General features: G+C 48.5%; 8 protein-coding genes, 2 long non-coding RNA genes and 1 pseudogene across 30 annotated transcripts in view; 6 read left to right on the forward strand and 5 right to left on the reverse strand.

The window, feature by feature from the left end:
* Window positions 1-7,065: 7,065 nt before the first annotated feature.
* Window positions 7,066-21,550, reverse strand: hsd11b2 (hydroxysteroid (11-beta) dehydrogenase 2). The gene is made up of 5 exons (XM_044102947.1): window positions 21,208-21,550; window positions 13,993-14,205; window positions 10,931-11,116; window positions 9,895-10,032; window positions 7,066-8,370 (listed from the first exon to the last, which is right to left on the reverse strand). The coding sequence occupies exons 1-5, from the start codon at window positions 21,470-21,472 to the stop codon at window positions 7,964-7,966; spliced, it is 1,209 nt and encodes a 402-aa protein (XP_043958882.1). The 5' UTR covers window positions 21,473-21,550; the 3' UTR covers window positions 7,066-7,963.
* Window positions 21,551-60,934: 39,384 nt separating this feature from the next.
* Window positions 60,935-71,032, forward strand: LOC122823398. The gene is made up of 2 exons (XR_006369328.1): window positions 60,935-61,014; window positions 70,693-71,032. It is a non-coding gene; the product is annotated as an uncharacterized LOC122823398 (long non-coding RNA).
* On the reverse strand, window positions 69,360-81,259 carry LOC122823383 (calcium and integrin-binding family member 2-like). 3 transcript variants are annotated; one of them, XR_006369327.1, is made up of 7 exons: window positions 80,811-81,060; window positions 80,663-80,697; window positions 76,614-76,725; window positions 72,199-72,346; window positions 70,726-70,921; window positions 69,808-70,209; window positions 69,360-69,457 (listed from the first exon to the last, which is right to left on the reverse strand). XR_006369327.1 is itself a non-coding variant. In XM_044102969.1 (7 exons), exons 2-7 carry the CDS (start codon window positions 80,859-80,861, stop codon window positions 70,188-70,190), a joined length of 564 nt encoding a protein of 187 aa, XP_043958904.1. In that variant the 5' UTR covers window positions 80,862-81,052; window positions 81,202-81,259; the 3' UTR covers window positions 69,671-70,187. The 3 variants fall into 3 exon arrangements, 2 of the variants coding, with proteins under 2 accessions (XP_043958904.1, XP_043958897.1); XM_044102969.1 differs by lacking the exon at window positions 69,360-69,457 and adding an exon at window positions 81,202-81,259 and having other exon boundaries at window positions 69,671-70,209; window positions 80,811-81,052; XM_044102962.1 differs by lacking the exon at window positions 69,360-69,457 and having other exon boundaries at window positions 69,671-70,209.
* A 904-nt stretch (window positions 81,260-82,163) lies between these two features.
* On the forward strand, window positions 82,164-92,113 carry LOC122823487 (isocitrate dehydrogenase [NAD] subunit alpha, mitochondrial). 4 transcript variants are annotated; one of them, XM_044103169.1, is made up of 12 exons: window positions 82,164-82,407; window positions 82,532-83,276; window positions 85,427-85,486; window positions 85,904-85,987; window positions 86,060-86,174; window positions 88,709-88,896; window positions 89,297-89,430; window positions 89,512-89,614; window positions 89,690-89,754; window positions 89,837-89,921; window positions 91,346-91,498; window positions 91,605-92,113. In XM_044103169.1, exons 2-12 carry the CDS (start codon window positions 83,196-83,198, stop codon window positions 91,686-91,688), a joined length of 1,152 nt encoding a protein of 383 aa, XP_043959104.1. In that variant the 5' UTR covers window positions 82,164-82,407; window positions 82,532-83,195; the 3' UTR covers window positions 91,689-92,113. The 4 variants fall into 4 exon arrangements, with proteins under 4 accessions (XP_043959104.1, XP_043959097.1, XP_043959090.1 ...); XM_044103162.1 differs by lacking the exons at window positions 82,164-82,407; window positions 82,532-83,276 and adding an exon at window positions 83,793-84,114 and having other exon boundaries at window positions 91,605-91,730; window positions 91,866-92,113; XM_044103155.1 differs by lacking the exons at window positions 82,164-82,407; window positions 82,532-83,276 and adding an exon at window positions 83,797-84,114.
* On the forward strand, window positions 83,413-83,593 carry LOC122825353 (annotated as a pseudogene).
* Window positions 92,114-94,723: 2,610 nt separating the features above from the next.
* Window positions 94,724-98,198, forward strand: cog8 (component of oligomeric golgi complex 8). Of its 2 annotated transcripts, none has more exons than XM_044103124.1 (6): window positions 94,724-94,847; window positions 95,115-95,738; window positions 96,086-96,293; window positions 96,380-97,195; window positions 97,594-97,762; window positions 97,857-98,198. In XM_044103124.1, exons 2-6 carry the CDS (start codon window positions 95,419-95,421, stop codon window positions 98,093-98,095), a joined length of 1,752 nt encoding a protein of 583 aa, XP_043959059.1. In that variant the 5' UTR covers window positions 94,724-94,847; window positions 95,115-95,418; the 3' UTR covers window positions 98,096-98,198. The 2 variants fall into 2 exon arrangements, with proteins under 2 accessions (XP_043959059.1, XP_043959067.1); XM_044103132.1 differs by having other exon boundaries at window positions 94,822-94,847; window positions 95,112-95,738.
* Window positions 98,199-98,254: 56 nt separating this feature from the next.
* nob1 (NIN1 (RPN12) binding protein 1 homolog) lies at window positions 98,255-102,150 on the reverse strand. The gene is made up of 10 exons (XM_044103145.1): window positions 102,017-102,150; window positions 101,440-101,572; window positions 100,319-100,452; window positions 100,180-100,251; window positions 99,963-100,097; window positions 99,767-99,892; window positions 99,502-99,690; window positions 99,336-99,433; window positions 99,115-99,259; window positions 98,255-98,746 (listed from the first exon to the last, which is right to left on the reverse strand). Exons 1-10 carry the CDS (start codon window positions 102,083-102,085, stop codon window positions 98,477-98,479), a joined length of 1,371 nt encoding a protein of 456 aa, XP_043959080.1. The 5' UTR covers window positions 102,086-102,150; the 3' UTR covers window positions 98,255-98,476.
* Window positions 102,029-112,399, forward strand: wdr59 (WD repeat domain 59). Of its 4 annotated transcripts, none has more exons than XM_044102995.1 (28): window positions 102,029-102,124; window positions 102,612-102,682; window positions 103,180-103,229; window positions 103,733-103,868; window positions 104,607-104,692; window positions 104,765-104,845; window positions 104,933-104,970; window positions 105,057-105,145; window positions 105,214-105,330; window positions 105,404-105,481; window positions 105,555-105,711; window positions 105,784-105,863; window positions 105,939-106,053; window positions 106,490-106,596; window positions 106,674-106,838; window positions 107,117-107,212; window positions 107,305-107,409; window positions 107,473-107,594; window positions 107,706-107,859; window positions 108,403-108,459; window positions 110,080-110,213; window positions 110,431-110,512; window positions 110,622-110,734; window positions 110,811-110,943; window positions 111,019-111,097; window positions 111,178-111,298; window positions 111,921-112,063; window positions 112,128-112,399. In XM_044102995.1, the coding sequence occupies exons 1-28, from the start codon at window positions 102,106-102,108 to the stop codon at window positions 112,361-112,363; spliced, it is 2,964 nt and encodes a 987-aa protein (XP_043958930.1). In that variant the 5' UTR covers window positions 102,029-102,105; the 3' UTR covers window positions 112,364-112,399. The 4 variants fall into 4 exon arrangements, with proteins under 4 accessions (XP_043958930.1, XP_043958939.1, XP_043958950.1 ...); XM_044103004.1 differs by having other exon boundaries at window positions 108,406-108,459; XM_044103009.1 differs by having other exon boundaries at window positions 102,108-102,124; window positions 102,547-102,682.
* A 119-nt stretch (window positions 112,400-112,518) lies between these two features.
* LOC122823419 (WD repeat-containing protein 88-like) lies at window positions 112,519-121,086 on the reverse strand. Of its 11 annotated transcripts, none has more exons than XR_006369342.1 (10): window positions 117,888-118,846; window positions 117,736-117,824; window positions 117,562-117,625; window positions 117,341-117,479; window positions 117,134-117,263; window positions 116,726-116,910; window positions 113,927-114,009; window positions 113,775-113,843; window positions 112,946-113,463; window positions 112,519-112,831 (listed from the first exon to the last, which is right to left on the reverse strand). XR_006369342.1 is itself a non-coding variant. In XM_044103112.1 (10 exons), exons 3-10 carry the CDS (start codon window positions 117,622-117,624, stop codon window positions 113,077-113,079), a joined length of 951 nt encoding a protein of 316 aa, XP_043959047.1. In that variant the 5' UTR covers window position 117,625; window positions 117,736-117,824; window positions 117,888-118,842; the 3' UTR covers window positions 112,519-113,076. The 11 variants fall into 11 exon arrangements, 10 of the variants coding, with proteins under 10 accessions (XP_043959047.1, XP_043959033.1, XP_043958973.1 ...); XM_044103112.1 differs by having other exon boundaries at window positions 112,519-113,259; window positions 113,365-113,463; window positions 117,888-118,842; XM_044103098.1 differs by having other exon boundaries at window positions 112,519-113,463.
* A 2,136-nt stretch (window positions 121,087-123,222) lies between these two features.
* Window positions 123,223-135,699, reverse strand: gpatch1 (G patch domain containing 1). Of its 2 annotated transcripts, none has more exons than XM_044103199.1 (19): window positions 135,578-135,699; window positions 130,712-130,846; window positions 130,417-130,502; window positions 129,713-129,873; window positions 129,531-129,628; window positions 129,236-129,300; window positions 128,881-129,123; window positions 128,661-128,808; window positions 127,935-128,014; window positions 127,650-127,866; window positions 125,676-125,954; window positions 125,383-125,552; window positions 125,206-125,321; window positions 125,038-125,126; window positions 124,464-124,591; window positions 124,040-124,397; window positions 123,578-123,675; window positions 123,390-123,505; window positions 123,223-123,307 (listed from the first exon to the last, which is right to left on the reverse strand). In XM_044103199.1, the coding sequence occupies exons 1-19, from the start codon at window positions 135,639-135,641 to the stop codon at window positions 123,274-123,276; spliced, it is 2,685 nt and encodes an 894-aa protein (XP_043959134.1). In that variant the 5' UTR covers window positions 135,642-135,699; the 3' UTR covers window positions 123,223-123,273. The 2 variants fall into 2 exon arrangements, with proteins under 2 accessions (XP_043959134.1, XP_043959125.1); XM_044103190.1 differs by having other exon boundaries at window positions 125,206-125,333.
* Window positions 135,627-137,692, forward strand: part of LOC122823517 — a 2,352-nt gene continuing 286 nt past the window's right edge. The window contains exons 1-3 of the long non-coding RNA XR_006369347.1: window positions 135,627-135,705; window positions 136,063-136,456; window positions 136,535-137,692. The exon at window positions 136,535-137,692 is cut by the window's right edge and continues 286 nt beyond it. This is a non-coding gene — a long non-coding RNA (uncharacterized LOC122823517). The remainder of the gene's footprint in view (window positions 135,706-136,062; window positions 136,457-136,534) is intronic.

Raw genomic sequence — 137,692 nt, forward strand, 5'->3', positions numbered from 1 at the left:
GGAGCTGGAAGAAGAGACTGGAGAGGGAAGACTGGACCTCCCTTCTGAACCTGCTGACCCCACGACCCGACTGGGATAAGAGGAAGAAGATGGATGGATGGTGAAATTGTCTGTTTTTGATATTATAATTACATAGAAATTATTACTAAAAAACTCGGGTCCACTAAGGGAGGCCATTGGTGGCTTTGGAGCCCTGAGCAGCTGCTTAGTTTGCTTATGCCTTGGACAGGGCCTGCTTCGCTCGTTGCTGCCTCATGAACTTCACTTCTGAGCATTTGAATGGGAAACTGTGAAAATTCAGCAATTTTGAAGAAAAAAATAATCAGAATTGTTTAAGCCAGCGGTTTTCAAAGTGTGAGGCGCCTCCCCTGGGGGGCGCCAGAGCACTTTAGGGGAGGCGCGGTGCGAGGGAAAAAATAAACCGGAAAAGCTATCTGCTTGCTGTCTACTGATGTGAGAGAAACGTCTTTTACGCACACGATCAACTCTGTGGATTTAGGAAAAAGTTGGTACTGTGGGGTGAGTGTGTGGAGCGGGGATCAGTGGAAATGTTTCCCACCTTAGAGGATGTTTTGGCCAGTGATGTCAGTAACGTTACTGACGTCGGACCACTTTTTTCTGTAACCAGTAATCTAACGCGTTGCTATTTCAAATCCAGCGCCTTTTTGGGCTCGTTTTTGAACGTGAAGTTGCTCATTTGGGTTGGAAATAATCAGAGACTCATAATAAATCCCAGAATTTGTCCGTCATTAAGGTAGTTTTAGTCAGTCTCTCCCTGTTCATCTTTTCCCGGATGATCCGTCCCGCTGTGTCTTTGTTAATGTCAAGTTAATATTTTACCTCTGAATGACATCGAGCTTCGCGTTGCGCTCCAGAAAACTGCAAACATTGAGACCAATATGAACAGCGCAATAAACGTGTCCGTAGTTTCCAATAATTATAATGGCAACTTAACGCCATTATAATTATTAATATTACGATAAGTGTCACAAATCTGTGCAGCCATCTGAGCTGTGGAGCTGCAGGAGGAGCTCTGTGCTGTGACACCAAACGCAGGGCCGTAACGCAGAATCTAGAGGCTGGGGGGTGGGGGGGGGGGGGCTTTAAAATCTTACTTAGAGTTTTCCAGACAACAGTGGACCACACAAATTACTCACGTTTTTTATTTTTTGTACAATCTCCTCTTCAGTTCAACCTTATCAGTGGAGACACATTGTTGATGTTACCATTATAAAATAACTGATAATTAAGTATTGGCAAAGATCGATGTGATTTTCACAGGACGTTCACAGCATTGTTGTTAGCAGCTGCTGAAAGTAACTAAAAAGTTACTTTTAATATAACTAAGTTACTTTTTCAAGGAGTAATCAGTAGTCCGATTAAAGTTACTTTTTCAAAGTAACTATGCCATCACTGGTTTTTGCCAGAGCGGGGCTGAAGGTGGAGTTTTTACAACATGGAGCTCATGTCACAGTTCGGGGGGCGCAGCAGGCATTGTGCTCCTTGGAGGGGGGCTCACCCTTTCATACTTTGAAAACCCCTGGGTTAAGCTAAATGAAAAATAGGTACTTTACAGTACAGGGTGAAAATAACAATATAAATTATTTTATCATTGTATGTTGTTAAACACAAAGGTTTCTGTAGATCAGAACCAATCGTTGACCTGCATTGGACCTGAATCCTTCAACATTAACGTACAACTCAGGTGTGCTGTGGTGGCGTAGGGGATAGCGTGACCCACGTTTGGAGGCCTTCAGTCCTCGTCGCGGGTTCGATTCCTGGACCCGGCCGACATTTGCCGCATGTCTTTTCCCCTCTAGTCCCCCCTTCCTGTCAGCCTACTATCATATAAGGGACACTAGAGCCCACAAAAGACCCCTGGAGGGAAAAAAAACCCCATTAACGTACAACTCCAGCATGAATTTGGTTTACAAAGCTAAATAAATTCTTTACCAGGAGATCGAAGCTCATAGAAATAATATGGGTTAGCTTGTTGTTAGCGGTAGCATTGTTGGCATAGACTAATTCCCTACTCTCCAGCAGAAACAAGTCGACTGCTGTTTAATGCTGATCCTAAATTTGATTCGTTTAATTTTATCCTAAATATGACCCAACCTGAAACTGAATGATTTTATTCTCCAGGCTTTTCACAACTTTTTTCTGGCTCATCGTATAATATGAGGACTGCAGCTCCAGATAGTTAGTTATGTGGATCGCCTCCATATGGGTAAATCCTCAAGACTATAAGAGAAGTCTTTTTTACAGAGACAATACGGATCATCTCTTAAATATATGAGGATTTTTTCAGATACCTCCTCTTTACTAGCCCATTTTGGGCTTTAGCTATCCACTGTGATCCATTTTACTTTGTTTTGAACCGGAGAAATCCACTTCCGGACCTCCATCTGAATTTAGCGCATCTTCCGGGTCTGAAACCCAGCAATTATTAAAATATCAGTAATCATGATATTAAGTAGCAATGGGCTTCATACACTTCTGACTGCTGCATTTTTTGACTGCACACTGTCTAAACCAGGAGTCACCGACCTTCCAGAGACTGGGAGCTGCTTCCCGGGTCCAGAGCAACACGAAGGGCTACTAGTTTGATACAGACATAAATATTCTTGGCTCAGCCTGTCATGTTCCGTGTTTTTCTGTGTATTTATTTCAAGTTTCCTGTGTGTCTGAGTCTCCGTGTTGTCCTGTCTCCCCTTGATTAGTTCCCAGGTGTGTCTCGTTCCCTGATTACCTCCTGTGTATTTAGTGTCACCTGTGTCTCTGTGTCTTTGTCGGGTCCCCGTCTGATGTTACCACAGTCTGCAGTCCCTGTCCATTCGTATCCCTTGTTCTACCTGCGTTGAATCCCTGGATTCAGCTCAGCAGTGCTGCCTTGTGTGTTGGACAGTTTGTGGATGAATTCTTTATTAAATACACTTTTTTTATTTTTTTTTATTTAACTTTTTATTTGGAGGGGCAAGTTACAATTGCATTTTAAATTTTAATTTCCAACACAGTGGAAATACAGAAAGGTGTAACATAAACCCATCCAAGATTATTTTTTTTTTTGAACAGAAACCAAACATCCATAACTAAAGAGTTGGTGGGTGGTAGAGGAGGGTCTGATCTGATTTTTCTTATGTTAGGGGGAAAACACAATCTGAGCATAGTTTAGCTATAATCCTGAACCAGGGAACAGCACACCAGTATTTGCATGTAATAAACATATTTAGTTTTCCATAGTTTGTCCATTTAGACCAGATCCTGAAGAATGATTCCCTTTGACCTTGAACAGAAAAAGAAAACTTCTCCATAATGTAAATGTCCAGGACAATATTGACCCAGTCCTCAACTGTAGCTGCTTCAGGCTTTAACCATTTCCTGGTGGTTGTCTTTTTGCTCGCTGCCAGAAGCATTAACAGCAATTTTTTATCCTCCAGAGTCCAGTTGTCGAATGAAATGTTTCCTAAGTATAAGGATTCACATTTACATGGGATTCCTTCAGTAAATATGTTATTTATATGGGAGCATAAATACACTTATTCTTCAAATCAAGGTTCTCTCAAGCGTTTGCCTCACCACCTCACACCAAATTCTTGTCTCAGCCTTTATAACAATAATACATATATGTATATATGATCATATTAATGATCTACTGACAATAGTTATCAGTAATAATTTATCATGGCAGATATGGTTCATTACTATCATGTGATCAGAAGTTCTTAGTTCAGAGTTGTGAGTTTGATTCCCTGTTGGAGATTTTCTGTCTGATTCTAAATTGTCCAAAATGACTGAGAGTCTGGATTGTTGCAGCTGGACACACTGAGTACCTTGACATTTTTATTTAAATAAAAAAAGAATAGTTATTGTTTTATTATCTAACCCTTTTTACTATTAGCAAAATTGTGGAGAAAAAAAATATTTTGTGTCCAAAGATATTGTACACACAGCTGTGTACGGTCTGTGAGGGGTGAGGTGGGGCAGCCAAAGCCGAAATCTGATTGGTCAATTTGTTTTTGTTTATTTCACTGTAAGCTAAAAATGAATGAGTGAAGTTTGAGCCTCCCGTAGTTCAATTGCAGATGAGTGATTTACACAATAAAATTCTAAATAAGGCTGAAATGGAAAGATTCCAACAGTAATACAATCGATAAGAAATCAAACAGAAACGTTAGTCATATGAAATCATTAAACTTGTAGGGTTTTGTGTTTACAACAGTCACCCACTCACTTTGCTTCGATGCCTTTTTATGTCCAGCTACTGAATATTTCTGAAGCATTTCAGTGGATGATAATGAGGAGAAAATACTCCTCAGCCTGTTTGTCCATTTTCTCACGAGCTGTAATACTCCGCAGAGCCACCAGATGGCAGCATATTTGTATTTGGAGAAACTGATTCATCACGGTGACTTGACTCCACATGGCGAAGCAGCCTTCTGTCCTGATGCTCCTCTGGTCTGGAAAAACGTCAGGAAAACAGAAAACTGCTGAAACACTGAGTTCCTACTGGACCTGCTGATAAAAACCAGGAGCGTCGCTGAATCTGCCACATTTTTCCTGCCTTCGCTTTTGTCCCAGTGATGAATCGGTTCTTGGTTCCTTACTGTGTTTTTATCATTTAAAGCAGTGGACCCCAAGGGGGGCGCGCAAGACGTAACCGAAAGCATCCGGTTTAGAATTTTCAAAATAAAAGCTCCTCCAGACTCAGCAACATATTTAATTATTTCTTGCGCGGCCCGGTGCCAATTGGTCCATGTACCGGTCCGCAGTCCGGTGGTTGGGGACCACTGATTTAAAGCACTTTGAAAGTTGATGAAACCGAACACACCGGACCGACAGAACCCGATCAGACCGACAGAACCCGATCAGACCGACAGAACCCGATCAGACCGACAGACGGTATTAAATTAGCCACTTGCAGAACTCAGACGATTCTTTATAGCTTATTTAATGCCTCTAGAATTTCTTTACTTTATTATTATTCTCCCGATTAAACTGAAGGACTTGACAAGTCCTTCAGTTTGGGCAAATCCCCTGACTGACGGTTTCACCTCAGAATATTAAGAGTCCAGTGGGGATCTTCTGGCTCCAGTATGGATGGATGTGTATAATGAGGTTTTCTACACACACATGGCACCTTGTCAGAGGCTACAACCAAACGACTCCCGTCTCACCACTCCTGGATCACAGAGGGTCTGGAAAAACTCAGATTTTCACTTAAGGGTTCCACCAGTAAATTCATAGACTTGGAGACGTTTCCTATCTGTAGGATAAGCTTGAACTTCTTTCTCTCTGTCTATAACCACCTCATTGTACTAATGATTGATGAATGTCAAGCTGTAAAATTCAATACAGAAAGTCTGAAAAGAAAAGCATACCAAATGCTTTGTCCACTCAGTCAGACAGAGTCGATGCGTCCAGCTGCGCAGAGATCTGAGAAACTCTTAATACAAACTGGAGCAACTAAAACAGTTTCTGTGACTCTTATTAAAACTCAACAGACAGAAATGTTAGAGCTGCTGAAGCCACATTGAATTAAATCTCAGTTTGTTGCTCATCTCTGCTCAGAGCAGCAGATTGAACTCATCCTGCAGGGCCGGTCCAAGGCTGCATGAGGCCTGGGGCAGAATCTGACTCAGGGGCCCCTCTTGCTGCTAAAACATCAGCAGCTCTAACAGCTTCTGGGTTGATTTAATCTGGGAGGATGGAGGAGATTAACTGGCCAACCTGAAAACAATCAGTTAGAATTACAGTTTATTCATTTGTATTTGTGAACAAATAAATTAAACTCAAAGATTAAACTCACAGCTTCAGATTGTTGCTATGGTAACAAAACCATCTAACTATGAAGACTGGTCTTTGAACTTTTACAATGTAAACTTCTCAGCTCCTTAAAATCTTACATATAAATGTTAAACAATTTAAAATCTTTTAATTTATGTTGAAACCATTAAATCAAATTCAGCAGCTTTGATCATCTCAATAAATAAATGTTACATTTATGTATCTGTGTTAAAATATTAGCATTTATGGCCCCTGAAGCCCTGGGGGCCCGATGGAGCCGCTGACTTGATTTGGATTAAACACAAGTGAAAATAATTGATATTTATTTTAATGGTATTTTTGATTTGTTGTTTTTAAGACTAGCTGGCAAAGTTTTCCTGTAACATGTAATTACATGTTATTTACATGTAATTACATGTTATTTACATGTTAGTAACATTTTTACATTTCCTGGTTATTTAACATCCATCCATCCATTTTCTGTTCACCCTAATGGGGTCAGGAGGGTTGCTGGTTCCTCTCCAGCTGCGTTCCGGGCGAGAGGCGGGGTCACGGGGTCACCCTGGACAGGTCACCAGTCTGTCTCAGGGCAACACAGAGACACACAACCATTCACACCTAGGGAGAATTTAGAGAGACCAGTTAACCTGACAGTCATGTTTTTGGACTGTGGGAGGAAGCCGGAGAACCCGGAGAGAACCCACCATGCACAGGGAGAACATGCAAACTCCATGCAGAAAGACCCCGGGCCGGGAATCGAACCCAGGACCTTCTCTCTCTCTCTACCCACTGCGCCACCGTGCAGCCCTCTACTTCTCATCTTTGAAAACAAAAACACGGCGGACGCCTCGGCGCCCCGACCGCCGGGCTGAACAGGTTTTCTGGGGGAAACTCAGCTCTTCTATTTGATTCCATTTTATTGTTTTCTAGTTTATTCTACACTTTGCTCAAGTTATGGAGGCCTGCCACTCGTCTAGCGCCTCCTACTGGTCGACACGGAAACAATGAAAATAAATTCAGGCTTTATTGTTTCAGCAGAAACTCAGTGAAAAACTTTGAGATTAATTTAGGAACATTTATTCAGTGAGGAAAAAAGCTGCACATTAAATTTGAACCAGCCAGCAGGTCTGGGTCTGCTGACCGCTGACTGACCGTTTTCTTTTATGATATGAAATGATTGAAAGACTTTGAGTAGATTGGTAGTTTCTAAGTTTCTTCATTTGATCTTGTTGCTTCCTGAAAGCTGATCTCCAATCAGATCATCAAAAAATCAGCAGTTCTCATGTCTGAAAAAGTCAACTTTATTTCTATGAAAGAATAAACAAAGTGAACATATATTTTTGTTACAGTTTTTCATTTTTTGTATAAAATTCACAGTTTAAGTGGTAGAAGAAAATACGCCATAAATAGTTGGATTATAAAACAATATAATGGGACGTTTCCACAGATGGTTCTTCAGACTCGGCACACACACATTGTCTCTTTCTCACACATGCTGACTCACACAGATGTGTCCTGCAGAACACGATAGCAGACTGGCTGTAAATCTGCTGCAAACTGGGACAGATTAGAACATTTCTCAGGGACCAGAGAAACCACGCGGCTGGTGGGTTACGGTGTTCTCCCTCTGGAGATCTGATTTCACATTCAGTTCTAAAATCTGGAGCATGTGTCTGAGTAAATAGATGTTTTCCATTAAGTATGTGCCTTAGGCTGTGGCAATGTCCTACAGGTACAGCAGCTTTAACGCAGAAGGACTGAGGCTTGGTGTCACCAATGTCTTCTATCGTATGGGGACTTTTATTTTGAAGTGATTGGCCACTTCCTTTCAGAGGAGTGTGATGAGGTAAAACAGAGAGGCTGACTGTCAGGCAGTAGCTTGTTTGAGAGCGCTCACTTTAGGAGTTCAGGCATGCCAACCGGGTGGAGTCTAAGGAACCGGTGACTGAATGATTGACGTGAGCGCCCCCTTTTGGTCCATGTGTGACATGAGGCGTCTGCTCTCTTAGTGATGAAGGCACACAGAGCAAACGTGATGCTGTTCTCTGATCAACTTGTGCTGCTACGTCTAACAGGCTCCGCCCCCTGACTTCCAGGTGAGGAGTCTCCTAGGTGGGCGGAGTCAAACAGTTACAAGACAAACAGGAGGGGTCTGGCTCTATGAGTGGTCCTCTACTCTTTACAGCGGCTGCAGCTTCTCCTCGTTGTTATTGTTGTTGCTGAGGCCGAGGTTCGCCTCCAGACCCGACTGCTTCCTCAGCGCGCGCGGCATCAGCGTCTTCTTCACAAACAGTTTCTGCAGGAAGTGGTTGCTGATGCTGAGAGGGCAGTAGCTGTGAATGAAGTACATGAGGCCGACGCCCGGCCCGGCGAAGTAGCGCGCCTGCGGCTGCGGTGACAGCAGCGCATGGACGATGGCGTCCACCACGGGGCTGAAGTCTGGGTTGGCGTGCTCGGCGAAGCTCTGGAACAGGTCCTTTGTCTCGGCGATGTAGTCCTCGCCGTATTCCTCCATTAGCGCCGGAGGCAGACTCTGGAGGAGCTGCTGGTGCTGCTGCTCCCAGTAGGCGTTGTTGCTGGACGGAGCTGGCAGGAGAAGACAGAGTTACCACGGCAACCGACATAGTGACAGAGTATCATGTGTCTAGACAAATTTCAGTACAATAACATGTAATGCTGCCAGCTTTTCCCCCGGAGTGCCACAGGCTTCCTTTACTCCCTGCAGGTTGGTTCTGGTTCAGCTCAGTTTGGATCTGGAGCTTATAATAACTGAGACAGATCAAATGATTTAATTTCTTAACTGGAAAACCAAGCAGCTTTTATTTATTGTTCTGAGACGGGACGCCTGGGATGCGATAGAATAGAATAGAATAAAATAAAATAGAAGTACTTTATTCATCCCAGCAGGGAAATTACTTCGCAGTTGCAGCACAAAGACAAGACACAGTAACAACTAGTTGTAGATAAAATAAAATAAATATAAAATATAAAATGCTATAAATTGTAAAATTGTAAAGTGCTGTAAAATATAAAATGCAACTTAAGAGCAGTCCTTACAGAGATTAAAAAATGCAGATATGTAAATGTAAATATATGTACAGTAAGTGAGCCACAGTGCAGTTGTGCAAACTTGTGCTGATTAGTGCAGAACAATGATTTATCTTTTATTGTACAGTGAGATTTCATGTGGCAGGAAGGATTTCCTGTATCTGTCCCTACAACAGCAGAGCTGCAGCAGTTTATGTGAGAAGGTTCTCCTCTGTCTGTCCACTCTGTGGTGGAGAGGGTTCTGTTTATTGTCCATGATAGACAGAACCTTCTTCAGTGTCCTCCTCTCCACCACAGTTTCCAGGGACTCCAGCCTTAGTCCCAGTACAGAACCAGCTTTCCTGATCATTCTGTCCAGTCTAATAGAGTCGCTGGCTCTGATGCTGCTTCCCCAACACACAGCAGCAAAGAAGACATGAGTCCGGCCTCTCAGAACCACCCAGACAGGAGTCCAGTGTATCAACAGGTTCTGTCTGACTTCAAACTGGATGTTTCTTCTTCTTCTAGGTCAGATTGGATGAGACAGCAAGCAGGAAAGAGTGATATAAGTCAGACTGTGGGGAAGGTTTCTGGTCATCCTTATTTTTTATTAGTTTGGTTCATGACTTTTGTCTGTGAATAGAAAATATTAGGTTAATAATGTTTTCCTTGACTTGGATGGTCACTCATTATGACTTTGTTTTGGTGTTTGAAGGACTCGTTGTAGTGCTGATGTGTTGATGGATGCTGGGATAAACGGGTCGGTACTGGAGCGGAACGGGTCCACAGCCACTAAAAACTGATCTGTTCTGGTGTTGAGCTGGGAAGCCGACTGACCAGCTGACTGAGGTAAACCCTATCTCATAAATGTGGAGAGTTTTGATCCAAACGATTTAAATTTGTTTAGTTTACGACATCTAATTATCGCTGGGCGCTCTGTCCCATCAGAAGCTCAGATACAGTGTAGATCTGGACAATGGCCAGCAGGGGGAGCTGCTCTGCTCTTTCTGCACCAACTCCACAACAGATCAGCAGCTGCCCCTTGCAGGTGAGGCCAGGTCGGCGTCTGGGGGCGGGGCTTACCTGTCTTATATGAGGACGGCAGGATGGTGCTCACTTTGACCCCCCAGGGAACCAGCTCATGCCTCAGGGTTTCAGTGAACAGGTTCAGCGCCGCCTTAGACGCGCCGTACGCCGCCAAGCAGGGGAACGGCTGGTCACCTGGAAGACGAGGTCGGAGCGTCACTCTGATGTCACACACAGACTGACCAAGGAGGTGCCTGCTCTGCCCACCGTCGGCCCCCAGTGAGTCAGCGCAGAGCTGGACTTTAATGGCTTAATGTCACAAAAACACAGTTTGCTCAACTTGTTGTCCAGGATGGAAAATATCTGGCCTGAAGATCTGTGATTGATTAGTTTTGGCTCCCAGACAGTTTGAGTTGGAGTGGCTCAGTCTGTTTGCTTTGGCAGGTGGCTGATTCTGGAGCGGTTCAGAGTCCTGCCAAAGTATTTACACCCCATGAACTCTTTCACTCTCTGTCACTTTGCAGCCAAATGCTGAACCAACAGAAAGTTGGTTCTGACTGAACAGGAGAGAAAAGCACTGACAGTTTTTATCATTTTCACTAAGAAATATCTGTTAAGTGACAAACCCCTTAATCCTGATCCACCTGAATTAAATCCAATCCAACTTTCAGATGTCGGAGCTAGGAACCAGAGTGCAGATGTTCTGGTTCTGGCCTCAGATGTTCTCCAGAACCTCCAGCATTATGGAGACCCAGCGAGTCTGGGAGGATGGTCTTCATGAGTTTACAGCAGTGTTAGGTTCTACTGCACAACATTGGAGGGAAATCTCAGCCCTCCAGGGCCGGTGTTCTGCAACTCTTACATATGTCTTCTTCAAACAGCTGAATCTCCTCCTCAGTGCAGTCGGGTTCTCCAGAGTCCTGCTAACAACCCCGTTATGTGACTCAGGTGTGTTGAAGTAGAGACACATCTAAAGGTTGCAGGACTCCGGACCTCCCCGTTCTATAAAAACATACCGACTGCTGGGCTCTGAATACAAATGCATGCCACACAGTTAACACCTTGAGTTATGTGCTGTGTGTGTGTTACACACCGGCTGGGCTGGAGATGTTGACGATGCGACCTCTGGCCTGTCGTAGCAGCGGCAGGAAGCTCTTGGTGACGCTCACCGTGCCAAAGAAGTTGACCTCCATGCAGCCTCTGAAGTTGGACATCAAGGACAGCTCTGCGTCTCCCAAGTTCACACACACTCCTGCGTTGTTGACCAAACCCCACAGACCTGCACACACACACACACACACACACACACACAAATGTTTGCACGGCCATCTTTTTGGGGACTTTCCATTCATTACTACAGCCTAAACCTTCCCCTAACCCTAACTAAAACTCAATTCACACTAAGCCCTAAATCTTAGGCCTGACCATGAACAGAGTTTTTCCCTTATGGGGCCCAGGCTTCAGGCCCCATAAGGGGCAGTGGGTCCTCACAATGTAGTATATGTCATGAAAATGGTCCCCACAAGGTATTAGAAACAAACACACACAGAGACACACAGTCATCAAGTAGGAGCTGAGTCCAAACGGTTCTGGTTTGACTTTAACTTCCTGAATGTTAATGTTTGATGTTGGAGGAAAGCGGAAAAACACAGACCGCTCTGACCTAAGGAACCAACTGATGTCCTGACCGGACCGGGTTCTGTGGCTTTGGGGTCTCAGTGACGGACCTCTGCTCCATGTTTATGGGTCAGCGCTGGAAACCTACCAACAGTCTGCGAGGGTTTATGGAACATCTGCAGGGTGGCTACGTGCAGATAAGACCACGGTCGGGTCACCAACAGTCAGCCTGTCTCTCTCCACATCTGTAAACAAGCCTCGCTCGCCCCGTCTGGGGTCATTGACCCAGAATCCCAGGCTTTGTTTTCGGTCGCCGTGGGATCCGTATTTAGGTCTGAGAATGGCCTGTAGTGGCCTCAGAGGGAACGACCAGGTGACTTCCTGTTTCATAAGGTTCCCATCATGTGGAACTGGTACCAGTCAGCTCAACAGAACCTCAGATTATTCTTGGAACTCGACTTATTTATCAAGACAAAGAGATGATTTCAAAGTTTCCACTTGAGACAGAAACTTTGACTTTCAGAGAAGTTCAAGTTCAACTCCATCCATCCATCCATTTTCTGTACTCCCTTGTCCCCAGTGGGGTTGGGACGGGTGCTGGTGCCTCTCCAGCTGATGATCTTGGCGAGAGGCGGGGTCACCCTGGACAGGTCGCCAGTCTGTCGCAGCATGTTCTACTCAATACCTGCAAAGCAAGCCCGCATCATACGCCCTGCACCACCGTGCCTTGAGCTGCATCATTCCCACCAGTCTGCTTTAGTCCCACTCCAGTCGGTTTGCTATAAAGTCCGGTCCAGTTGGTGTAAATGCTAATCGACCTCTGACCTCTGGTCCTCCAAACCTCGGTCTGGATTCAGTTGTAAGTGAACTCTGATCCGCTTAGCGTTCACATACAAACCAAACCAGAGACCTCTCCTACAGCAGGAAGTGCACTACAGCACAGGGGATTCTGGGTAAATCCAATCAAAGCTAACATGTTAGCCTAGCGCTAGCAGCAGAAATGTCTCCTGGTCTTCAGCCAAAGACTAAAGAGAAATCCTCCAACACTAAAATCTGACGCCTCCATCTTGTTTCCATCTGGTGAAGAAGGAAGTTGCTCTCAGTGTCTTCAGAGGTTTTTGTGTGGTTTCCTTCAGTGGTTGTTGGTGCAGCGCCCCCACAGGCCAGGAGGGGAACAGGCTGGTTTGGAGCAGATGATGGACTTCTGGTTCCATTTGAACCGGGTCTACCGGACCATCAGGAGGAAACCAGCCTGAGAGATGGTGTGAGGTGTTTGAAGAAAATCAGGTTAAACCAGAAAAAAGACAATAAAAAGAAATTGTTGTTTTTATTGTCCTTCTAAAAACTCAGAACAATTGTGGCTTAAAATGTGTCTGGAGATCAAAGCTGGGATCTAAAGAGGAAACAAAGCAATCTGCCCAAGGTCGGCTTCATTTGTCCAGATGTGTTGTGTCCACCCTGAACGAGGACGTCTCATCTTTCATTCCTCAATCCCTCGACCGACTTCTCTTTCTGGGACACATGTCCCGGGGACTTTTGAGGACAAAACACCGTCTGCAGCCTCAACAAACCCTCTGAATACTTCTGCAACCAAAGGATTAAACAAATCTGCTCATTGTTCCATAAACATTTTCTCACTCAGCGCAGGAGGTACAAATACATCCCTGACTTCTCCTGGAAACTTGGCCCAGACCTCAAACTGCTGCGTTAAACTTTAATGACTCGTGTGATGAAGACTTCTGATCTTTGTCCTCAGAAGTGTGGAGAGTCATTGCAGAGAGTTTTATGTCCCCACAACATAAGAACAAGCAGAAGCCCTGAGAGAGTGTGTTTGTGACCTTTACCTTCATTCCTTACAACACACACACACACACAGCAGCCAGCGTATCCCTAAATGACTGTGAGCAGCAGCCAACTCTCTGAGCTCTAATTATGAAGCCTGTGGGAGCTGCAGCTCTGAGCCAATCACAAAGAGTCTGACTCCCGGCTGAAACACGAGACCGCCCCCTCCTCTTTTCGTTCCAGTGGATGCCGCCGACTCTCTGACTGGTCCCAGAACAGCTGCTTGTTCCAGGGTTTCCTAGAATGCTGCAGCACAAACAGTCCACTGGACTGCAGGGACCAGCAGAACCAGCAGAGGAAGTAAAACCTGGACTGGAATGAATGCAGCAGTAGAGCTTCATTCAGATTAACTCAGAACCGGTCCAAAACGGTCAGCGGCTACACGTCCTACACGTCCATCTGGACCAGTTTTCATGGTCCAAACCATCCAGACCTGTTGAGTGGATGTTTGTCCCTCTGGTCCCAGTCCTCCCGTCCATCAGTCCTGGCAGCTGCTGCCAAACATCTGGAGCTCATGACTTCCTCCACGTCCCCCAGAACTCCGGCCCCCAAAACTTCGTCCATCGGTTCCCATCAAACTTTACTGCTTTCAATCCATTTAAGGTTTGTTTTCCTGACGCCTTCATATGTGCATCCCACTGTGTGTTAGCTCAGGATGCTGTGTGTGCGTACGTACGTGCCTCCACCCTAACCCACCTCGGAGGCCCAGCTTGGCCTTGGTGTCCAGCAGCGCCTGCTGCACCTGCTGCGGCTGCGTGATGTCCACCTGCAGCAGGGTGAGGCGGGATGAGCAGCTTCTCCGCAGAGCTCTGGCTCCGTCTCCCATCAGGTCCAGAACGGTGGCGAAAACATCCAGACCCAGAGAGTCCAGATGTTTGGCTGCAGCGTTCCCAAAGCCAGTGTCGCAGCCTGCAGGGACACAGAGGGAAAACCGGGATCCAATGATGCTTCCTGTTCCCATGCCATACCATCATTACATTTCTTACTTTATTGCAAAAATACTTAATGTAATTTAAAAGATGTAACTATATTCCATTTAAGCTCTTGAGGTGTAAAAACATTGTTTCTGCACCATGTTTATGTTTCACTTTCCTAAACTTTAAAAGGATCCAGAACTAGTTGAACATGTTTGGCCTAAATATGATGTTAATTTTCCTATTAACTAAAAAACATGATGTTTGTGATACAACAAAAATCATTATTACTTAAAAATGCACATCTTTTGTAGTACTTGGCACCCATGGAGTTCGCCATTTTTCCCAGATGGGTTGATGACGTCACCAGTGGCGGAGCCAGAGGGGTGGCAGGGGTGGCATTTGCCACCCCCAACAGAGCCCTTGCCACCCCTACTGCCACCCCCCGGAAATTTTTATTTTAAAATATAATGCTTATGAGATCGGCAAAGATTTGCTAGTAAAACTGTAATTTCCGACTGTCCCTGAAGGCAGCCCGACGCAGTAGCAGCTCACTGACGCTGTTCATTGGTTAAACTGACATACCAGCAGAACCAACAAAGGCTCTCACGGGTGATCGTTACCTTAACGAGCTAAAAAACTACCGCTGGGAATGCTAACAGACCTATTACTGCTGGGAATGCTAACGGAGCTATTACCACTGGGAATGCTAACAGAGCTATTACCACTGGGAATGCTAACAGAGCCAATACCGCTGGGAATGCTAACGGAGCTATTACCACTGGGAATGCTAACATAGCCAATACCGCTGGGAATGCTAACGGAGCTATTACCGCTGGGAATGCTAACGGAGCTATATCACCGGTACTGAATGTGAAACCACCACCAAACAGCTGTTGCCGAACCGGACAGAGCTATAGTACTTACTGGACCACACAGTGACCAGAGGTGAGTCTCATTCATTGTTTCATTATGAACCTGAAGGCAGCAGCAGCTCCTACGGCCAACTCTTCCTCTTCCTCTGCTTGCTCCTCAAATTCACCTCTTGTTATTTCTAGTTCTGATCGGTTTCAATGCGCTTTGGTTCGAATTAAAAAGGTTTAATAACGTTACTCATCACTGTTGTAGCTGGAGGAGCCAGGCAGTTGGACCATTACACGTCATTTACCCAGAATGCATTGCAGCGTGAACAACATGGCGACATTCCTGTGACAATATTTAAGTAAAATGTATAAAAACTAAATAACCTACAGTGTAATTACTGTATTGCTTTTACATCTAAGATTTCCCAAATAAGGTCTATTTTTGTGGATCCCTTTAAACTGCGATTCATTTTGTTAAAAGGTTTATAAAATACAAACAAACAGCTGATTACAGACGTCTTTATTTCTTGAACACAAATCTGTGCCTGATGTTTTCTTTTCTGCATAGACCTGCACAGAGGGCCAAGTTCAGAGTTCACAGGTCAGAAGTGTTTGCTGGAGGTTTATCTTCTGATCCTGAAGCAGCTCCACTGAGCCGCTCAGTAACTTTGTTTTGAGACGTTTGTGTCAAACTGCTGAGGACTGAGGATCATTTTGCTTCACTGCCAGATTTCTACTATTCTTTTTTCATAAATTTATGTGACAGGAACAAACTGCAACAGCCTTTCTCTCCAGCACTCATACATATTGGTCTATATACACAGTCACATCCATCCATACATTACATGCAATATATATATAAAATTTTCTCATAAATGATCAAAGTGTCCAGATCTGAAGTTAAAATTGTTCCAAATGAATTTCCTCCATTTGGGGATTTTTGAATCTGGTGCAGAAGTAAATCTGTCAGCTTCAGGTTTGAATCTTCTGACTAGAAGAGGCAAAGAAAGTGACATTTGTTCAATTCAGTTTTATGTTTGGATGATTTAAATGTCTTTGAAGTGCCTGGTTTTCTCCAAATAAACTGAATTCAGAGCAAACCCATCAGAAGCATTTGATTGGTTTCAATCTGCAGCCGCTGCTTTAAGACTTGGAGGTGGAGAAACTCAACATGCTGGAGAAAAAGAAAAATTATCCATGTTGACATCATTTTCATTGTTTTAATTGATGATTCTGGCAGAACCAGCTGGTTCTGTTGGGCCCACGCCCGATAAATGGACTTTCAGGTTTCTGATGTCCATCCTCTCTGGTCTTCAGACCCATTTCATTGTCCACACAGCCTGATCTGCAGCAGAACTTTCTGTTCTCTTTGGGCCTCTTTGTGCGGCGGCTCTGCTGGCGAGAGCGGCGAGGCGTTGGCACGCTGCTGCTGCCGAGTCCTTGGAGGACGTCCAGCGTCGTGTCCTGAGAAAGGAGCCGCTGAGTGGGAGTGAAATCCATCTTCTGCTTGGCTCCCCGCTGCAGGCCGAGCCAGCCGGCTTCACCTGCCGGGTTATTCTGAGCCGCAGTCGGACAGCTGGGGGGGATGAAAGCAGGTGTGGGGAGTCAGACCAGAGCCGGGGGGGGGGGCGAGCTGCTGCACAGTGGAGCAGATTTAAATCTACAGAAACTGAATCAAAGTTCACATTAACTGCAGCTCAGTCAGACATGAACTGGAGCATCAGCAGCTTCCCAGAGACACAGCATGTTCTGACAATATGCTCACCACAGGGGGCGCTCATGCACACTGGCTGGACGGACTAAGAAGCAGCAGGAAAGCCAGTCAAGGTGAAACCAACAGTATGCATCATTGTGCCTCCCCTTAGGGTTTGCTGCCCTGAGGAGAAAGCCGTTTTATAGCCAGAGTCACAGCATGAATGCAACACGGCATCATGCTGAGCCTGGTGCTCAACAATCCCTTGGCACACCATCTAACTATTGGCTAATTATTAACCAATTGTTAACTAATTGTTTAATTGAGCTTACATCATTCATGTTTGACTTTTAGAGTAACTGCTGAATGTTTGCATCTGATTGGAGGAAACCTCAGAGCTTCCCTCTGTCTGCAGGGTGAGCTGGGGTCAAAAGTCCAGTTTTAGACAAAGGAGGACAGCTGAACATGTTGGAATGCTATCCAACCCCGAGCGGAGGGCAAGGTGGTTATGCAACGGGGCCAAGGCTCCAAGGGGCCCCACGGTGAAGAAACAAACAAACGCTGTCAGATACAGAGACACAAACAGGGTTAGAAACACACATCTGTGGGCGTGCTGTGGGGATAGTGTGACCCACATTTTGAGGCCCCGAGTCCTCGACACGGCCGTCACGGGTTCGATTCCCGGACCCCTCGACATTTACTGCATGTCTTCCTCCCTCTCCTTCCCCTTTCCTGTCAGCCTGCTTTCAAATAAGGGGCTCTAGAGCCACAAAAGACCCCCTGGTGGGGAGAGAAAAAAAGAAACACACATCTGTGTGTGAGTGGAGGCCAGCAGCAACATCTGCAGCTCCGATTACTGAGGTCCAGGTTCCACAAGAACCAGGTTCTGATTGCAGGTCGGCTGACTTCAGGAGAACATGGAGATGAAAGGTGATGGAGATTCTCTGATCTGGTTTCTGAATCTCGGCTTCATCAGTGTCTCATCGGCCGTTTCTCATATTTCTGAAGGATTTTTATCAAATTGTTTTAATTTTCTTCCTCCTTCTGCCACCCAGTTCTGGTTCTGGACGGTCTGCCTTCATTCAATACACCTGAAGATACGAGGATTTACTGTTACTGTTTCAGGAAGCCCTGATCATCCATGGAGCGTCTCTTATGTCTTCGTCCACGTATTGATAGACATGAATAAACATTGGGCTTTACGGTGTTCTCTTATGCTGCTTTGGGAACTTTCCATTTGAAGGGTTCTTGTATTTGGACCTGGTAAGGAAAGATCTGCATCCGTTTTACCAAGAACATCTGAAACAAAGGTTCCTTCATTTTAAGACGTCGTTTCTTTTCAAAGTGACGTTTTGTGGAAATATGCTTCGTGTTCTACGGCTCCATTAAAGCTTCAAAGATGTGAAAGAAGAGAGCAGAGAGTTTATAAATCTGTCAGGAAGGTCGATGGTGCCGCCGGGAGCCACACCTTCAGGTCATGAGAAGATCTCTGGTTTCAGCAGCAACAAGAAGACTTGATGGCAGAGAGACCTGGAGGGACTTGGGCTGCTCTCCACAACCTGGAGGAAATAAAAGTGTCACTTCCATCTGAAGTTCTTCCTTGATTTTCTGGGCTTCATGTTTTATTCTGTTCTTTCAGAGGGAATTGAAAGTTTTACTGGTGACCCAGAAGGTCTTCTATCTGGATCCCAATAAGACAGACAGACAAACTTTTCTTGCTGCTCCTAACACTAATTTGAAGAAAGACGGTGTTGTCTAGCATCTGAGCAGGAAGAGGCAGAAAAACGTCTTTCTGGTGACATTTGTCCGAAGATTGGAGGAAGAGGAAGGACAGATGTTGGAGGTTTACTTCACTGACTAAATGATGAATTAGTGTGGAGCGCTCTGGTAGGTCCTGTAACTGCTGTGTTTGGACCCGTTAGAGTCGGAGGCTCCTGTGGGGGGTTCTGTTGGGCTCGGTTGGTCCACCGGTTGCCAGGCTGGAGACAGCAGGAATGAGGATCAGAGAGCTGTTGAGCAATTTGTGGATCTCTGGGCATGCTCCAAGATGTTCTCTGTCTCCAGGTTATGCAACAGCCAGAAGATGGGGAAATATTTTATGAGACTCGTGATCACGCCGTGTCCCAATAACAGATCTGAAATACTTTGAGGTGGTCTTTATTACTGGAGTCTCATTAAACCGTCGGAGCCTGAACCGCTGCCCCCTGCTGCTCTCAGGTCTGTAATGAGATCAGAACCTCATCAGGTTCTGTTGTGTCTTTATAAATAACATCAGATGTTCTGCCTCTGCTGGTGTTTACCAAAACATTTCATCATGTCTCCTATGATTTCCAGACGCTGGTTCTGTGGTACCGGACCATTTTGACGTGTTTCTGTGGCGAAACCAGACGAGTCTCTGCACAAATATGAAGCAACTTTCTGCAGCTCTGGGTTGTTTTTCCTCCCCTTTTACAGACAGCAAAGGTCAGCATTGCTTCTTCTGAGAGACAAACTCTCCATAACAGAAATCCACTCGGAGCGCAGCGCATTGCACAACTCTGACGAGCAGCAAGCACAGAACCAGGCGAACTCTTCGCCATGGATCGACTCGGTCTTCACATAAAGCTGAACTCTGATGAACTCGGCAGCAGCAGCAGGGGGAGGAGGGGCGTGTGGGAACAGAATAACACGAAATGTCAGAGGCAAAAATAGCAAGAAGAGAAACAAAAAGTCATGAAACACGGAGAAGACTCGGCAAAAAACGAACCAAAACCAGGGAAATGAGGCAGAACCGAGAAAAACAAGAACAGGAGAAATAAAAAGCAAAATATTGAAAGCAATAAAAACGACTTGGGACAGGGAAAAAAGACTAGAATAAAGCACTTTGATACAAGTCTGTGGTCAATGACTTGTCAAAAGTAGGACCCGGATAAAGACTCGATGAACAGAACCTGGCAGCTGACCTGAGTCCGCACCGCTGCATTCCTTTCCGAGTCTCCAAGTCTCCTAAAAATCCCTTCCAACTTTCCTCCGAGTCCCCTCCGAGTGTCCTGCATGCAGAGTTGGTGCGGTATCCCGGTCCAGGGCGGCAGCGGCTACCGACCCGGAGCTCTCCTCCACCACAGGGAGAGTTCACCTGACGCTGTGGAGTCCTCTGGACCTGAAGACTCAAGATGTGGGTGGTGCACCACAGAGACTCGTGGACCTGTGGGACATCCAAGTCTCCAGATGTTTTATCCCGTGTATCTGTCCATCCATGTCCAGTGTCAACTCTCTTGTCTCTTCTGTCCAAAGGACTCTTCAGTTCAGCGGCCATCTTGTTTCTAGAGAGAGGAGGTGTGGTATGACCTTTGACCTGAAGCCTGTAGAATCTGAGGCGGAGTTCTGAGTATTCTGGTCGTTTCTCTGACCTTTGACCTCTGAACCTGCTTAGAAGGTTGACAGCTGAAGAGATGTTATCCTGTGGATGGAGTCCAGATGGTTTGGACATGACCTTTGACCCTTCCCAGGTAGCTGATCAGTTTTGTAGAATGGATGATCAAATGATTAGATCGGATCCCGGTGGTCTCGCCTATGACCTCTGACCTCTCAAAGGCGGTGTCTGAGAGGACATTTGGAGGTGTGCTGCTTGGTAACGTTAAGGTCACAGACAGAAAAGGAGCGTCTTATCTGGCTCCGGCCAAAGGTTAAAGGTCGCCTCGTTTGCTTGCATTATGTTAGCATTTCTCTGACACACGGACACACACACTGAAAAATGCAGATACACACACTGAAACACACATGTTTGCGTGGCTCTCTTTGTGGGGACTTCCCATTAACTTCCATTCATTTCTAGACTAACAACCAAAACTCGGTTCACACCTCAGTCCTAAAGACGTTTCCCCTTGTGGGGCCCAGGCTTCAGTCCCATCAGGAGCAGAGGGTCCCCACAGCGTAGTGTCAGGAAAATGATCCCCACAAGGTATAACAAACACACACACACTGTCTGCTATCAACTGGATCTCTGATAATGTGGGACAAAAACACAAATCAGACCCAAAAATAAACTGCAGATCTAAATGATTTTTAATATGAAAGTGATTAACTGAAAATAAACACATTGAAAACACACACACACACTCACACACACACACCTCCAGCTAGCTCAGGTTAGCTAGCTGCTAGCTGTTTTCCATGAATTCAAACAAAGATTTTATTTGAAGACAAAAAGTGAAAAACTGTGTTTGTGGTTTTATTTGGAACCTGCAGGAAACTTACCAAACAAGTTTCTAAAGAATGCTTCCATATTTTTCTGACCTTTGACCTTTTTATTGCTCTGGGTGCCTTGCAGGTTTGCGCAGCTAAATGTGAAGCAGCATCTCAGACATGAACTCCCAGCAGGGAGCCGCCTGCATGCGTTCTGCTCTCAGATCGCCTCTCAAAGTCCGGCGCACCTGAGGAAGGAGGCGGAGCCTCCCCTTACCTGTGATGAAGACGGCCTTGCCCTCCGCAGGCGGGCCGGTCCCGGAGCCGGAGCGGACGCAGCAGACGACGGCCAGCAGAACCAGCAGCAGCAAGGCAGGCAGGCAGAACGCCCACAGCCGCTCCACCAGAACCGTGGCCCCCAGCCAGGCCACCAGGGTGGGCCCTGCGCTCAGGTGGGACGCCAGGATCTTCTTCATGGCCCCACCCACAAACACCGTCACCACGGCCAGGTAGATCCAGAAGGGAAGGTTGTAGTCGTCCATCGTGTTCCAGGCGTCGCTTCACTCTCTCTCTGCTGAACACACTCCTCTCTCTCTGACAGTCTGCAGGAGAGTGCAGCCTGCCGGCTCCACTGCTCAATATATAGAGGCTGCAGGGGGAGGGGCTACAGGCTGCATTTAATCTGCACACACACACACACACGCACACACACACACACACTGCTATCTGACCACCCTCGCTGTTGACTGGAGCTTTGATCACGTCTCTGGTGTGCAGAGAGGAAGAAGCGGAGCTGCTGATTGGCTGGAGGAAGTCGCTGCTCTGAGGGGCCCCATCCGAGGGACCCACCTGTCCCCATCTGTCCCCCAGCAGGTCTGAGCAACAGAAAATGATCAAAGTCCAGAAGCTTCTTCCTCACATCCAAACCCTCCTGGCCTCCAGCGCCTGTTAGTTGCCATTTGCTCCACTAGGTGTCACTGTGTCCCTCAGCAGAGATTTTGGCGCCTGGGTTTAAAACGAGGAAATATTCTGGAAAGAAAAGTTTTATAAAGCGTTTTGATTTCTGAACCTGTGAGGAGAAGAGCAGAGAGACGGACTTCTGGACTTCCAGATGATCTGAGCTCCGCCTCCCAGCAGTCACATGACGTGACATCACGTGACATCATGTGACTTTGTGCTAACCTCAGATCATGATGTGGCTGCTGCCGTGGCCGAGACGTTTCTATAGATGAATCTTCCGGTGCCGGGTGGCCAATCAGAGGCCAATCATGACCCAAACACTGGCTAACCCATTTAGCTATTATGGTTACAGATGAATAAAAATCGGACATAATATTAATAAAAAGCGACGCGTTGTCTGGAGGGTGAGACGACGTCTGGCGATGGAAACTCTGCTTCATTCATTCTTTCCTGCCTGAATTGTGTCCAGAGGCTCCAGTTTGTCCCAGAAGACGTCCTGCGTCACGGCCGGCAGTTTGTAGTCCAGACTTGAGGAAAACTCAACGATCTCATAGAGAACGAATGCAAGCTGCTGTTCTGCCCCTCACAGCCTCTCTGACACTTTCTGTCTTTCATTAGAAACATTTTTTATATTTCTCTCCCCAGCAGATGTTTGTTTCTCAGAAGTGAAAGGCAGAAATGTCAGGTTTGGTCATTTCGTCTCTACCTGGCACGTTAACAGGGAGCAGCTGTAACTTCAACACGTCGTTCCTCAACCTTCCAGTAAGTCCTCTCTGTTTCTCTGCAGAGAGGAAAAGCCACATTAGGAGGATGAAAGGTGAAAGCCGGCAGCACCTGCTGAGAGGAGCAGCAGCTGAAAGCGCTCAGAAAATCTCTGAACTCGTCTGACCCAAAACGGGACAAAAGCAGAGACGCACTTACTGCTGGACAGCAGCTGGGAGGAACAGGAAGTTTCTGCAGTGGGACAAAATAAAAGCCTCCTAGAAGAGTCCCAGCTGGTTTCTGTCCTCCTGCAACAGCTGATCAAATATTCACTCCAGTTTCACTGATGATGCAACATTTCACACAAATGTCGTCTTTCAGTTCATTATTCAAATTCATTTTCTTTGTGAGGAAACCCAGCAGCAGAAAAACTCTCCTTGAACAGGAAGGAACCCCCAGCAGAACCAGAACTGGGCTCGGTACCAGTCAATCAGAACACCAGACCAGGTTCAGCTTCCATGAACAGAAAACAGAAACAACAGCAATCAAACCGGAGAGCAGTAGGAGAAGAAAGAGAGGAGCACAGGTCAGCTTGACCTCCAGCAGCCAAAGGTCAAGTAACCTAAAGCCTGACAGGCGTCCAGCCTGGAAGGAGCCAATCGTGGACCAGACCTCAGCGTCGCAGAGGTTCTGGTTAAGGGGAGAACCGGTCCGTCTGGTCCAGAGGAGCTGCCATGTTACTCAGACGGACCGATTGGACTGCATCTCCCAGCATGCATTGCTCTGGAGCTGCATCACCACCCGGCGATCAGGGAGACTTTGGAGCAGAACCTCGATGGAGACGCCAGACCTGCTGGACCTTCAGAACCTTCAGAACCTGAGCTTCTCCCAGACTCACCCGAGTGCCGACACGGCAGCGGTACCGTCCAATAGAAGAGGTCCGGTTCTGTTCTGTTGGACCTGAACTGGAATCCCTTCAGTCAGATGGAGTCGGGGCTGAGATCATTTCTGAAGAGCGGGATCCGATCTCTCTGTTCGAGGTTTCCTGGTTCTGAAGCTTTGGTCCTGGTCTGCCTTCATCACCGTCTGCTCCTCTTCCTCCTTGCTCAGTGATGACATCATCGTATAATTTGTTTTGCTGATTCCTCTTTTTTCTTAATCAGTAAGTCTTGAAGTTGTTTCAGGATGTTAATCTGAATCATGATTGCTCATTGATCAGCATTTAACCAGCTAGCAGCTAGCATGCTAGCAGCTAGCATGCTAGCTGTTGATAGCTGTGAAGTGACCTTCAGTCCCAATCTGCTTTTCATTTTGGTTCCTTCCTCCTGGTTTTGATCCATCTGTTAATGAATTGCAGAACCGTAACGATTCCTTGAATGATTTGAGTTACTTGATTATTCAAATTTAAAAAATAATCAGATTAATTGTAAGAATAATTGACAGAACTCTTGATTACTAAAATATTTGTTTACAATAATAAATTGCTAACAATCATTAATATTTATAAACTTTGATGCATCAGTGAAGCGTGACTGGATGTCTGGGCAGTTGAAGGCTCTCCGGACCGACCTTTGTCCAGCAGGTTCTACCAGCTGGTCCTGGAATCAGAACCGCCTGGTGGGTCAAAGGTCACGGCAGGATGAAGTTTTGCCATGCAGAGAGAGTTCCTGTCTGTCTCCTCCCCAACCTGTTGGGATGGGCTGCAGGCAGCAGAAGGAATGGAAATGATATCAAGGATAAAATACGGCTCCAATCTGGAATAATGTCTTTTCCCTCCAAACGTGTCCTCATTGGACCCGATACAACCCGACTGCAGTGAACCTGCATCCACTTCAGGATTGGGAACGGAATGTCCTCGGCATCAAAACAGGTTTTTCTGTCTGTTTATTTATCTTTGACTTGAGAGAACCTTCACGGCTCAATGATTTGTTCCTGCTTGTTCATCCGACTCAGGTTTCAAACAAACAGACCTGAGTCAGAGAACCCGGATCTGGGAAGGAGTCCTGCACCGTTTCCTTCAGGTCTGCTGCTGCCGTCGGCGTCTGGTCAGCACAACGTGGCCCGTCTTCCCCTGCCTGACTGGATCACCTGCCGCCTCCCAGAGCGGGTCCGACCCCTTCCCCCTAATCACACGCATCCCATCCGGTCCCCACGTGTCCCAGATCAGCTTTAGCTCAGGAGAAAGCTCGGCCTGCGCGAGATGTGCAGCAGATTACACGCAACCTGCCGACTCCCAGAGGAGAAGCCGACCCAGTCCCTGCGGTGGACCCGGCATGCTGTGGGCCTCCAGGTCTGAGGGAAGGAAAGAGTTTAACCCCGACCTTAAACATGTCTTAATCCCCAAAGGAAAACAGGGTTTTCAACACAAAGAGCCGCTAACTTTTAGAATGAGCTTCAAATTCTCCCCAAACTTCTCAGCTGGACCTCAAAAGTCTGAGACCTCAAAATAAACTGGAGGTTTTTAGAAACAAGAGAAACACGGAAACAGAGTCTGAGCTTCATCCTTCACCTGGTCATGAGAGGCTGCAGCTCCATGAGTCCAGAGGACGCCGAGGTCTCCTCCACATGATGAAGGCAGAGCAGCAGCTTCATGACTGGGAAGATGTGATGAGACACGAACAACTCCAGTCTTACAGGACCGGAGAGATTTGGGTCGAACCAAGGAGGGATTCTGAAGACCTGCGGCACCATGGAGGGACATAAAAACATAAAAACTCAAGAAGCAAGCTGCAGCCAGTATAACTCCACTTCCTCCAGACTGCGCCGTTATCTGGGCTGGTTACTTCCTGCTGGTGCTTCAAGTTTTACTGGTTTGAACTGGAGGCCTAAATATCAGCAGCTGTCATGGAAACCGTCCGGTTCAGACCAGAACTCGGATCGCAGTCTGCTTTCAGGTCAGGCTCTGAAGCTGACAAGAAGGACGATGGGACCACAAACAGGAAGTGCCAGGTGACCAGACTGAGGCGGTTTCCATGGAGATCCTCTTGAGAGACACGGACATCAACAAACATCCGTCCTGGTGGAGTTTGTGTGTTCATGGGGATCGTTGAGAATGTAAAGACACACACTGCTGCATGGCTGGGATTTGAACCCACAGCTGCGCCACGCTGCAGCGGTTAGGGTTCTGAATGCAGCTCAGATCGACGGCGGGGCGGGGCGGGGCGGGGCGGGGCGGCGCGGGGCGGGGCGGCGCGGCGGCGCAGGACCAATCGGATCGTCCTTCATCTCCAGAAAGGAAACCAGGGGATGTAGAATAATCTATGCTGGATTATTGTGGGATGTAGTGGTGAGGAAAAGATTTCTTATGCAGCTCATAAGAAAAATCCTTTAGATTTTTCTGAAGTTCAGCCTGATCTTCCTCCTCCTCTTCCTCAGCTGGTGTTTTTTTGTTTCCAGGTCAAATTGATTCATCCGGTTTGGTTCTGCTGCTGCTGGAGAACAGAGACACCCAGAGCGCCGGTCAGAACGGGACGGCCTGTGTCATCATCATCATCATCATCATCATCATCATCATCATCATCACACTGAGCCTTTCAGCACAGCTTGATCTAAGCCTGAAACCTCCTGGTTTTCAAGGAGAATCAAAACTTCAGATAAAGCTAAAAAACATCTTAACCTTCTAAAACATAAAAACTAAAAAACTTTTACACATTACTGCAATTAACTAATTCCACAGATTTAAACTTTAGCAGTTACTTTTATTTGTCGCACACTGAAGTCCCGAGGCGGAACCTTTGTTTCCACGTGTTTCCGGTAGGACTGTAAATCTGATGCACACCTATAAATTGGAAAACACAATTATTATGTTCAAGTTCAGCTAAAAGCACATAGCCTATCAGTGAAGCTACGCTAACCTAAAATAGCGTCTTGATGCTAACATGTAGCAGCTAACGCTAATGATAGCATCCACGTTTCAAAAGACGTTGAATCAGATGAACTTTGTTCCAGTCTGACGGAGAAGCTGAAGATTAAAACTCTAAATATCTGGTGGATATTTAATAAATCATTTAGCAGCTAAAAGGTTTTTTAATTAAAAATGTGTTTGATTTGCCAATATAGTTTTTGATTGATTGCAATTAATTAAAGACCTTGAAATGAATTTGAATAACATTTTTAATCAAGTTCTTACATTTAAAGAACTCAACATATTTTATTCTCCAATTGAAAACAGGAGATGAATAAAAATGCGGGAGGCTGACGGGACTCCAGAGGTCAAGGTTCAGGTTCCAGGTCAGCAGAGCGGCTTCTGGACGTGACTGAGCTCAGCAGACGCATCCTGTTGGGTCGAACCGGTTCCTGTGTTCAGACGGTCGGCGGTTCTGGAGCCGCCCTGAGGGTCAGCAGGAAGCGGAAAGGTTAATCTGGCCAACAGACATGAGCATCAGTCTGTCGCCGTCCAGGCGTCTGTCCAGGTCCTGGAATGACATAAAGGAGGAGGGCCCCGGGGCCCTCCTCCCCTCGGGACCCTCCTCCCCCCCAGGGCCCTCCCCCTGGCCCTCGGGACCCCTCTCCACCCCCAGACCCCTCCCCTCCCCCAGGCCCCAGGGCCCCTCTCAGACGACTCTCTGCGGTGAGAACCGGGTCGTGTCCTCTGTGAAATCTGGAAGCACCAAAACAAACCGGCAGCGGCGCCACATTCTGTTCCTCTGAGAACGGCACACTGGATTCTTGGCCCCGGCGGCGCCGCCTGGAACCGGCCGCCATCGGGTCCTGATCCGCACCAGGACACAGAGGAACATTGTGACCTAACGCAGCTTCTGATCCAGTTACTGTCCAGGAAACATTTCACAGCCTCACAGGTCAAAGGCCGTTGTTCTGCCCCCTGATGGACAACGTCCAACCGTCTGGGTTCCTCCGGACTCGCATGCTGACATCAGAACCCTCGGCACCGGTCCGTCTTCCAGGTCCAGCCAGCTGATCTCCTACCCAGAATGCACTGCTGCTCCTCTGGATCTGCTGACCTCCCTGACCTCCAGGACCAGACATGAGTAGCGGGTCGGTGCCGCCATGTTGAATGTTGCAGTAAGCTAACACAGCTAACTGGGCCGGACTTCACGTTCTTCAGAGTATTTGAAGTTCATTCCTATCATCGACACGCCAACCAGAGAAATGAGTTTCTAACTTTAGATGATTGAAATGTTTCTGAATAAACAGCAGAATGTTTTTGTTTGTTAGAAATGATTTTTATATGAACATCGATGAACATACAGTGTTTTATTAAAAAACATATTTACATGATTCCATAATTTAATGTACATTAAAACATTTAATGTTTCAAAATATGAAGAATTGATTTGACATTTTATTGTAAAGACAAACTTTGATAAATCAGTCATTGTCAAACATTAGCTACATAATTTTTTACTATATTTCTAGAAAAATATTTATTACAGTTTGATATGTAAACTCAGCTACAGACAGCAAAGAGTGAAATTTATTTTAATAAAGTAAATTATTATTATTTCATTACATAAGCTGTGCTAATACTTCAGACTGAGATATTTCTCTTAGAAATACACAAAAAATGAAGAAAGGTGCAATAAATCATAAATGTATTTATTTATATTATCCTGGGAACATCAGTGGTGGAGAAAGTGCTCAAAAAATCTACTTAAGTAAAAGTAGAAAGTTCTCCAGAACCTTCATGACCTCATTATTCTGTCCAGGTGGAGAAGCAGAGATTCTGGATGATGACTGGACGTCAACAGGCTAATGGCTAAAGGCTAACAGCATATCATTCAGAGTTCCTATCATATTTCATTTTAATCCATCAGAAATGTGCCATTTTAATGAACGATGCCTCAGATAAAGTATGTTGTTGTTATTGGGTTTACTGTCTGTAACGTAGTTTAGATTTAGATCTGTGATTCTATGTATCTTAATTTCAGGGATGGAAACATCGTGTCTCCTGTCCCAACATAGCATGAACTTCACTTTTTTGCCACTAATGTCATTTATTTTGAAAGAAATCCAACAGAAAGGGGATGGAAAGAAGGTGGAGGAGGACATGCAGCCAAGGAGCCATGAAGCAGCGTTGCAGTAAAAACCACTGAGACCAAGTCCAAGTTCAAAATGATTTCAGTTTGATCTGAAAGATCCACATTCCCATAAAAACACCTATATATTAAATACATTTAGCCAGCATCATTATCAATACAAACTCTTCTTCATTCTGCTGTGCCACAATCCACAGAAGTCTCCTGCCGTCCCTAAAAAGAAAATGCCCTGGGCGGTTGCCCATATCGCCCATGTCAGAAACCACAACAAAATACTGTTACGTCCACAAAGGGCACAACATATTTGAGGACACGAAGACAAAAATGAGGATTCAAACGTATTTTATTTCACAACTCTCTGGAACTTTTCTTGAGCTTCTTTTGATTCTGTGAAGGAAGAGAGAATTAAATCCTCAGTTTCCCCGTGTCCCTAAAAATAAAAGAAAACAAAAATCCCAAAGTATCAACAGAAAGTTGGACCTAACGAGCCGATCAAAAAGAACAGAACGGTACAGCAGGGGGCCGGACTACAGAAAAAAAAGAAACGACTGAAAAGGAAAAATCGAAAACAGGACAACCGGCCCCACCAGGTCAAAATCACAACGAAAAAAAACATCAACCAAACAAACGGCTAACAAAAAACTACAGTGAGGCAGGATGGAGACGTCAAAACATCCTAGGTTGGTTGGGAGTGGGCGGCGCGACCAAATTACAAGAAATAATTATCCAAACTCCAAAGTATATTAAACAACAAAACATCATACAACTAAAGTCAATACAAAACAATCCAAGAGAAAAAAATAGAAATAAATACAATGTGCCAAAAGCACATAACAACACGATATTCTGATCATGATGCAGTATGTATCATGATATTTGGCAAACGATACGATTCGATGCACTTTTATGATTTTCTGAAACATTTTGGAAGGACAGAGTGATTTTAGTGACATTTTGTGTTCCATAGACTTGATTAACTGAAAACTGATTAAAATCATCAACTACACAATACCTGACTCTGATTAACAGTCTTCAACTGGACAAAATGAATCAAAGATGCTGCATGTTCATCCTTTACATGCAGAACAGAAACCACTGACAAATCACAAACTGGATGCCACGAGTCGCAACAATATCCAAACTTTGCATTAATTTTGCGATCTCATTGTTTTTGCCGCTGCTCTGTTCTGCTTCTCCTTCACGGTTGCTAACACAACTTCTTATCTTAGCAACAGAAAGCAGCCCATTGTTAGTGATTGAATATTTGAGATTTCTAAACACAAAGGACTCTGATGTTGCGTTTCGTATTTTACATTTGGAAGCTCGTTCCCTTTCTCATAACTGGAAAAGCTGCTTTTTGACATTTCTCTGACATTGGGAAAAGTATGGTTTACTTATTTCAGCAGCCCTCCGGTTTTACTTGGTCTATGAACACAATTTAAAAACTGGTGTGGAGTTTCTAATGTGAGCAGAAGGTGAGAGTGAGACTGGGGGAGGCGGAGCCTTGCTGCTGCGCCGCCACAAAGCAGACATGAGTCTATGGACCCCTATGGTTTGACCTATCGACACCTTCTGAGGGTGGAAAAAAATACGGAAAAGGATTAAGGCCACTGAAAAAAATAAATAAATTCTGACTTTATTTTTTTATTTTTTGGTGGCGCTAATTGTCTTCCATAAAAAATGATAAATATTGTAGAATCAATATAATTCTACAGCCCTATACTGTCTGCACTATTAAACATAGCAATTAAGACAATGCATTAATGCAGTATTTCTCAATTCTGGTCCTCACGCCCCCCCGCCCTGCATGTTTTAGGTGTTTCCTTTCTGCCACACACCTGGATTGAATATGTGGGTGATTAACAGGCTTCTGCAGCACTTGATGGTCATGCAATCATTTGAATCAGCTGTTCTGGAATAGAGGCACATCTAAAACATGCAGAGCATTGGGGCCTGAGGACTGGAATTGAGAAGCACTGCATTAATGGTAAACAATGCTCACTGATGAACACAGTCCAAGGAGCAACAAGCAAGAAATAACAATCAGGAGGAGCGTGTCTGTTCTCACCACCATGACAGGAGTCAAAAACAAACAGCAATGAGCAGCTCTGCCTTCTTACGTTCTTGTTTTGTTTCTCCACCAATTAAATAAATCTATATATTTTTTAATTAAATAAAATAATAATAGCAACTGTTGGCGAATGTTACATCGCTATATATCAGACTTTTGGTCACAGAGTTGTTCCATATAGGCGACACCTCAGTCAACATCTCCACGCAATAATTTTATAAAAATATTATAAAAGACAGCGTATCTGAAAAGAAATATAGTAATACGTACCTTTACTTTCTTTCAAATTTCTTTCTCTGAATCTTGCATCTGGTCCCATAGAAATGAATACTATTTTCTTTGACTCCCCCTGGTGGTCTGGCGCACTTCCGTTTTCAACACTTTTTGTTTCCTGCATTTCATTCGGGGGTGTTTTTTTCTTTTTTGTTTCCTGCATTTCATTCGGGGGTGTTTTTTTCTTTTTTGTTTCCTGCATTTCATTCGGGGGTGTTTTTTTTTTTTTTTGTTTCCTGCATTTCATTCGGGGGTGTTTTTTTTTTTTTTGTTTCCTGCATTTCATTCGGGGGTGTTTTTTTTTTTTTTGTTTCCTGCATTTCATTCGGGGGTGTTTTTTTTTCTTTTTTGTTTCCTGCATTTCATTCGGGAGTGTTTTTTTTTTTTTTTTTTTTGTTTCCTGCATTTCATTCGGGAGTGTTTTTTTTTTTGTTTGCTGCATTTTATTTGCTTTTTGTTTGCCGCATTTAATTTGTGCTCGTGTCTTTTTTTTATTTGCATGTTTTCTCTTTTGCTGCGCATTTGCACCTGTCGGCCACCGTAAAAACCTCCAGGACTGGAGTTTGACACCAGTGCTGTACAGCTAGCTGTGCTAACATCACTTTTCTTTAAGCTTCCTCTCCAAGCGGCGATAAAAGTTGGACGAAGCGCTGCTGAATTTACAATTCGTCAAATCAGATGATTTATGTAGCGGATTTCTGTTACTGTCGACCAGACAGACATTTTCTCCCGCTCACAGGAACCCACTGCGCATGTCTGGGAGGAGGCGATGGGTGACGACAGACACACCGGATCAGTACGTCTTCTTCTTCTTCTTCTTCTTCTTCTTCTTCTTCTTCTTCTTCTTCTTCTTCTTCTTCTTCTTCTTCTTCTTCTTCTTTTTGTCGGGGTTTTTAAAATTGTGGGGCTTTAATAATATTTTGTGCATCATTTCCGATCAGGGAGAACTAAAATATAACAAAGTGTTAATGTAATAATTTATTTTGTTTTAGTATCTTTGACCTGATTTATGTAATGTTTATATTGTTGAATTATTGTACAATAAATGTATTGTTAAAAATCAAAAAAATCAAAAATCTTCTTCTTCTCCTTCTTCTTCTTCTTCTTCTTCGTGTGAGAGGAGGGTGTGTGCGGAAGAGCGGAAGAAGAGTGAGAGAGCGAACGATTGTGTATCTTTTCTATCTTTGTTTTTTCTTACCGTTTATTCACTGGGTGTTTGTGTTACTTGTTTAATTGTAATTTTGTGTTAGTTTGGCACGTTTTAAGGGGGTTTTGTGGGTTCGGGTGTGGCCGTCAGGCCGGCGTCTGAGGACGCCATGGTGGTTGGTGGTGGGTCTTTCTCCACGCTGACGCGGAAGAACGGCATCAAGGTGGGTGCTGGTTCTCCGTGCAGCGTGGAGGAAGTTTGTTTGGCTGTGGGTGATGTGATTGGGCACGGGAGCATAAGGTCGGCAGCACGGATGAATGGAGCGGTGGTATTGTTTGTTGAAAAGGTTGAGCAAGCTCAACAGCTGGTGGAAGTGGGCGTTTCTGTCGGCGATTTGTTTTTACAAGTCTCGCCGCTAACTTTACCTGCAACGAAGGTAACGCTGTCAAATGTCCCCCCGTTTATAAGTGACGAGTTTTTGATTAAAGAGTTGTCGAGGCACGGCAAGGTGGTGTCGCCGCTCAAAAAAGTCCCGACAGGGTGCAAATCACCTTTGCTGAAACATGTTGTCTCCCACAGGAGACAACTGTTTATGATTCTTAATCGTAAAGATGAGGAGCTCAACTTACGTTTTCATGTACGGATTGATGACTTTGACTATGTTTTGTTTGCTACGTCTTCAAGCATGAAATGTTTTGGTTGTGGTCAAGAGGGCCACATCATAAAAATGTGCCCAGACAGGGCCGGACCGGCCCCGCCGGGTCCGGCGAAGCAGCAGGCGGCTGCTGAGCAGCCTGGAAACCCGCCTAGTGAGGGTAGGGCAGCGGAGGAGCCCGCTGCCGCTGCGGGGAAACCCGCTGCCGCTGCGGAAGAACCCGCGGCTGCTGCGGGGAAACCCGCTCCCACCGAGGAGGAACCCGCGGCTGCTGCGGAGGAGGCCGTGGAGGCGGCGGAGGAACCCGCGGTGGTGGTAGAGGAGCCCGTTGCAGGAGAGCTGGAGAGAGGTAAAGTCGTGAGTGAGGGAGCTTTGGGAATGAGTGTGTGTGTGGGTATGGATGAGAGCACGGTGGTGTGTGGTGATGGGGTGAATAGTGGTGAGGGTGGAAGTGTTGAGGGGGAGAAAGACGGTGTGCAGGGAGAGCAGGAGGAGGTGAAGGGCAATGAGGAGCACTTAGTGTGTGGAGGTCAGGGAGAGAGAGTAGAGGAGGAGGTGGGTGGACAGAATGAAAGGAGGAACAGTGTAGAGTCGGTTGTTGGAGCAGGAGCGGAGGGAGAGACAGGTGAAACAGAGGAGGGGATGGAGCTGGAGGCTTCTACCCCATAAAAAGGCGCAGCAAAAGGAAAAATGTGGTGCTGTGCAAGCCAGTAAACAGGCCAGTAAGCTGGTTGCAGACAGGAAGGAGGTGTCAGACAGCAGCGACAATGAGGACTGGTTCTCTGACACGAGTGAGGTGTCCATAACCCAAAGTAGCAGTAAAGAACCAAGGTACCCGGTAGAATCTTACAGAACATTTTGCAACAAACCAAAGGATTGAGGGGAGTAAAAATAGAAAGTTACTTTCCAAATTTGAGACTGTTTTACTTTTCTGCAAGATATCATATAAGAAACAAAGAGGTATCAGGTTTTACAGATACAGAAGTTTTTAGATTAAAGAAAATAATGTCCAAAGCTAGGAAACAATTTTGAGTGAAAATGATGTACAGTAGTATTTTATTATTTTTTATAAGGTTTTTATGTTTTGGTTTTAGCTTCTTACCCAACATGGATTCTTTTAAAATTGCATCTTTGAATCTTAACGGGGCGAGGGAAGCAGAGAAACGTGCATTGATATACCAAACATTAAACCAAAAGAAAATTGACATCATTTTTTTACAAGAAACTCACAGTGATTCCTTAATAGAAACAGACTGGGGCAGAGAGTGGAGGGGGGAGGTCATTTTAAGTCACGGCACCTCCCAGAGTGCAGGGGTGGGCTTCCTGTTCTCCAGAGCTTTCACCCCAAACTCCACAGAAGTTGAGCACGTCGTTCAAGGGAGGTGTCTTTTAGTCAAAACAAAATTTGATCATTTTAGCCTGGTTTTTATCAATATTTATGCTCCCATCACCAATGCAGAGAAAAAGCGTTTTTTTGAAAAAATTGGGGAAAGGCTGGGTGATTGTGGGTCGGAAGATTATGTTTTTATAGGTGGGGATTTTAATTGTACGGAAAACGAGTTTTTAGATCGTAATCATGCAGAGCCGCATCCAGCGGCCCAACATGCTCTGCGGCAGCTGGTCTCGTCTCACGGCCTGGTGGACGTATGGAGGAGGATGCATGCAGGCTCCAGGCAGTACACATGGTCCCACATTAAAGAAAACCGAATCTCTTTAGCTCGACTTGATCGTTTTTATTGTTTTAAACACCATTTTAACGTGTTTAAAACAGGCCAGATTTTACCGGTAGCTTTTACCGATCACTCTTTGCTTTTAGGTAGTGTTTTTATAAGAAACATTTTACCTAGAAGCGCTTACTGGCATTTTAACTCGGCTTTAACTTATGATCTGGGTTTTAAAGAGATTTTAGGTTATTTTTGGACGGGTTTTAGACAGAGAAAGTCTGATTTTACCAGCCTGAGACAGTGGTGGGACCATGGTAAAGTGCAAATAAAACTGCTGAGTCAGCAGCATACTCTCAATGTCACTCGTGACATGACCGGATCTATTAGAGATCTGGAGATGAACATCGTGGAGTTAGAACGACTTAGTGAATCCACAGGAAATCGAGAGCACATTGAAGCTCTCAAATCTAAAAGGCTAGTTTTAGCAAACCTGCTGGAGAATAAAGTCCAAGGCACATTGGTCAGGTCCCGGATCCAGAACATCACGGAGATGGATGCTCCCTCTAGCTTCTTTTTCAGCTTGGAGAGGAAGCACGGGCAGAGGAAGCAGATCCACTCTTTGCTGTCGGACACGGGGCAGCAACTGAGTGAACCAGGGCAGATCAGGAGGAGGGCTGTGGAGTTTTACCGTTCTCTGTTCCACAGTGAATATAAAGAGAACGAGGAACTGCTGAAGGAGTTCTGTGACGAACTGCCTCAGGTCTCCGAGGAGACCAACACCGAGCTGGAGCGCCCTCTGGGGCTCCAGGAGCTCCACACAGCCCTCCTCAGCATGCAGGGCCAGAAGTCCCCAGGCGTTGACGGGCTCACGGTGGAGTTCTACAAGGCCTACTGGGATCTTCTGGCCCAAGACTTGCTGGACGTCTACAACGAGAGCCTGCTTACTGGTTCACTCCCCTTGTCCTGCCGCAGGGCAGTGATCACCCTGCTGCCCAAAAAGGGGAACCTGCAGGACATCAAGAACTGGCGCCCCGTGTCCCTCCTCTGCACCGACTACAAAATCCTCTCCAAGGCCCTGGCCACTAGGCTGGGAAGGGCTATGGAGCAGGTCATCCACCGGGATCAGACCTATTGTGTCCCCTAGCAGGTCCATGGTAGATAACATCTACCTAATTGGGACGTTTTGGAGGTCTCCGGTTCATTGGGTTTGCAAACGGGCTTGATTTCACTCGATCAAGAAAAGGCGTCGAACACGGCTTCCTCTGGGAAACCATGAGGAGGTTTGGGTTCGGCGAGGGTCTTATCGCCAAGATCCAGGTTTTGTACAGTGATATTGAGAGTGTGCTGAAGATCAACGGCAGCCTGTGTGCTCCTTTTAGGGTGTGTAGAGGCGTTCGACAGGGCTGCGCGCTCTCGGGGATGCTCTACGCACTCTCCCTGGAACCCCTCCTCCAGAAAATACGCTCGACTGTCCATGGTCTGGTTTTACCCGGTTTTAGGAACAATATGGTTTTATCTGCCTACGCTGACGATGTCGTTGTTTTTATTAAAGATCAGCGGGATGTCACTGTTTTAACCGAGATCACAAAAAAGTTTTCAACTCTGTCCGCTGCGAGGGTGAACTGGGGAAAGAGCGAAGCCCTGGCAGTCGGCGAGTGGTCCGACGGGCTCCCAGTTCTCCCTCAGGGTCTTTTATGGAAAAAGGATGGTTTTAAATATCTCGGTGTGTTTTTAGGCGATAAATATGTTGTAAAAAAGAACTGGGAAAATGTTGAAGAAAAAATTAAAAACAAGTTATCAAAGTGGAAATGGCTACATTCACAAATGTCCTACCGAGGTAGAGTGCTGGTTTTAAACAATCTAGTCGCTTCACAGCTGTGGCACAAACTTGCAGTGTTAGACCCGCCATCTGGGCTACTTGCAAAAATCCAAACAGAGATGGTCAACTTCTTTTGGAACGGTCTACACTGGGTGCCACAGTCTGTTTTGTTTTTACCGAGAGAGGAGGGGGGCCAGGGCCTCGTCCACCTGGCCAGTAGAACGGCTACTTTTAGATTACAGTTCATCCAGAAGTATTTGACAGGTTCCCCTGTATGGAGAGACGTGGCCAGTTGCATTCTCAGACGCGTTAATTTTCTGGGGCTGGATGCTGCTCTGTTTTTAACTGATTTTAGTTTTTTAAAGTTAAAGGGGTTGCCTCAATTTTATCAAAGCGTTTTAAAATCTTGTGCCTTTTTTAAACTGCACAGGACAAAATCGCATAATTCTCTGCATTGGCTTTTAGAAGAACCGTTGATCTGTGGAGCGAGATTAGACGTCTGCGACAGCACCGTGCCGGGCCTTTCTGAAGCGCTGTCCAGGTCCGGGACGGTGACCCTGCGGCGTCTGGTGGAGGTGGCTGGACCGGACTTTGCCAACGTCCAGGAGGTCAGCACACTGTTGAAGATCCGGTCCGCCAGGCTGACACAACGCTTCCTGGAGAGGGTGAAGGAGCGAATGACGGCTGGGGAGAGGCGGCTTCTGCATTTACACGCCACAAAAGAGTGTCTGCCCGATCAGAATGACCCGTTCCCTGACGTGTCCCTGGATCCCAATTTTGGGGAGGAAAGTGGCCCCCTGCTGCACAGCCCAGGATTAGGGCTGGAGCTCTGCAAAACGGGCCAAAAATACTGTATAAATACGTAAAGATCCTGAACAAGAGAACTCTTTGCAAAAGATCCGTCAGCGTATGGACTGACAAACTGGGAGGGCAAAAACCTCAGTGGAGGACTTTATACAAGCCTCCAATAAAGAAAAGGACTGGTGATCTGCAGTGGCGGATCCTGCACGGCGCCATCGCCACGAACTCGTTTTTATCGGTCATCAGTCCTGGGGTTTTAAACGAGTGTCCTTTTTGCAGTTTGTCCGAGAGTGTTTTTCATGTTTTTATGGATTGTGTACGGTTAACTAGTTTTTTAAATTTTTTAGCAAGCATTTTTAGCCTCTTTGGCGTGGTTTTTACTAATTCTGTTTTTATAAATGGTGTACATTATAGTCGATCCACTAGTTTTAAATCCCGGATTTTAAATTATTTATTAGCCGAGGCCAAGATGGCTATTTATATAACTCGAAGGGACAAAATGCAGGGTGGACCTCAATTAGACGCGGTGACTCTGTGGAAGGTGAACATCAGGGCAAGGTTGAGGTTAGAGTTTTGCTTCTACAGAGTCACCGGGAATTTGTCGGGGTTTTTAAAATTGTGGGGATTTAATAATATTTTGTGCATCATTTCCGATCAGGGAGAACTAAAATATAACAAAGTGTTAATGTAATAATTTATTTTGTTTTAGTATCTTTGACCTGATTTATGTAATGTTTTTATTGTTGAATTATTGTACAATAAATGTATTGTTAAAAATCAAAAAATCTTCTTCTTCTTCTTCGTGTGAGAGGAGGGTGTGTGCGGAAGAGCGGAAGAAGAGTGAGAGAGCGAGTGTTTGTATCTTTTCTATCTTTGTTTTTTCTTACTGTTTATTCACTGGGTGTTTGTGTTACTTGTTTAATTGTAATTTTGGTTTAGTTTGGCACGTTTTAAGGGGGTTTTGTGGGTTCGGGTGTGGCCGTCAGGCCGGCGTCTGAGGACGCCATGGTGGTTGGTGGTGGGTCTTTCTCCACGCTGACGCGGAAGAACGGCATCAAGGTGGGTGCTGGTTCTCCGTGCAGCGTGGAGGAAGTTTGTTTGGCTGTGGGTGATGTGATTGGGCACGGGAACATAAGGTCGGCAGCACGGATGAATGGAGCGGTGGTATTGTTTGTTGAAAAGGTTGAGCAAGCTCAACAGCTGGTGGAGGTGGGCGTTTCTGTGGGTGAGTTGTTTTTACAAGTCTCGCCGCTAACTTTACCTGCAACGAAGGTAACACTGTCAAATGTCCCCCCGTTTATAAGTGACGAGTTTTTAATTAAAGAGTTGTCGAGGCACGGCAAGGTGGTGTCGCCGCTAAAAAAGGTTCCAACAGGGTGCAAATCACCTTTGCTGAAACATGTTGTCTCCCACAGGAGACAACTGTTTATGATTCTTAATCGTAAAGATGAGGAGCTCAACTTACGTTTTCATGTACGGATTGATGATTTTGACTATGTTTTGTTTGCTACGTCTTCAAACATGAAATGTTTTGGTTGTGGTCAAGAGGGCCACATCATAAAAATGTGCCCAGACAGGGCCGGACCGGCCCCGCCGGGTCCGGCGAAGCAGCAGGCGGCTGCTGAGCAGCCTGGAAACCCGCCTAGTGAGGGTAGGGCAGCGGAGGAGCCCGCTGCCGCTGCGGGGAAACCCGCTGCCGCTGCGGAAGAACCCGCGGCTGCTGCGGGGAAACCCGCTCCCACCGAGGAGGAACCCGCGGCTGCTGCGGAGGAGGCCGTGGAGGCGGCGGAGGAACCCGCGGTGGTGGTGGAGGAGCCCGTTGCAGGAGAGCTAGAGAGAGGTAAAGTCGTGAGTGAGGGAGCTTTGGGAATGAGTGTGTGTGTGGGTATGGATGAGAGCACGGTGGTGTGTGGTGATGGGGTGAATAGTGGTGAGGGTGGAAGTGTTGAGGGGGAGAAAGATGGTGTGCAGGGAGAGCAGGAGGAGGTGAAGGGCGATGAGGAGCACTTAGTGTGTGGAGGTCAGGGAGAGAGAGTAGAGGTGGAGGTGGGTAGACAGAATGAAAGGAGGAACAGTGTGGAGTCGGTTGTTGGAGCAGGAGCGGAGGGAGAGACAGGTGAAACAGAGGAGGGGATGGAGCTGGAGGCTTCTACCCCCATAAAAAGGCGCAGCAAAAGAAAGAATGTGGTGGCTGCTGTGCAAGCCAGTAAACAGGCCAGTAAGCTGGTTGCAGACAGGAAGGAGGTGTCAGACAGTAGTGACAATGAAGACTGGTTCTCTGACACCAGTGAGGTGTCCGTATCACAAAGTAACTGTAAAGAACCAAGGTACCCGGTAGAATCTTACAGAACCTTTTTGCAACAAACCAAGGGATTGAGGGGAGTAAAAATAGAAAGCTATTTTCCAAATTTGAGACTGTTTTACTTTTCTGCAAGATATCATATAAGAAACAAAGAGGTATCAGGTTTTACAGATACAGAAGTTTTTAGATTAAAGAAAATAATGTCCAAAGCTAGGAAACAATTTTGAGTGAAAATGATGTACAGTAGTATTTTATTATTTTTTATAAGGTTTTTATGTTTTGGTTTTAGCTTCTTACCCAATATGGATTCTTTTAAAATTGCATCTTTGAATCTTAACGGGGCGAGGGAAGCTGAGAAACGTGCATTAATATACCAAACATTAAACCAAAAGAAAATTGACATCATTTTTTTACAAGAAACTCATAGCGATTCCTTAATAGAAACAGACTGGGGCAGAGAGTGGAGGGGGGAGGTCATTTTAAGTCACGGCACCTCCCAGAGTGCAGGGGTGGGCTTTCTGTTCTCCAGAGCTTTCACCCCAAACTCCACAGAAGTTGAACATGTCGTTCAAGGGAGGTGTCTTTTAGTCAAAACAAAATTTGATCATTTTAGCCTGGTTTTTATCAATATTTATGCTCCCATCACCAATGCAGAGAAAAAGCGTTTTTTTGAAAAAATTGGGGAAAGGCTGGGTGATTGTGGGTCTGAGGATTATGTTTTTATAGGTGGGGATTTTAATTGTACAGAAAACGAGTTTTTAGATCGTAATCATGCAGAGCCGCATCCAGCGGCCCAACATGCTCTGCGGCAGCTGGTCTCGTCTCACGGCCTGGTGGACGTATGGAGGAGGATGCATGCAGGCTCCAGGCAGTACACATGGTCCCACATTAAGGAAAACCGAATCTCTTTAGCTCGACTTGATCGTTTTTATTGTTTTAAACACCATTTTAACGTGTTTAAAACATGCCAGATTTTACCGGTGGCTTTTACTGATCACTCTTTGCTTTTAGGTAGTGTTTTTATCAGAAACATTTTACCTAGAAGCGCTTACTGGCATTTTAACTCGGCTTTAACTTATGATCTGGGTTTTAAAGAGATTTTAGGTTATTTTTGGATGGGTTTTAGACAGAGAAAGTCTGATTTTACCAGCCTGAGACAGTGGTGGGACCATGGTAAAGTGCAAATAAAACTGCTGAGTCAGCAGCATACTCTCAATTTCACTCGTGACATGACCGGATCTATTAGAGATCTGGAGATGAACATCGTGGAGTTAGAACGACTTAGTGAATCCACAGGAAATCGAGAGCACATTGAAGCTCTCAAATCTAAAAGGCTAGTTTTAGCAAACCTGCTGGAGAATAAAGTTCAAGGCACATTGGTCAGGTCCCGGATCCAGAACATCACGGAGATGGATGCTCCCTCTAGCTTCTTCTTCAGCTTGGAGAGGAAGCACGGGCAGAGGAAGCAGATCCACTCTTTGCTGTCGGACACGGGGCAGCAACTGAGTGAACCAGGGCAGATCAGGAGGAGGGCTGTGGAGTTTTACCGTTCTCTGTTCCACAGTGAATATAAAGAGAACGAGGAACTGCTGAAGGAGTTCTGTGACGAACTGCCTCAGGTCTCCGAGGAGACAAACACCGAGCTGGAGCGCCCTCTGGGGCTCCAGGAGCTCCACACAGCCCTCCTCAGCATGCAGGGCCAGAAGTCCCCAGGCGTTGACGGGCTCACTGTGGAGTTCTACAAGGCCTACTGGGATCTTCTGGCCCAAGACTTGCTGGACGTCTACAACGAGAGCCTGCTTACTGGTTCACTCCCTTTGTCCTGCCGCAGGGCAGTGATCACCCTGCTGCCCAAAAAGGGGAACCTGCAGGACATCAAGAACTGGCGCCCCGTGTCCCTCCTCTGCACCGACTACAAAATCCTCTCCAAGGCCCTGGCCACTAGGCTGGGAAGGGCTATGGAGCAGGTCATCCACCGGGATCAGACCTATTGTGTCCCCAGCAGGTCCATGGTAGATAACATCTACCTAATTCGGGACGTTTTGGAGGTCTCCGGTTCATTGGGTTTGCAAACGGGCTTGATTTCACTCGATCAAGAAAAGGCATTCGACCGCGTCGAACACGGCTTCCTCTGGGAAACCATGAGGAGGTTTGGGTTCGGCGAGGGTCTTATCGCCAAGATCCAGGTTTTGTACAGTGACATTGAGAGTGTGCTGAAGATCAACGGCAGCCTGTGTGCTCCTTTTAGGGTGTGTAGAGGCGTTCGACAGGGCTGCGCGCTCTCGGGGATGCTCTACGCACTCTCCCTGGAACCCCTCCTCCAGAAAATACGCTCGACTGTCCATGGTCTGATTTTACCCGGTTTTAAGAACAATATGGTTTTATCTGCCTATGCTGACGATGTCGTTGTTTTTATTAAAGATCAGCGGGATGTCACTGTTTTAACCGAGATCACGAAAAAGTTTTCAACTCTGTCCGCTGCGAGGGTGAACTGGGGAAAAAGCGAAGCCCTGGCAGTTGGAGAGTGGTCCGACGGGCTCCCAGTTCTCCCTCAGGGTCTTTTATGGAAAAAGGATGGTTTTAAATATCTCGGTGTGTTTTTAGGCGATAAACATGTTGTAAAAAAGAACTGGGAAAATATTGAAGAAAAAATTAAAAACAAGTTATCAAAATGGAAATGGCTACACTCACAAATGTCCTACCGAGGCAGAGTGCTAGTTTTAAACAATCTAGTTGCTTCACAGCTGTGGCACAAACTTGCAGTGTTAGACCCACCATCTGGGCTACTTGTAAAAATCCAAACAGAGATGGTCAACTTCTTTTGGAACGGTCTACACTGGGTGCCACAGTCTGTTTTGTTTTTACCGAGAGAGGAGGGGGGTCAGGGCCTCGTCCACCTGGCCAGTAGAACGGCTACTTTTAGATTACAGTTCATCCAGAAGTATTTGACAGATTCCCCTGTATGGAAAGACGTAGCCAGCTGCATTCTCAGACGTGTTAATTTTCTGGGGCTGGATGCTGCTCTGTTTTTAACTGATTTTAGTTTTTTAAAGTTAAAGGGGTTGCCTCAATTTTATAAAAGTGTTTTAAGATCCTGTGCTTTTTTTAAATCGCACAGGAAAAAATCGCATAATTCTCTGCATTGGCTTTTAGAAGAACCGTTGGTCTGTGGAGCAAGATTAGACGTCTGCGACAGCACCGTGCCGGGCCTTTCTGAGGCGCTGTCCAGATCCGGGTCGGTAACCCTGCGGCGCCTGGTGGAGGTGGCTGGACCGGACTTTGACAACGTCCAGGAGGTCGGCTCGCTGTTGGGGATCCGTTCCGCCAGGCTGACACAACGCTTCCTGGAGAGGGTGAAGGAGCGAATGACGGCTGGGGAGAGGCGGCTTCTGCATTTACACGCCACAAAAGAGTGTCTGCCCGATCAGAATGACCCGTTCCCTGACGTGTCCCTGGATCCCAATTTTGGGGAGGAAAGTGGCCCCCTGCTGCACAGCCCAGGATTAGGGCTGGAGCTCTGCAAAACGGGGCCAAAAATACTGTATAAACACTACGTAAAGATCCTGAACAAGAGAACTCTTTGCAAAAGATCCGTCAGCGTAAGGACTGACAAACTGGGAGGGCAAAAACCTCAGTGGAGGACTTTATACAAGCCTCCAATAAAGAAAAGGACTGGTGATCTGCAGTGGCGGATCCTGCACGGCGCCATCGCCACGAACTCGTTTTTATCGGTCATCAGTCCTGGGGTTTTAAACGAGTGTCCTTTTTGCAGTTTGTCCGAGAGTGTTTTTCATGTTTTTATGGATTGTGTACGTTTAACTAGTTTTTTAAATTTGTTAGCGAGCATTTTTAGCCTCTTTGGCGTGGTTTTTACTAATTCTGTTTTTATAAATGGTGTACATTATAGTCGATCCACTAGTTTTAAATCCCGGATTTTAAATTATTTATTAGCCGAGGCCAAGATGGCTATTTATATAACTCGACGGGACAAAATGCAGGGTGGACCTCAATTAGACGCGGTGACTCTGTGGAAGGTGAACATCAGGGCAAGGTTGAGGTTAGAGTTTTGCTTCTACAGAGTCACCGGGAATTTGTCGGGGTTTTTAAAATTGTGGGGCTTTAATAATATTTTGTGCATCATTTCCGATCAGGGAGAACTAAAATATAACAAAGTGTTAATGTAATAATTTATTTTGTTTTAGTATCTTTGACCTGATTTATGTAATGTTTTTTTATTGTTGAATTATTGTACAATAAATGTATTGTTAAAAATCAAAAAAAAAAATCTTCTTCTTCTTCTTCTTCTTCTTCTTCTTCTTCTTTTCTATTATGGCGGATCACAAGCAACTTTAAGGTGCATACCGCCACCTACTGTACATGAGTGTGTAGCTGCATTACTTCACATCTGTTAGATTCTATTTTTTAATTTTGTATTCTTAAGATAAATAAACAATGCTTTCCTTAATTTGTGAATATCTGTTATGTTTCCTTCATTTCCTAATATACCTTTAAGATTCCATTCATGGCCTATACTTCTAACTATTCTCTTTAATTCATCAGTATGTGTTCTACATTTTCTTTCTCTCCACATCTCTCACATTTATCATTATTTTTCCTCCCTATTAAATAAAGCATGTCATTTAAGTAGGTATGACCTATTCTTAATCTACTAATTATTATTTCTTCTCTTCTGTTTCTTTCATTAATGCTTTGAATTCGAACGGACTTTTGTACTTCATATAATCTTCTTCCTTTCTTATCTTCATTCCACTTTTTTTTGCCATTCCTCCATTTCTTTACTTTTAATAAGTGATTTCCCTTCCCCTTTCCCAAAAGGAATAGAAATTGTTATTTCCCCCTCTAAAGCCCTTTTAGCTAATTTATGGATCAGTACGTCACGTTATTGTTTGGATTTTACGGCGCCACGTTCAGTCCCTGAACTTCACATTATAACGGGAAAAAGCGCAACGTGACTTGCTGGAGATTGCAACCCACCGGTTACAGGGTGAACTCCTCCACCAGCAGCCAGCAGGTACCAGTCGGAACCAAACAGTTTGGGTTTGCCTCTTGTTGGCCTGCCGTCACACCAACTAAAATGTCTGGAGGACCTGAGTGAAGTTGCTCCCCACCTTCTTCAAATCAAATTAACTCAACTATGTTTGTGTTGGTTTGTGTTCCTAGAGGTCATCAAAGGTCAAAACAGCTCAAATGTTTGACACCAATTTTGTCTGATTTGAAGAAGGTGGGGGCAACTTCACTCGGGGTCTGGAAGATTTAAATGTCACTGCAGGTGAGACTTGTTAGGAACCAAGCTGGACATTACATGGAGGACATGTCCAACATGTCCAACATGGAGACGATATCAGACTCTTGCTGAAAGGCTGTTTGCTCTTTGATCAGGTTCTTTGTGTTCTGGTCGGCTCAGTTTGCAGTTAGAGTTCTGCTCAGAGAGAAGAAGCAAAACGTTTCTACTGCTTTTTTCACAGAGATCTGAGCGGAGTCCACATGATGCAGATTAACAAGCTGGCAGCGCAGAAACACGAGGAAAACCAGAAGGAAAGACAAGCAGAGAACAAGAGATCCGAATGCAGCCGGCTCCGACCCGCCGCGGTCTGGAAGCCATAAAGAGAGCCATTAAAATTCTCCCATCAGTGGAAACATCTGTCCCACTGATAACTGGACGAGATCTGATGTAACCGAACACAGAAAGTGTCTTAAATCATCCTCACATGGAAAACATCTGTCCCAGTCCTTCAGCAGAAACTGTTACAGCGGAGCCACAGATTTACAGCTTTGGACCCCAAAAGCAGGTCTAACCTCTGAGACAGAGACGGGACGGGCCGTCCCGGTCCACAAACGTCCACTGATTGGACAAGGGAAGCTTCGTCCAGGACTTCTCATGAGGTGAGAGCTTCAGCTGAGCAGAGAGGAACATGTCAGCTATAGCTTTAGGTTAGATTGGTGCAGGGCCGTGCAGAGACCTTTGGAGGGCCGGGGCTCAAAGTTAAAAATGGGCCCTTTAAACAAGGTCTTAAAACACCGTAGAACACAGGTGTCAAACTCCAGTGTCCTGCAGTTTTTAGATGTGCCACAGGTACAAAACACTGGCATGTAATGGCTTAATCACCTCCTCCTTGTGTAGATCAGTTCTCCACAGCCTTGCTAATGACCTAATTATTCTATTCAGGTGTGGCGCAGCAGAAGCACATCTAAAAGTTGCAGGACAGCGGCCCTTGAGGACTGGAGTTTGACACCCCTGCCGTAGAACAACACAGCAACAACCCAGATTGATCAGGAATCCAATATTCAATCAGATCACACTGTGTCACTGTCATCATGTGGGGACGATGCTAAGCTAATATAATCTTTGTTTCTCCAACAAGTATGTTGCTGCTGCTGGAGGCTAATCTGAGACTGTAGCTGTTAAACTGACCAGAGGAGAGAAGGTCAAAGGTTATGAAGTTATGACATAAGAAAATCTTATGCTATTTTATTAAATAAGCCCTACTACTTCAGTTTAACCCCTAACAACCTGGCTGCAGAATGATTTAAAGACCAAAAAGCTCAGAGGGTTCACTCTACATCAGTTTTCTATGTTAAACCTCTAGATCTACAATTGTAGTTTATTTAGCTACATATTATTGTTGAGGGACAAAAGCAGATTAAAGAAAAAACTCAAAAACTAAAGCCCCGCTAGCAGCTGATGCTAAAATCACTAACATTTTAGCATCAGCTGCTAATATTGTATGATAGTAATGATTCAGCTCGTTATTTTGTTTTCATGGTTTGTTATAAAATTGTTTCTTTAGCTGAAACATTTGGGAAAGATTAAAAAGGTTGTAAATCCTCAAATGAGAGATTCTCCATGTGCAGCAGTTATTTCCCCTTCATATTTAGATTTATATGTAATCTACAGAGAAATGCTGCTTATTTAAAGCTTGTGGCTCCAAAAACCAGCCTGATGAAAATGTTCCTCCTGCTGTCATTGAACCGACACAGAAAGACTTCAGGCTCGTCCTGCAGACTGGGCTGCGTCCATTATTGGGGACAGGTGAGTCCAGCTGCCAGAGTTCTTTATCGTCCTGAAGGAACACGATGGAGCGAGGGCGGGAAGGCAGCAGGTAGTAAAACTGCGTTTGTTGCGCGTTTGCACCTGATCCTGAATGCAGAGGCTCTGAAATCCCTGCTGGACTTTTCTGGATCATCAGAGAAGGGGAGAGGATCCAGGCCCACAGCATGATGCCGCCTCTACCTCCTCATGGATGCTCCATGCTGGGCCTGACTGAGGGGAACAGGCTGTCCTCGGGGCTGGATGGAGGTTCTACAGAGGTTCTGATGGGTTTGGATCAGAGCCGGCTCAGGCAGCGCGCCGTGGCTCCTGTCTTGTCCTCCGCCTTCACAAGCTGCTTTGATGAAACGAACCCGACCGGAACCGGAGCGGGCGGGGGTCATGTGACCACCTGCAGAGCGCCAGAACAAAGCAGCTCCAGAGAACAAAGGAGCTGCAGATTGAGGTCAGTGTGTCACACAGGCCGACCAGAACCAGAACCAGAACCAGCAGGATTCTGGGAAAACCCAGAGCTGGGGGCAGCTGGTGGTGTTTACTGGAAATGGGCCGGACCACTTCATGACATCATCAGCAGTTTCCATTTCAAACTTGAACTTTAGGGCAACTCAGGCTCTCCAGGGAAGGGTCAGAGGTCATCTCCAAACCACGTGGAGTCCATCAGTATCCAGAGAGGAGAACCTTCCCAGCAGGTCCAGCCCAACCTCTGACCTTTCCAGCAGACTTCCTGGTTCCTGGCTGAAAGAAGCCGCCTGGAGAATAATCCAGTTTCGGGCCAGAGAGCCGCATCCATGTGAACCCAAAAGAACCAAAGATTTCCAGATGTCCTGCAGCTCCGACGGCTTCATCTGCTGCAGATTTCTCTCAGCTGAACCAAACGGCTCTGGAACAAAAGACACATTTCAAAACCACAACGTTAACCACAGCGCTTTACAAGGTCATCAAAATCAAGCAGGAAAGAACACAAAGCAATAAAATTAAGGAAATAAAGCAGATAAAAAGCAATGCGAGTAAAAGGCTAATAAGTGTGAAGAGGCAGCTTGTTCCAGATTCTTTAGCTGCACATCTGGCTGGAAGATGCCGGGGCTCCTCGGGTCACACAGGGCCAGAGGCTCACTCCAATAAACGGCTCTCTGACCTTTAAATGTTTCACAGGAAAACATGGAGGCAGCTTACGGAGTCTGCTGGGACTAGGGAAGGTCAGGGGAAGGTCAGGGGAAGATCTGGGGAAGGTCAGGGGAAGGTCAGGGGAACCGCAGCAGGAGGATCCACCCACCCGTCCTACCAGACATAATGCTAAATGTTAAATGCTAATTGGACTGGTATAGCGCTCCATCAAGTCCAGACGACTCCAAAGCTTCACTCATTCTCCTCTGATGGTGCTGAGCTACTGCATAGTAGCCTCAGCTGCCCTGGGCCAGGCTGCCCCCTGCTGGGTGCTCTGCTGCAGCAGGAAGTAGGTCAGAGCGCCCAGCAGGGGGCTGCCAGCAGTGATCAGACACTTCCAATGAGAAGGACGATTAATTTAGTTTGTGAGGGACCAAACAGTATAAAATGCAGAACACGGGTGTTGAATTAAAAAACGTGGGTTTTTATTTCCCCAAAGTATAAACAGCAATTCACATAACAATGAGCAGGAAAAGGGTAGAGTGTCTTCTCCGGGTCTGGGGGGGTGTCCTGCCCCAAGTGGAGGAGTTCAAGTATCTCAGGATCTTGTTCACGAATGGGGGAAGAAGGGAGCGGGAGATCGACAGGCGGATTGGTGCAGCGTCTGCCGTCAAGCGGGCGCTGTACCGGTCCGTTGTGGTGAAGAGAGAGCTGAGCCAAAAAGCGAAGCTCTCGATTTACCAGTCGATCTACGTTCCCACCCTCATCTATGGTCATGAGCTTTGGGTCATGACCGAAAGAACGAGATCACGGATACAAGCGGCCGAAATGGGTTTTCTCTGTAGGGTGGCTGGGCTCTCCCTTGGAGAGAGAAGCTCAGTCATCCTGGAGGGACTCAGAGTAGAGCCGCTGCTCCTTCACATCGAGAGGAACCAGTTGAGGAGCATCTGGTCAGGATGCCTCCTGGACGCCTCCCTGGTGAGGAGTTCATGTCCCACCAGGAGGAGGGGAAACCCAGGACACTCTGGAGGGACGATGTCTCTCTGCTGGCCTGGGAACGCCTTGGGATTCCTGGGAATGCCTTGGGATTCCTGGGAACGCCTTGGGATTCCTGGGAACGCCTTGGGATTCCTGGAGGAGCTGGAAGAAGAGACTGGAGAGGGAAGACTGGGGCTCCCTTCTGAAGCTGCTGACCCCACGACCCGACCAGGATAAGAGGAAGAAGATGGATGGATGGATGGATGTATGGGACGGACATGACAATAACAGAGATCAACATTTAAATACTGGTGTAGCTAAATCATCTTGACCCAATAGAGAAAACAAAATGGCTGCCACATGACCACTAACCCAAACCAATCCAATGTCATATAATACGGTGTGTGAGGTGGTAAGGCAGACGCTAGACCCAGGTGAAAGTGCAAATGAAAATGTTTAATGGTGAAAATGTCCAAAATACACCAGGCAGCACGGCAGAGCAAAATCCAGGGCTCAGCACCAGTAGCACTGGATATACGAAGGACAAGAGACGTAACCTAGACGTAGGACCCGACGAAGACACAGACACACAGGTGACACTAAATACACAGAGGGTAATCAGGGAACGAGACACCTGGGAACTAATCAAAGGGAGACGGGACAACACGGAGACTCAGACACACAGGAAACTAGAAATAAACACACAAAAAAACGGAACATGACATCCAATAAATCAATGAGGCCTTCAGGAACCTCGGCCATGAAAACAATGTTAATACAACAGAACTGAATTGTGACGTTGCAGTGATGACATGTTTGCTCTCCATAGAAACACTGCGAGCTGTTGGAAAATAATATAAGGAATATTTAATAACTTATGCTGAGGTGTAGATCTGAGCTGGTGTCGCTCGCCATCACAGCTTCATCAACTAAAGGAACCATCAAGCAGTGAAACCACAGCACTAGCGGGGGGGACGGCCCTTCTAGGAGCGTTCAGACCGACGGCTGATGCTGAAGGTCGAGTTTGACCTGAATCAGCGAAACTCATCAGGACATTTCATGTTGTTGGAAAAGCAGGTTTGGAGTCACAGAACACCTGGATCATGATCTGTGGAACGTCAGCGCCTGTCATGTTCTTTCACTGTAAGGTCAAAGTTTGTTTTTTCAGGACTTTCTTCTCTGGTTGTGTTGATCAAAGGTTTCCTGCTCTGACCTGGAATCCTCCTGTATTTGTTTTCATTATGAAACAATCAGAAGTTGTTGGGGAAGCTTGGTGGGCAACACACAGTCCTGAAACGGACCAGCAGCTCAGAACAAACGGGTCCATGTCCCATGAAGAGGAGCCGAACATTCTGACCTGTTTTCTTCAACGGGACTCTGAGATAATTCAGCCCAACATGCGAGCGCTGCCATCGGTCAGCAATCGGTCACCATGGAAAGTCAACGTCCTGCAGAATGCGGTCTTTGTGGCGGTGGAGGTGCTGCTGCTGTAGTCGTCCTCTCATTAGAGGATGGCGTGACACGCAGACCTCCAGCATGGATACAATGTGTTTGAAACGCTGTCAGGACATCGCATGTCCTCAGTAAACAGGAAGCGGGACAATGGTGGGCCGTGTGCGCCTCATTTAACCGTTAGCAGCAGTGAACAACATGCGGAGGGTTAAGCCTCATTATTTCACGTGTGAATCTGACGGAGGAGGGTGAGCTGATGACTGGCATGTCTGCCGGAAACAAGAAGACTTCCTGGATGGTCACATGACCCTGAAACATGTTGATTACCTTTCAACTGTGCAGAGACGCCACACTTCACACTGCTAACTGAAAAGCTAGCTACGCTAACTGAACGTTAAATTGAAAATATATCTGTTTTACTAGTAACTTAAGCTAACCTGAATCTTTACCTGTTTCCTCTTCATACACTGACAGAGTGCCTCTGTTATTCACATCATTAATGCTTGATTCTGCCATCATTTTGGCGCCCGCGCAAGGCAGCACCCAGACGCAGCACATATAATGCACATCTCCTTTTTGCATCACTACATTTTCCATGTAGAGATCATGCATGTTATCCATCACTGAGTGGTAATCACTGAGTCTTAACAGGGTCTCCTCTTCCTCCTCTTCCTCCTCTTCCTCACCATCATCTCATTTAGCGCTAATGACTTGATGGGGCTTTAGTGGGCGCTCAGTAAGGTTGGTGTTAAAGGTGTCCCTGTTTTTGGACGTCCTTAAAGTCGTCTCAGGGTCACTTTGCTCCATGATGGCAGGAAGTGAAGCATTACTCAACCGCTAATCGGCGTCCATGACAGGACTTCCTGTCCCAAAGAAGAATGGGTTTTCCTGGAGCGGCGGTGTTTACTCTGCTGCTGCGCTGCTGTTGTGATGCAGTGGATAGAAAGGTCATGACCTGTCTGAGGAGCTAAGCTGCTCACCTTGCTTCAGGAACAGCTGCCCTCTTCCTGACTTCGCCTTATCCGAGGTTGGCTTCAGTATTTATTCAGGTATCGTGGGTTCAGTTTTGCAGGAAGTGGTCTGCACCAGGAGGAGCAGAGAAGACATGGCTTCAGTACAACCGAATTATTCTCTGATTCATTCATGTTGAGTTATGAACATTACACTCTGAACTTAGAAATCAGTTTGCTATCTTTGGTTTTCTCATTGCTCTGGTTATAAGCGGACTGATAGCATTCAGCTTCTAGCTGCAGTGTTTCTGTGTTTCTGGAATCGGAGCTGATTCATTAGCAGAGTTGGTGACATTTAGCTGGATCTGCTGCTAGAGAGAAAGAAAGAAATCCATCTGGGACATCATGGCAGGTGAAAAGGTTCCCATCCCTCTCGGTGTTTCTCTGTGTTTCTGCGCCTTAAGCTGATAAATTTATTACTAGTTTAGTGCGGGAGGACCGACCCTCGCTGCACGTCATGAGCAGTAAGCAGCGCCCAATGAGGATTTAAAACCTGGAGGCAGCAGCTCCTTTAAGAGGAAAATAAATGGCTAGCTGCAGCAGCTGCTGCTTCAGCAGCTCTGTAGTTTCAATAACATGAGAGTCCAGGTCAGGTTATGCACTTGTTGTTACCGGCTCACGTCTTCTTCCTGTAACTTGTTTCGTCCTCCAGATCCTCAGACCTCCTGATTCCAGCAGGTCTCCATTCTTACATTTAACTGTAAATTTAGTTCATCATGCTAGGAACCACAGAGTCCAGCTCCAGTCCTTCGCTTCCAGATGCGTTTCCTGAGCAGCGTTCTGCAGAGGTTCTGCTGATGATGCTTCACCTGGTCCAGGTGAGTTGGACCAGGTGAAGACATGCAGGACCTGGAGGACAGGCTCTGGACTGTGGCAGGAAGCGTCCTGAACGTCCTTGTTGTTCTGTGACTCGTCTCTGTTTGGGATAATCTGCTGTGAAACGAGTGACAGAGCAGCGGCGGCCAGATTACAGCGGGCAACAGGGAGAGGCCAGCTGGCTGCTGGCGCCTGGCCGCTGTTGTTGTTTTGGAGTAAAGAGCTCCTCGTGGTCACTGTTCCAAACGTAATGTTCCTGCAGCATGCTAAGCAGATTTACTGTAGTAGCTCTTAAAGATAGCTGGCAGCTTTAGCAGGATTGAGAAGGAATTTTCTAAAACACAGGTTGACCTAAAGCCCCACCTTAAGAAGGGATAAACCCAGACTGGACAGCAGAGCCGGGCCAGTGTGTTTCAGAACCAGAACCACGCTACGCTACGGCAGCCAGAGACACGTGGCTCTGGCTGCTCCAGTCAACGTGCTGCTGTCCTTCTGCAGCGCCAAGACATGAAGCTGCTCAGCACGCACTGCAGGGAGCGGGCTGCTAGCTCTGGCTGTTAGCATGCAGGGAGCGGGCTGCTAGCTCTGACTTTTAGCATGCAGGGAGCGGGCTGCTAGCTCTGGCTGTTAGCATGCAGGGAGCGGGCTGCTAGCTCTGGCTGTTAGCATGCAGGGAGCGGGCTGCTAGCTCTGGCTGTTAGCATGCAGGGAGCGGGCTGCTAGCTCTGGCTGTTAGCATGCAGGGAGCGGGCTGCTAGCTCTGGCTGTTAGCATGCAGGGAGCGGGCTGCTAGCTCTGGCTGTTAGAAATGTTCAGCTGGAGGAGCTGCTCTTAAAGGAGACCAGAATCTATTTTACAGGCAGCAATACTTTTCAACCCCGCAGGTGTTTGTTTTACTTCTGCTAATCTAAATCTGCATGGAAACCCTAGAATCAAGAAAAGTTTACTAGAATTGACTGAACATCACCCGCTTGTGGTCAGACAGATGATTTTATCACAGACTGAATCAGTTCAGGCCGTTGACCTCTAACTCTGCATCTTGTGGGTTTCCCCTGGTTCTTCCTCTCTGCTCTGAGTCAAACCAACCTGTTCCCCTCCTGGCCTGTGGGGGCGCTGCACCAACAACCACTGAAGGAAACCACACAAAAACCTCTGAAGACACTGAGAGCAACTTCCTTCTTCACCAGATGGAAACAAGATGGAGGCGTCAGATTTTAGTGTTGGAGGATTTCTCTTTAGTAGGGTGACCAAACGTCCGTATTTCACGTCCTGTCCTGGGCGTCCCGGGTTTTTTTTAGAAAGTGAGGAAATGTCCTGGATTTCCCAAATGAAAATATGGTTACCCTATCTTTAGTCTTTGCCTGAAGACCATAAGGCCTACACAAAGTCCTAAAGTCAGACCCAGTTATGCTGGTGGTGTCAAAACCAGAGGAGACATTCGGACCAGGCAGGGATTCAAACCCAAAACCTTCCTGCTGCAAGGCAGCCATGATGAAAACATCCTCGACACTCAGGCTGGGGGTCAGAGGGCGGCGTGCAGGAAGGTTCTCACACGTCTCATCTTGTGCTGTGGTATTGTCTGATGGTAATACCCTGATGCACACACACACACACGCACGCATACACACCCCCACACACACACACACACACACACACACACACACACACACACACACACACACACACACACACACAGAGACATTAATCTGGTGTTTCCCGGCAGCTCAAAGGCTTGGCAACAATAAAGTGATTAAAGAGAAAAGCACCATGTTCCCACTGATTTAATGAGTTTGTGGAGAAGTGTGTGTGTGTGTGTTTGTGTGTGTTTGTGTGTGTGTGTGTGTGTGTGTGCCCGTGTTGCTGTTTACTATATTTTCTCTAACCCTGCTCTGCTCTGATCTCTGTCTCCACCTGTCCTGATAAACATCCAGTTTTCCTTCTGCTGTTTTCAGTCAGTTTGTTTCATGTTTTCATTTTTCTTTTGGTAGCAATAAACTATAATCAGTCATCTTTGATCAATAGTCTGTCCCACATGCAGACTCCAGACTCCATCAAGCCAGACACTGCTGGTACTGAGGTCCATCTGCTTTCTGGATCAGAACCAGCAGGATCTGGACCTCAGGTGTTGCTGTGGTCTCAGCTCGGGTTTTGGCTCGTGCTGCTCGGGTCAGAACCATCCATGTCTGGAGGTTCCCTCTCTGGTTTTGCTGAATTGGGTTTCTTGCTGAGCTCAGTAACAAAATGTCTGAGAATCTTTCATCCGGTCTCCCTCCCAGACTGGGTCAGCAGGTTCCCAAGGTTCTGATTGGGCCAGCAGTCTGCTGCGGACTGGTCAGCCAATCAGGAGCGGGCTTGCTGTGGAGCTACTCTGAGTGTCAGCCAATGGGAAACAGTCTGGCTGGGTTCTCCAGTGGAACCGTAAAAGACAGAGAAATGATATTAACAGAACCCGGTCCGGTCCAAGAACTCTCCTTGAAGCAGGTTCTGACCCGGTCCGGCGGCTCGCCGTCAGCACCGGGCCGAGTCGGAACCACATGTGGAAGTGATGAAGCAGCAGCCGTGGTCGTGATGTGATGCCTGAAAACTTCTGCTCCTTTTACAAGTTCTGCTCAGAATCCAGGCTGTAAAAATCTAAAAGTGGATTTTATTACTGCGCCGCCATGTGGGCCGTAAAACGGCTTTTATTGAGCAGAACCACGTCGGGTCAGCAGGATCGGCAAATACAGAAGTTCTTATTGAAGCTGAGAGGAATCGCTCCTCCAAATTCAAAAACTGTTTTAGGATTTAAAATTTGCTCACTTTTAAATCCTTCTCTAAAAGGTTGATAACTTTTTATGTTTTTGTGTCAAACATGCAACAATGTTGCTAATATTTCAGAAGAGATGAACAGGATTAGCATAAAGCCAGACGAACTTCTTTGGTTTGTTTCAGTCACAAGAACAGATTCAAAGTCTGAAGCACCAAGCTGAGCGTTTTGTGATCTTATACAACCAAAAAATACTTGGTGGTTTGACACATCAGCATCAGATTGTGAGCAGTTTGAAACGATTATTTAAACGCTGAGTCACGGACCGAGCCGAGCTGCTCAGGCTGGTTCTGAAGAACCCCATCAAAGCTTTCTGCTCATTAAAACAAGCCTTTCTGTTCTGGGTCTTTATTTTGCTAACATTAGTAGCAAGGTCCTGCGATGGACCCGACCCGCCTAGGGCGTCTCGCCCAGGGCGTCTCGCCCGTGGACAGCTGGAGAGGCAGCAGCATCCCGTCTGGCTCCAGTGGGACGAGGCTGGAAGAAAACGGACGGCAGCGGGGGCCGGGTTAGGACCTGGACCTCCTCCTGGGGCCAGAGGAAGGATTTCTGCGGCGCACACAGGAACGATCCAAGCTCCATCTAAACCCAGTCTGACCTGACGGGAAGAGATCGTCCAGGAAGTCTTTATCTGGGGTTCCCCAAGGTTCCATCTTAGGACCCTCTGGTTCTATACCTATAAGCTCCCACTGGTTCAGGTCATAACAGGAAATAATATCAGATACCATAACTATTCAGACGACACACAGTAAAAACCCACCTGTTTAGGATTTTATTAGAAACGTAATCAATTACTAATTTATTGATGGAACCTGATTTAATGTTCTTTTTTGATTATTGATTCTATGTTTCATTGTGTTTCTGTGTTTGATTTGATGTAAAGTACTTTGAAATGCCTTGCTGCTAAAATGAGCTAAACTGATAAAATTTGATTGATTGACATGGAGATTGTAATGGAGGGTCAGGGTCAGGTCAGGGTCAAGTCAGGGTCAAGTTAGGGTCAGGTCAGGGTCAGGTCAGGGTCAGGGTCAGGGTCAGGTCAGGGTCTGGGTCAGGGTCAGGTCAGGGTCAAGTCAGGGTAAAGTCAGGGTCAAGTCAGGGTCAAGTTAGGGTCAGGTCAGGGTCAGGTCAGGGTCAGGTCAGGGTAAAGTCAGGGTCTGGGTCAGGGTCAGGGTCAGGTCAGGGTCAGGTCAGGGTAAAGTCAGGGTCAGGTCAGGGTCAGGTCAGGGTCAGGTCAGGTCAGGGTCAGACTAATTCTGTTCCTGCAGACTGGTGTGTGTCTGGTTTAGGCTCATGGTGTTTATCAAAGGTCTGTAATACAATGTTGGGTATCATCTTAAAGGGGAGACTCTATGCTTTCATTTCAACCGGGTTTTGAGTCTCTCTGACCAACATGGAGGTCACTAGAGCTCAGTACACCAAACATAAGATTTTTCCACACCTTTTTACCAAACTAGATCCATTTCTTTTATCCCAGTTGTTTCCAGGGACGTCAGGGACTCGAGAGTTAACAGCTAAAATACTCAACAGGAGTCAGAAAGTGTGTTGTTCCTGTCCTGTCTGTGTCTGGGAGGCGATTATGAGCTGTAATTTGAAGCTACAGAGTTGGGCTCTGACCCGATCTGGCTCTGTGTGTCGGGGGGCCGGTGGGGGTTTTGTTTAGATCGTCACTCATCTCTAGTTTGTTAGTTCTAAAAACGTTCATCAATAATAGTAGACATTTACACTTACATAAGACTTTAGGAGTTCAGATTTTGAGTTTTTCCATCCTGATGACCACAGAGAGACACAGAGACTCAACAAGATGAAGAAAAGATTCTTTTCAGATGTTACTATTGATAATTCACATTGTTCTATTAGATTTCCACCAACAGATGATAATAACCTTGGGGATGGTACCGCCATACTGGACCCATCGGCATGCTTCGTCCGTACCACAACCGGTTCCCCCGCAGGCCCGGGTCGGTTCTCCTGATGTAAACAGCCCCATCAGAACTTTGGTGCAGACCACACAACCAGACCCAGGCCCAGTTTTTGAGCTGGTCCAAGTCCGGTTCCAGACTAACTGTAGTCCGGTTCTGGTGTGGTTCCTCAATCCAAAAGAAAAGTCCTTTTGGACCTGGATGTTGTTGCTAATGCTGTGGCTGGACTGAAGTCGGAGCGGATCTGGACTTGTGACCAGCAGCCTGCGCGGCCGCCATCTTTGTTTTCTGTGCAAGAGGAGCGACGCCCATCAGCCGCTCAGTTCGTTCAGAAATGAGAGTCTGCTCGTTTAAAAGCACCAACAGGAGGAAACAAAACCAAACCAAAGTTTGGGACCAGAGGACGTCTTCATTCAGACTGTTGCTCCTCTGGTTCCTGTTGACTTGGTGAGTCTGGGTCGAACTGAACAGAACCAGTCGTTTCCGACCTGATGCTGGACGTTAAACCAGGACAAAGTTCAGCCCCGGTCCGTCTTACCAGAGAAACACCAAATGAACGGCCGGTTCTCAGTGTGGAGGTCGGCCTCAGGCAGACTGTTGCTCTTGGAAAGCTCAGGCATTTTTCTGGATTTGTGCGACTGGTCGAGTGTTTGGACTGTCAGAGACGTTCATGAGCAGCTCGTTTATCTCACGGTGGCTCGTTTCCTGAGCCAAGATGGAGGTGTAAGGTGAGAGGCCTCCTGACAGCAGCTGGATTTATGAAGAGCTCCAATCTGTCTCTTATTTACCCAAAGAAAATCAGTCATCTTTGTAAGCTAGAGCCATAAAAACCTCAGCTTCTGTCCGTTCCTGTTCCAGGCTTCACCTGATCTGTGGATCATGATGGATACCCTTCAGCACGCAGGACAATCCAGACAGGCTTGGTTTAGTCCTGCTAACGTAACAGGATGGTGAGGAAGCAAGCAGTCGAGGAAATCCCTCAGGTTTTCCAGCAGCAGCTCAGAGGGAACAACTGAAATCTATATTTCCATCTTTAGTGACAGAAACTAAACAGTTCATTGAGGTTGGCAGGGGTCGTGGATGCATTGATAGGTGAGCAAACGGAGTTTGTAATGAATTCTTTGTTTGATCGGTAGCCAGTGCAGTGATGTGGCCGTATTTATTCCTCCTCATCAGAACCCGGGCAGCACAGTTCTGGATGTGCTGTAGCTTTTTTAGGTTTTTTCCAGGGATCTCGACGAGGAGGGCATTACAACAATCCAACCCGGAGGAGCAACAATAGATCTGTTTCCTGAGGGAAACGGTAACCCACAGTGTTGCATCAGTAAATGTAATCTGATTACTGGATTTGAAATAGCAGCGTGTTGGTTACTTGCTCCTGGAAACGGGTCAGAGTAGCACGTTAAGTCAGTCAGGGAAACCACTTTCAGATGCTTCAGCCAGACTCCGGTCCGCTTCAGTCCGACTCCGGTCCGCTTCAGTCCGACTCCGGTCCGTTTCAGCCAGACTCCGGTCCGCTTCAGCCAGACTCCGGTCCGCTTCAGTCCGACTCCGGTCCGCTTCAGTCCGACTCCGGTCCGTTTCAGTCCGACTCCGGTCCGCTTCAGTCCGACTCCGGTCCGTTTCAGCCAGACTCCGGTCCGCTTCAGCCAGACTCCGGTCCGCTTCAGTCCGACTCCGGTCCGCTTCAGTCCGACTCCGGTCCGTTTCAGCCAGACTCCGGTCCGCTTCAGTCCGACTCCGGTCCGCTTCAGTCCGACTCCGGTCCGTTTCAGTCCGACTCCGGTCCGCTTCAGTCCGACTCCGGTCCGCTTCAGTCCGACTCCGGTCCGTTTCAGTCCGACTCCGGTCCGCTTCAGTCCGACTCCGGTCCGTTTCAGTCCGACTCCGGTCCGTTGCGTTTCAGCCCGACTCCGGTCCGTTCCGTTTCAGCCCGACTCCGGTCCGTTTCAGCCCGACTCCGGTCCGTTGTGTTTCAGCCCGACTCCGGTCCGTTTCAGTCCGATTCCGGTCCGTTTCAGCACGACTCCGGTCCGTTTCAGCCCGACTCCGGTCCGTTGCGTTTCAGCCTGACTCCGGTCCTTTGTGTTTCAGCCCGACTCCGGTCCGTTTCAGTCCGATTCCGGTCCGCTTCAGCCCGACTCCGGTCCGCTTCAGCCCGACTCCGGTCCGTTGCGTTTCAGCCCGACTCCGGTCCGCTTCAGCCCGACTCCGGTCCGTTTCAGCCAGACTCCGGTCCGTTTCAGTCCGATTCCGGTCCGTTTCAGCACGACTCCGGTCCGTTTCAGCCAGACTCCGGTCCGTTTCAGCCCGACTCCGGTCCGTTTCAGTCCGACTCCGGTCCGTTTCAGCCCGACTCCGGTCCGTTGCGTTTCAGCCCGACTCCGGTCCGCTTCAGTCCGATTCCGGTCCGTTTCAGCACGACTCCGGTCCGTTTCAGCCAGACTCCGGTCCGTTTCAGCCCGACTCCGGTCCGTTTCAGCACGACTCCGGTCCATTGCAGCCCGACTCCGGTCCGTTTCAGCCCGACTCCGGTCCGTTTCAGCCCGACTCCGGTCCGTTTCAGCCCGACTCTGGTCCGTTTCAGTCCGACTCCGGTCCGTTTCAGCCCGACTCCGGTCCGTTGCGTTTCAGCCCGACTCCGGTCCGTTTCAGCACGATTCCCGTCCGTTTCAGCCCGACTCCGGTCCGTTTCAGCCCGACTCCGGTCCGTTTCAGCCCGACTCCGGTCCGTTTCAGCCCGACTCTGGTCCGTTTCAGTCCGACTCTGGTCCGTTTCAGCCCGACTCTGGTCCGTTTCAGTCCGACTCCGGTCCGTTTCAGTCCGACTCCGGTCCGTTTCAGCCCGACTCCGGTCCGTTTCAGTCCGACTCCGGTCCGTTTCAGCCCGACTCCGGTCCGTTGCGTTTCAGCCCGATTCCGGTCCGTTGCGTTTCAGCCCGATTCCGGTCCGTTTCAGTCCGAAGGCTGTCCTTCCTGGTCCATCGTTTTCTCGCTGGACTTGTCTGACCAGAAGACTTGATCCTGAGACAGTTGTATCCAGGACTACGACCTCCGTGCCCCAGGGATGACCTTTGACTCCTCCTAAACTGATAGTCAGCTGCTGGTTTCATTAGCGTTAGCTCGGCTGTGCTGACCAGGATCAGAGTTTTTGGTAAATAGTCTCAGGCTGTTTTTAGTTCTGACCCAGTTTCAGCTTCAGATCTGTTTACTTCCTGTGATCCGGACAAGCAGCTCCATGTCGGAGACGGTTCCCGTCAGTAAACATGGCGTCCATCATCACCCTCAGCATCAGATGGAAAGATAAACCAGCCTGAAGTGGAGAAGAGGAGGAGGATGAAGAGTGCTTTTTGGCAGCTGTCCTGCTGCGATATGCTGGTGAACTCTGGCCTCTTTTCTGCCTTTCAGGGAGATCTTGTTGTCCCCATGGAGGAGTCACGCTCCGTTTCAGACGCTGAATGAGAGCGGGACGCTTGGATTAGACCCTGATCCTCTCAGTTTTTATCAAAACAAAGCAGAACGGTTCGGATGCCAGAGTAAACACCAAGAATAAAGCTGAGCAGAGATTACTCCGTCTCCTTGCTGCTGTTTGATTCGAGGCATTTTGATGCCAAGATATTTCCTGTTGTGTTTTCATCTCCAGATCAGGCTGCGGCGCGTTCCCGCCAGGAGAGGAAACAGAATGTAGGTCAGATCTTTGATTAGGCCGTCCGCCTGGAACCGAAGAGATCAGACCGAGTGGACCCGGGTCAGGCTTTGCATCAGCTGGTTCTGCTGAGACTGAATGGGAAGAAACAAACATGGCCGCCATGCGATCTGCTGGGCTCTTCTGGGAAGAACCAGTAAAAGGTCCAGATATTCAGAACCAGTTTAGGGTCCAGGGCAGCTTCTTCTTCTCTGGTTTTCCAATGAAATGGTTCTGGTTCTGTCAGGTCGGGTCAGGTCCACTACAGTAAAATCAGAGCCTGCAGCAGCATTAGCACCATTTATCTATGATGCCCCAAACAGACATTCATTTTCTGTACTTGGTTCTGATCCAGATCGGTCTGGATTCACACCAGAGCCTCAGAAAGTGGATCTGGGTCCGGTTGTTTGGTCGCTGCCAGAACCAAGGGACTGAAACCATCTAAAGAGGTCCATGGAGCCGGTCCGCCTGCCGTGGTCCGGCGGCCATATTGTCCGTACAGGACATGTGAACACAGAGAAAGTTCATGTAAATAAAAACAGGAAGTCTGAGTTCCTCCTCGTTCACTCTGTCCTCACTGCGAACCGCAGCAGACGTCATGAGCCCAGGTTACAGCAGACGGACTTTATTCACTGATTTCTGCAGTTAATGTGGAGGATGGTCACGAACGGATCTGGAGACGATTGGGCCGAACGGAACCGACAAGCAGAAGATGGTTTCTGCTTTCCGTGGTTTCGGCTCCAGAGGAACGTGTCCCGTCTTGAGCAGGAATGTTCGACCGAAGCCTGGAGCTACGATTATTTTCAGCTCTACTCAGATGTTTCTGCCACGCCACAGGGTCAGAGGTCAGAGGTCAGGATAATTTCTTGTTTTTAGTTGAGCTTTGTTCAGCTTTTTGTGCCTGTAGCGGCCAGGACTCAACTCCGGGACTCGAGTCTTGAACTCGGACCTTGGACTAGCCCAGAGTCCAAACTCCCAGCAGATGTCGAGTGCTGCTGGTCCGGTTCAGTCAGAACCGCAGCAGAAACAGAACCAAAGATGTCGGCCCCGCCCCCTTTACTGGAGGGCAAACAGGAAGAGGAGAAACTCGTGCCACAGCCAGGGGGCGCTACAGGCGGCACCGGGGGGCTGTCAAGCTGCTATTGATCATGAATGAAACTCCAAAGCCTTAAAGAACAGAAACTGAATGAAGTGCAACACGAGTTCATAGATTTATTTTATTCTATTATTTATATTTATTTTATTCTATTAACAGCCAGCAGAGTGCCGGTTCAAATTCTCTAAAATAGTCTCAAGTTCTGCATAAAGAGCATAAAACCTCTAGAATACAACTATTGTTAGCTTAGCAGAGTGGTTCCACTAAACAGCCTCCCGATTGGCTCTTGGTTCCATCACAGAGCCTTCTGATTGGCTGAGAGGCATAAAGGGTAGAAGAGGATGTTACAGAGGCTCCACTGAGCCTCATGAAGACCTGAAACCAGAATCTCTGCTGGCATTAAAGGAACCAAACCCCAAACTGGAGAACCTGAGCTCTTCCTCAGTCCTCTGGCAGCTTCTCAGACCCAAAACAATTCTGGTTCTGTTCTGGTTCTGCTCTGTGTGTCTGGTGGAGACGGTGAATCAGCAGCCTGAAGCATGCTGGGATATTTTGGTAACTCCTTCCCCATTTATCCCTGTGGGTCGCAATGACCCGGTACCCAAGCCAGAGGATTTTGTGTCTCACAGCAGAAGAACCGAGCCGCTTCAGGCCCAGACAGTCTGGGCCAAGTCCCGCCCCCAACACACACACAGACTGATAACACACACCCCGTCTGCTGCTGAATGGTGCGTCCCAGCAGCAGTTTAACGTTTTAATGATTTATTGGAAGAAATGTTCTGATTAGAGCTTTTGCCTCCAACATGACTCACTTGATGAACAGAACCCAGCAGAACCTGGTTTCATCAGCTGATGATTTTGGGTTGGGCTCGTCCCAGTCAGTCCAATCACTGTGAGCAGCGGTAATAGGTGCGTTAGCATTCCCAGCGGTAATAGGTGCGTTAGCATTCCCAGCGGTAATAGCTCTGTTAGCATTCCCAGCGGTAATAGCTCTGTTAGCATTCCCAGCGGTAATAGCTCTGTTAGCATTCCCAGCGGTAATAGCTCCGTTAGCATTCCCAGCGGTAATAGCTCCGTTAGCATTTCCAGCAGTAATAGGTCCGTTAGCATTCCTAGTTGTAATAGCTCCATTAGCTTTCCCAGCGGTAATAGCTCCGTTTGGATTCCCAGCGGTAATGGCTATGTTAGCATTCCCAGCGGTAATAGCTCTGTTAGCATTCCCAGCGGTAATGGCTATGTTAGCATTCCCAGCGGTAATAGCTATGTTAGCATTCCCAGCGGTAATAGGTGTGTTAGCATTCCCAACGGTAATAGGTGCGTTAGCATTCCCAGCGGTAATAGCTCTGTTAGCATTCCCAGCGGTAATGGCTATGTTAGCATTCCCAACGGTAATAGCTCTGTTAGCATTCCCAGTGGTAATGGCTATGTTAGCATTTCCAGTGGTAATAGCTCTGTTAGCATTCCCAGCGGTAATAGCTCCGTTAGCATTTCCAGTGGTAATAGCTCTGTTAGCATTCCCAGCGGTAATAGCTCCGTTAGCATTTCCAGCGGTAATAGGTGCGTTAGCATTCCCAGCGGTAATAGCTCCGTTTGGATTCCCAGCGGTAATGGCTATGTTAGCATTCCCAACGGTAATAGCTCTGTTAGCATTCCCAGTGGTAATGGCTATGTTAGCATTTCCAGTGGTAATAGCTCTGTTAGCATTCCCAGCGGTAATAGCTCCGTTAGCATTTCCAGCGGTAATAGGTGCGTTAGCATTCCCAGCGGTAATAGCTCCGTTAGCATTTCCAGCGGTAATAGTTGCGTTAGCATTCCCAGCGGTAATAGCTCTGTTAGCATTCCCAGCGGTAATGGCTATGTTAGCATTTCCAGTGGTAATAGCTCTGTTAGCATTCCCAATAATAGCTCTGTTAGCATTCCCAGCGGTAATGGCTATGTTAGCATTTCCAGTGGCAATAGCTCTGTTAGCATTCCCAGCGGTAATAGCTCTGTTAGCATTCCCAGCGGTAATGGCTATGTTAGCATTTCCAGTGGTAATAGCTCTGTTAGCATTCCCAGCGGTAATAGCTCTGTTAGCATTCCCAGCGGTAATGGCTATGTTAGCATTTCCAGTGGCAATAGCTCTGTTAGCATTCCCAGCGGTAATAGCTCCGTTAGCATTTCCAGCGGTAATAGCTCTGTTAGCATTCCCAGTAGTAGTTTTTTAGCTCGTTAAGGTAACGATCACCTGTGAGAGCCTTTGTTGGTTCTGCTGGTATAAATGGCTCAAAGTGCTGTGGAGAAATGTCCAGGGACCAGATTAGGTCCTTCGTTGTGTTCCACTCCGGCTCTCCCGCTGAGCTCTCCTTTCTTTCATATGGGAAATTATCCAGATTCGCCTCAAATTTTTATTTTTTATCACAGCCGATAGTAACATAGTGTGGCATTACCTGAAATTACACCAGTCAAACACAATATGATCAACAACTCCTGGAGTAAAGTTAGCCTTCCTGTGTTTACTCTGTAGACTCCAGTACAGATTGGACCTGGTGACGTCATCAACCCATCTGTGAAAAATGGCGAACTCTATGGGTGACAAGTACTACAAGACATGTGCATTAAGCCTGTCATGATAACAAATTTTGCTGACCCATTAATTGTCTCAAAAATTATTGCAATAAACAATAATATTGTTTGAAGACCATTTTAAACTTATGTAATGGTAATGACTTAATAATGCAAGCACATTCTGCCAAAAATAAATGCCCTTTATTTTCAAAAGAACACTTAACACTGGAACTGGAGCAAAACAAAATAACCAAAAGCAAAAATTAAATGGACTCTCTTTGTTAACAAAAATTGCACTTGAATCAAAACTAAACAAAGTGGAAATAAAAAGTAAGTTCAACCAACCAGAGTACAGATTATGAAGTCTGTATGCTGTATTACCCTTCAATAATCATTAGATATAGATAGAGACGACGGGCAGATCCAACTACCTGATGCAATAGTTCACTCCTCCCTTACGCCAAGGACATGAGGGAGGGAGGGTCAGTGGAGAGAATCGGGGTTGATCCAGTGTCATCAATAGAAAGAGACAAAAGGCAGAAAGAAACAATAAAACTGGTTCATTAAAATGAGGTTGATCATTTTCATCTATCATGCAATTAAATTGATTTATTGTTTATTGCAACAGGCCTAATGTACATTTTTGAAGTAATTAAAGAGTTTTGGCATAATATAGACAATATTTTTTCAGGTAATAGAAAAATTACAACATATTTAGGGTAACATGTTCAACTAATCCTGGATCCCTTTAAAGAGACAGACGTGAAGTCAAACTTATTGTGAGTCATATTTGACAGAAGGCATGTTTCTAACAGCTGAAGGCTGCAGTTCAATCAAACTGTGTGTCTGGAAACATGATCATTTCTAACGCCCTCAGTTTATTTTCCTCCCAGATGAGAGAGCTGAAGCTTCACGCCATCGGTCTGCGCTGTCCGCCTCAGCAGAACCACGACTCACATGCTAGCTCAGTTAGCCCTGCTCTGCTAGCATAAGGCTAGCAGCCAGAGAAACACTGCTACACGCAAATGGCAGCTCTGCCAGTTTTTCTCAGTCTGAGACCAATAATTAAATATACATTTTATTTAATGTTTTTGGTTAATTTGTTCAGTTCTTTTAGGGATTCAAAATGTCTTCTTGAGTCAGCAGAGCTGCTGCAGCAGCAGGAGTCCCTGGTCTCCACGGAGAGCAGGAGTTGTTGCTCCAGTCTTAGTTGCGCCTTGTGCAGTAGAGGACATGTGAGGACATCTTGTCTCCTCCATGCGACGGCGCAGAACATGCTGCTTAGGATGCAAATTTCTGCGGAGCTGAGTTTGGTTCTGGTGAGGTTTGGGTTCCTCTGCAGACCCAGAGATGCTCAGCAGGACCGGCTGATGAGATCCAGATGTTGGAGTCGGATCAAACACACCAAGCTGCGATTGATCCCCAGCAACGGCGCAACGCAACATCCAGCTAACAGAACCAGGACCAAGATCCAGAACCCGGACCCAAGAGACTCGACTGTCAGCAATTGGCTGCTGGTGGTTCTGGAGGTTCTGGAGCTTATGGTGACCTTTGACTCTGTGGACCTCGCTGTGGTTTTGTGGATTCTGTGGTTCAGCCTTCAGACGGTTCCAGGCACGCCGCTCAGAGGAGAACCCTCCAGAACCAAGAGTCTTTAGCTCTCTTGTTCTTCTCCTCTGGGATTTATTGCAAACCACCGAAACGTTAGATTGACTTGTTATGCAGATGATGTGACATTTATTCACCAGGCAGAACTTTCTGTTCCCAAACAACCAGCAAGCAGAATGGATCCCACATGGAGACGAACTTGCTGCTGCTGGCCTGGGTAATTTCACCATAAGTGAAAAACCCAAAATCACGTCTGACAAAACGACTTGACCAGCAAATCTCTGTTGTTCTCCAGATTTGCTTATTTTCACCTGTTAAACCACATCAGGCTGTTTTTATCCGTTTGACCAACTCCAGGACTTCACCACCACACCTGCCATTCTCCCGTTTTGGTGGGGAACCTAGCGTACTCTACCCTGCTCCCGTATTCACATCTTTAGTATCTTCCCGTAAACATCCCGTATTATGGTAATGATGGCGCCCAACCTGGAAACGCTTCTGGATTTATCTAGTTTGTTCTGCGTTGCTTTGTGGTTTCTGCTCTTTTACCTGTTGCTGTGTTGGGTTTTGACCCTGAAGCAGTCTGGTCTCCACTGTAGACTACAGACTGGGGGTGTTTGATTGACTGATGGATTGATGGGGACTCCTTGCTGCCAGTGATCTTCCTCCAGAACATGGTGGAAACCTGGACCGAGTCCTTCAATGGTTGTGAAACCGTCGACAAGTTGTTGTGCAACGCTGCAGCATCCATCATGACTCCATGTCCTCCAACTTCACGCCGCATCGAGCATGTATCAACTATCAGAGCTGCAAAGAGCAGCCAGAGGACACACATCTGCTAACACTCAGCCCCCTGTGAGACAGAGTGTGTGTGAGAGTGTGTGTGTGTTAGGGGCGGCTTAACCCGACATCATGACCTTCATAAATCTGTCCACAGTCATGGGACTCACCTCCCTGCTGAGGACAAAGACACGTCTTTGGGAGGTAAATCCTTCAGATGCAGCATCAAGATCACTGGCTGAAAACTGAAGCAGCCACTCTGCTGTGTGTTTATAGAAATGTTTAGGAGTCATGAACTCAGATGAAGTGATTGACACCAGGACTAAAAATAAGACATTTTGTCTGACACAGACTCAACGTTCGCTCCAGGTGCAGAGGCTCTCCGGTCCAGGTGAGGTCAGAATGGAAGAATGAGATCCTGCTCTGCAGGTAGGAACCATCCAGGTCAGGTGTCCTGACCTCACCTGACCTCACCTATCCTTTTCTGGATAGATAAGGATGGGTAAATTCAACCAAAGCTAACGTGTTAGCCTAGCGCTGGCAGCAGAAATGTCTCCTAAAGAGAAATCCTCCAACACTAAAATCTGACGCCTCCATCTTGTTTCCATCTGGTGAAGAAGGAAGTTGCTCTCAGAGTCTTCAGAGGTTTTTGTGTGGTTTCCTTCAGTGGTTGTTGGTGCAGCGCCCCCACAGGCCAGGAGGGGAACAGGTTGGTTTGACTCAGAACCACAGCAGCTGGAGGTGGAGCAGATGATGGAGTTCTGGTTCCAGTAGAACCGGGTCGACCGGACCATCAGGTTTTACTTAGAAACAGAGTGTTCATGAAAATCTAGATGTTTCAACATCTTTTCTGCTTCTCTCAGAGATCCAGAGGGAAACAACAGTCTCTGTTTCCCTCTGGATGGAAACTCTTCTGCATTCAGGATTTCATCACATCCATTGTCTGGTTTTGGTTCTGGTTCTGGTCCAGACCACACTGCTGTGTGAACAAACCCCCCGCAGTTGGGCTGTTCTGGTTTCCAGGAAGCGGGCCGTTTGATTGGGTCACAATGCTGTCAGCAGTTTTCTGCAGACGTGAGAAATGCGAACATCTGATGGTTGGATCTGATGTCTGATGACAGGAAGCATTTCCTGTCATCTCTGGTCCAGAACCTTCAGGAACATGGCGTGCTGGCGAGTCGGCTGCAGCCGTCTCCCTCTAACCGGGTCAGCGGGATCTCAGGCCCAATCCGGTTCTGTAAGAATCCCTCTGAGCTCATCACAAGGGGATTCTGGGAGGATTTTCCTTCCAGAATATTCTGGCGAGCCTGAGGAAGAGGAGGAGGTCTGCTGATGAAGGAGGAAAGCTCCGGACCCGCTCCAGGTTCTGTTCCTCTCTGAGCGTCTCCAGCAGGACCTCTGCCTGTCCCGCTGTCCAGGCCATGCCATTATGAGAGTAAAAACCTGAACACTTCAGGACCAGGTGCTGGACAGTCCAGGTCCTCACAGGAAGTGATGTCATATCTGCTGTCAGTCATTTCCTGCAGACGGTTCCCAGAGAACAGGAAATGATGGTGGTTTCTAACCAGGAGAAGTTGAGGTGTTTGGGGGAATCTCTCTGTCTCAGCTTCATGTTTCATGTTTCTCCTGGACTTCCAGTGCAGAAACCGACCTGAACCGACCCGGCAGATCCAACCTGGACCCACCCAAGCCCCCAGCAGCAGCGGGGCCGAACGAGGAGCAGGAAATAACCCCTATTGTTCTGAGTCTCCAGGGGGCGAAGGCTGCAGGCACCGAGTTTAACTTTCTTTGCAGCAACAAGACGACCGAAAAAAATACCTCAGAGATTTAATGACCTCCCCCCCCCCCCCCCCACATACACACACACACACACACACTCCCCCCCACACACACACACACACACTCCTGCTGCGTTTTCCTCTTCCGTTTCTGCTTTCTGTTTCTTGGTCAGCAGTCTTCTGGCGCCCTCCAGTGGTCAGACTGGTGACCTGCGCTAGCGCCTTCAGGGTCACATCAGTCACATCAGGGTCGTGCAGAGACCTTTGGAGGGCCGGGGCTCAAAGTTAAAAATGGGCCCTTTAAACAAGGTCTTAAAACACCGTAGAACACAGGTGTCAAACTCCAGTGTCCTGCAGTTTTTAGATGTGCCACAGGTACAAAACACTGGCATGTAATGGCTTAATCACCTCCTCCTTGTGTAGATCAGTTCTCCACAGCCTTGCTAATGACCTAATTATTCTATTCAGGTGTGGCGCAGCAGAAGCACATCTAAAAGTTGCAGGACAGCGGCCCTTGAGGACTGGAGTTTGACACCCCTGCCGTAGAACAACACAGCAACAACCCAGATTGATCAGGAATCCAATATTCAATCAGATCACACTGTGTCACTGTCATCATGTGGGGACGATGCTAAGCTAATATAATCTTTGTTTCTCCAACAAGTATGTTGCTGCTGCTGGAGGCTAATCTGAGACTGTAGCTGTTAAACTGACCAGAGGAGAGAAGGTCAAAGGTTATGAAGTTATGACATAAGAAAATCTTATACTATTTTATTAAATAAGCCCTACTACTTCAGTTTAACCCCTAACAACCTGGCTGCAGAATGATTTAAAGACCAAAAAGCTCAGAGGGTTCACTCTACATCAGTTTTCTATGTTAAACCTACAATTATAAGACTGGAATATCAAGGCAAAGAAAACTCAGTAGCTGCTGGTAGGGGCCATTCAGGGACCTCCACACACTCAGGGGCCTAAATACATTCAGGGGCCTCAAGACATTCAGGGGCCCCCAGACATAGATCTAAACCTGTAGCATAATTTATAGAGAATAAAAATGTTTTTACATTTTATTTAATAAATTCAGCTGACAGATTCACCTGATCGACATTTAAACATGTTAGTGATGCTGAGGTTCTTAGGGGCCGCAGGGTTCTGTCCAAGGCCCCATATTACCTTGGGCCGGCCCTGGAGGAACAGCTGCTGGGCTGGAATCCACCTGGAATTTACCTGGAATCCTCCTGGAATTCCCTGGTGGCCCCCTGGAATCCACCTGGTATCTATCTGGAATCCACCTGGAATTTACCTGGAATTCACCTGGAATTTACCTGGAATGTACCTGGAATTTACCTGGAATTTACCTGGAATCCCCCTGGAATTTACCTGGAATCCCCCTGGAATTTACCTGGAATCCACCTGGAATCCACCTGGAGTCCCCCGGTGGCCCCTCTGCCCCTGTCTGGTTCTGACCCACAGCGGTACCGGCTGTCTGTAGAGAACCGAGCGTTTAGTCACCATGTAGCATTTATTACTGTAACAGTGATACGCTAACCAGGCAAAACATTATGACCACTGAGAGGTGGTCATAATTATCTCTGTGATGGAGCTCATTAACGTGTGTGTGTGTGTGTGTGTGTGTGTGTGTGTGTGTGTGTGTGTGTGTGTGTGTGTGTGTGTGTGTGTGTGAAGGCACATGAAGCAGGAAGTGGACCTCTGCCAGATGAGTGACTCTGACTCCAGGACTCTTTGGTTAAATGAGGCTAAGACGCAGCGGACCAAATCAAACCTTTTATTTGCCAGAAAACATTCAGAGCTGAACAGGTGAAGGTGTGATCGTACCTGTCGACAGGTGAAGGAGTGTGAAAGCCAGACTGACAGAGAGCCCTTCCTTTAACTGAGCCACAGTTTACAATGATTGTCAGTTTGCAGCAGAAGGCGTCACTAAGCAGCTACCGTATGTACAGCATGCGAGGAGGGGAGCCGGGGTTGCATAGCTGCTTGCTGTTTGCCCTTTAACCGTGTGCTTTTAGACCAAGTCCAGTTTGTTCCACAGTGTCGGAACCAGATGGGTCCAGTAGGGTTCAGCTGGGTCCAGAACGATCAGAGTGATCCAGAAGATCCAGACCCAGTCCTGGTCACAGACTGCAGACTCAGTGGAGTCAGGAATGAGTCCAGGTGAGACATCTGTCCTCTACAGGATCTCTGTTGGAGGACTGCTCTCATATTCGTACGTGGAAGTTGCTGCAGAAACAGAGAAGAAGAAGCAGACGCTTTATCCACATCACTGATTATTGATTCCTCTTCATCCTCATCATCCTCATCATCCTGGTTCTGACTGGAGCTCCAGTGACTCGGCAGGTCGCCCCCCCACCCCGACAGTAATGTCTACCTCCTGACAGTAATGACCTCCCTGGTTGCTGTTGCCATGGTGATAGCATCCCCAGAGCCCCCTCCCCCCGGTGATGGATGGTCAGTAGTAAAACCTTTTATCTCTGCAGCTCCATTCGGCGCTCCGGGCCTTGCCGAGTTTACGGCTCTGATCCGATTGTTTAGCTGGTTCTGCTTGGAGTGGTTCAGTTAAAGGCCGTTATCGATCAGGAGGTGGCGCTCTGTGGAGTCTCTAACCTCCGCCTCACTGACAGAGATCACACATTAAAACTATTGCTGTGATCTTTTATTCCCACTAATGAGGCCGTTTGACGTTTCCTCTCTGATTGTTTCCAGGTAAAATGTTGGCCGTCGTGTCGGAGATGTTACCTCAGGAAGTCTGGAGCTTTGGAGATCATGTTCTCGAAGTCGGAGAAGGAGAGCTTGTTGTCGGCGTCGAGGTCGGCCTCCTCGATGGCCTTGTCACACACCAGCCTGACCTCCTCTGGGGTCAGCTCCCCTTTGGTCAGCTTGTTCAGGGTCTTCTGCAGATCCTCCTTACAGATGAAATTGTCCCTGTTGAAGTCTGGAGCAGGAAGACACACAGCAGCTCAGCTCAGATTCTGCTTTTCATTTCTTTTATTAAAACGCTGCTAATTATTATCATTGTAATGGATAATAAACTATTCAAAATAAATTCTGTAAATTATTTAAAATTGTAGACTATTTAAGGTAAATTTGTAAATTATACAAAGTAAATGTTTTAAATTATTTGAAATGAATTTCCAGATTTTGCAGATTGTTTATAAATGTTTGTTTTTATTAGCACTGTTGTTTATATTTTGTTTTGTTTCATTTATTTTGAATTTGCCTCCCAGGCTGCCGTAGCCAATCAGGGCAGGCCTTGACAAGCTGGCAGCGTTTTTGTACCAATGAAAACAGAAACCAGCTCTTGGTGTCCCTGGTGACGTTTTATTTGTTTAAGTTTTGTATTCTAATGTTTGTGTATGTTTTAGTTTTCATGGCGACTTTGATGATCCGTATCCTAGAAAATAAACAAAACTGAAAATCACATGTTGAGACTGCTGAGTAATTCAAGAGCTTCTCGATCGTTATTATTATATTTAGAATAATAATGTCATAAACAGAATCTTCCTGAGGCCATTTTGTTTGGACAGAAATGTTCATGTCTTTGGAGAGACATGAACATTTAAGGTGCTTCCATTTTAATCCAACTCCGGTTTGGTTGGTGTGAACATTAATTGACCTCTGACCTCTGGTCCTGCAGACTTCAGTCTGGGTTCGGTTGTAATGTGAACGCCAAGTGGACCAGAGACCGCTCCAAAAGCAGGAAGTGGACTACAGCGCAGGGCATTCTGGGTAAATCCAACCAAAGCTAACATGCTAGCCTAGCACTAGCAGCAGAAATGTCTCCTGGTCTTCAGCCAAAGACTAAAGAGAAATCCTCCAACACTAAAATCTGACGCCTCCATCTTGTTTCCATCTGGTGAAGAAGGAAGTGGCATAAAACCAGAGTTTTATCAAAATTGGTGTTTATATTGAGCAAATTCATTTTCATAATTCCACTTTGTGCAATGTTATGGTCAGTGGAAACTCCAGTGTTTACACGTGGACAAGCTTATTATTATTGAAAAAGCTTTGCACGCATTTGTAACAGAAACACAGCAACTTTCTGCACCAAAACCAAGGAAGGTCAGACTGAAGTGGTGAAGGAAAGTTGGATCTTCATCACAGTTCAGCCTCACATTTGAACAACTTTATGTTTTATTATGTAGTGATTCTGATAGGATGAGAACCTGAGTGAAGAGTGTTCATCCTCAGGTTCATGAGAGAACGTCCTACCGTAGATCTTGAAGGCATAGATGGTCTTCAGCTCCCTGGGGGACGTCTCACAGAGAGCTGAAAACATGTCCACGAAGTCATTGAAGCTCATGTTGCCCTGTCCGTCCTCAGAGAACGTTTCCACAATCCTGTCCCTGAACGGGTTCTCCTGCACACACACACACACACACACACACACACACACACACGCACACACGCACACACACACACACACACACACACACACACACACACACACACACACACACACACACACACAAACATTTGCCTCACTATTTTGCAGGGACTTTCCATTGATAGGGAATGTATACCTCTACTTTGATTTACCATCTTACCTTGGTTCAAGGATCAAGGCTACCTTATGAGCTACTGGTGGAGTTAAGGGTTATGATACCCTCTCTCACTCTCCATCTCATAATTCCCATATTTTTCATATTTTTTACTTTTATACCTTTTTTTTTACTTTAACTCCCCCCCGTTAAACCTCCTCTCACACACACATACACAACCTTTTAGCCCCCACCCACAGTTTACCCTTACCCTAACCACTCCCTTCTTCAAAACCTCATCCTAACCATCCTCCTCCTACTAAACGCAGAACACAACAAATCACTCACAGGAATCTGCCAGCCATAATCCAGGCACCTTACACAGCACATACCAACCAAAAAGATGTTCCCAGGAACATCCACACACACCATACACCTGGCACCAGGTAGCACCCCGTGGCCCAAGATAGTTGTGTGATCTCGAGTGAGCGTGCACTACCTTTTAGGGGAACCAATATGGGCCGGAACCAATCGTGGTGGGGTCAGACACCCTGAGAGTGAAAACTCTGAAAACCTAACCCAGCCAGATCCTCAGTCACCCGTCTGTTGAAGTCTCAGGTTGTCGCAAGACGTAGCACACTATCTACACCCACAAACAAACAACAAAACAATATCTCATTCGCAGTACTTCACACCTAGAAGCCACAGCCGGTCCACTCCCACACCAGCAGAACAAAAGTCACCAATCAGCTGAGCCGTTCTGGTCCATAAAAAGAGCCGTATTGGATCACAGATCCTCACTTTGGGAAGCAGGAGGAACACCGAGGAACCTAATCCGAACCACCACTGCCACTAAAGATCCCAACGATGACCAACAGTTCTTTTTAGAATTATTCCAGAAAAATAAAGATCCGATCTGCTTCTAGATTTGGCTGCAGTTCTTTCCTTCTTTTCTCACCACCCAGACCCAACGACGACCACCACCCAGAGCCAACGACGACCACCACCCAGAGCCAACGACGACCACCACCCAGAGCCAACGACGACCACCACCCAGACCCAATGACGACCACCACCCAGACCGAACGATGACCACCACCCAGAGCCAACGACGACCACCACCCAGAGCCAACGACGACCACCACCCAGAGCCAACGACGACCACCACCCAGAGCCAACGACGACCACCACCCAGACCCAATGACGACCACCACCCAGAGCCAACGAAGACCACCACCCAGAGCCAACGACGACCACCACCCAGACCCAACAATGACCACCACCCAGAACCAACGAAGACCACCACCCAGAGCCAACGAAGACACCACCCAGAGCCAACCACGACCACCACCCAGAGCCACCGACGACCACCACCCAGACCCAACGAAGACCACCACCCAGACCCAACGACTACCACCACCCAGAGCCAACGACGACCACCACCCAGAGCCAACGAAGACCACCACCCAGAACCAACGAAGACCACCACCCAGAGCCAACGACGACCACCACCCAGAGCCAACGACGACCACCACCCAGACCCAACGAAGACCACCACCCAGACCCAACGACAACCACCACCCAGAGCCAACGACGACACCACCCAGAGCCAACGACGACCACCACCCAGAGCCAACGAAGACACCACCCAGAGCCAACGACGACCACCACCCAGAGCCAACGACGACCACCACCCAGACCCAACGAAGACCACCACCCAGAGCCAACGACGACGACACCACCCAGAGCCAACGACGACCACCACCCAGACCCAACGACGACCACCACCCAGACCCAACGACGACGACACCACCCAGACCCAACGACGACCACCACCCAGACCCAACGACGACCACCACCCAGAGCCAACGACGGCCACCACCCAGAGCCAACGACGGCCACCACCCAGAGCCAACGACGGCCACCACCCAGAGCCAACGACGACCACCACCCAGAGCCAACGACGACCACCACCCAGAACCAACGACGACCACCACCCAGACCCAACGACGACCACCACCCAGAGCCAACGACGACGACACCACCCAGAGCCAACGACGACCACCACCCAGACCCAACGACGACCACCACCCAGACCCAACGACGACGACACCACCCAGACCCAACGACGACCACCACCCAGACCCAACGACGACGACACCACCCAGAGCCAACGACGACCACCACCCAGAGCCAACGAAGACCACCACCCAGACCCAACGATGACCACCACCCAGAGCCAACGACGACCACCACCCAGAGCCAACGAAGACCACCACCCAGACCCAACGAAGACCACCACCCAGAGCCAACGACGATCACCACCCAGAGCCAACGAAGACCACCACCCAGAGCCAACGACGACCACCACCCAGACCCAACAATGACCACCACCCAGAACCAACGAAGACCACCACCCAGAGCCAACGACGACCACCACCCAGACCCAACGAAGACCACCACCCAGACCCAACGAAGACCACCACCCAGAGCCAACGACGACCACCACCCAGACCCAACGACGACCACCACCCAGAGCCAACGAAGACCACCACCCAGAGCCAACGAAGACACCACCCAGAGCCAACGACGACCACCACCCAGAGCCAACGACAACGACACCACCCAGAGCCAACGACGACCACCACCCAGAGCCAACGAAGACCACCACCCAGAGCCAACGACGACGACACCACCCAGAGCCAACGACGACCACCACCCAGAGCCAACGACGACGACACCACCCAGACCCAACGACGACCACCACCCAGACCCAACGACGACCACCACCCAGAGCCAACGACGACGACACCACCCAGAGCCAACGACGACCACCACCCAGAGCCAACGACGACCACCACCCAGAGCCAACGACGACGACACCACCCAGAGCCAACAACGACCACCACCCAGACCCAACGAAGACCACCACCCAGACCCAACGAAGACCACCACCCAGAGCCAACGACGACCACCACCCAGACCCAACGACGACCACCACCCAGAGCCAACGAAGACCACCACCCAGAGCCAACGAAGACACCACCCAGAGCCAACGACGACCACCACCCAGAGCCAACGACGACCACCACCCAGACCCAACGAAGACCACCACCCAGACCCAACGAAGACACCACCCAGAGCCAACGACGACCACCACCCAGACCCAACGAAGACCACCACCCAGACCCAACGAAGACACCACCCAGAGCCAACGACGACCACCACCCAGAGCCAACGACGACGACACTACCCAGAGCCAACGACGACCACCACCCAGAGCCAACGACGACGACACCACCCAGAGCCAACGACGACCACCACCCAGAGCGACCATCACCAAACTCACCTGCTAATTGGACACAGAACTTGACCTCGAGGCTTGATCACCTCTGGTCAGGGCATCTGGTGATTTACCGGCCGAAACGCCCGTCTGACCCAACGGCACACCACTGATGATTAAGTTCTGCTCAGCTTAGATACGACTTAACACTGAGGTGGTTTTGCCGAATCAGTGGTAATTGCGTTATTAAACTAGAACTAATAAGAGTGCTGCCTAAAATAAATACTTTTTCTTTATTAACTGGCCATTAATTAGAAATCAGCCTTCAAAACACAAACCTGACCTTTATCACAAGAACATGGTTTTCCTGTCCCTGACTGCAGTGTCCTAATCCTTTAGTCTTTACCTTTATTTATGTGAAGTCTCCTGGACACGATTCTTATCTGGAGTTTTCCAACATAGCAAGGCTTGATCAACCTTGCTATGGTGATTCATGATGTAAAATATACATACCATCTGATAAGACTGTTATAGTTAATATTTTTGAATACTCATCACTGTATCTTATACTTGGGATAAGCAAAAGGAGGTGAGCTCTAGAGTGACACCTTGACTGTTTGGGTCGATGGAACGATTCAGGGAATGTCATCGTGACACCAACCCATCCCTAACCGTAAAACCCAAAACAACCTTTCAGAATTTGTCCCCACAACATACTAAGTGTCAGGAAAATGGTCCCCACAATGCATTAAATACATGGTACACACACATCAGTGGAGACGAGCATCCACCTGTTGAAGAACAGGAGAACATCTGTATCTGTCGGACCAGATTCTGAGGGACCCGGAGGTGGACCTGCATACCTTGAGCTCCGGCATGGTGACGATGAGCGCCATTGGGACTTTGATGTCCGGGTTGTTGGTGTAGTCCAGTGGCACCAGGTGTGGAGCCAGCTCCCGGTACCGTCCGTGGAGGCTGCAGAGCACAGAGGAACCGTGACACAACGGTCCAGCCGTCCTAACACCGCCCCCTGCTGATACCAGAAACCACTACAACTAGACACAGTGAGACGTCCTGTCTGTCCTCATCCTGCTGTCCATGTCCCACCAGCAAATCCGATTCTGGTCAGACCTTTCAGGACTGTGTTAAATGTTTTCTAAATAAACTGGTCTAAATGGCAGATAATGAATAATTGCTCTGAAGAACTTCTCCTCCCTGTCAGCAGCATTTGTCTCATAAATCCACCAAAGGTTTTCTTCTTAGCCTGACCAGCTGCACACCTCACCACTGTCTCACTGCAGGAACCCTGACATGATGACGCCCACCGTTCCCGTCCCTGGAGACAATTCTGGAGAGCAGGGTTTCACACGTCTACTCTGATTCTGGCTAATATTTCTGCTTACCTGGACTCCACCTGAACTCCACATGGACTCCACCAGAACTCTACCTGGACTCCACCAGGACTCCACCTGGACTCCACCAGAACTACCTGGACTCCACCAGGACTCCACCTGGACTCTACCTGGACTCCACCAGGACTCCACCTGGACTCCACCAGAACTCCACCAGGACTCCACCTGGACTCTACCTGGACTCCACCAGGACTCCACCTGGACTCCACCAGAACTCTACCTGGACTCCACCTGGACTCCACCTGGATTCCACCAGGACTCCACCTGGACTCCACCAGAACTCCACTAGGACTCCACCTGGACTCCACCAGGACTCCACCTGGACTCCACCAGAACTCCACCTGGACTCCACCAGAACTCCACCAGGACTCCACCTGAACTCCACCTGGACTCCACCTGAACTCCACCAGGACTCCACCTGAACTCCACCTGGACTCCACAAGAACTCCACCTGGACTCCACCAGAACTCCACCTGGACTCCACAAGAACTCCACCTGGACTCCATCAGAACTCCACCTGGACTCCACCTGGATTCCACCAGGTCTCCACCTGGACTCCACCAGGACTCCACCTGGACTCCACCAGAACTCCACCAGGACTCTACCTGGACTCTACCTGGATTCCACCAGGACTCCACCAGGACTCTACCAGAACTCCACCTGGACTCTGCCTGAACTCCACCTGGACTCTGTCAGAACTCCACCTGGACTCCACCAGAACTCCACCTGGACTCCACCAGGACTCCACCTGGACTCCACCAGAACTCCACCTGGACTCCACCAGGACTCCACCTGAACTCCACCTGGACTCCACCTGAACTCCACCTGGACTCCACCAGAACTCCACCTGGACTCCACCAGGACTCCACCAGAATTCCACCTGGACTCTGCCTGAACTCCACCTGGACTCTGCCAGAACTCCACCTGGACTCCACCAGGACTCCACCAGAATTCCACCTGGACTCTGCCTGAACTCCACCTGGACTCTGCCAGAACTCCACCTGGACTCCACCTGGACTCCACCAGGACTCCACCTGGACTCCACCTGGACTCCACCAGAACTCCACCAGGACTCCACCTGAACTCCACCTGAACTCCACCTGGACTCCACCAGGACTCCACCTGAACTCCACCTGGACTCCACCAGAACTCCACCTGGACTCCACCAGAACTCCACCAGGACTCCACATGAACTCCACCTGGACTCCACCAGGACTCCACCAGAACTCCACCTGGACTCTGCCTGAACTCCACATGGACTCCACCAGAACTCTACCTGGACTCCACCAGGACTCCACCTGGACTCCACCAGAACTACCTGGACTCCACCAGAACTCCACCAGGACTCCACCTGGACTCCACCAGAACTCCACCAGGACTCCACCTGGACTCCACCAGAACTCTACCTGGACTCCACCTGGACTCCACCTGGATTCCACCTGGACTCCACCAGAACTCCACTAGGACTCCACCTGGACTCCACCAGAACTCCACCTGGACTCCACCAGAACTCCACCAGGACTCCACCTGGACTCTGCCTGAACTCCACCTGGACTCTGCCAGAACTCCACCTGGACTCCACCAGGACTCCACCTGGACTCCACCTGGACTCCACCAGAACTCCACCAGGACTCCACCTGAACTCCACCTGAACTCCACCTGGACTCCACCAGGACTCCACCTGAACTCCACCTGGACTCCACCAGAACTCCACCTGGACTCCACCAGAACTCCACCAGGACTCCACATGAACTCCACCTGGACTCCACCAGGACTCCACCAGAACTCCACCTGGACTCTGCCTGAACTCCACATGGACTCCACCAGAACTCTACCTGGACTCCACCAGGACTCCACCTGGACTCCACCAGAACTACCTGGACTCCACCAGAACTCCACCAGGACTCCACCTGGACTCCACCAGAACTACCTGGACTCCACCAGAACTCCACCAGGACTCCACCTGGACTCCACCAGAACTCTACCTGGACTCCACCTGGACTCCACCTGGATTCCACCTGGACTCCACCAGAACTCCACTAGGACTCCACCTGGACTCCACCAGGACTCCACCTGGACTCCACCAGAACTCCACCTGGACTCCACCAGAACTCCACCAGGACTCCACCTGAACTCCACCTGGACTCCACCTGAACTCCACCAGGACTCCACCTGAACTCCACCTGGACTCCACCAGGACTCCACCAGAACTCCACCTGGACTCCACCTGGATTCCACCAGGACTGCACCAGGACTCCACCTGGACTCCACATGGACTCCACCAGAACTCCACCAGGACTCCACCAGGTCTCCACCTGGACTCCACCTGGATTCCACCAGGACTCTACCTGGACTCCACCAGAACTCCACCAGGACTCCACCTGGACTCTACCTGGACTCCACCTGGACTCCACCTGGACTCCACCAGAACTCTACCTGGACCCCACCAGGACTCTACCTGGACTCCACCTGGACTCCACCAGAACTCCACCTGGACTCCACCAGGACTCCACCTGGATTCCACCAGAACTCCACCAGCACTCCACCTGGACTCCACCAGGACTCCACCTGGACTCCACCAGAACTCCACCAGGTCTCCACCTGGATTCCACCAGGACTCCACCTGGATTCCACCAGAACTCCACCAGGACTCCACCTGGACTCCACCAGGACTCCACCTGGACTCCACCAGAACTCCACCTGGACTCCACCAGAACTCCACCAGGACTCCACATGAACTCCACCTGGACTCCACCTGAACTCCACCAGGACTCCACCTGACCTCCACCTGGACTCCACCAGGACTCCACCAGAACTCCACCTGGACTCTGCCTGAACTCCACCTGGACTCCACCAGGACTCCACCTGGACTCCACCAGAACTCCACCAGAACTCCACCAGGTCTCCACCTGGACTCCACCTGGATTCCACCAGGACTCCACCAGGACTCTACCTGGACTCCACCAGAACTCCACCAGGACTCCACCAGGACTCAACCTGGACTCTACCTGGACTCCACCAGGACTCCACCTGGACTCCACCAGAACTCTACCTGGACTCCACCTGGATTCCACCAGGACTCCACCAGGACTCTACCAGAACTCCACCTGGACTCTGCCTGAACTCCACCTGGACTCTGCCAGAACTCCACCTGGACTCCACCAGAACTCCACCAGAACTCCACCAGGACTCCACCAGGACTCTACCTGGACTCCACCAGAAATCCACCAGGACTCCACCTGGACTCCACCAGAACTCCACCTGGACTCCACCAGGACTCCACCTGAACTCCACCTGGACTCCACCTGAACTCCACCTGGACTCCACCAGAACTCCACCTGAACTCCATCTGGACTCCACTAGTACTACACCTGGACTCCACCTGACCTGTTTTTCAGGCTGTTTCTGTCTGTTTTGTAGCTGAGACGATGTCTCCGTGTCTCCTATGTCTCTGTGTCTCAGCCCTCCTCCTCCTGATGAAGTAGTGTGTGTGGACTCACCTCAGGATCTCCTTCCGGGTGAAATAGGTGCAGTCCTGTAAACAAGCAGAGAAACGGGTGAGCATCTGTCTTTGGGGATCCAATCAGCAGCCGTGGCTCCGTCCTGCCTGTTGTGGCTGTGAAGCGTCGTGATTTATGCGGGGCAGACCTGATACGCCTCCAGCTGCTCCTCGGTGAAGGTCGTCTGCTTGTTGCCCATGGTGTGCGGCGGATCGTCCCATCACAGAGCTGCATCCCACTGGAGACTCCCCCACCTCCACGCCAGGAGCTTCACATCCAGGCGGAGGCTCTGCATCCGGCTCCTAGGATGATGCTCCTTCTGTTGGAGGAGGAGTGGTACACTGCCCTGATGCTTTCAGGTGCTGCTGGGAAAATCTGACTTCCAGGAGCCTGACAGAGGAATGCTAAAAATTATTTCTACAATTTATTATATTTACAATTTCAATATGTTTTTGTTTTTTTTACAGAAACATTTTTGTTGAGTTAAATATTTATTAAACAACTTATCCTGTGTTATGAATAGAACAGCCATGACAAACCTTAAACTAAATCTAAGCTGAAGTAAAGGATTGATCTGAGAATAAGACTTGCTGCTGGTCTCAGGTGAGGAGAAACTGATCATTTGGACAGCAGAGCGCCTCACCTGGTTTGCCTCAATGGAAAGTCAAATAACTAGACAATTCACTTTTATATAATAGCAAAATATTCCACAAACAATGCATTGATGCACTGGTCATGCATGGACAGGTTTATTTTATCAAACTTTTATTTAACCCAATAAAAACCTATGGGGACAGGCACGTGAAGTAGGGAAGGGGGTTTGAGCACCTGATTATTATTTACATTTTATTTTTATGTGTGCATCTGTTTGTGCCCCTCAACAATAAAATAAAAATGTGTCAATTAATCTTCAAACCCGGTTTTGTTTGTGCTGCACAGACCCTCCACTAGGAGGCGGTGTAGGCTCATTGTTTAGAGTCACGATCACTGAAAGACTCGTTAATTTCAACCAAACAGCTGCAGTCATTGTAATGAAATGGAAATACCCATGACTTGTACACATAACATGTCAGCTGCTTTAATTTTTAAACGTCTATGTGAGGATAAAATGTTTTTAAACGTTTTTTAACTTCCAGGCTTTCTATTGGAGCTCAGCGAATGACGTGATTAGAAATGAGCAAATCTGTTTATTTTTCACACGAGCTTTTAGTTTCATCCAGCTTATGCATCTTTATTTTCCTCTGCAAAACATCATTGATGTTGAAACAATGTTTTCTATTTACAGTTCTTGTCTTTGAAAAAATGTTAAATTGTCCAAACCGTGAGTCAAAACGGGATGGTTGAGGTTGAAACGGATTCCGTTTCTTATCAATTGGTTTCGCTTCTCGGCCTTTTGGTCCAGACAGCGATCCCTCCTATTGGTGGAGGTAGTGGTCTTTCTGACTCGGCTGTCCAGAACATTTTGTCCCCGGTGGAGATATTTATCACCAAGCAGTGGAAAAGTATCTCCTTTTAAATTTTAGTATTTCTTTGTGCGGTTTTACCTATTTATTGGTTTAAAGGTTTTAGCGTTAACTGGTGGTGCGTCCACCGTGGCGGCTATCCATGGTGGAGGCACCGCAGTGTGCGCTTTTATTTAATGACCAAGGTAAGGAAACAGGAATAACCCGAATGGACTTCTCTAGGAAATTGATCCAGCAGACGCTCAAGTTGGCTGAAACTTGCCTTTCAACAGAGGATTTGATGTAAGTTTTTGTTCCGGCGCACTCCTGAAAGAATTTTGGACACGGTTTGAGAATGCTAAGACCCAGTTTTCGGCATTTGACGTTGAGAAACTGACTGACTACTCGATCTTCCTCGCTGGCTCAGTGAGGTCTCGTTTGTAGATTTTGTAGAGTAATCAAGACCGAAGGACCCAATTAAGGCAACGGCTTTAGAAAGACGGCCGACACCGAGAGTCCGATGGGGGAACGGAGCTCGGGTCCGACCTGCACCGCCATGCGAGGTTGAGGAAGAGCCCTGTTCACAGGACAGTCTCTGAGCTTGGCTTTTAAATGTTCGCCCGTTTTTTATGCATTGAACCGGTTTTTACTTGTTTGTACCCTTTTAAAAATGGCTTACCTGTTGTTTTTTTTTTAGTAACCGTATTTATGATCTTCACCTTCACCAGAACTTATTTCAAATAAGAAATTACGTTTATCGCACTAAATGGAGTCTGGAAAAGCACATTCTGGAGAAGAAAATGATTTTAGAATGCCTGTAGTTTTTAATCCCACACAGACGTGCTTTTATACAGAAGTTTTTAGAACTTTTTAAACTGAGAGGAGAGCAGGATTTGAACAAAACAAAATTTTATTATCTCGGTTGTGCAGGACCGGGAACCAGTGACTCCAGTGCGCGGTCTCCTTTCCGGAGACGCCACGGCCCCCCCAAGGACACAGCCACCAAGAAGAATCACCTGCGCCTCCGTGGACGAAGGAGCCGGTGACCCACGAACGGAGGTCCAAGCAGCGGCGGCCTGGCTCTCCGGGTGATGCAGGAGAGAAGGAGCCTTGGGGAGACTTCCCCTCTGAGCACCAGCGCTGTTTGGAAGAACGGGACGGCCCCGAACTTTGTAAGGAGTCACCAACTTTTAACATCCAGAGTTTATTGTTTTAATATCCTTGTTTCTTACCCTCTTTTAGGTTAAAGTAATAATTTAATTTTCTGTATAAATGTAAAATGTCATGTATTTAATTGTTTAAATAACAATACATTTTTTTCAAAAGAAAAAAAAAATCTGTTCTTATCAGTTTAATATCTGATACGTCCCCCGGGGACCATGCATAGATTAAACTGATTTTTGGAGCAGGGAGATGGAATAGCGGCTTGCTCCGTCCACTCCACGCATCGACCTGGTATTGCAGAACCTCCAGGAACGGTGCACCCCCTGATGCTGTTATATGGAAACTGAGGGTTACAAGTTGGTGGCATAACTGTTAGCTTCAATGTTAACAGATAAACTGCTTCTCAATTATTTAATATTTAACACAAAAAATCAAAACTAATTTGATCTGGTATTCTGTACAGCAGGGGTCCCCAAAGTGGGTTTTACGCACCTGGATCCAATGATGGCTCGTTAGGACTAAGAAGAACATTGACCTGCTGAAAAGATTGTTGGTACAACCAGGGAGCGAACTAAAACATGCAGGATGCAATCGGCCCTCCAGGACCGACTTTGGGGACCCCTGCTGTACAACAATATAACAGAGACATTATACAGTTATCAGAAGTAGGAAACTCAAGATGTGAACGTAGGATGAATGGAAGTATCAAATTTTAATAAAGCAGTGAGCAATCTTTCAGTCATAGGATCTTCGTTCTGTGGCAGGCTGTTCCTAGTGAGGCATCTCGCACTCGGAGGATCTCAGGTTATTGTTAGGATGGCGGCAGGAAGCGTGTGGAGGTCACTGGTAAGAAGAAAATGTTCTGGACGTGTTGGAAAGTCTCTACCAGTGGTTCCGCTGTAGCTTTAGGGGGTTCGGCGGGGCTCTCTGTGGGAACCGAAGCTTCCGGGTTTTTGTTCCGGTTAGATCATGGTTTAGACTCCACTGTTAGCCTGCTAGCTGTTAGCAGCGGTGTTGGCGTCCTTCAGCAGGGAAATCAGATGATGGAGAAGTTCCCTCAGCTTCATCCAGAAATCTTCCCTCGACTGTCTGGAGAGATTAGCCGGCTCATGCTGCTCACTGCTCGGCCAGTTTGTTCCGTTAATCCTCGGAACCACTGGAACTAGAGACTGGAAGCTAGCTTAGCCTCACCGATACCAGACTCCGTTTAAAAGTGACTGATTTAAAATTTTCTTCGAGTTGGACTGAAACCTATACATAAGATTAAAGGGTCAAATGTCAGGAAATGAAGGTGGGGCGTCCCTGTTAATTTCGGCTAACACTGAACGCATCACTCATTAAAACAGATGTACAGGATGTGATGTTTAGGTGTAGCAGTCGAGCTCCTGTTAGTTTGAACCTTGACCTCTCAGTGTAGGACAGAGCTTTAAACCGGGGCCGATCCGTCATTGTTAAAATTGTTTTCTCTTGATGCTGGGCTGCCCTCCCCCCACCTGTTGCTGCGCACTGCATGTCAGCTGGCTGAAAGATGGCTACTAGACGTTTTGCCTCCTTCACAGTAGAGAGAGGTGTGAAACTATCAGAGTAGACAGCCTGACTAACTGAGCAGCTTTCCTGAAAACTGCTGCTAAATTAATTTAGTGTTGACATGATTTCCCATTATGACCGGTTCTGACTGGTTCTAATTCTGGCTGCCAGGACCAGTCAGATCCAATATCTACAGTCTGCGGGTTTCTGGTCTCAACTGAGTTCTGCTGGAAAGTTCTGTAGAAGAGGCGGGAACACGGAGGGTCTGGAATGAAATGTATTAATACAGAAATAATTGATTTGATGCAGAGAAATGGGAATCAATCATGAAGATGTGCTTCATCTATTCACATAGCATAAACCGGTTTTAGTGTAAACTGGTTTTAATTTAAACCGGTTTTAGTGTAAACCGGTATTTTACACCATGAATCGTGATTATTCAGTTTCAGTTTGAATATTTCTGTGTTTTTAAAATTTTGTATTACAATTCAACATTTTTGGCGCTTGAAGCACAAAGTAATAAAATAAATAATTCAACATGTGGCTTTAATAAATATCTCCACATTTGATTTATTAACAGATTTGTGTTTAGTTGTTCAGGTGAAGTAAAGCTGCTTCCTGTCTGCTGCAGGTGAGCCAGGTGATGGGCGGAGCCAACAGGAGGCCGGCTGTCTCTTCCTTCTCCAGAGGGGTGAGTGAACCTCTGATGCTGCTTTAACTTTAGAACCTTGACTGGTCTGACCTCTGACCTCTGACCTGAGCCCAGCGCCGGTCTGTGGTCCTCAGGAAATTCTCTGTCCTACACACGTCCAGTTGGTTCTGGACGGTTCTGGATGGTTGTCTTGGACAGGAGCATCTTCTTAGCTGCCCTGCCTGCCTGACCCGGTTCTGATCCGATGGTACCTGGACCCTCCCGTGCCTGTGGTTCTGGAGGACGCCCAAAACCACAGGTCTGAAGCGGGTCTGTTCTAGACAGAACCTCTCTGTGCTGTCCTGCTGGAGTCTCCTGGTTCTGGTCTGCTGGACCGGAACCAGGCTCAGTCTGATCCGGGTCGAGGCGGTTCTGAGGCAGTCCAGACGAACTGATAGCGGTTCTGTTTGGTTCCAGATTCAGACGGTGACTCTGATTCCAGGAGACGGGATCGGCCCAGAGATTTCTGCCGCCGTGGTCAAGATCTTTGACGCCGCTAAGGTGAGTCGGCGCCAGTCCAGAACTGGGCCTCCGGATCTGAAACAGAGAACTGAACCGAGTTTTCCCCCGCAGGCTCCGGTCCAGTGGGAGGAGAGGAACGTGACGGCCATCAAGGGACCCGGAGGGAAGTGGATGATCCCTGGAGACGCCAAAGAGTCCATGGACCGCAGCAAGATCGGCCTGAAAGGTTCTAATGTCGCTAATGATGAAGCTAATGATGCTGCTAACGATAAGGCTAACAATGAAGCTAATGATGCTGCTAACAATGAAGCTAATGATGCTGCTAACAATGAAGCTAATGATGCTGCTAACGATTAAGCTAACAATGAAGCTGACACTGCAACTGAGGCTAACTGACCATAACAGTGCCTCTAATGATGCGCTAACAATGAGTGATGGCATAGTCACTTTGTAAAAGTAACTTTAATCAGATTACTGATTTGGAAAGTAACTAAGTTACATTTAAAGTAGCAGCTGCTAACAACAACGCTCCTGTGAAAATCTCATTGGTCTTTGTAATAAACTTCATTGCAAGTTATTTTCTAATAGTAACATCAACAATTTTTCTCCACTGATTCGTTTGAACTGAAGGGAAGATTGTTTAATGGTTACAACAATACAAAAACAACTTTAGTCATTTTAGTCATTTGTGCATGTTTTTGTGTTTCGATTGTCTGGAAATCTATAAATAGGATTTTAGCCCCCCATGTAGCGCAACGGGAAGCTCAGAGGTCAGGCATTAAGTTGACATTAACAAAGACGCAGCAGGACGGATGATCTGGCAAATGATGGAGTCTGACTGGAAGTATCTGGATGTCAGACAAATTCTGGGGTTTATTTTGAGTCTCTGTTTATTTCCAAACCCAAATAAGTAACTTCATGTTCAAAAATGAGCCCAAAAAAGCGCAACCAATGACTCATTAAATTTACAAGCAACTTTAGAAAAAAAAAACCTTCCTAAAGCTGCTTATAATAATTGGACTTGGCAACAGAAACTCAAAATAGTTCCTGTTTATCCAGCGACAAAATGTGTGTCTCCCCCAATTGTTTATGTTTCTGTCGCTGCGGATACTAGTGATGGTGAGATGAAGCCTCATGAGGCATTGAACCACTTGAGCCAACTGGTTGGAGAAAGGGTTCATTTCTTGAAGCTTCATGTGCTCACGACACCACCTACTGGCCAGGTGTATAATCACAGCCAGCTGTATCTTAACACGTGTGATGAATTGAATTTTTGTCTATTGTGGTTCTTGGGAATGACTTCACAAAAGATGAAGAAAAAAAAGACAAAGAGAGAGAGAAAGAGATGTATAGAGATAGAGAGAAAAATATATATATAAATACAGAGAGAGAGGGAGACACAGAGAAAGGAAAAAAGAGAAAATCCTATCCTGTCCCACAGCTCTTAAAAATCCTAATATAAAAATTAAGAACTTTAAAACTAACTAACCAATCCTATTTATAATAGTGAGATTATTAGTAAAAAGCTCAAATTAAATAAATAACCCATTTATAAGTCCTGAAATAATAAAGTCTAAAATCATTAAATATTAATCCCAGAAAAATAAATAAATAAAGGAGGAAGGGAAAAAATCATTTAGATCAATACCTTGTTTATTCCAGAGCAAATCTGCTTATGATGTGTGATGATGGTATTGGAGTTCAAGGTAACTCAAGTTAAATCAGGAGGTGAAAACTCACATATCCTTAATATTAAAATTAAAAATAGGATACAGGATAGGATTTTCTCTTTTTTCCTTTCTCTCTCTCTCTCCCTCTAATATATATTTCTCTCTATCTCTATATATCTCTCTCTCTCTCTTCTTCTGTCTGTATGTATCTATCTCTTTCTCTGTATATATCTATTTTTTATTTTTCTGTTTCTATCTCTAGATCTATATATCTTTCTCTCTCTCTCTCTTTGCCTGTCTTTTTCTTCTCTCCCTCTTTTTCTATCTGTCTCTTTTTCTGTCTCTCACTCTCTCTCTCTCTTTCTCTCTCTCTCTCTCTCTCTCTCTCTATATATATATATATATATATATATATATATATATATATATATATATATATATATATATATATATATATATATATATTCTCCCTACCTGTCTCAAACTAAATAACCACTATCCAAACTCTGCTATCCAAACTATCAAAACTCTATCCACTCTCTCAACTGACCGCAACTCGCCTACAACAACCCACATTTTGAATGGAGCCTGTGGGGTTTCTAAACCCCGCGCCAAAATCTGAGCCACTTCCCGAAGCAGTCACGTGGTTCAGCCGGGCAGCGAGGCTTCGGACGTCATCGTTTTCGGCTCCTCCCCTAAATGAAGCAAGCTTCGATACGCGCTTTACGGAAACGCCCCCTCCGTTACTGACACACGCCTCGAAGCCTCGGCTCATCACGTAACATCACTAGTTTCTATACTGTCCCATAGAAACGGCGGTCGCTCCCCAAGACGCCTAGAGGGAATAAAATGAAATCACAAAAGAAGATGGTAACACAGTGATGTGGATAAGTACCTGAAGTCTGACTACTGGATTCCAGAGAGCAACACATTAGATTACTCGTTACTGAAGAAAGTGGTTGGATGTCAGTATCACGTTAGCTGCATCACCGCTAGCGATTCAGCTAACTCTGATTCTGCCGCTAACGATGCTATGGTGAAGTTGCTCCTGTTGCTCTGGTGCTCACCGGTCTGGCCTCTCGTCCTCTAGGTCCTCTGAAGACGCCCATCGCTGCCGGTCATCCATCCATGAACCTGCTGCTCAGGAAGACCTTTGACCTCTACGCCAACGTGCGTCCCTGCATCTCCATCGAGGGCTACAGGACGCCGTACACAGACGTGGACCTGGTCACCATCCGGGAGAACACGGAGGGCGAGTACAGCGGCATCGAACACGTGGTGAGCAGTAGGAGTTCTCTGTGTTCCTCCACCTCGGACCTTTGTGGTTTCATCTTGGATTTCTTTTCAACCTCTGGCCCGGTTCTGGTTCCTTTGAGAACTATCTCTCTTTCTGATCCCAGCTCCCACATCCTGATTCTGCCACCACCATGCTTCATGCTTCAGGCTAATGTTTATGCTAGATAACCACAGAGAACTCTTCACCCTGAATGCTCCTGCAGAGACTCTGCTGCCCCCTGCTGGTGATAACTTGTAACAAGCCTGAATATAAACTAAATCCTTGTGGGAGCTATGTATTAGCAGAAGCTAATGCTAGTAGCAGTGAAGCCTTCAGTTCCTGCCGGTTCCTCCTCCAGTCCATCAGAACCCTGACCGTGTGGTTCTGGTCCGGTTGTTCCAGATCGTGGACGGCGTCGTTCAGAGCATCAAGCTGATCACGGAGGACGCCAGCAGACGCATCGCGGAGTACGCCTTCGAGTACGCCCGGAACAACCAGAGGAGCAGCGTGACGGCCGTCCACAAGGCCAACATCATGTGAGGCTGCGGTCCCGGTCGGCTTCTCTGTGGTTCTGGAGAACTGGGCCGGACTGATGCGGGTCTGCCGGCTCTCTACAGGCGCATGTCGGACGGGCTGTTCCTCAGGAAGTGCCGGGAGGTGGCGGAGAACTTCAAGGACGTGAAGTTCACAGAGATGTACCTGGACACCGTGTGCCTCAATGTGAGTCCAAATGGAACCGGATCTGACCCAGATCTGGGAAACACCTCCCCTTTAACCTGTCCAGTGTTCTTCCAGATGGTTCAGGATCCGACCCAGTTCGATGTCCTGGTCATGCCCAACCTGTACGGAGACATCCTCAGGTCAGTCACACACCGTCTTCCAATCAGAGGCCTGCGATCTGAGCACTGACCTCAGGTGACCTTGTGACCTTGTGTGTTTCAGTGACCTGTGTGCCGGTCTGATTGGAGGACTGGGAGTCACTCCCAGCGGGAACATCGGCGCCAACGGAGTCGCCATCTTTGAGTCGGTGAGAGCCTCAGAATGAACCAGTCCTGATGGTTCTGGTGTCAGTGACCTGATCCACTGGGTCTGGGTTTAACAGGCAGATTTAAAGATCTCACTTCATAGAAGGTTGTTCAAGATGTTGGTTGGGTCCAGTTTTTTCATTTTGATTGAAAAAATCAGTCATTTGAATTTCTCTCTCCGACTGTAACAACTTCCTCCATAATAATAATAAAAATAATAATAATAATAATAATAATAATAACCTCTATTATTATTATTATTATTATCATCCATCCATCTTCTTCCCTTTATCCTGGTCGGGTCGTGGGGTCAGCAGCTTCAGAAGGGAGGCCCAGTCTTCCCTCCCCAGTCTCTTCTTCCAGCTCCTCCAGGAATCCCAAGGCGTTCCCAGGAATCCCAAGGCGTTCCCAGGAATCCCAAGGCGTTCCCAGGAATCCCAAGGCGTTCCCAGGCCAGCAGAGAGACATCGTCCCTCCAGAGTGTCCTGGGTTTCCCCTCCTCCTGGTGGGACATGAACTCCTCACCAGGGAGGCGTCCAGGAGGCATCCTGACCAGATGCTCCTCAACTGGCCCCTCTCGATGTGAAGGAGCAGCAGCTCTACTCTGAGTCCCTCCTGGATGACTGAGCTTCTCTCTCTAAGGGAGAGCCCAGACACCCTACGGAGAAAACCCATTTCGGCCGCTTGTATCCGCGATCTCGTTCTTTTGGTCATGACCCAAAGCTCATGACCATAGATGAGGGTGGGAATGTAGATCGACCGGTAAATCGAGAGCTTCGCTTTTTGGCTCAGCTCTCTCTTCACCACGACGGACCGGTACAGCGCCCGCTTGACGGCAGACGCTGCACCAATCCGCCTGTCGATCTCCCGCTCCCTTCTTCCCCCATTTGTGAACAAGATCCCGAGATACTTGAACTCCTCCACTTGGGGCAGGACACCCCCCGACCCAGAGAAGACACTCTACCCTTTTCCGGCTCAAGACCATGGCCTCGGATTTGGAGGCACTGGTCGCCATCCCAGCCGCTTCACACTCGGCTGCGAACCGCTCCAGCAAGAGCTGCAGATCACGACCTGATGAAGCCAAAAGGACCACATCATCCGCAAAAAGCAGAGATTTGATCCTAAGGCCACCAAAACGGATCCCCTCAACACCTTGGCTGGTCCAGAGATTCTGTCCATGAAAGTAATGAACAGAATCGGTGACAAAGGGCAGCCCTGGCGGAGTCCAACTCTCACCGGAAACGAGCCCGACTTACTGCCGGCAATGTGGACCAGACTCTGACACCGGTCCTACAGGGACCTGACAGCCCGTATCAATATCAGTATCAGTATCTCCATGGCCTCTCCAAACTCCTCCCACGCCTGAGGTTTTGCCTCAGTTACCACCTGAGCTAAGCTGCCACAACTGAACCTGTGTGTCTCACAGGTGCACGGAACCGCCCCGGACATTGCGGGCCTGGACCTGGCCAACCCGACCGCCCTGCTGCTCAGTGGCGTCATGATGCTGCGCCACATGGGGCTGCACCAACACGCCGCCAAGATCCAGACGGCGTGTTTCGACACCATCAGGGAGAAGAAGGTGAGGCAGTTGTGATGGTTCTGGAGCCGCTTTGATGTGCGTCAGATTTAATCATGCTAAATGATTGGTGCTGTCGCCGTGGTAACAAGTGCTGCTGCTGTTCCAGGTGCTGACCAAGGACTTGGGAGGAAACTCAAAGTGCTCCGAGTTCACCACTGAAATCTGCCGTCGAGTTCAGGACCTGGACTGAGACCAGAGTGCAAAGGGCGGGGCTCTGTGGCCCCTCCTCCTCTGAGGGGGCGGGGCTCCGTGGCCCCTCCTCCTCTCTGAGGGGCGGGGTTCCGTGGCCCCTCCTCCTCTCTGAGGGGGCGGGGCTCTGTGGCCCCTCCTCCTCTGAGGGGGCGGGGTTCCGTGACCCCTCCTCCTATCTGAGGGGCGGGGTTCCGTGACCCCTCCTCCTCTCTGAGGGGGCGGGGCTCCGTGGCCCCTCCTCCTATCTGAGGGGCGGGGTTCCGTGCCCCCTCCTCCTCTGAGGGGGCGGGGCTCTGTGTCCAAATCATTCACATCTTGCATGACGCACAAATGAAACTTTACCATGAATGAGACTCAACCAAATATCATCTGATCGATGACATCAGCTTGTCTCTGTTGCTCAGTAAAAGTTTTTTAACGTTAGTTCTGCGTCAGCGCAGGTCAAGTGTCTTATTTATTGTTTCTACTTCCTGTTCTGTTCACTTTCTGCCTGCAGAACCGCAAATATAGACGGTGTGTTTAATGTCCGTCCTCTTCATCGTTTCCTCTTCCTCCCTGAACAGCCTCAGCTGTTCTCGGTACGGAGGGTTCTGATTGGTTGACTAGAGTCGGGTTAATCCCTTATTTGTAATTAATGTAGGAAATTTAACACAAACTGATTATACGACAATAAAGATGAATGAATGTTTCATCCGGTTACATATTACATATTTACACATTTAGATAATTGATTTGTATGAATTGAATTATTATTTACGTATTTATTTCCAGTGTTTCTTTTTATCTGAGTGAAAAACGTGAATCATGAGCTAACAACAACACTAACCCTGGAGCTTCTTACATTTGGAGAGCCAAAATAAATCATTAATTAAATGTATCATAAAATAAAACTTAAAATTTAATAGACAAAAGTTGAGGGGTGGGGGTAACACTGATCTGTTCAGGCAGAACTAGTGGAGTGCCTTAGGATTAGCACCGCCCACGTCTCCAAACCCCGCCCACATCCCACAGAAAGAGGAGTTAGCAGCAGAGGCTAGCCACTCTAACCCAAAACAACAGGATGCACAGTTGAAGTATTCCACACTTTCTCTTTATTTCACTTTGTGAAGCCAGATCTCCACGGTACTAAACATTTTCTCTACAACAACATGGAAGACAAGTTCTTACTCTGTACCGAAGTACAACAAAGGACAAAAGGAATAGGCGCCCCCTTGTGGTGATATCTGCAAGCATAATGACTGTCACAAGCCCCGCCCCTTGGAACGTGGCAGCTAAAATCATTTTCTGTTGATGCTGCAGGAACCATGAAATAATTATGCATTTAATTATCTGTCTGCTTCATATTTGGTTATTGTGTCATGCATATAATTACACTTGACTTGCATTCACTGATATAACTTTGAATTTTAATGATGCTATGAGCAGTGGTGGAGAAAATACTCTAACAAAGTATTAAAAGTGAAAGTACTGGCTGAATGTGTCACCTAATTGATAATACAATACCATTCAGTGTACTTATTTAATTTTAGTACATCAGTGATGCTCCAGTTAGTGAACAATGCTGCAGATAAAACATGTTTTTATTGTGTTTAGGTTTATATTTGTGATTCTGGGCATCAGCATTTCAGAGATGACCTGCAGAGTTAAATGGAAGTAGACAAAATGAGAGAAATTATTAAACCTTTGAAATGTTTTATTTAACATAATATAAGCATATTCAAGAGAAAATTGTTTCCCTGAAAAATGGACTTTAAACAGACCTAACAAGTGAGTGACTTGGAAACATCCTGTCTTATCATAGCATGATATTTATTTTGAAAGAAATCCAACAGGAAATCCCACTGAGGAAGAGGAGTGAACTTGGGACCGCGGTGCTGCAGACCAGCTGACCTGAGACCAAGACCGGATCCCGCGGTACAGGACAATCAAATGTGAAATATGAGTAAAATTCTTCTTAAATTGATCTGAAAGATCCACATAAAAACACTTAGAGCTGAAGTAAATTTAACCAACATCATTAAACAAACAGAACATTCTGACTGTTGCAGATCGTCTGAACATTGATCAGCTACTTAAACACCTGCACTTCCTTATTTTGTGTTAATTGAAGCGAAAAACTCCGAACTGCCCAGCAAGAGTTCACGTTAAGGTGATAAAGGTTAAGCTAGCATAACTAACTTACTCTCCACTTTCTTTGTATATACTTTTTTAATTAAAGCTTTTTACTGACCTGTGAAATGTGATCCTTAGACCTTGTTATCTTGCTGTCATACTGTTGACAATATCAAAACTTTGCGTCCTCTTCTCAGATTCTTTGCTTGATTGTGTCATTTCTCCACCACTGATATTCAGACTCCATGTAAAGCAGCTCATGTGTCTCACAGTGAGTCACATGATGTCCAATCCACTGGATTTACGTTTTACAAAGGAATTTTAAAAAGCATTACCTGGCTGTTAATGCTTTGAATACGTGCATGTAACTCGGGATCTGTAGAGGATATAAAGAAAACAGGTGCAGGAAATATTGGTGGGGACTGTCCTCACCAGTCCTTCAGGAAGTTACGTCTATGTTGATTGGACAGTTTTATTGTCATTTTTCTTTAAGAGCGAACATGTCCCCCAGTCTGTGCCGGTCCAGCGCAGCTCGTTATTTTCATGTTCAGGGCTGGAGTGCAGGGAATAAATGGTCCAGTCAAACAGTTTGGCTGAATGATTTCCACAAACACGTTGGTAGGACCCCTTACTTTCGCTGATTAAATAAATATCAATGTATATATTTAAATAGAATAATAATAGCTACTGCAGAGTACCAGAGCATCACAAGGACAAAGAACGGCTCTCAGTGCGACTCCAGGCCTGTCGATGATAGTAAAGAGCCGTTCAGAAGAATCAGATCGTTCGTGAATGTCACATCACTGCATTGCTAACTTTGATCACAGCGTTGTCCCATACTGGCAACACGTCAGTCAACACCTCCGCACAATAATCCAGGGCAGTGAGCAACAACGTTTTTTCATAGCAAATGCAATTTGTCCCTGAAAAGCTAGTTTTGCTAACATCTGACGATTAGACAGACATCTTGTCCCACTCAGAGGAAACCACTGCGCATGTCTCGGAGCTCCGTGTACGACTGAAAGGAGGAGGACACGTGTGATCAGTAAGTCATGTTATTGCTTGGATTTTACAGCGCCACGTTAAGTCCCTGAACTTCACATTTTAGCGAACAAATTTAAAAAACGCAATGGACCTGGATGTAATGAGTAACGCAACAGCTTTATAGAAATGTAGTGAAGTAGAAAGTACAGATACTTACTATAAAATATAGTAAGGTAAAAGTCGAAAGTATCCACATTTAAACGTACTTAAATACAGATACATGAAAATTGTACTTAAATAGTACTATTGTTCTTTACTGTCCCAGCAGAAGCAGGAACAGGAAGTGGTTGTCACCTCCGCCTTGAAAGCAAAGCTGAGGCTCGGACCCGAGCCGAACGGGTCCGAAGTCCGAGTCCGAACGGGACAAAATTCATAAAATTTTGTCCTGTTTGGCCCTCCATGCTAAAAACCTAGCTGGCAAAGTCTTTCAGTCCGTCCGCTAGGGGGCGGTGCGGCGCATCTTCACCAGCTGTTACAGCAGAAGCAGGAACAGGAAGTGGTTGTCACCTCCGCCTTGAAAGGAAAGCTGAGGTTCGGACTCGGACGGACCCAGAGGTTCCGGCTGCAGCATCATGGACGTGGAGGATGAGAGCATCCTGGTGTCCGTCTTCAAGGACAGCTTCCCGGACAGCTGGAGGGACAACCCGGACTTCTCGGCCTACCTGTCCGAGCTCAGCGCCTGCGGCCTGGATAAGCTGGGCCGGGAGCCGGAGCGGCTGGCCGAGGAGCGGAACCAGATCCTGCAGCAGACCCGGGAGCTGGCCTTCTCCAACTACCAGACCTTCATCCGAACCGCGGACTGCACCGAGCACATCTACCGGGACTTCGGCCGGGTGGAGGGCAGCGTGTCCCGACTGCTGGACAAGCTGCCCCGGTTCGGAGAGAGGTGCAGGTTGGTATCGGTCCGGGTGGAGGCCGATCAACTGTTTGTTACTCTAGACCCAGTGTTGGTTCTGTAGAATCTATAATCTGTGAAAACACTAAATATGTTGACCAGGTTCACTGCGGTCCAGTTCCAGAGACGGAACCACTCAACGCCTGAATTTATATCCTCTTTTCTAAAACACGTTTTGAATTTTAGCTGTAAATCACTGAAGCGTCCATCGGTGTAAACGTGGCGGTGATGCTGACTGTGATTTATAAAGTTTATTGAGAATTGGATCTGAAGCATCCAGGCGATCCGAGGGGCAGCAGCGCTTCCGGGCGAGGAACCTTCCAGACTGACCAGTGTTTCCTCAGGACCTTCATGACGGAAGCGGAGGAGATCGCTGTCAGCCGGCGGATGAACAGCCTGACTCTGAACCGGCACACGGAGATCCTGGAGATCCTGGAGATCCCGCAGCTGATGGACACCTGCGTCCGGAACGGCTACTACGAGGAGGCGCTAGAGCTGGCTGCCTACGTCCGCCGGCTGGAGAGGAAGCACGCCGCACTACCTGTGATCCAGGTGAGGGCGGGCTGTGGACGGAAGGCCTGCTGGGACACGTCTCCATCACTGGTGGAGCAGGTTTGATGATGCGGTGTTTCCTGCAGGACATCGTGCGGGACGTGCGGCAGGCGGCGCAGCTGATGCTCAACCAGTTGCTGCAGCAGCTGCGCTCCAACGCCCAGCTGCCCGTGTGCCTGCGCGTGATTGGCTACCTGCGGCGGATGGACGTGTTCACGGAGGCGGAGCTCCGAGTGAAGTTCCTGCAGGCGCGCGGCGGCTGGCTGAGCTCCGTGCTGGACGCCGTCCCCGATGACGATCCTTATGTTCACATCACCAAGACCGTGGAGGCGTGCCGTGTCCACCTGTTCGACATCATCACACAGTACCGCGCCATCTTCTCTGACGACGACCCGCTGGCGGGCCCCCCGGGCGCCCAGGGCGAGGCGGCCATCTTCCACGGCTGGGTGGCGCAGAGGGTGGCGGAGTTCCTGGTGACGCTGCAGAGGGACCTGCGGCGGGGCGTGGGCCCCCGGCTGGACTCGCTGCTGGGCCAGTGCATGTACTTCGGCCTGTCCTTCAGCAGGGTGGGAGCCGATTTCCGGGGGCAGCTGGCGCCGCTGTTCCAGCAGGTGGCGCTGGAGGCCTTCCAGGCGGCACTGCAGGAGGCGGTGGACCGCTTCCAGGAGGACATGAACCGCTACACGCTGGTGGCCCTGCCAGTGGCGCTGGGGGGCGCACTAGCCCCTGCGGCCCCTGGCATACAGCCTGGTACCCTGCAGCCCCCCACTGCCCTGCTGGACTTCCCGCCGCTGGCCTGCTTCCTCAACCACATCCTGAGCGCCTTCAATGACCTGCGGCTCTGCTGCCCCCTGGGGGCGGCCCAGGACGTCAGCCACAGCCTTGAAAACGTCCTGAGGGCGGTGAGTTGGACTGGAGCCACGCCCCCTTCACACACAACAAGCCACACCCCTTCCAAAATCAGAATTACATTTTTAAAAATTATATAAAATAAATATGTTAATACGGCTGAAAATGATTGACAGTCAAAGTTCTTTCACCTTTTTGGATGCTATATTTCCAAAAAGAAATAAAGCCATTTATGGCTTTCTATTTTTACTGCCAGTTTTGGCAGGATGGGTCCTCCATATATTTGTCACTTTTTGATTTCCCTCTGCTGCTGAATGAAATTTGGCTTCTGCGCCGCAGAGGAAATCATCGCCGCCCCAGTCCGCGTTTCAATCAAAGGTCAAAGCATTGAATCAGCTGCTGTCTGTTTCCTTTGGGTCTGATCTTGGTTCTGACCCGTCTCCTCCTGCAGGTGACCCGTGTCATTGTGGCGTTCCACCGGGCCGAGCAGTCGGCCTTCAGCAGCAGGGAGGAGGATTTGTTCGTCCAGTTCTGCTCGTCATTCGCCGATGACCTTTTGCCCTTCCTTAGCCGCTGCCTGCAGGTTCTGTTTCCTCCGGCCGAGTTGGCGCTGGTTCTGGGTGAGCGAGCGGCCCGCAGCATCGCTTGTTTAGAGTGAGAACCTTGAGGAAGTGTTGTGGGTTCTGATCCAGGCGTGCGTCTGTCTGCCTCCAGGTGTTCCTGCATCTCAGCTGCACAGGTACGGCGGTCTGGGCCGCATCGACGTCTCTGCCGTCCTGCGGCCGCTGGACTTCATTCTCCCTCAGAAGGAACCAGAACCAGAACCGCTGCTATCAGAGGCCGGCATCCCGGCCGAGCAGGGCTCGCTCACGCAGCCAGAACCTTCTGAGCCGGGCCGCACAGACACCGCAGCAGAACCAGAACCTCGGCAGGGTTCTGGTGGACTTGCCTAATCATTGTGGGTGACGGGATCTTGAAGTGCAGCTGTGCCGAACCGTCAGAACCGAACTTTCTGGGTCTGCAGTTTTCTTCTGTTCATTAAAACCTCAGTTGCAAGTCTTGTTGTGTTTTACAGACACTGCCACCTGGTGGCCAAACAGCAGCACTACATAGAAGCTTTCAAACTAAATTTAATAATAATAAAAATAACGAAGCATTTATTTAGCCAGGAGGTTCTGATCCAAGAACTTAAACGGGTTCTAGAAAAGTTCTACAAGTGAACCCAGATATTCAAGTTTAGTTCAGATTTTTGAAAATATGAGCAGAACGCAAAGAGAGAAATTCATTTTCATGATCTGAAACCAAAGTCCAGAACCGAGCTGGACCCGGTTCCATCACTTCTTCTTGAGGAACTTCCTGCGGGCGGCGTTGGGGTTGGCCCGCCTGCGGCCGGCACCGCTCTGCCCGTCATGGATCTGCAGGTTGGCGGCGCGGCTGTAGACGTCGTTCTGGCAGAACGGCGACACTCCGGCCACGTAGTCCGGGTCGAACACGTCCGTCTTCTGCCGGGCCTTCCTGGAGAGCCGCTGCTGCGGGAAGCGCTGGTCCTCCACCAGGTGGGGGTCGGTGGCGTGCTTCCCGCCGCGAGGCAGCGGCAGCGAGTACTGTGGACGGGACGCACAATCAGGGTTAGCGCTGCTTCCTGTCTGAGGAGAGTTCTACCAGAACCAGCTGTGGACCCACACCTGGACCTCTTGAAGGAGCAACACTCCCACAGGAAGTGTCCAACCAGCTGCTTCAGTCTTCCAGAACCACTGGTTTGAATCAGCTGGCAGAACTGTGGGTTCTGGTCCAGATGGTTCTGGTTCAACAGCTTCAACTGGACTCCTAATTTAACCTTTAACCCTTCCATGCAGCAGGAACGTTGCCTGGCAGCCTTGGGCCCCAAACTGGTTCTGAGAACAGCAGAACCTGCAGGTGGAGTTTGACCCACCTGCAGATTCTACAGGGGTTAAAGGTCAAAGCATCTCACCCTGGTTCCTCTGGGGTTCATGACCTTGGGGTTCTTGGAGAAGTGCATCTGGAGGCTGCCGTCCTCGCCAACGGTAACCGCCAGCTTCTTCAGGGTCTGGTTGCCACAGTGAGGGCAGAACGCTTTGCTCATGTTGCTGGTCGTCCTGGAAACCAAACCAAAAACCGAACCGGGTCAGGGGGGCACACACCCGGCCAGCAGGTGGTTCTGCGATGGCTTACCTGAAGCAGGCATGGCACCGCAGGATGTAGCTGCGGGCGCGGCGGATCACCAGGCCGCCGACGGACAGAACATGGAGGCCCATCTGGATCAGAACGTTCTGGAGACAGAGACGAGTCAGAGGCCGGATCGAGCAGAACCGACCGAGCAGAACCGACAGAGGCTCACCTGCATGGCGAAATCGGTGGTCAGACACCCCACTCTGACATCAGCCGCCTCCGTCCAATCAGACGACTCCATCTTCACCTGCCTGATGTTGCTGGGGGTGATCCAGCCATCGTCATCGTCTGATTGGTCGTCTGCCAGCCCAGGCTCCGCCCTCCTCTCCTCCCCCTGGAATGAGGCTCCGCCCAAATCCTGTAAACCAACAGGTCAGCAGCTGCCTCCCGGAGGAATTGGGCCCAGCAGAACCAGGTTGCTGATGAAGACTTACCAGGAGGGCCAGCAGGTCCTGGTCCACGCTGGGAACCGGGTCTCTCCAGAACCGGAAGCTGTTGAAGTCTTCATCTGTTTCTGAGGACACTGGGATGTCTGGCTGCTGATCCGGGTCGGGCGGATCCTGACGAAACAAAACCATAACCAGTTAGCACCAGAGGTCCAGCGGATCTGTCTGCAGAACCGCCACCCACCAGCAGGTCCAGCAGGTCTCCCTGGAGGCTCGGCAGCGGCTGCCTCCAGAACTGGAAGCTGTTGAACTGGTCCAGGTCCGGCTGAGTGGATGGTTCTGACCGAGTGTGTCTGGCATTCGTAGCGTCCACGGTCCTCTGAAGACACAGAAACAAAACTCAGATTTCCAGAACCAGAACCAGTACCAGAACCAGAACCGGAACCAGCCTTGGCCCATACCCTGGAGGGAAGGTGGAAGCCCGCGATGTGAACCGGAGCCTCTGGGTGGCGCTGTGTGCTCTGGATGGTCACCTGGAACAGAAGAATGCATTAGAGATCTGGGCAGGTTCTGCAGATTCTAAGGGGACTGGGCCAGTACCTTCAGGTCCGGTTCCACCTTGATGTTCTGGGACCCGACGTGCTCTAGCTGCAGCTGGTAGGTCAGAGCCAGAACCTTGATGTCGGTGGCGGACAGGCTGGGGTAGTCGCCCGTCTTCTTGGAGAACTCTGTCACTGAAACCGGGTCAGAACTTCACCAGATGTTCCAGACCAGAACTCAGAAACTTTACCAGAACTTCACTCTGGTTCTATTAGTGACACATTTTGTCCAGCCTGACAGGTTCTGATTTAGACAACAGGCTTTCCACTGATATTTAAAAAACGGTTCCATGACTCTCCATGACCTTCAGTATAATTTTCCATGACCCACGTACAACAGGTTGAGAAAGAAAAGTATATGACTGAAAGACCAAATTTCTTTTGTATTCTATCACTTATCACAGAAACACTGCCTTTTTATTTCAGAACCATGCTCATAAAACACTAATTGCAGCCACAAGCTAATCTTGGTTTCATTATTACAGAACAGCCACAATTAGCGGCTAAGTTGCCGAGCTCCGCAAGGGCAACTTAAGGCGCTTTTCCCTGGCAAGTCGCTCTGTATTACAGGTTAATGTGCAGTTCGGTTGAGTTCTAGTCCAGTGGGGAGATTCTCCATATTGCGGTTTGAAACGCAGCAGCTGCGGTCATTTCTCCGAAAGAGAGAGGAGCTGCTAGCATCGTTGCTAATTAAAGTGTAATTCCGACCCAAAACTTTATGCTGTGTTCCTGTCGCTCCCCGTAATTAAACTCAATTACGATCCTCTGTACTGAGCAGCTCTCTGCTACTACGGTGTGTAAGTCTACTATTTTTACTTAATATTGTTCAATAACTGAAAAGACAGATGTAACTTCTGTCATGAATATAGATTAGCAAAAACCCTACAAATTATGAAATACTGCTACTTCCGGTCGTCACCGGAAGTAAGACCCACAATCGTTTCTACAGTAAGTCTCTCAGGAATAAGGTGGATAGCGAGCCTGTAAAAGTGTATTGCTGGAAATATAAATGACAAAAGTTTGAAAATTAATCATTAGTTCCAGGGTCCACCATGTTTACACTTCTGGTTTTAAGGTGCGGTTCGGTCGTGTTTTGAGTGGGGTAGCAGTTCGGGTACATACCGGTTCTGATGTGCTCCGGATTCGGCTCTCTGAATGTCAGCTGGTACGGCAGGACGGCAAGACTCCTTCGGGTGGTTCTGTCCCGGATCTCGTCCAGAACCTCCCGCAGGGTGTAGATGTTCTGGCCAAACTCCTGCAGCGGAAACCAGCACGTCATCAAGTCTTACGTCATCAGTTAAAGCCACTCATGTTGCCGTGGTAACACAGCCTGATCTCAGAGCACCTGGTACCAGAACCCGTTTTTTTGTTTGTTTGTTTTTTCCCCCTCCCTTCCAGGGGGTCTTTTGTGGGCTCTAGTGTCCCTTATATGAAAGTAGGCTGACAGGAAAGGGGGAAGAAGAGGGGGGAAGACATGCCGCAAATGTTCTGACTGGCCCCACCAGAACCCGTTCCACCTCTGTTCTGGTACCGCTGTGACGTAGATCCAAACACCGTAAAGTTGTTTGTCCGGGGCCAGAACCAGCTTCAGGCACAGCGGGTCGAGGCCAGATTCAGTCCGCTCAGCAGCGTCTGCTCCGCGGCCGGAGCTCCACCACCAGCGGCCCACTGACCACCTGTCCTCCCCTGACGGACTCACCTGCAGCGGGGCTTGCTTTAAAAACGCTCCAGCGTCTGCGACAACATGCTCCACCAGGGTCGGCGCCATCTTGGTTTGGGGACCAGCAGATGCAGCGGCCAATCAGAGGCGAGGAAACAGCCATCTGACGCCTGAGTGCTTTAAATACATCACGAGTGTCGGAATTTTGACTACTTTGTTACTTTTTACCTTGTCGAGTTGATCTGAAAGGTGTTCGGGTGGAAAATATTGAAAATGTATGTTCCTTTAAAGCAGATGTGTTCACTGTTCGGTCCTGAACGAACTATTCAGTCAAAATTTAATTTACTTTTAAAACTATAAGTCCGTAAACAATAATAAAAAAACAATTATGTAATTAAATGAGCAAACTCGAAGTTAAAACCATAAGTAGTTAATACCAGGATGTTCCAGTAATCCTTTCATAATTCCTTTGCAGAGGTGAAGGGTTAACAACGGGCTGGATGGGTTTAATAAATTGTAATCAAGAGCGACAGAACATGCTGTGACCGTTATCTTATGTTCTGAAGCAGAGGAACCCGCCGCCATTGAACATATGACTCCAGCTCCTGAAGGTCACGTGGCGTTGTGTTGACAGTGAGACGGGGAGGAAAGATGGCGGCGCGGTGGAGCAGCGAGACTGTGGTGGTGGAGTTTCGGGACGCTCAGGTGTGTGATTGTTTGAGCTGACCCAGATGTTTCTGACCGGAAACTAGCGTATCTATGACCGGAAACTCGGGTGTGATCGGAGCTGCAGAGAACAGTTCACCTGCAGAACCAAACGCAAACCCGGATTAGTCGGGTTCGGTATCAGACCGAACCGAGCCGCAGTATCTGCGGTAGTTGATCTGAATGGTTCCGATCACGTGGTTTCCTAGGGAGGAAATCATTGGCAACTTCCAGTCAGCGTTGAGTCACGTGACAGCAAATGGCCGTCTCTCCAGCGACATCACAGCAGCCACATCCAGTCCTGGAGACTGGATGTGGCTGGGCATGGTTACCGTAGTGGTTGCTACGGTAACCATGATGTCCAGGCTCATTAGTTTGAATAAAACCAGATTTGACCACATGTTGCAGCTGCAAGCAGAGCAGCCATGTTGGACTGCAGGTCAGGTCAGGGCCGGTGGGAAGCTGACCTCTGACCTGTAGTCTGTGCTGTGTTCCAGGCCACCGCCATGTCCGTGGACTGCTTGGGCTCCCACGCCGTGCTGTCAGGGTAAGCTCCGGTTGGCGGTCCATTCCTGTAGATCAGGTTCTGACTCCTTCCTTAAATTATTTGTTTATTTGCATTTCAACATATTTTTAATTTTGTATAGAAAGACATTAAATGATCAAATAAAAAAATCTGTGAAATTAATTTACAATAATTGATTTGTACCCTGGCCATTCAGTAAATCTAAGCTCTGGTCCAGTCAAGGACTGGTTCTGGTTCTGGAGGTGTTCACGGCAGCACAGGAGTGTGGGTTCTGGTCCGGCCCAGCTCTAACATCAGAACCAGTCAAACTGGTTCTGAATCGGTTCTAAACCAGCCTGTTGGATCCTGTCTGAGAAACAGAACCAGCAGAACCAATAAAACCAGTAGAACCAGTGACAGCATTAAAAGATCATGTTCAATGTCTGACAACATCACCAGGAGTCCCCGTCTGTCTCTCTGTCCCCGTCTGTCTCTCTGTCCCCGTCTGTCTCTCTGTCCCCGTCTGTCTCTCTGTCCCCGTCCAGCCGCCACTCCCTCTACTTGGTGAACCTGGATGCTCCGTCAGAACCGTCCCGTAAGATGGGTCGCCACAGTAAGTGGGACGTGGGGACGGTCCAGTGGAACCCACACCGGTCCCAGGCTCACGTCTTTGCCGCCTCGGTGAGTTCTGCTGTGGTCCGGTCCGATCCGATCCAAATACGTTTCTATTGGAAGCTCTGAGCCATTATTGGATGACTGATTGATGAACGAATCGCCAGCCTTTTATGGTTCCGTCCATTTCATGAAATTCAGGTGTAACCGGGTTCTGCTTCACTCTACTGTACCAGGCCGGCCCAAGTAACCCCTCGACTCTGCGTTGTGTAGATTTTTAATGAAGACGAGGAGTTCCTGGGTGAACAGTCAGTTTATTTCCTGAACAAGAACATATCAGGGGTTCGAATCAGTGCAATGGCTCAGCTTCACTCAGCACACTACAACAGAGCATTATGTTAGCTGTTAACTTAGCACAAGAAGTGTTTTACAATTTTGACAAAACTAAAAGTACAAAAATTAGTGCCAGGCACACATATAGTAAATAGTTATTATACACTATTAGTCTAAGTTAATAAAAATGATGTTTTATTATGTTGCTAACACTTTTTCTACTGTGTGCTGAAAAATCCAACTCACCTCTCGTGTAGCTTTCACAGACTGGCACTGATTACAGTGGCCAGCAAAATATAACCAGCCACACAGAGAGAGAGGGGGCGCTATTTCCCCATTGCACTAATAAATATAAAACAAGTGGAATTATACAACTTAAACCTCAACACTGTTACACAGGCATGATGCTGCCAACACCATGTTAGACTGGGGGACAGACGGGGACGGTCCTGAATGTCCCTCCTATGTTTCCAGAGCAACCAGCGAGTGGACCTGTACTCCTGGAGGGACGGCTGTGGAGAGACTCGCACATCCCTGCAGGGACACACCCGGGTCATCAGGTGACAGACACAAAGCAAGCACACCTGTCCACAGGTGTGGATAGGTGTGACTCACTGTGATTATCCCGGCAGTGACCTGGACTGGTCCTGGTTCGACTCTGAGCTGCTGGTGTCCAGCTCAGTGGACACCTACATCTACATCTGGGACACCAGGTAGGAGGAAAACCCAGGAACGGACCAGAATTGGTCTCAGAAGACACTGGACCTGCTGTCCTCATGTCTTTCTGTCTGTCTCCACAGGGACACTCGGAAACCCACGGTGGCGCTGTCTGCTGTCGGTGAGTCCTCAGCCATAAACGTTCCCAAGGTCCCTGAACGCACCGCTGACTGTCGTCCCTGTCCAACTGTCCTGCCGTCCCTCCAGCTGGAGCTGCTCAGGTGAAGTGGAACCGGAGGAACCCACATCTGCTGGCGTCCAGCCATGACGGAGACGTCCGTATCTGGGACAAGAGGGTGAGATGTCCTGCGGGTTCTGGGAGTGGTCTGGCTGCTGGACGACCTCTGACCTCCCATCTGAACAGAAACCCAACACGGCGGTGGAGTACCTGGCCGCTCACCTGTCCAAGATCCACGGCCTGGACTGGCACCGAGACAACGAGTTCGTCTTCGCCACGTCCAGCCAGGACAACTCCGTCAGGGTGAGGCCACACCGTCCTACACGTCTCGTCAAGACGCCGTCCTGACGAGACGCCCTTTCTCTTCTGTCCCCAGTTCTGGGACTACCGGCAGCCCAGGAAGTACCTGAGCGTCCTGTCCTGCCAGGTGCCGGTGTGGAAGGCCCGCTACACGGTAAGACACACTCGTCTCTGTCCCGGTCTGCGCCCCCGTCCCCCTGTCTCACCCTGTCCCCGTCCGTCCCCAGCCGTTTTCCAGCGGTCTCGTCACAGTCATGGTCCCTCAGCTGCGGCGGGAGAACAGTCTCCTGCTGTGGAGCGTTCTGGACCTCAACAGTCCCGTCCACGCCTTCGTTGGACACGATGACGTCGTCCTGGAGTTCCAGTGGCGTCCCCAGAAGGAAGGTGAGCGTCCCCCCGTCCGCCGCCCCCTCAGACGGCCAGGTGCGGACAGTCAGAGTGTCTCCTGTCCCCCAGGGTCCAGGGATTTCCAGCTGGTGACCTGGTCTCGGGACCAGACGCTGCGGATCTGGAGGGTGGAGCCTCAGCTGCAGAAGGTCGGTCGGCAGCCAATCAGAGCTGGGCGAGGCGTCGCTGCGCTCTGATTGGCCGCTCTCTGTCTCCCGCCGCAGCTCTGCGTCAGCGACCTGGTGGACGAGCTGGTGGAGGATGTGTCCATCGCCGTGGAGACGGAGAGGACCCTGGGCGCCCAGCATGGCGGGGCTCCGGCTCCGGACGGCCCGCCAGGTACAAACAGAACCCGACCCCTCCAGCACCTTCGGCTGACGTGACCTTTGACCTTTCCCTGGGACAGTCCAGACCCGGAGCAGAACCCAGAGATCCTGCTCCGGTTCTGGTCCAGTTGCTGGTCCTGACAAGAAACCATCAACTGGACCAGAACCAGAACAGGTTGCTCAAAGTGTTTGAGAACCACAACAGCTGAAAATGTTAAATGTTCTGGTTCCAGCAGAACCGGGTCGGCCCGAACCATCCTGAGGTCCAGATGAATGCTCCTCCATTATGTAGTCGACCCGCTCAACCGGGCCGGCCTCATAAAGACAATCCGGGCCGACCCGGGTCTCTGCTGTGGCCGAGCTGAAAGCTAAATGTTTCCGTGTCAGTGCAGCTTGTCACCCAAAGGTCAAAGGTTTTGTCCAGCCTGACCTCTGACCTCTCCTCCCAGGTCAGGCGGCGAGCCGTCCGGACCCGGCCGCCGGTTCTGGTCTGGCCCAGACTCTGCAGCAGGAGTTCTCCCTGGTCAACCTGCAGATCCGGAACGTCAACGTAGAGGTGAGTCTGCGACCGCGCCCCGGTTCCGCCGGCCCGGTTCCGCCGGCTGTCTCACCCGGTTGTGCGTCCATCCCCAGATGGACGCCCGGAACCGGAGCTGCGTAGTGTCGGCCCACTTCGGCGGCCAGCGGGTCCACCTGGTGGTCAACTTTCCGGTCCAGTACCCCAACAACGCAGCGCCCTCCTTCCAATTCGTCGCCCCGACGACCATCCCCTCCACCATGAAGACCAAGATCCAGAAGGTCAGTGACGGCACCAGGGCCAGAACCAGCTGGCCCAAAGGAATCAGCTGGTCTTGATCAACCTGGACCAGAACCTTTCTGTTAGAACAAACAGAAGCAGTCGGCCTGAACTCCTGAGCCCTGAGGGTCCGTTCAGTCTAGTCCGGTCCGGTCCACTTACAGGACCCACCGCAGAACCTCAGCAATGCCTCCGGCTGATATTGGGGGGCCTAGAACCTGACTGGACCCGGCCGGGGTTCAGTGTGGACCAGAACCTGAGTCCAGCTGTCTGTGTCCAGGTCCTGATGGACACGTCTCTGCAGAAGGTGAAGCGGAACCAGAACTGCCTGGAGCCGTGCGTCCGGCAGCTCGTCTCCTGCCTGGAGTCAGACATGGTGAGAGCGTCAGAGCCGGGTCAGAGCCGGGTCAGAGCCGGGTCAGAACCGGGTCAGCTCACCATCCTCAACTTTGTGTGTCTGTCCATCAGACCCAAGAGGACGGTCCGGCATCCGGCCCGTTTGTCCTGTCCAATCCTGTGGCTCCGTCCCTGCAGGCGTTCCCCCGGGTCACCAACACTTACGGCTCCTACCAGGTCACTTCCTGCTCGCCGCCCGCCGCCCGCTCTTCATCGCCATAACGACCGCTTTCCTTTCAGGACGCCAATATCCCGTTCCCCCGGACCTCCGGAGCCCGGTTCTGCGGTACCGGCTGCCTGGTCTACTTCACCCGACCCATCACCATGCACCGCTCGGCCCCGCCCACAGAGCCCACGCCCAGGTGAGGACCGGGCGGAACCAGCGGTCCGATCAGGCGGCCCTGATAGCAGAGATCAGCTGTGAATCAGAACCACAAGGTCCAGATGACGAGCGCCCCTCATGTCTCCCCCAGGTCCCTGTCGGCGCTGTCCGCCTACCACAGCGGGGTTCTGACCCCGATGAAGATGCGGTCCGAGTCCCAGAACACGCTGCGGCTCTACAGCGGCAGCCCGACCCGGTCCGACAAGGACACCGTCTCCATCTCCTCCTTCTATTACAAGGAGCGGGTAAGACTCACACACACACACACACACACACACACACACACACACACACACACACACACACACACACACACACACACACACACACACACCCATCCAGAACTTCTGTCTACGAAGCATGCTGGATCCACAGACCAGTAACCGGGTCAGGGTATCCCAACAGAACCTCTGAACTGGTCCAACAGAACCTGAGGCTGTTCTGGTGGTTTTGTTGTTGTCGGGTCGTATACAGAACTTGTTGCTGACTGGTACCTTTGGTTCTGTTTGGTCTGGTTCTGATGGACCATCTGAGTCCGGATGAGCCCGTCTGCTCAGAACTCTGGTTCTGACCCGTCAGCTGTACTGGATCTTCTGGGTGGGCCAGACTCCAGAACCGGAGGTTAACCCATGAGGGCAGAGCTGGTAACCATGGTAACCACGCAGAGGAAGTGAAGGACCTTCTTCCTGATTGGCTTCTCTTTCTTCCCTTTGTGTTTTTTTCCTCTGTTGTTTTCCTCTCGACCAATCACTGTGGGCCCCGCCTCCTCCCCGCTCTCCTCCAATCAGAAGCTTCCCATGTCCGCCTCCCGCCGCTGGTCTGTCCAAACCCTCCATGATTGGCCGGTACAGCTCTCTGCCCCGCCCTCCAGCGCTCAGCTTGTTTTAACCTGCATGTCTCTGATTGGCTGCTTCTCCTCCACTAACCCACTGAGCTGCACATCATCATCATCATCATCACCACCTTCATCCTGATCTGTGTTTGGGCTCCGGCCCGGTTCCTGCTCGGCGACAGGTCACCGGGTCCAGACGGTTCTGTTTGCTTTTGTTTGCAGCTCAAACATCCCAACAGTTCTGAGGTCCAATGTTCTCACCAGAAGGGAAAAAGTGTTGATGGTTCTGGATGAGAACCAAAACCCAACATCTGCTTTCTCAGAACTATAAAAAGCTGCTTCCTCCAGGTTCTGTCCAGGTTCAGGTACTGGACCTGGACAGAACCTGAACCTGGTACTGAACCTTCAGCTCTTGGTTCTGGTGTCTCGGTACCAAACTTCACGCTTGAACATCAAACCTGACAGGTATGAATACTTTTGGGCTTGCCTGGATTTATTCCCAGTGATGATGCGACGCGTTTTCCACCAGCACCACCTGCACCGGCTCGGTTCCGGGTTTATGGTTCTGACCCATTTTCTTGAAGCGTAATGCTTCCCCTGCCGTTCCTGAAGGTAGCTCCTCCGGAACCGGTCCATCACAGCGCAGAGTGGTACCGGTCAGCAGGCTCCGCCCACAGCTACATGCTGATGTGTATTGCTGTGAGACCCAGGATTCTGGTTCTGTTCCACAAGGAACCTACCACACTGGACCCTGGTTCTGTTGTCCAGTCCGGACAGTCAGGAAGAGGCGGAGCTGCTGCTTCCTGACTGGGAACCACTTCCTGTTGGACTGTTTCCAGTTGGAACAAGAAGAAGCCATCAAACTGGACCAAAAGGCGATTTCCACTGGCAAGTCTCTCTCTAACCGGTGACTGTGCGGTCCGGTTCGGTCCGGTTCTATCCCAGGTAGTGAGCTGTGTTCCTTGCTGAGACATTGAGCAAAGCAGAACCTCAGTTCTGATGGACTCAAATAAACCCAGATATTTAATTTTGCCTTATAGAAACTCGTTTCTGGGTTGGGGTTAAGCACAGCCCACATGAGGCCGTCGCAGGTTCGATTCCCGGCCTGGGGACCTTTGCCTCTTCCCTCTCATTACCAGCTTTCCTGTCGTACCGCTTTCAAATAAAGGCCAGTAGAGCCACGATAAAGGGAAGCTCCTGTCCCTCTGAGCTGAGCAGAACTGACCCCAGGGTTCTGGACCGGGTGGTTCTTGGTCGGTTTTGAACACATAAGCTAAGCTAACGCAGTAACTCCTGCCTGCTGTCCTTACTAACCTTTGACCTGTCCAGGTGAGTTGCGTCTCTCCTGCTATGAAGTAATTTGGCTCTGAGGCTGACGAGATGTTCACACTGAGGTCAGCAGAACCAGCAGCCTGGACCTGCTGGTGAATCGGGTCCAGAGAATGCGGTTCTGCTAGACCCATCCGTGCACCTTAGGTCCACTTACTGGATCCTGAGATCCTGCGGTGGTTCCGGTGGTCCGGACACTCAGTGCGAACAGCCTCTGCTGTGATCCCAAAGCCGTTTAATCAGCTGCTGTTTTGTCTCCCCGGCCGGCCGTCCCCGTCCTCCTGTCCGTCCGTGTGTCCTCCAGAAATCGCGGCGCTTCAAGACAAAGCGGGAAGGAGCGGAGTACAGCAGCCGGCCCATCAAGCTGGCCGGGAAGGTCATCATCCAGGAGATCTCCTGCCTGCTGCCTGTGCACAAGGCTCTGGGAGAGAGCTACATGTGAGTCTCACGTCCCCCAGACACTGTCCCCGTCCCCAGACCGGAACCAGCTGTCTCCATCCTCTGGATACAAAGCCAAGTGTCCGCCTCACAGAGAACCCTTACAATCTGTCGCAGTGAGGATGGCGGCATGTGGTTGCATCTGGATGAAGGACTCTGTCCTCTCCTGAGGACGCCATCGGGCCGTCCAACCTGAATGTCTGATTGTCTTCCTCAGTTTGAACATAAACGACATTCAGGAAACGTGTCAGAAGAACGCAGCAGCAGCACTCGCAGTGGGACGCAGAGACCTGGCCAAGGTGAGCGAGCCTCCATCTCCGCACAGGAAGCATTGACCCAGTCCCGTCTCCATCCGGACCACAAACTACTGGTGGTCCACAAGGGGTTAACCCTGTCTATGCTGTGCAGGTTTGGGCTCTGGCGTCCGCCGCCACCAGTCAGGACCTGAGTCCGGATTCTGACCCGGACACAGAGACGCCATGGGCCAGACACCCGTTTGGGCGCCACCTGCTGGAGACGCTGTGAGTTTGCAGAAGGTGATCATATGTTGGTGTGGAGGAACGTAAAAGTTGAGATGTCTCTATTATAACCCATCAGTTTGGATCACTACAGTCAGATGAGCGACGTCCAGACTCTGGCCATGCTCTGCAGCGTGTTCAGGGCTCAGGCTCCGCCCCCCGACTGCTACTCGCTGTACGCACACCCCGGCTCCCGCCTCCACTCCCGATTCGTAAGTCTGCGTGTGATTGGAGCGCCCCCTGCTGCTGAGCCTTCAGATTCAGTAAAGTTCCCCCTCTGTGTTCAGCCCAGCTTCAACTCCAGCTCCGTCACATCTGGTTCCTGTTCCAGCACCTCCGACTCCATCGCAGCGACCTGGACCACAGGTGAAGCTCCACCTCCCCCCTGCTGGCCACTTTACCCCCCCCTCCCTCCCCCCAACTCCAACCTTTTGTCTGTGTTTCAGTGAGAGACCCCGAGCATCCCGCACCCTGGGGGGAGTCTTCTCCTGATGACTATCGCTATGGCAACCAGAGCTACACGGACCCCCGGGAGCGAGAGCGGGAGCTGCACGACATGAACAAGAGGTGAGTTTGTTCCTCTGCTCTAAATCAAGGCTTCATCTTCCTTTGGACCCGCTGAGCCGCCTAGCAGAACAGATGTTGCATCTGACTCTGTGACCCATCATTTCCTGACTGCAGGGGGCGATAGTGTGCAGGTCAGTCTAGAAAACGTACTGGCATGTTGCAGATTATGACGGGCATCATAATCAGTGTGAATTTGGCTATTTGAGGGATGAATATCATTTCAGGTGAGACGTAACAAATCGGCAGCAGAAACACTAAAACCTGTTTAAAACTACCAGAGCACCAATTCATTTGCGTATTTTACCGACGTGACGGTCCGTCAGTCTTCAAACGGTCCGTCAGTCTTCAAACGGTCCGTCAGTCTTCAAACGGTCCGTCAGTCTTCAAACGGTCCGTCAGTCTTCAAACGGTCCGTCAGTCTTCAAACGGTCCGTCAGTCTTCAGCCTCAAATACTAAACAATACAAAGCATTTTCTCCGTTCACCTATAGTATTCACGCAGTTTTCCTGAATACTCTTTCTTGCTGGTCTATATGACTTATTTGCACGCTGTCGCCCCCTGCGGTCACAGATGTTTGAGCCAGAGCTGTTGTTGAGGCGATGTCACTTCCTGTTCCTGCCAGGCTTCTGGACCCGGCCAACACGCTGCAGTTCGACGACTTCAAGAAGAGCTACGGTGAAATCCTGTACCGCTGGGGTCTGGGCGACAAGCGGGCCGACGTCCTGAAGTTCACTGCCGGCCCGCCAGAACCGCACAAAGGCATCGGTAGGTTTCCCTCAGTGGTCCGGCCGGGTCGGGTTCTGGTTCTGACAGGTCTGTTTCCCTGCAGAGTTCGGGCTGTACTGCTGCCACTGCCGCAGCCAGGCGCGCGGGACGCAGTGCGCCGTGTGCAAGCGGCTGACCTTCCAGTGCGCCGTGTGCCACGTCGCCGTGCGCGGCTCCTCCAACTTCTGCCTGAGCTGCGGCCACGGCGGCCATACTGGACACATGATGGACTGGTTCCGGCGCCAGGACGAGTGTCCGGCTGGCTGCGGCTGCTGCTGCCTGCTACAAAGCACCTTCTGACGCCGCCGCAGCTCAATAAAACCCATGAATGTCTCAGCCGCTGTCCTTTCTACTTCCTGTTCACGTCGCTGCTGTTTTCAGATCTTTATTCCAAAATATTTCACTCATCAGTTCCATAAAAACAAACCAAGGAAGGGACTCGGATCAAAACGTTAAATGTTTCCTGGAGAAGGTAGATTTATAGATCCAAATGGAAATCAAAGAAAACCAAAGAGACGAAGTTGAGCCACGCAGCACAGTCTGCAGATTAATAATCTAGATTAATAATCTTACTGAACAAAGCAAAAGCTGCTGCAGTGAAGGAAACTCCGACTCGTTGACGACCAGAGTGACATCATTTCCTGTTTGTTGTGATGTCGCTCATGAAGCGCTGCCATCTGATTGGCCAGGCAGCACAGCATGTTTCCTTCAGGCCAATCACATGGGCCGGTGCAGAGGAAGCCCCGCCCCCTGGCCATGGTCATTAATCTGTAGTTATATTATTGAAGGATTTTATTAATTTTGTTTTCTCACTTCCAGAACTAAAATGAAACAAACTAAACAAAAATGATGCAAATTAGAAAAAAACGTAAAAATTTAAACCTGAAAAGAACAGCAGGTCAAAGTTCAGAGAGAAAGGATTGAATGGGTCATGGTTCTTCGTAACCATGGTAACGCATCATGTGACCTCCCCAGCAAACATGGGATGCTCACTCTGCTCCCTGCTGTGCTCATCAGGCGTCGCTGCGTTCTCCTCCGTCGCTGCGTTCTCCACCAATCAGAGGAGACGGGCAGGGTGACAGCGGTGGCGGGAGGCGGAACGTGGGCGGAGCTTTAAGGCGGCAGAAGACGCAGCGCGTCAGCAGGTCAGAGGTCAGCAGTCTGGACACTGGGAACGGCCTTCCACACTCTTCACACTGCAGAGGCACGGCAAGAGCGTTGTCATGGCAACCAGAGAAGAGCTGGCCGGACACAGAGACCGTGTGGTTCTCTGTGTCCGGGTCACCAGAAAACGTCCTCACCTTCAGGATCTGGACCCCGGTTCCCTCTCCACTTTTGATCTGCATCACCTCAGGGATCAGCTCCACGTTCTGCACGTCCCACAGCCGGATGCTGCCGTCCTTCAGGTCAAAGGTCAAAGGTTAACACGCATCAAAGCCGGAGGACGGCCTAAAGTATTCACACCCATTCAGAAGAACCAGTGATCGGAAACATGAACCATAGGAGAGCTGCGGCCAGAGGGGGCGCCACAGAGAGCGGAATTCAAAGACATGCCACACTTTTCAGATTGTTAAAACCCTGTTTCACTTCGCAGCTCTGCTCTGCTCTGCCTCCTGCTGGTTAAAACAAAATACTGCAGGCTGAGGAAACGTTCAGGCGCTGTGAATACTTTCTAAGAATCCAGTTTGTCTTTAAGAAACGGAAAGTCAACCTTGGAAGAAGAGACAACCAGCTTCCTGTCAGCACTGAGAGACACGTCCGTCACCCAATCAGAGTGGCCCTGGAAGGAAACACACATCAGCTGATCTACAGAAATCAGCTGATCTTCGTCGCCTCGGAAAACATGCGGCGGGTTCTCGTCACCCTCAGAACCAGAGTCCGGCGGAGCGAGGACGGATCCCACAGCGCCACGGTCCGGTCGTAGGAGCCGGACACCAGCAGGTCGCCTGAGGACACGCAGGGGGGACAGGAAGGACCAGAAACAGACGGTCATCAGAACCAGAACCCAGTTACCAGAACCGGGTTAGTCCATTATCAACAGACTGTTTTTAGCGGAACGATCCCGTCCTACTTAGTGTTTCAAAAGTCATGCTGGAGGGAAAAAACTGTTTCAGAAGGAGCTCCTGATTTCTCTGCGTGGATGCAGTATTTCGTCTGAGCCGTCCCTGAACGCCTCACCGTCCCTAAACGCCTCATCATTGTTTAACTCCCCACCGTCCCTGAACGCCTCCCTGTCCTTTAACTCCCCACCGTCCCCGAACGCCTCATCATTGTTTAACTCCCCACCGTCCCCGAACGCCTCATCATTGTTTAACTCCCCACCGTCCCTGAACGCCTCATCATTGTTTAACTCCCCACCGTCCCCGAACGCCTCCCTGTCCTTTAACTCCCCACCGTCCCCGAACGCCTCCCTGTCCTTTAACTCCCCACCGTCCCTGAACGCCTCATCATTGTTTAACTCCCCACCGTCCCCGAACGCCTCATCATTGTTTAACTCCCCACCGTCCCTGAACGCCTCATCATTGTTTAACTCCCTACCGTCCCTGAACGCCTCACCGTCCCCGAACGCCTCATCATTGTTTAACTCCCCACCGTCCCCGAACGCCTCATCATTGTTTAACTCCCCACCGTCCCTGAACGCCTCATCATTGTTTAACTCCCTACCGTCCCTGAACGCCTCACCGTCCCTAAACGCCTCATCATTGTTTAACTCCCTACCGTCCCTGAACGCCTCATCATTGTTTAACTCCCTACCGTCCCTGAACGCCTCACCGTCCCTAAACGCCTCATCATTGTTTAACTCCCTACCGTCCCTGAACGCCTCACCGTCCCCAAACGCCTCATCATTGTTTAACTCCCTACCGTCCCTGAACGCCTCACCGTCCCTAAACGCCTCATCATTGTTTAACTCCCTACCGTCCCTGAACGCCTCATCATTGTTTAACTCCCCACCGTCCCTGAACGCCTCACCGTCCCTAAACGCCTCATCGTTGTTTAACTCCCCACCGTCCCTGAACGCCTCACCGTCCCTAAACGCCTCATCATTGTTTAACTCCCCACCGTCCCTGAACGCCTCACCGTCCCTAAACGCCTCATCATTGTTTAACTCCCTACCGTCCCTGAACGCCTCACCGTCCCCAAACGCCTCATCATTGTTTAACTCCCTACCGTCCCTGAACGCCTCGCTGTCCCTAAACGCCTCATCGTTGTTTAACTCCCCACCGTCCCTGAACGCCTCATCATTGTTTAACTCCCTACCGTCCCTGAACGCCTCACCGTCCCTAAACGCCTCATCATTGTTTAACTCCCCACCGTCCCTGAACGCCTCACCGTCCCTAAACGCCTCATCATTGTTTAACTCCCTACCGTCCCTGAACGCCTCACCGTCCCTAAACGCCTCATCATTGTTTAACTCCCTACCGTCCCTGATCGCCTCACCGTCCCTAAACGCCTCATCATTGTTTAACTCCCTACCGTCCCTGAACGCCTCACCGTCCCCAAACGCCTCATCATTGTTTAACTCCCTACCGTCCCTGAACGCCTCGCTGTCCTTTAACTCCCCACCGTCCCTAAACGCCTCATCATTGTTTAACTCCCCACCGTCCCTGAACGCCTCGCTGTCCCTAAACGCCTCATCGTTGTTTAACTCCCTACCGTCCCTGAACGCCTCACCATCCCCGAACGCCTCATCATTGTTTAACTCCCCACCGTCCCCGAACGTCTCATCATTGTTTAACTCCCCACCGTCCCTGAACGCCTCTTCATTGTTTAACTCCCTACCGTCCCTGAACGCCTCACCGTCCCTAAACGCCTCATCATTGTTTAACTCCCTACCGTCCCTGAACGCCTCACCGTCCCTGAACGCCTCATCATTGTTTAACTCTCCACCGTCCCTGAACGCCTCATCATTGTTTAACTCCCTACCGTCCCTGAACGCCTCATCATTGTTTAACTTCCTACCGTCCCTGAACGCCTCACCGTCCCTAAACGCCTCATCATTGTTTAACTCCCTACCGTCCCTGAACGCCTCGCTGTCCTTTAACTCCCCACCGTCCCTAAACGCCTCATCATTGTTTAACTCCCCACCGTCCCTGAACGCCTCATCATTGTTTGACTCCCTACCGTCCCTGAACGCCTCACCGTCCCTAAACGCCTCATCATTGTTTAACTCCCTACCGTCCCTGAACGCCTCATCATTGTTTAACTCCCCACCGTCCCCGAACGCCTCGCTGTCCTTTAACTTCCCACCGTCCCTGAACGCCTCATCATTGTTTAACTCCCTACCGTCCCTGAACGCCTCGCTGTCCTTTAACTCCCCACCGTCCCTAAACGCCTCATCATTGTTTAACTCCCCACCGTCCCTGAACGCCTCATCATTGTTTGACTCCCTACCGTCCCTGAACGCCTCACCGTCCCTAAACGCCTCATCATTGTTTAACTCCCTACCGTCCCTGAACGCCTCATCATTGTTTAACTCCCTACCGTCCCTGAACGCCTCGCTGTCCTTTAACTCCCCACCGTCCCTAAACGCCTCATCATTGTTTAACTCCCCACCGTCCCTGAACGCCTCATCATTGTTTAACTCCCCACCGTCCCCGAACGCCTCACCGTCCCTGAATGCCTCATCATTGTTTAACTCTCCACTGTCCCTGAACGCCTCACCATCAGCAGACAGGACGCAGCAGCTCACGCTGCCCTCATGGCCGCGCTGCAGCGCCGTGCCGCCCTGGGACCGGAACTGCCCCCCCTGCAGGTCCCACAGCTTCAGCGTCTTATCCCATGATGCTGTGCACAGGAAGTGCCCGTTGCCGTTGAAGCAGCAGCTGGAAACCACGTTGCTATGGTTACTGAGGGAGAGAGCAAACACAGATGATGAGACATCTGGGGCACTTTCTATCGCCATGGAAACCATTCTGGTTCTTCAAGGTTGTCCCTGTTGTTGCTCTCCACTGTCACCACATGCTTGTCCAGGACGTTTGACAGAACTTTCTACTGAACTGGGCCTAGAAGTTTAATGGAGAGAACGGACAACAGCGCCCCCTAGAGCACAGAGAGCTGCGCTGCACCAACCTGTCGATGGACATGGTCGTCCTCTTGGCCTGCACGTCCCACAGCTTGATGGTCCGGTCTGCGGACACAGACGCCACCCGCTGGTCCGAAGGGTCAAAGCGGACCCGTGTGATGGTGGAGAGGTGGTGATCTGCGGGGGGGACAGGAGAGGCACATGAACTTCTCACGGGGACAGGCAGAGTCCAGTGTGCTGAGACGTCGTCCTACTGCTGATGCGATGCAACGTCTGGCCATCGGAGGCGGCGCAGATATAAACGGCGTCCTGAGGCTCGGCGGCGCAGGCCAGCAGCCGACCGTCAGACGAGCAGCTGCAGGACGTCAGCAGGCCGTCCAATTCCGTCTCCCACTGGACAGACAGACCGGAGACGGTCAGCAGGCCGTCCTGTCAGCAGGGGACGGGAGGAGGACAGGAGGAGGACAGCAGCTACCAGGACGCGTCCCGTCTCCAGGTCCCAGGCCACCATCTTCCTGTCCCAGGACACCGTCACCATCCTGACACACACACACACACACACACACACACACACACACCCTGAGGTCCACGTGTTAATCTGGATTAGTGTAAATTATCAGACTCCAGCCATAGGTGGTGTGAGCCCAACCTGTTGCTGGTGGGGATCAGAGCACACTCAGTGATACTTCTGCTGTGAACTCCAGCAAACAGCCTCAGAGGCCGGCTGCTCTCCAAGTCCTGCAGAGGTCAGAGGTCAGCGCAGAGTCACACAGCAGGAACCAATGCAGAGCAGCAGTTTACCCAGAGGATGGCGCTGCCGTCCAACGAGCAGCTCAGGACGTTGCGGTCGCCGCAGCAGAACCGGGCTGCGGTGACGTCATCGCAGTGAGCGTGCAGCACCTTCACTGGAACCTGCAGCGCAAAACCAGTTCAGACTGGGACAGCTGCAGCAGACCGGCTGATTTTTGTCGCTGCAGCATTATCAGCTGATCAGCTTCTTCTGTTGCTTTGTGGAGTTGAATCTGTAGAAAAGTAGATCCTAAGCATGGTCAGCGTCAGGGATCGGTTCTGGTATAAAGTCACCAGTGAGTTTCGGCTGATTTTATCTGGGGGTGTGAATACGACTGGAACACAGGGGCTCCATCATCACTGTCTGTAAATAAAAACACTTTAATGCAAAGTTACTTGATCTGAGTCATTATTGACAGAATGGCCGTTCTGACCTTCAGGATGACCTTTAGCGGGTCACTGAAACCAAACAGGCTGAAGCTGCAGGAAACCCTCAAACGCCTCACGGCTGAGGCACCAGAGATCCTTGATGGAGACACAACGCTTCACTCTGATGGATTTCAGCTAAAGGTGTCTACATGGGGGTGCAGGGCCGGCCCTAGACTAAGCAAAATGTGGTTTTGGGCCCCTCTAGTTCTGCTAACAATGTGGACCGGCTGCAGTCAGCAGCCCGATCATTAGATCATTCACACACCTGCTATAAACTTAGCAACTCAGTGACTTTCTTGCTATATTTAGCAACATTTCAGAAAAACCCCAATCATTTCACCTAAAATCCAAACCAGCAGGTCAGGCTTTTTAAAGATGGTAACCAGACAGAAACCTGCAATCGGTGCAGCTCTACACATTTTCATCACATTCTTTGGTTAAATTCATTTCTCTTAAGCGTTACTCCAATAGCTAAAAATGTAATTTATACCAGGTGAGTCTTTCTCCCCTGAGAACGTGGACCGGTACCGGTACCGGACTGATTCTGAGCCTTCAAAGGATTTTAACAGAAGTTTCTCATAAATTAGAAGTTGATGTAAAAATAATGTTTGTTTTAGCTACTAAATGATTTAGTTCAGCAGCAAACAACAAATCCCAACTGCAGCCTAGAGCAGCTCATCATGTAGCGGCTCATCGTGTAGCGGCTAATCATGTAGCAACTCATCATGTAGCAGCTAATCATGTAGCAGCTAATCATGTAGCAGCTAATCATGTAGCAACTCATCATGTAGCAGCTAATCATGTAGCAGCTAATCATGTAGCAACTCATCATGTAGCAACTCATCATGTAGCAGCTAATCATGTAGCAGCTAATCATGTAGCAACTCATCATGTAGCAGCTAATCATGTAGCAGCTCGTCGTGTAGCGGCTCTGTAGCCTGACGGAAAAACATTTTACTAGATGTCATGTCAAACACTGACAGGTTTTAATTATTCTTATCAAACACGGTTTGAAGCCAAAAATACCTCAGAAATATCCAGAAAATCAACTCATTTAAAGTTTAAACTCAGTTTCACACAAACACAAAGACCCTAGCATAAATGTTTGTCTGTTGAACTGGACCGGTCCAGGTCGCTATCAAGCTAATGTTCTGTTAGCAGCTTTACTAATCTTTTACATTACATCACATCACCAAGGCTCATTAAAACGAACCTTTATCTTGGCTTTTTTCTATTATTCCTCTTTCTTTCTCCCTTCCTGAAGGATAAGTACTTTTTTGAGACATAGTTTTGCTAATTTAACTTCTGACCGGCGCTTTGGACGTTTAGATGTTCTGCACAGCAGCTCATGTTACCAGCGAAGCCTGCAGTACCTACAGCGGCCACCAGGGACAATTTGTTTTCCTTTTTTTTCCTCCAGGGTTAGGGATCCATGACCCGACCCCTACACCACCACAGCATGCCCAATTTGTTTTCTTTTTATCAATAAAATAATAATTTATACATACATTATCAAATATATATTATTGTAAAAACAAATCATTTCATGGTGAAATTGTGTATTTTTGATATTATAATGACATAGAAATTGTTACTAAAAAAATAAATAAAAAATTAGCACCACGGAGGGCGCCCCTTAATGGCCCTGAGGCCCTCAGCGGCTGCTTAGTTTGCTGATGCCTTGGGCCGGCCCTGCTAGGGAGCGCACTGACGTTTTCCTCAAGTGTGAAACACATTTTCTGTTAAACGAATAAAAGGTGAATTTTTTTTTTTAACCAGGAATTAAACCCTCTCTTTTATTCTTTTAGAGGGAATATTTTGTTTTGAGATTACTGGAATTCATTCAGTTCAACTTTATTAACAGACTTTAGTTCACAGTAACAGAAAAAGCGGCCTTGATGTAGCTTTTAGCTAAAGCTAACTCGTACAGGTAGAAGTCACCTGAGACTCTTCGCTCCACTCTGCTCCTTTGTCCTCCTCCGGGCCTCTTCCTCCTCCGGGAGGCTGCTGCACCACCACAGGCTCCAGCTTTAGCCAAGTTATTTCAAGTTATTTCTAATAAACCTAAACGAAGACAAAAAACCGCGAAGCTGACGATGCCACTTGTTAGCTGTTGTCATAGCGACGTGTTTGAGATGGTGCGTTCAAGAGCCGTAGAACAAACTGTTCAAACAGCTGTACAAATAGGATAAAAAAACGTTATGTATAATACGTATATATAGATACATACATATTTAAAAATCTTACATATAAAATACATTCTTAAAAGTATTCCATATGTAAAACAATTACAGGGACTAGAATTCACTGTTTATGGGAATGTAAAATTATAGAGGCATTCTGGCGAGCAGTATGTGGAGAAATTAGCTCCGCTATAGGACAAACACTTCTCCCTGGTCCAATCATGTGTCTCCTTGGGTTCACACCCAGACATCTGGATACTCACAAAGAAACTGTGCAATTTCTATTGATGTTGGCCAGAAAATCAATAATGCTTAAATGGGTTGGTTCTGATGCCCCTTCGATCCAGCTATGGAAAAGTTTGCTTTCTGAAGTTATTGTATTAGAGAGATTGAGATATTGTATGAAGGGGAAATTTTATACTTTTAAAAAAAGATGGGAACGTATTCTTGAATACTTCAAAATTTAAAAAATAAAAAACCAGTAATGTGAATCTGAATGACGTGTATGTATAAATTGGTTGTTTCTCATATGAAGCTGTAATTTATGTACATGCCTCCGTTTTTTATTTTGTCTTGTTTTCTGTATCTGTGCTGTATAAGTTTTGCCCTGTTAATGTTATTTTCTTTTTTGTTTTTGTATAAACGTTCAAAAATACCTAATAAACATAATTCATTAAAAAAAAGTATTCCATATACGTGTCTCAGTGACGTGCGGTGAGGCTCTGACTTAATCAAAATCATAAGACCCCCTGCATGTTATTGTTTACATACGGGAATTTCGCGCATATGGACAAAATTGAAGGGCAAAAGACTATACTTTTACATGTCATCTATAGCCACGCTACCACGGTACAATAAATCTGTTAACTCAATGAAACTTGAAAATATAGATATTATTATTTTAGTGCTATGCTGCACGGCAAAAGGGAAACTCGTTGAAGTGCAACTCAAACCACCTTTTTCTCGCTCTCTGAATCGACTAGGCTACACGTGTAGCTTCCCTTATTTACTATATCGTTAGCTCGCTGTTACTGTCTCTTATTCTGCAGTTGTGGAGTCACAATGTCTGGAATCATGAGCGCCCCCTGCGATGAGGCCAGAGAACCGCCTGCCTCACCTCCAATCTGTTCTCTGGTTTCTGATGCTGCTCAGCACAGGAAACACGTCACACACACAGCTGGTGACAAAAAAAACACTGAGCATTATATATATAAGCTAAATTACAGAAAATCAGTTCATACATGAAATGTTTTTTTAGCCATTTTATTGTCGACATACAGACAGGAGGAGCGTACTCCGATTGAATAGTAGCCAGTGCAGTTAGTGAGAGGTTGATCAATCCCAGGTGAGGCTCAGATTGCTGCTGCCTCACCTGCTGCACTTCTGAGCATTTGAATGGTTAACTGCAAAAATTCTGCGATTTTGAAGAAAAAATGATCAAAATTGGTTAAGCTCCTGCAGTTTTTAGATGTGCCACAGGTACAAAACACTGGAATGAAACAGCTTCATTACCTGCTCCTTGTGTAGATCAGTTCTCCAGAGCCTTAATGACCTAATTATTCTATTCCTCTCCTTGTGGTGGGGGGGTTTGAGGCCCCAATGATCCTGGGAGCTCTGCTGTCTGGGGCTTCATGCCCCTGGTAGGGTCACTAGGGCAGACAGGTCCAGGTGAGGGACCAGACAAGGTGCAGCCTGAAGACCCTGATGATGTATAATATCTTTGGACTACGTGTTCCCTCTCCCGGACGAGGGTCACCGGGGCCCCACTCTGGAGCCAGGCCTGGAGGGGGGGCACGATGGCGAGCGTCTGGTGGCCGGGCTTTTACCCATGGAGCCCGAAGAGGAAACATGGGCCTCCCTCCCATGGGCCCACCACCTGTGAGAGGGGCCAAAGGGGTCGGGTCATTGTGTGATGGGTGGGGGCCGAGGGAGGGGGCCCTGGCGGTCCGATCCTTGGTTGCAGAAGCTCTTGGGTCGTGGAATGTCACCTCTCTGGTGGGGAAGGAGCCGGAGCTAGTGTGTGTGAGGCTGAGAGGTTCTGGCTAGAAATAGTCGGTAGCCTCCCTCCGCCTACGGGTGGGGGGACGGGTCCTGACTGTCGTTTGTGCTTACGGGCCGAACGACAGTTCAGGTTACCCACCCTTTTTGGAGTCCCTAGAGGGGGTACTGGAGAGTGCTCCACCTGGGGACTCCCTTGTTCTGCTGGGGGATTTCAACGCTCACATGGGCAATGACAGCGAGGCCTGGAGGGGCGTGGTTGGGAGGAACGGCCCCCCCATCTGAACTCGAGTGGTGTTCTGTTGTTGGACAGAACACCACTCCATGAGCTAAATAAAAAATAAATACTTTATAGTACAAAACACAGGATGAAAGTAGCAATATAAACTATCTTATTGTTATATTATTCTTCCATGATGACAGGTGAGGCTCTGTCTCACCTGCCTCGTCTGAACCCACGTCACTGGTGTGTCATATATTTTTATGCATTTTATTTTTTATTTTTACATATGTGTTTATAAACTTTTGCTTTCTGCAGGTTCTTCCAGCCTTCAGCTCTTCTTCCCCCTCTTCCTCCCTCCAGGAAGCTGGAACTCCTCGGCCTGATGGCGAAAACTCTGACCCAATGGGAACGCTTCAACCTGGTCAGGTGACAGGAACTGACCAATCACAGTTCTGAGCACAGTGCACAGGAGGACACTGCAGAGTCCGACTGACCATGAAGGCACCACCACTACTCAGATGATTCAGGTGTTTATTAGACAGCAGAAGAAGAGAGGCTCTGCGGGTCACCAGGTGTTTGGGGCCCGGATGCTCTTCAGCCTGGAACCGGGTCAAAGACAGGTCTGGTTAGAACAAGACATGCTGACTCGACAGAACCCTGACGCTCTCTGTGACCTCTGACCTTCTCAGCAAGTCATCTGTGGACGGCTGAATGCCTTCGCCGTCCTCAGAGCTGCTGGACTCCTCCTCCCGACTTTTCTTCTGCTGCTTCGCCTTGTGCTTCCTGTGTTTCTTCTTCTGCAGAAACAGAGAGAAGCTGAGGGTGAGGCCAGCAGGAGCAGACGCCCTCTCTTCTTCATCTTCCTCTACCTTCTTCTCCTTCCTGTGTTTCTGCTTCTTCTTCTTCTGCTTCTTCTCTTTGCTCCTCCTGCTGCTCTTCTGGTAGGCGGCGGTGGCGCCTCTTGTGGCTGAAAAAGAGAACAACAGGCAGATGTTTTAAAGGGGCGTTGTTCTGTCTTCGAGCACATACCGTAGTTCCATTTTATAACAAAACTATTTTACTGTCAGATATAAAAATTCTTTATATATCAAATGATACTTCCTGTTTTAACATCTTGAAATCGGGTCTCTAGGGTTAGGGTCTCTTCAAGAAGCTCCTGCTCTTCCTGAAGCTCCGCCTCCAGGAAGTCGTCCCAACATGGCTACTTTATTAACCCTTTAATGTTTTTACCAGCGTTGCTCTGAGCAACAGCTCCTACCATGAGCTGGTTGCTAGTTGCTGCTGGCTAGTTTGAACAAGAAGGTTGCCATAGAAATTAAATGATTTCTCACCGTCAGCTGCTGAAGGAGGCGGCAGCTTGGGTCCAAACTCCTCCTCTTCCTCCCGGCTCGGCATCTGGGCGGAAGAGGAGCTGAGAGCCAGAGGCATGCTGGGAAAATCCACAGAGGACGAGAGGACGGGACCTGCGAGGCGGTTGGAGGAGGAAGACGAGGCGATGCCAAACAGCTTCACTGGTTCTTCGTCTCCCTTTGCCTCCTCATCTTCATCACCATCTTCCTCTGACGAAGAGGAGGACTGCTCCTCGGAGGAGGTGATGAAGATGGCTTTGAACAGATCCATGGGTGGCCGCTCTTCCTCCTCTTCCTCCTCTTCCTCCTCCTCGGCTGTGTGCGGCTCTGCTGGCGCCCCCTGCAGGAGAAGCAGAGGGTTAGGGTCCAGAAGCAGAACCAGGATCAGAACCAGAAGCAGTCAGACCTGAGGAGGAGATGGGCGGTGGTCCGACACTGGCCCGGTGGGTTCGGACCCGGCCTGGTTCTGGGTGTGGCCCGTCTCCTTGGAGACGTCCCACCTGGACTTCTTCTCCTCCAGAGGCTTTGGAGGAGCTGCAGAGCCACAACAGGACAAAGTGTTGGCACCCTGTGAACTTGAACCTGGTCCAGAGTTCTGATCGGGTTCCTGTGACGGGTCATTTCACTAAGAAATATCTGAAAAGTGTGGCAGGGAGCTGTTTCCAGCCTCCTCAATAAACAGCAAACATGAAAGAGCAGATCTGCTTGGCAGCATCATGCTGTGGCAAGACGGACTCAAAAACCTGAGACAAGGGGTCAAAGGTCAGGACGAGCAATCATGGATATAATGAGATGGATAAAATTGGACAGGCCAAGTCAAAGTCCAGACATGACTGGCGCTGCAGCTGAAACTGGTTCTGCTGGGTTCTGATCCCGCCACACTAAAACCTTCTGAGGCTTCCTGACGGTTCAGCGCTGCGTTCGGATCCAGAACCGGCACCAAGGCGTCAGAGATCCAGTCCTGAACCGGCGGGACCCACCTGCCGCGTCCTGCCGCTCCGAGACCGTCAGGAAGTCAAAGACGGAGAACTTGTCCCTTTTGACCTTTGGCAGCCCGACCAGCGCCGACCTGGGGACCAATCAAAGTTAGAGCTCAGGTTCGGTCTGGTTCCGGCTCGGCTTCGGTCCGATTCCGGTCCAGCTCTTACCCGGGATACGGGTCGGGGACGTTGAACCTCTTGCACAGCAGCCGGTCCGGATGCCACTCCAGAGTCTCTCTGGTCAGCTTCCCAAACGTCCCGCTAGCCACCTGCTGGCCGTCGCCCTGGCAACCAGACTGAGCAGTGAGGGGGAGGAAGAGGAAATGAGGAAGAGCGGCGCCCTACCTGCTGGTCGCGGCCGGTGTCCCCGGCGTCCGGCTGCTGGGCGCGGGTGAAGCGGGACGACAGCGAGGAGGAAGACGGTCGGTACAAGATGGAGGCCCTGAGGAACTCCTCGCGCTCGCGGCCGCGCTCCCACTCCGTCATGGCCGGGTCCAGACTCTGCTCCAGGGCGCCTGTGGGACATGGGGATCCGGTTCAGGCCAGTTCCGACCCAAAGCCACCAGAACCTGCTGGCTGACTCGGGTCTAAAGGTTCCCCAGGGAGCTGCGCTCGGTTCTGACATCACTTCCTCCTACCTGCGTCGCCCTGCTGCAGACGGCTCAGGTAGCCCTCATAGCGCGCCTGCTTCCCCGGCGTGTTCTCAAACGGCTTGAAGTTCTGCAAGGAAGAGGAGGAAGAGGAGGAGCCTCTCCAGGCCGCCAGCGCCTCCTCCTGGAGGCCAGAGAGGGGCGGAGCCGCCCCGGGGGGCGGAGCCTGGGAGGGCCTCTGGGCGGTGGCGGTCCGGAGGCTGAGCAGGCGCTGGCGGTCCTCGGGTCGCAGCAGGTCCATGACAGAACCAGGTCCAGAACCAGAACCTGAACCGGGTCACAGACAGGAAGTTTACCGACCATCAAACCCAACACAGGGCGACCGCGTGACGCCGTCACCCTGACATCATCGCCCTGACCGCGTGACCTGGTGCAGATTGTAGAGAAAAATTGTAAAATTATGATTATGAGCAAATCGATGCTTTAGTTTAATGATTCTTGGTATCAGTGCCTCCAAATCCGAGGCCATGGTCTTGAACCGGAAAAGGGTAGAGTGCCTTCTCCGGGTCAGGGGGGGTGTCCTGCCCCAAGTGGAGGAGTTCAAGTATCTCGGGATCTTGTTCACGAATGGGGGAAGAAGGGAGCGGGAGATCGACAGGCGGATCTTAGAGAGAGAAGCTCAGTCATCCAGGAGGGACTCAGAGTAGAGCCGCTGCTCCTTCACATCGAGAGGGGCCAGTTGAGGAGCATCTGGTCAGGATGCCTCCTGGACGCCTCCCTGGTGAGGAGTTCATGTCCCACCAGGAGGAGGGGAAACCCAGGACACTCTGGAGGGACGATGTCTCTCTGCTGGCCTGGGAACGCCTTGAGATTCCTGGGAACGCCTTGGGATTCCTGGGAACGCCTTGAGATTCCTGGGAACGCCTTGGGATTCCTGGGAACGCCTTGAGATTCCTGGGAACGCCTTGAGATTCCTGGGAACGCCTTGGGATTCCTGGGAACGCTTTGGGATTCCTGGGAACGCTTTGGGATTCCTGGAGGAGCTGGAAGAAGAGACTGGAGAGGGAAGACTGGGCCTCCCTTCTGAAGCTGCTGACCCCACGACCCGACCAGGATAAGAGGAAGAAGATGGATGGATGGATTCTTGTGTAATGATCAGTTCATGCGAACGTCTTCGGCCTCGGTGTTAAATTGTCGCTTCGCTCCCTCAGTGAGAGAAAACGCGTGGTCGGATTCTGCTCCGTAACCAACTAGATTAGAAGCTCTGAGTGAATGAAACTGTTCGGCTCCAGGCTCTTTGTCCCGACTGCGTTCAGTCAGCAGAGGCTTCGAATAAGTACTGATTAGAATATATTCTTTCTCTGGTTCTTTGGGCTTTGAAACAGTTTTCTTCCACACTTTGTTAAAGAAAAATTTCCACAAGATCAAGAGCACAGAGGAAGTATTCACATTTTATATAAAATAAAAACAGAAATGCAGAAATGTTCATTAAAACATTTCTGCATTTCTGTTTTTATTTTATAGTAAAAGTCTGTTTAGTGCATTAAAAATGACAATAATAGGGCGTGCTGTGGAGGCGTAGGGGACAGCGCAACCCACATTTGGAGGCCTTGTGTCCTCGACGGGGCCGTCACGGGTTCGATTCCCAGACCTGCCCGACATTTGCCGCATGTCTCCCCCCCCTTCCCCCTACTGTCATATAAGGGACACTAGAGCCACAAAAAGACCCCCTGGTGGGGAATAAAAAAAAGACAATAATATAGAAATCATTTATTAAATATAGAGCTTATTAAATGTGTCTCATTAAGTGACGGCAGGACCTGAACCGGGTTCCTGACCCGGTTGTTCCTCTCAGACTGCAGAAACATTTCAACGCTGCAGCTCGCTCCTTTTTTCAGCACTTCTTAGGCTTTTAGGTTTTAATGTTTTTATTAATCAGAACTTTTATTGGCTCTCAGTTCACAATGTGGCCTGGTCCTGTGCTGCCCCCTGCTGGTTTTACAGGAGAAATGCGTGCCTCACCTTGCAAGGTGTCCTCACCCAGCAGCGCCCCCCTCTGGCCAGAGTCCAACTGGTGGCGGCCGCCCTGCTGCGCCTCCTCCTTCACCATGTGACCCCTGGAGCTCCTGAGGGCCTCGGCCAGCGCCGGGCTGACCCCACACAGCCTGGACACGTCCACTGGAGGACGGAAGAAATGGACGGGACGGTAGTCTCTGGGGAGGTTTGGTGGAGGGAAGACCTGCGGAGGGAGAGAGGAGTCAGGAGGAGTTTCCTCCACGAAGAGATGGTGGCGGTGTGCAGGCTGACCGTTTTCTGCTCCAGAGGCTTCTGGGCCAGAGTGAACCCGTCCAGGATCTTCCCCAGGTACGCTGCGTCTCTGGATCTGTCTGCCAACAGAGCAGTGATATAACTGCATAAATGATAAGCAGTTATATCACTGCTTATCATTTATGACATTTATCATTTATGTATGGCACTGTTTACTCCTTGTGGGGACCAAACCTACGGCGAGGACCCAGGCCTTCCTCTACGTGGGCCGTGTTTAGCCCCGGCGCCACCGCAGAGCCTCCATTTATTGCATCATTTATCAAAATGAACTTCTCATAAGATTTTGATTCATTGTTGTCACACTAAATCTTAATTCGTGTTATTTAGTACCTGTCCTTATCGATAGATTGTGGCTTTTTCTGTTTTTCTCCATCAATAAATGTTAAAATATTAAATGTTGAACATTGTGAGCATCTGATACAGCTGTTATCACTTTATGTGCCCAGAGTCCAAAGAGCAGCAGCTGGTAGCAAACCATAATCTGAGAGATTATGGTTCAGACTCAGATCACAGTGACAGCCAATCTATACTCATCATCTACATTCCTGTCACCCAGATGCTGCAATCGTTAACAATCAGGTCGTTTTGGAACCGAGGAGACTTAAACTCAACATTCCTTCTGTCCTCTACGACTCCGTCACTCCTCAAAGCAGCACAGCGCCCTGCAGATGGCAAGACACACACCTGTCCTCTTGTCCTCCTCACCTGTCCTCTGGGTGTACTGCTGCGGAGCCGTCCAGCCGTACAGGCCGTCTCCAGGCTCCTCGTCTCTCAGCACCGTGTCGTATCTGGACATGGAGTCTCTGTGATAGACGTCTTCGTCCTCGTCCTCCAGTGCTCCCACACCGAACGCCTGCGGGTCAAAGGTCAGGTGAAAACCAGCCGGATGTTCCCCTGTTAAAGCCTGAGGAGGATTGAAGCCCACCTGTCCGGCGACCCCTGCCCTCCTGGACCCGCCCGGTCGGTCTCCAAACAGCCGGCTTCGGGACTCGGACTGGGGCCGGAATAGGTGGACGTGCGAGTCTGCATCCCGGCCCGGCAGCGCCAAGACGGGATCCAGACCGCGGTACCCAAGGCCCTGCACCCCCAGCCGTGGGCTGAAGTCCACCGGAGTCACATCCTTAGGGGCAAAGGTCACGTCCTCTGGAGCAAACTCCTCATCGTCCTCCTGAGCAGAGAAGGACCAGAAAGTGAACAGACTGGAGGAAAAAAGAGAAGAAGGACAGGAACTCCAGAACCTCCATCTGTTCTGATTCAAGACTTCAGAACACTTTTATTACCTCTGACTCCTCCGAACCAGCAGGGGGCAGCACACAGCTGTAGGTTTTACAAACTCCAGCTGTCACTAAGATAAAGAAAAACATAAAGACATGGTTGGATGAAAAGATGGATGGATGATGGATGGATGATGATGGATGATGGATGGATGATGATGGATGGATGGATGATGGATGATGATGGATGGATGGATGATGGATGATGATGGATGATGATGGGTGGTCCAATAAGAACCAGCTGTGGTTCTTATTGGACCACCTGATCGTCTCCATCAGGACCGTGGGGTTCTGTCCACACCTGGCAGCTGGCGCCGGGGTTTCCTCTTCAGGCGCGGCCCGATGCCCTGGCCCTCCTTCCAGCCCATCTTGGTCAGCAACTCCACGCCGATAGACGACCTGGGAGTAGGACCAACAACCCTTAGCCGTTAACACACCGGGCTACGTGGGGCGCAGCGGCGGCCAGCAGGGGGCGGCGCCTACCTGGCCGGAGCGATGAGCTCTTCCAGCAGCGAGTCCCCAGGGATCAGCGCAGCCTGGGCGCCCACGGCCCTCGCCTTCTCTGCAGCCGGGTCTCTGCGGCTGGACGAGAATTCCTCGCTGGTGGTGATCTCTTTGGGGGCAATGCCGTGCTCGCCAAAGTCCTGGCGACCGGTCAGACATGGAGACACGGACAGATACTTTCAGATAGGGTCAGCACTTCCTGCTGTCTGAATCCAACATGTCCCTCCTGACCCAGTCTGGCCCAGTTTACCCATTTAACCCACTCTGAACCAGTTGACCCAGTTAACCCAGTCTGACCCAGTTGATCCAGTTGACCCAGTTAACCCAGTCTGACCCAGTTAACCCAGTCTGACCCAGTTGATCCAGTCTGGCCCAGTTGACCCAGTCTGAACCAGTTGATCCAGTTAACCCAGTTAACCCAGTCTGACCCAGTTAACCCAGTCTGACCCAGTTGATCCAGTTGACCCAGTTAACCCAGTCTGACCCAGTTAACCCAGTCTGACCCAGTTGATCCAGTCTGGCCCAGTTGACCCACTCTGAACCAGTTGACCCAGTTAACCCAGTCTGACCCAGTTGATCCAGTCTGGCCCAGTTGACCCAGTCTGAACCAGTTGATCCAGTTGACCCAGTTAACCCAGTCTGGCCCAGTTGACCCAGTCCAAGGAACACTGTTGGTGGTTTACCTCCTCATCCATGAAGTCCTCAGGTCTGGCATGGTGCTTTTCAGCTTTCTGTTGCCGTGACGACACAAAGGTTGATGGGGTCCAGCCTAAGTTTAAGAGACGATCAGGAATCCCACAGGCTCTTAGTTTTAATAACACATTATTACTTTAAAATAATTTAAATATTTTTCACTTGATCTTTACATATGTGGACCCATGAACTTGGTCACAATGTGATTCTTATTTTTATGTCCTTATTCTGTTAATACAAATGAACCCAAACATGTGAGCTGTTCTACCAGAACAGAGTTCTGACCTTCCTTGGATCCGACCGTGTTGAAGTATCCGGCTGAGAAGCCTCCAGTGAACGCCCCGTGGAACCGCTGGTACCGCCCCCTCTCGTCCTTCACCGTCTGCTCGTGCAGCGGCACCGGCTTCTTCAGGGGCTCGTCTGGAAGCGCAGGCCAGGGTTAGCAGAACAGTTCTGACCCAGGACCAGCTGGAACCTCAGCAGCAGGGCAGAAGGCGGTTCTGCTGGAGGTTCTGGACGTAGTTCCAGAGGAACCAACGCCCAGTTTCAGTCCAGGAGGCCGACTCCCGTCTACTTTCTGAGTCAGGATTAAAAGTTTTATAAAACTGACTGAATTTATTTGAATAGGATGATTCAAAGTCACAATACGGCCATAAATATTCCGGATGCTCATTTGCATCCATGAAGCAACAACATACAAAAATAACATTAATATCATAAATACAAATAACTAATGAAACCTCTATGGGTCAGGTAGACCTGTTTATATGCCTACATCAAAGTGTTTGTGTCTTTTAAAATGTTAACAAAGCTATATCCGTCATGAAATAGTAACTGACAGGAAGTCTGTAAAAGTTGAAAAGGTTCAATAATCTGAGCAATGAACTTTTAGCTGCTGGTTAAAGGACAGACAGGTGGCGCTAGTGCTAATGTTAACAAGTTGTGTTTCAGCTCCTACAAGCTTTAATTGATAAAACATTCTGGTAAAATGAAGATTTTCTAAACTGAAAATCCCTGCTAGAGTTTACCTGCTAGTGCTTGGAAATAAATTCAGGAGTAGTTTAAACGAGAAAATTACACTGTAAACGAGTTAAAACTTACAATGAGATTTGTATCTCAGTATAACCAAAATATCTTGTATTTTTAATAAGACAGTCATAACAGTAAAACAGCAACACTGGAGATTTTCAGACACTATTAGTGTAACAACTTTAGAAAATGGGCTTTTATTTTTAATTATATTGTTTGAAATTTCACCAAATCCTGATTAACACTGTAGAATCCTATTTTTGTTATATCTTGAGAATGTCCTATTATGTATTTTGGTAAACACTAAAATCTGTACTGTCACTTTAAGAGCGCCTTATGATGCCAGCACTGTCCTACCTCAGTTGGTGCTATGCTGCCTGAGAAGAGGTAGGACATTTTCTTTGCCCTTGGTTATGCTTGTGTTTTATGAAATATATTAAATAATTGTAAATACATGCAGCTGTGAATGTTTATATGTTTTAATACATAGAGGAGTTTTTTTTGTTCCCTGGTTTGGAGCAGATATTGTTATGAGGTAGTCACAGGGTTTCTCCTTGTGCTAACAGGGAAATCCGACTCCTGAATGTTAAAGCGTTTGTATTTGTATCTGTGCAGGCCTCGGCCAGCAACCTGCAACACAGAACAACCAGCAACTCCTGTGGTCCGACTCCCTTCTTCACCTGAACGCAACACACAACACATGAAGGTTAACCGACTGTATAAGACTAGGTTATCAGTGAACACCGGAGACAGTAGGAAGAAACAGGACAGTCAGAGAGATCCTTTGATCTGTGTATTGTAATGTTTTGCTAAAACGAGAAAGTTTCTCATTTGAATGAGAAACGGCTCCTGGTTTACTCCCAAACTCTGGAAGTTAAATGTTTCCACAGATGGGCTTTTTCTGTTAAATCAGGGGTCTCAAACTCCAGGCCTCGAGGGCCGCAGTCCTGCAGTTTTTAGATGAGCCACAGGTACAAAACACTGGAATGAAATGTCTTAATTACCTCCACCTGTAGATCAGTTCTCCAGAGCCTGAATTATTCTATTCAGGTGCAGCAGAGGCTCATCTAAAAGTTGCAGGACTGCGACTGGAGGCCTGGAGTTTGAGACCCCTGTGTTAAAAATGGCCGCCTTATGAATAAGACGGCCATTTTTAAATGATTGGAAATTCTCAAAATTTAAAAAATTGTAATTGTCTAAAATTAGGCAAATAGGACACGACTCTGGCATCCACTCATATCAACTTTATAAACATATAAAGTTGATAATGGGTTTTAGTGATGAGATGCAAACTAATGACCATGTTGTGAAAAAGTCTTCAATGTGTGATAAGGTTTTGCAGCCTCTATTAACCTGTTTGAAATATTGCAGATTAAAGTTTTCAATTTACTTTTACAAGTGTTTTTTAAACATGAGATGAGTTCAAAATTAAATCAAGTTATTTAAACTGGTTGACCAGTTAACCCAGTTCCTCTCCATCCAGAAATGCAATGCTAATGCTGGTTAGCGCTGATTTATTAACCACTAAGGCTCCGACCAACCTGGACCATATGTAAACTTTATCAGCGCAGATAAAGCCGAGCGCTGGGCCGCGTGTTGAGATGGAAAAGCCGCACAAGATTCTTTGTTCACAAAGATAAATCATCCTCAACGCTCCTCTGTAGAGCTGCACAACCAGAGCTAATGTGGTGGGTTTAAACTCCTACCTTGATCAAAAACTCTGGAAAGAAACATGATTCCTCACAGGGGGTCGATGTAGATATCCATACAGGTCAGCCTGAGTCCAGTTTGAGTGACAGGAGGCAGTAAACCTGAGACATCCAGCTGCTGCAGCGACCGAGGCAACAAGAAGAGGGACCAGCGGTGTGATTGACCAGGTGTTCTGTTTATCTGTCCTATCTGTAAATCTGTGTAATATTAGTGTATATGAATCATATCCTATCATTTCAGTGACCTGTACAGTTTGGTGACACATTGTGGCTCATTTAATAAAGTCGGTCATACAGCAGATTAATGCACAAAAGAGTTGTGATGATCTGTATTAGTTTTTAATTTAATTTAAATAAAAACATGCTCCCTCTGTCTGATACTGTTTTATTCTTACAAACCTCTGGATTTAAAATATTTTCTAACAGGTAGGATATTCTAGTAAAGGATTAGTGCAACATCTACAGCTTTTCATTTTAAACTGGTAGGATATTCAGATACAGGAAGTGATCTTCTTGTGGTTTCGTCATGGATAGAAATTGATCCAATGCTAAGCTAACCATAACTGCTAAGCTTCCACTTCAGTCACTCAGATAATCTTATCCAATATATTTAACATTAACAACCAATTATAGTTTTCTGATTGTAAACATGACAGTAGCAGCTTTGGACGGGTAGCACCGACAGATAGACTTGGCCATCTATCCGTGCTCCTGTAGGAAAATCTGACGAGGTAGCACCGATAGACAGGTTTTAAATGCGTAAACTATAAACCTATCTTCTATCTTTTAGGAATTTAGGAATAAATCTGCACTGCCAATAAAACGCTCAAAGCAACAGAGGCGTTTGCAATCCGGCTTAAAAAAGAAAAAGTTATTTTTTTTACCCCTAAAAACATAAACAAAAAAGGCTTAGTGGTGGAGCCAGTAAAGCATGGCGGGGCGCCAGGCCTATAATACACTGCCAAAACTTCCTCCAGCTGAACAAAAACAAAACTGAAGTTACTTTTTTTGGACCTACAGAGGAACGATCTAGAGTTATAGATCTAGAGTCAGTGCACAGCTTCAGTTATTACAACTAAAAACCAGCGATCAGCCCGAAACCTGGGAGTAGTGATGGACACTGACCTGAACATTCAGAGCCACATAAAGACAGTTAGAAAGTTGGCCTTCTATCACCTGAAGAACATTTCCAGGATTAAAGGACTAATGTCTCAGCCAGATCTAGAGAAACTCATCCATGTGTTTATCTTCAGTTGTATTGATTATTGTAGGTCTGTCCAACAAATCAATCAAACAGCTGCAGCTGATCCAGAATGCTGCTGCTGGAGTTCTGACTAAAACCAGGAAGATAGAGCACATAACACCAGTTTTAAAGTCTCTCCACTGGCTCCCTGTAGATCAAAGAATAGACTTTAAAATTCTGTTGTTAGTTTATAAATCACTGAATGGTTTAGCACCACAATACATTAAAGATCTGCTGATGTTGTATCAACCTTCCAGAACTCTCAGGTTCTGGTTCTGCTCTGCATCCCCAGAACCAGAACCAAACGAGGAGAAGCAGCATTCAGCATCTATGCACCACAAATCTGGAACAAACTTCCAGAAAACTGTAAAACAGCTGAAACACTGACTTCCTTTAAATCTCAACTAAAAACCCACTTGTTTAGAGTTTTACTTGAAACGTAATCAACTGTAAATTTATTGACGGAATCTGACTTGATGTTGTGTTTTGATTATTGATTCTATGTTTCATTGTGTTTCTGTGTTTGATTTGATGTAAAGCTCTTTGAAATGCCTTGATGCTGAAATGTGCTATACTAATAAAATTTGATTGATTAATTGATTGGGAGAAACCCTGAGCAGGATGTACATTAGTGTGATGGACAGCACTAAGACCCTCTTCCTCGCTCTGATTGGTTGTTTTTGACCCGGACCGGCCCACGTCTGGATGATCATAGCGGGACGGGAGGAAGTGGAAGAGCTTAATTTTCGAACAGATGATCTGTCTTATGCTATATTGTCACGACATTGTGACAATTTTAACAAATGTGTTAAAAAAAATACAGAAAGTTATATATTTCAATCTGAAACACATTTACTAGTTCTGAACCGACCCGTCGGGAGCGGATCTGTGGCTTGACGGAGTGACTCAACCAAGTTCATTGTCTTAGACTGAAGCTTCACATGTTAATCTCAGGAAACCTAGTCCTCAGTCTAAGGACATATTCATTCTGAAGCAGGAGAACCAGCTCCGGGTTCTAATCTCAAGGATCGGTTCTGTCTGGTTCAGCTAGCAGCCTGTTAGCTTAGCCTCCATAAAGATCTCTTCCTCCTGTTCTTCCGGTCAGCCAACACCCTGCAGGAGTTCATGGAGGGGGCAAACATGTGACGGAGCTGCTTAACCGGACCTCACCTTCTTCCAGAGGCTCCAGCGGAGTCCCGAAACTCACAAAGTCCTCCTCGCTGTCCGCCGCCATGTTTGTGTACAACTACGGCCGCCACAGAGGGACAAACTTCACAGAGGAAAGCGTCGAAACAAGGGTAGGAGAAACTGCGACGTCTCATGATTAAAGTCGCCAAAAATTTACACTTAAATTAATAAAAATCAGGTATAAATTGTCTTTTCTCCCTTAGAGTATCGTGTAATCTGTTTAGTCAGTGAAATGTTTTTATTTACAGCGAATTAACAGATTTTTGTCTGTTTAAATTCTCAGTTCTTTAAATCAACCTAAAATGTTGGTATTTATACGGCTTATTCAAGCATTCTTTACGTTTTCCACCCATACGAGGGATGTATGTGGAACATTACAAATTAAACCTAATTTCTGAACCACTTTGATATGAATAATTATGACCAGTAAAAGATACAACATAAGTGATTCCAAACCTTTATTTCAGAGTAAACAGAAATGCTTCCAGGTTCGCAGAGACATTCCCTGAAATAAGCTACAAATCATAAACAAACAATCCTCCATCCTGCTCTCAGAAACAAACCAGGCAGGTTTTGGACTTCGGGGAATCAGAACCTGGCAGGCTGGAAGAACGTTGCAACTTCGGCTCCATGCAGAGCAGCCGGTGACCAGCAGGTGTCGCTGTCTGATCAGGGAAGCTGTTGGGCTGCAACTGCGTGACCTGCGGTTCCGATCACCACGACGGGCAGAACCGAACACATTCGGAGCGCATGGCTCAGCTTGTTTCCAACAGGTCCAAATAGTCTCAGTGGAACCAGAACCTTCGGCAGGTCAAAGGTCATCCAGCGGTGCAATGTTATCAAATGCTGCAGAGCTAGCAGGTGTGAATACATTTTTCTGTGTGACATCATCAGCTCCAGATGAATGATGGGATTCAACTTCTCCTGTTTCTTCTTCAGTGGTTTATTTCTGGTTTCACCCTGATGGTACCAGAACCTGTTCGCTACCAGAACCCGGACCCAGCAACTGGAACCACCTTCCTCTAAGAAGACGAAGGGCAGAGCTTCCTGGACCTGGTTCTGGTAGCAACACGACCAAGGTGGTTCCGACTACTGGGGCTAGGTTAGACAAGGGGTCAGAGGTCAGGACTCTGGACTCATTTCTGGAGAGGAAAGCAACGGAGACCCAGAATCCAGTTGGGCAGGTTCTGGTTCTGGTACCAGACTGCTCAGTGAGTTGCCTGCAAAGTGAGGAAGACAATCTTCTTCTGCAGTGGTTGCAGCGCGGCTGATCCGGATGTCGTCATCACACCTGAAATATTCAGCAGACGCTGCGCTGCTCCACCTGACGCCGTGATGCGCCCGCAGGTCGCCGCATGACGCAACGCGCTGCAACTGCTGCTCCTCTTCATCACCAGGATGACGAGGGGAAAGAGCAGGAGAGCTGCTCCTCCTCACCTGAAACTTTTCATAAATCATCTGAATGAAATCTGATCAATCTGATCCTCCAGGCCTAAAACCTGCTCCTCTTCATCACAGTCTTCCTCAGTGGAGACGGAGCGCGGTGTCCCTCAGAACAACTGGATGTTTGGGAGGAAAACCTCAACACGTTAGCATTAGCTACTACTAGCATGACCTTTGACCCGGGAACCTATCAAAGCATCAGCTCTTTCATAAACTTGATTAAAATTCTTAATCCAAATAATTGCAGAGTCGGTAATTCTCAGTTCAACGTGTTTTTGCTGCTAAATCACTGAATACATTTCTCATTTTTAATCTTCCGGTTCTTCACCAGATTGGAACAAAGTTAATCTTTCCATAATTTCTGTGATCATTCATTTGGCTTCTTGACAAATGTGGACACTAACATTAGCGTTACCTGCTACATGTTAGCATTGAGGTGCTAACTGCTTCGATCACAACATAAGCACAGCCGTGGTGTCTTCCATCGTCCAATCAGATCGCTGGAAGCAGAAATCCTGAACGACCCGCCTTAAGGTCACCTCAGGCTCGGCTCTGCTGCTGACCTTTGGGTCCGGGTTAGCTTCTGGTAGGAAGGACTCTCTGTGCGTGACCTCTGACCTCTCAAGCTGGAAGCAGAGCTGTGTAAATGTCAGA

The sequence above is a fragment of the Gambusia affinis genome, linkage group LG02 (assembly GCF_019740435.1).
Source record: "Gambusia affinis linkage group LG02, SWU_Gaff_1.0, whole genome shotgun sequence".
Taxonomy (NCBI): domain Eukaryota; kingdom Metazoa; phylum Chordata; class Actinopteri; order Cyprinodontiformes; family Poeciliidae; genus Gambusia; species Gambusia affinis.

Coding starts and splice junctions, on each gene's coding strand:
- wdr59 (XM_044102995.1), top strand. Junction 105,712..105,783: donor GTGGCGTCCCCAGAAGGAAG/GTGAGCGTCCCC, acceptor CCTGTCCCCCAG/GGTCCAGGGATTTCCAGCTG. Junction 110,735..110,810: donor CGCCACCTGCTGGAGACGCT/GTGAGTTTGCAG, acceptor ATAACCCATCAG/TTTGGATCACTACAGTCAGA.
- LOC122823487 (XM_044103162.1), top strand. CDS start 83,965: ATGGAAGTATCAAATTTTAATAAAGCAGTGAGCAATCTTTCAGTCATA. Junction 84,115..85,426: donor GAAGCGTGTGGAGGTCACTG/GTAAGAAGAAAA, acceptor TGTCTGCTGCAG/GTGAGCCAGGTGATGGGCGG. Junction 89,615..89,689: donor TGGACACCGTGTGCCTCAAT/GTGAGTCCAAAT, acceptor GTGTTCTTCCAG/ATGGTTCAGGATCCGACCCA.
- gpatch1 (XM_044103190.1), bottom strand. CDS start 135,641: ATGGCGGCGGACAGCGAGGAGGACTTTGTGAGTTTCGGGACTCCGCTG. Junction 125,955..127,649: donor GGGTGAGGACACCTTGCAAG/GTGAGGCACGCA, acceptor GACCCGGTTCAG/GTTCTGGTTCTGGACCTGGT. Junction 124,398..124,463: donor ACCGCCCATCTCCTCCTCAG/GTCTGACTGCTT, acceptor CTTCTCCTGCAG/GGGGCGCCAGCAGAGCCGCA.
- hsd11b2 (XM_044102947.1), bottom strand. CDS start 21,472: ATGGACGACTACAACCTTCCCTTCTGGATCTACCTGGCCGTGGTGACG. Junction 10,033..10,930: donor CAACATCTCCAGCCCAGCCG/GTGTGTAACACA, acceptor CTCGTCTTCCAG/GTGACCAGCCGTTCCCCTGC. Junction 8,371..9,894: donor GCCGTCCTCATATAAGACAG/GTAAGCCCCGCC, acceptor TTCTCCTGCCAG/CTCCGTCCAGCAACAACGCC.
- cog8 (XM_044103124.1), top strand. CDS start 95,419: ATGGACGTGGAGGATGAGAGCATCCTGGTGTCCGTCTTCAAGGACAGC. Junction 96,294..96,379: donor CCGCACTACCTGTGATCCAG/GTGAGGGCGGGC, acceptor TGTTTCCTGCAG/GACATCGTGCGGGACGTGCG. Junction 97,196..97,593: donor TTGAAAACGTCCTGAGGGCG/GTGAGTTGGACT, acceptor CTCCTCCTGCAG/GTGACCCGTGTCATTGTGGC.
- LOC122823383 (XM_044102969.1), bottom strand. CDS start 80,861: ATGGGCAACAAGCAGACGACCTTCACCGAGGAGCAGCTGGAGGCGTAT. Junction 76,726..80,662: donor ACCCGGAAGGAGATCCTGAG/GTGAGTCCACAC, acceptor TGTGCTCTGCAG/CCTCCACGGACGGTACCGGG. Junction 72,347..76,613: donor TCACCATGCCGGAGCTCAAG/GTATGCAGGTCC, acceptor GTGTGTGTGCAG/GAGAACCCGTTCAGGGACAG.
- LOC122823419 (XM_044103038.1), bottom strand. CDS start 117,624: ATGGTGACGGTGTCCTGGGACAGGAAGATGGTGGCCTGGGACCTGGAG. Junction 117,480..117,561: donor TGGAGACGGGACGCGTCCTG/GTAGCTGCTGTC, acceptor CTGTCTGTCCAG/TGGGAGACGGAATTGGACGG. Junction 116,911..117,133: donor ACGACCATGTCCATCGACAG/GTTGGTGCAGCG, acceptor TCTCTCCCTCAG/TAACCATAGCAACGTGGTTT.
- nob1 (XM_044103145.1), bottom strand. CDS start 102,085: ATGGCGCCGACCCTGGTGGAGCATGTTGTCGCAGACGCTGGAGCGTTT. Junction 100,252..100,318: donor AGGTGGAACCGGACCTGAAG/GTACTGGCCCAG, acceptor CTTCTGTTCCAG/GTGACCATCCAGAGCACACA. Junction 99,260..99,335: donor CGGTGCCATGCCTGCTTCAG/GTAAGCCATCGC, acceptor TTTGGTTTCCAG/GACGACCAGCAACATGAGCA.